The following is a 117,904-nucleotide window of genomic DNA, read 5'->3' on the forward strand; positions in this document are numbered from 1 at the left end:
AGTTCTCAAAACTGGCAAAGACATCAAAAACCAGAAAGCCCAAGGGGCTCCTGGGTGACTCAGTCAGTTAAACCTCCGACTTCAGCTCAGGTCATGATCTCCTAGTTCGTGAGTTCGAGACCCCCATCGAGCTCCCTGCGGCCAGTTCAGAGCCCGCTTCGGATCCTCTGTCCCCCTCTCTCTCTGCCCCTTCCCTGCACGTTCTCTCTCTCTCCAAAATAAATAATAAACATTAAACAACTACAGGGAAGTCCAAGAAACTGTCTGAACCTAAGGAGACCTGAAGACGAAGTAAAACATGGAGTCCTGGGACAGAGAAAGGATATTAGGGAAAGTGGAGAAAATCTGAATAATATATGGACTTTAGTTATTAGCAATGTCTTGGTATTCAGTTCACAATTGTGACAAATATACCGGATTAATGTAAGGTGTTAATAATCGGGGAAATTGGGCATGGGGTATACAGGAACTCTGTACTATCTTCACCATAATTCTGGAAATCATAAACTAAAATAAACTGTGTATATTTTATTTTATTTTATTTTATTTTATTTTATTTTATTTTATTTTATTTTATTTTATTTTAGAGAGAGTGTGAGCGGCGGGGAGCAGAGGGGGAGAGAGAGAGAGGTAATCTTAGGCAGGCTCCATGCTCACCACCCTGGGATCATGACCTGAGCCAACATCAAGAGTCAGGCTGTTTCGGGGCGCCTGGGTGGCGCAGTCGGTTAAGCGTCCGACTTCAGCCAGGTCACGATCTCGCAGTCCGTGAGTTCGAGCCCCGCGTCAGGCTCTGGGCTGATGGCTCGGAGCCTGGAGCCTGTTTCCGATTCTGTGTCTCCCTCTCTCTCTGCCCCTCCCCCGTTCATGCTCTGTCTCTCTCTGTCCCAAAAATAAATAAAAAACGTTGAAAAAAAAAATTAAAAAAAAAAAAAAAAAGAGTCAGGCTGTTTCGAAGGGACACATGCACCCCCATGTTTATAGCAGCACTAGCAACCATAGCCAAAGTATGGAAAGAGCCCAAATGTCCATCGATGGGTGAATGGATAAAGAAGATGTGGCCGAGGGAGTATTACTCGGCAATCAAAAAGAATGAACTCTTGGGGCGCCTGGGTGGCTCAGTCGGTTGAGCATCCGACTTCGGCTCAGGTCATGATCTCGCAGTTTGTGAGTTTGGGCCCCTCATCGGGCTCTGTGCCGACGGCTCAGAGCCTGCAGCCTGCTTCGGATTCTGTGTCTCCCTCTCTCTCTGCCCCTCCCTTGCTCATACTCTGCCTCTCTCTGTCTCTCAAAAATAAACAAATGTTAAAAAAAATAAATTAAAAAAAAAAAGAACTCTTGCCATTTGCAACTATGTGGATGGAACTGGAGGGTATTATGCTAAGTGAAATTAGTCAGAGAAAGACAAATATATGACTTCACTCATATGAAGACTTTAAGACACAGAACAGATGAACATAAGGGAAGGGATGCAAAAATAATATAAAAACAGGGAGGGGGGCAAAACAGAAGAGACCCTTCAATGTGGAGAACAAACACAGGGTTACTGGAGGGGTTGTGGGAGGGGGGATGGGCTAAATGGGTAAGGGGCATTAGGGAATCTACTCCTGAAATCATTGTTGCACGATATGCTAAGTCATTTGGACATAAATTTAAAAAATAAAAAAAAAAAATTAAAAATAATTAATTAATTTTAAAAAATAAATAAATGGGGGAAAAAAAGAGTCAGGAACTCTACCAACTAAGCCACCCAGGCGCCCCTAAAATAAATCGGGTATAAAAGAAAAAACAGAACAAAACCAAAACCCTATAGTTGCCATGGGAACAGGGACTGTTCTGGGCAGGGGTGGAGGCAACCAGAGGCCCGAGTAGGAAGCCAAGGCAGCATCCAGGCTGGAGATGACTCGGCCTGACCTTGGGCCACGGGGTGAGGAGTTACAGGAAAATGGACAAATTGGGGTGTTTCAGGAACACAGGGCCAGCAGGACCAACGTGGATGACAGGAAGAAAAGACTATGGGATTCGGGGCGCATGCTCTTGGGCCACCCTTACTGAGCTGGGGGAGCAGGCCTGGGGCCGGGAGATCATCCTAGTGTTCCAATGGAGGGCTGAATGACAGGTGCATTGTATAAATCTCATTTTATGAGGGCCCAGGTGAGGGGGGCGGAAGCCTTTCTGATTTGTGACATGACAGCATTCTTGGGGATAGTTCTTCCCAGTCCTGGGACCAAGGATGCGGACTTGCTGTGTGGCCTCCGAGCGAGTTCTTCCCTTCTGAGTCTCATTTTCTCCATCTATAAACTGAGAATCAATAAGGTCCGATAAGGTTCCGCCCACAAGCTTGTCGGTGGGGGACATCAAATAGCTCTGTTCAGTACCTGGCACACAGTGGGCCCTCAATAAACTGTGGTCACCCCGTCCCTCTCCCCCTGGGTCTCAGGTGGCGGGAGAGGCGCCTGTTGCTTTAACTTATGCAAATAAACTGCGGGTGGTGGAGGGGGGGGGGGGGTGATGAAAAAAAGGAGCCGCTCCTCTGGATCAGCCAATCAGCTCGCCGGACCGACGGAGCCAGCCGCCTGAATGGCCCAATGGCGGACCGCGCGGACTCCAAGCCCGCCCCTGCCCCCGGGCGCCGTCGGGTGGGTGGGGACTCTCTACGCCACGCCCCGGGGGCGGAGCCAGGCGGCTGCCGCGCCGCAACCGCGGAGGTAGGGGCGGGGCGGGCTCGGGTGTCAGAGACCGAGCCGCAGGTGGCGGCGGGCGCGGGGCTCGGCCAGAGCTCGGGAGGTGAGTGCAGTCCTCGGGACCCCTCGAATCCCCTGGCCCGCGCACTCCCTCATGCGTACCGCGCCCAGTAGCCCAGGAAGCCACTGGGGGCAAAGGCGCGGCAGGGCATGAGGGATGGCGAAATTGGGGGTTGGGGGCTTCGCGGTGGGCGCCCGGCCTCCCAGCGGCCATAATCGGGGGTCTTTGGAGGGAGATAGGGACCCTTCTCCAATTCCCCCGTCTCCTGGCCTAGAATCGGAGCGTGCAGGAGGGCGGCTATCACGTGAGACCCCTCCCCAAATCTCTTTATTCTAAGCCTGCATTTGGGTGCAGGTTCCAGGGCTGCAAAGATGGGGGCGCCGCTCTCCCTCCAGCCTGGGACCCAGGACAGCCGAAGTGGAGACCACTCTCAATTTCCCTCTTCCCAGCTCTGGTCTGCAGACCCCTGAGGACAGAGATGAAGAACCCCCTTCCCTTTTTTCTCCACTGTGAACCCTGATCTGCCTGGAGGAGGAGCTGGGGGGGGGGGGTGGTCCCCGGGCCCCTCCCCTGGACTGTTCTATCCCAGCCCCCTACCGCAAGGATGAGGTGGGGGGCGTTTCACGGGCATCCTCTGCAGGGACCCCCCAAAGTTGGAATTCTGGGGAGGGGTCAGCACGGGGACTGGCCAGGCAAGGCCTGGAAGGGCCTGGAGCACGGACTTGGGGGTGGTCCCTGTCTCAGTGGGGGGTGGGCAGCCAGCATCTGTTCTGGAGATTAAAATAAATCGAGGTAAATTAGGATCTTGCCGGAGGCTGACTGCGAGTGGGGTGCGGAGGAGGGTTGTGGGGTGGGCGGCCCCTCCATCTGCCTCAAATCTGGGAGTTGCCTGCCCCAGCCGCAGTGGGGACCAGGAGGCAGCTTTGATGGACCTGCCTCACTGGTGACCTTGGGCAGGTGACAGCACCTCCCTGAGCCTTGGTTTTCTCCTTTGAAAATGGGGCTGAGGGCTTCAGAGGCTGTATTCTGAAACCCACACACTCCATCATTAGCCAAACTAGAACTTCCCCTTTTGCTTAAGATGTCAGTGGTTGGGGGGGTGAGAGGGCAGTGGGTTGGGAGACCCCCTGACATGCCTTGCCGGCCTCCGAGCCTCAGTTTACTGCACCGCAAAATGGATTCGTGGTCACTCTGGCATTGCTGGAAGGGCTATTCTTTTTTTTTTTTTTTTTTTTTTTTTTTTTTTTAATTTTTTTTATTTTTGGGACAGAGAGAGACAGAGCATGAATGGGGGAGGGGCAGAGAGAGAGGGAGACACAGAATGGGAAACAGGCTCCAGGCTCCGAGCCATCAGCCCAGAGCCTGACGCGGGGCTCGAACTCACGGACCGCGAGATCGTGACCTGGCTGAAGTCGGACGCTTAACCGACTGCGCCACCCAGGCGCCCCTGGAAGGGCTATTCTGCCGGACGGTAAAATATATTACCAAGCTGCGATCGTTGGAACAGGGGCTCCACCACCCCGGTCTTACCGGTGGGACTGCCTGGGGCACACCCTGACCCACATATTGTCACCCACGCCGGGGGTAAGCCAGTTCCTGGGTGGGGTCCTGGGTAGGAGGAGGTGGGAGGCACCAGGCCAGCCCATCTCTCGTCTCTGCAGTGGACACAGGGGTGAGTGTGGGCCTGGGAGTCCAACACCCCCAGGTTTAAATTCGATTCTTCCCCCCCCCCCCCCACCCCGGGACTTGGCGTGTTCTTCTGTGAAATGGGCTGAATCCCCCTTGGAAGATCATAAGAGACGTGGGAAGATGGGAGCGCTGTAAATACAGACATGGTCATTATAATACTATTACAAAATTAGTGATCATAAATGGGGTCACAGCTGCCTGGGAGCAGGGAGGAGAGAGGAGAGTCTTCAAGGGTGTTGCCTGCTGTGTCTCTAGAGCCCGGTACACAGTTGGTGCTCAATAGGTGTTTGCCAAATAGATGACAAAGAGGGAAGAGACTAGTGGGGAGGACTGAAAACTTCCTGAGCCTGACAGTTTGGGCGCCGTATGACATGGGGCGTGTGCCTCAGTTTCCCCAGCGGGGTAACGGCCAAGCTGAGACACTGCCTTGAAGCGAGAATCAACCCGGATTGTGCAAAGGTCACTGGTGGCTGGGCCTGGAAGGGAGGAAGTTCATGACAGAAGATGGTCATTGAAACAGCAGGGCCAAGAGGCCAGTCACAGGAAAGGAAGAGAAAAACCCCAAACTGGCCCTCCTGGGTACAGAACTGGAGTCTGCGGGGAGCAAAATGTCAGAGCCTCTTCCACAGGACCCTGGAGGCCCAGAGGTCAGGGTAGGCCCAAGGTCACAGCAGGAGGTCAGGGGCTTTGGACAGGTGGCTTAGAGTTAGTGAGCCCTGCCTTCTTTGCTGACTCCATTCCTGTCTTGTTTTCTCTGTTCCTGGGTCTGCTCACATGCTCGACCCAGTGCAGAGCCCCAGGTTTTGGGGGGAATTGGTGCTGGCAGCTCCTGGGGCAGGTGTCAGAGAGGCTCTGTTCTCTCCTCCAGGCAGCCAGAGGATGGGGGCATCCCGGTCGACTGACAGCCTGCTGTGTGACCTTGGGCAAGTCCCTGTCCATCTTTGGGCTTTGCCCTGGTGCTATGGACCTCTTTTCTCCATCAGATACAGAGGCCACCGTGTCTCAGACACGATACTTTGAGAGGTCCGTGGAAGTGTCTTAACCTCTTTCAAAATCAGAAGGGAAGAAGATGAGCTTTGGGGTCAAAGAAGACATTTTAACATGTAATATTAATATATGCATTTCTGTGCCACTGCAATCGTAACATGTAGTTTAAATTCTTTTTTTTTTTTTTTTTTTTTGCTAGAGGAAGGGGCCCGTGAAAGTTTTCACGCAGCCCTGCGTTGGAGCCTCGGCTGTACAAACACGAGCATGTGGTCTCCCCCGCCTCTCTGAGCCTTGGTTTCCCCTCTGCAAAGCAGCCATCATTAGCCCACCTCAGGATGGGGAGATGTGGAAAGCTGAGCCCAGGACAGATGCAATTTAGGGCATGCTGTTATTTCACAATTGTTGTCATGATTGTTATTTGTTGGGTAATAACAGCCCCAGCCTTGGGGCCCCAGGTTCAGGTACCTCAGTTTACCCGTCCTCGGCCGGCCCAGTTCCAGGGAGGTCCCAGGGGTGCTGGTCTGGTGGGGGAGGTGAGGTGGCGGTTGGGAGGTAGGCGGGGCAGGGTAAGCTTCCTGTCCCCCAGGCACACAGGCCTCCTTGGGGCTTGGTGCTGACTGACGGAAGTGGCAGGGGCCCGCGTGGCTATCTCCTGGTGCCCACCCTGTCTGTCGGGGGGCCCCCAGCCCCGCTCGCTGCCCTGTCTGGTGAGTTCGAGCCCTGCCAGGAGGTCCCCATTGCCCCCCTCAGGAACAGAAGTTGGGGGGGGGGGGCCTCTGCCTGGCCTGGGGTTTCTGGAGAAGCAGCAGGTGTCACTTCCTGGGCCGGGCAGGAGCTTGCGTGGCGGCCACCTTTCGCTCTGCCCCTCTGCCCCCCATTACGGTTCGGAGTGGTGGGCCTGGCTGTGGGGCAGTAGGGGGGGACACGGACCCCCAGAGCCGCATGCGGTGGTTCCAAACGAGAGTTCTTTGGCAGGCAGGCCAGGGACAAAATCACAGGGACCTCGGGACAGTGAGTTCTTTCTCTGTGGCTCAGTTTCCTCATCTGTAAAGCTGGGGTTGAGCCCCATGGTGTGGCTGTGAAGGCTGAATGAACGCGTACCTGTCGGGGGGAGGGGAGCTGGGTACCGACCCACAAACATACTGGCACTCGGCGCGTTGTGGGGGGAGGGGCAATCTAATCGGAGCTGTGAAAACAGTTGAGATTCTCGGTTTCTGAGGAACTTGGGCCCGGGGGCTCCTAGGATCCTCTAAGCAGCATCTTCTAGCAGAACTTTCTCTCTGTGTGCTGTCCGATATGGTGGCCACCAGCCCTGGAAGCAAGGTTGGCTCCAAGGAGCTGGGATGGGGGGGGGGGGGGGCGGGGGGGCGTTCATTGTATTTCATTGCACTTTGTTTAAAATTCAGTTGCCACATGAGGTTAGTGGCTCCCATATCACTCAGCTCAGCCCTAAGGGATCTGGAGATACTCCGGGTCCAAATCGTGGTCAGGAATGAAGAAATGAGATGGGAATTTAGGGCTTTTCCCCCTTGGGAGGTCAGCCTAGCTCCGGACCAGACTGGGTTTCCTCTGGGACGGCACAGTGTCTAGGGTTTCTCAAGGTCCCCAGCATCACCCGGCACAGGGTGGTTATTGGAAGTAAATATTTTTTTAATACACGTATTTTTAAGTTGACTTATTTATTTTGAGAGAGACAGAGACAGCATGAGCGGGGGAGGGGCAGAGAGAGAGAGAGAGAGAGAGAGAGAGAGAGAAAATCCCAAGCAGGCTCCGTGCTACCAGCACAGAGCCCAATAGGGGGCTCGAACCCACCAAGCCGCGAAGATCGTGACCTAAGCCAAAACCAAGAGTCCGACGCTTAACCAACTGAGCCACCCAGGCGCCCTGGGAATATTTGCTGAATGGAATAATTTTTTGCCTGGTGAACTCCTATCCATGCTTTAACCTCCCACCTCCCATGCCCCCCTCCTTCAGCCCAGGCTCCCACAGTCCCTTCTAACATTTGGCCCAGCCCTGATCCTGCAGGACTGGTGCGTCTGCGTCTGGCTCTACACCCCTAGGCTGGGGGCTCCTCAGGCTCCTCAGTGACCAGACCCAGGACCCAGACCTCGGGTCCCTCTCGTGAACCCTTGCATTGCCCTGGCCACATGGGTACATGTGCTGGGTGACTTAGAGAAGTCAAAGGACCTGGGGCTAGACGACAATGGTTCAAATTAAACTCACTTTTAAGATTAGCTAAACTGAGGCTCGATGAAGGCAGCCTTGTCCAAGGTCCTTGCTCGGTCCTTTCCCAGTGAGGCCCAAGGAGCTTTCCCTTTTGCGGTCACCAGCCCTGTCCCTGCTGCCACTGTGCCTCCTAGGCTCCCAGCTGCTGCTGAGCTGCCCGAGGGGTCATGAATTATGGATGAGGCCTGCGGGCTCCTGTGACAAGCCCAGCGTCGAGAATGTGCCAAGGACACCAAGTGTCCCTCCTTTGCCAGGCAGCTTGGCCCAGCCCCCCTCTGCGGGGAGGCCTGGGTTCCCCCAACAAGACCCCTTCTAGGCATTCCCTCTTGTTTTGCAGATGGGGAAACTGAGGCACAGAGCTGGATAGTGACTCAGACACCAGGTGAACAGTGGCTTCTGGGAGTCGGGCTTGGGACTCATGGGGGCCCCACTGCCAGCTGGGTCATCATGGTGAGGGGTGAGCTCTCCATCCCAGAGCGTGCATGAGATGCGGACTGGTGTAGAGGGATTTGGGAGACCCCCAGGGGTCCTTGGGGACACTTCAGGGACCCCAGCCCCCATGTGGCTGATCACAGTCCCAGTGTCCATTTCTCAGCAGACCCTTTCCAACAGGAGCTGCCCAGCGTGGAGCTGAGTGCTCAGGTCTCGATTCAGCTGGCCCAGGGTGAAAAGCTACTGTCATTTCCTGGCTGTGTGACCTTGGCAAGTGGCTTCCCTCTGCAGGGGGTGGGGGTGGGGGGGGGCTCAGTTTTTCCATCTGTGAAATGGCCCTGAGGTTTTCTGCTCAGGCTGAGGGGCTCATCCAGTATTCCAGCCCCCCAGTGAACTCCTATTTGTGCTTAAAAACCCCGACTCTTGTGCCTTTTCCTCTAGACCAAGCTCCCCAGCCCCTATCCTTCTATCTAGTCCAGCTCTGACTGCACAGGACTTGGGACATCTATATCCTGATCTGTCCCCGCTAGAATGGGGGCTACTTGGGGGCCAGGCCTGGGGATGAATCGTCTCAGGGGCCCTGGCATGCCAGCCTTGGGGCTTTTGGTTCCTCCTTCATCCTTTCTCTTCCTCTTCCACAGGGAGGATAGTTGGAATTTCCCCTCTTAGGCCCAAGCTGGCCATGGCTTTGTAGCTCAAATTTGCCTCTTTTTGGACAGACACTAAACAGGAACCTGCCGGGGGCTCCACAGAGGCCATCAGGATGTCGTATTTTGGGGAGCACTTTTGGGTAAGTAAGATGCACTTTTATTTTGGTGGGGGCTCCTGGAAGGGCTGTGGGGACTTTTACAGAGCTGGGGGTATGTGGCGGCCTATGGGCAGAGCCTTGGACAGGTGGAGGGTCTGCAAGGTGTCGAAGTTAATGTGGGAGGAGTCAGGCTGGATATGAATCTATACCTCATGGACCTTGTGACCTTGGACAAGTCCCGGCTTCAACAGGGAGACTAAGGCCCAGAGTAGGATTCTCTTTCCTAAAGTTGCCTAGTGAGAAAGTGCAGAGTCGGGGCTCAAACCCAGCGCCAGACTGAACTTCCAGGATCCAGGTTCATTGCAGCCAGGGAATTTCCACGTCTTTCCCACCCTGGAGAGTTGGGGGGTTTCTTGGCCCCTAGTGGCCCCCCTCAGCCCTGTGCCTTCCGGGCTGGGGACCACATACTGTGACCCAAGGGGGCCAGTGAGACAAAGTTGTTTTCATTCATTCATTTGCTCCCTCCCTCCCTTCCACCATTACTCTACACCCAACCTACTGTGGAACCTGAGGAGGCCCCCAAGAGGCTTCATCCTGGCTCTGACCCCAAGAAGCCCCCAATCTGGGAATCATAGAGCCAGCCAGAGATCCGCAGCCCTGCAGGGTCACGGCTGGGCCCCCCGACTTGGGGGCAACCAGAGGAGGGCTGAGAGCCATGTTTCCCATGGGCTTGGAGGGCTGAGATTTTCCAGGATGTAAGAAAGGCATTCCAGGCAGGGGGAACAGCCTGAGCAAAAGCCCAGAAGCGTGACAAGGTTGACTAGTTGAGGGCACAAGGACTCCTCTTCCAGGGCCGGGCTACTGGGAAGCCACAGGGAATGTATGAACAGAAGAATCTAGGAAGGACCAGGGCAGAAAGCCCCTTCCCCAGTTGCACGCCCTGGGCTTGCCAGAGGAAGCTTGTTGCTAGGTAACTGGTTGCCCCTGGCAACAGGCCTTCTCCCTCCCTTTCCCCTCCCCAGCTGGGGATCCTCTTACTGCCACTTGCTTTCTTAAAGGGGCCTCACCCCCTTGCCACCTGCTGGGAGGGAGTGGGGGGAGGGGGCAGAGGGGGGAGGGGGCCTGACCTCCACCGGCTCCCCAAGGGTCAGATTCCCGGGATTTGTCTCTGAATAGCTATGTGACCTCAGCAAGGGGCCCCGCTCCTCTCTGAGCCCCTGTTGGTGCCTCTATGTAAGGAGGTTGACTGTTTGCTGATCAGTTGTTGCCCACGTTTTGGAACCCTGACAGCAGCACCTACATTTATTTTAAATTCTTTTTAATTGCATGAGGCATGCAAGCTTGCTGCAGAAAATCCAGATCAGCAGAGAGAAAATAGAAGCCACCCCCGATGCACTCCCCACCCAAAGATAGCCTGGTGCAGAGTGGATAAGGGCTTTGAGTTCAGGATTTGATCTGGGCTCTGCTGGGAGCCCTTGGGCAAGTGACTTTGTCTCTCCAGCCTTCAGCTTTCCCATCTGGGAAAGGGGATATAATTCCTGCCTCCCAAGAGGACTCAGGGAGCACCCTGGGATGTCTTTCACTGGCAAGGTTTCTTTTAATCAATTGTCTGTATTGGTGGCTCTTTGCTGGGTGTCGCTGGCCTGAAGGAGGCTCCTCCAGTCAGGGGAGATCAAGCCAGAGAGGGAAGCCCTGGTCCCACTGGGCCAAGGCAGGGCTGGAGGCATAGAGGGCACTGGGGAGCCATGAGGGAAGTGTGAGCAGGAGAGGGTGTTAGAAAGATCCCTCTGGGGTTGGCCTGGGGGCAAGACTGGAGTCCAGAGAGGTTCTGATAAGAGACACAGGCCCAAGACACCCCCTCCTAGGACCCTCGCTGCCAGCACAGCCTGAGAGAGGCAGATACCACTGGGGGCCTTGCCAGGTCTGGGAAACGGGCCAGTGGTTGGCTGCAAGTCAGCCCCAGATGCTGGCCTGGGCAGCGGTGCCTGGTGCAGCCTTACTCGAGGGTCCCCTGGGTGGGGCAGGCGGGCGTGGGGGGGCCGCTGGGCCTGTTTGCTGAGCCCTCCCCACTGTGCAGGAAGCCCTGTGTTCAGCACACTGCGAGCCTCATCCCACCGAGACCTGTGGGAGGTGGGTGCTGTCCTTGTCCCCATTTGTCAGATGAGGAAACGGAGGCCCAGAGAGGTGAAGTTACTAGCTCAGAGCGACCCAGGGCACAAACGGAGGCTCTGAGACACATCCCTGGGAAGCAGGAGGGGGCACCACTGAACATTCAGGGAAGTGAGCCTCCGAAGAGGGCGGGCCTGGAACTGATCCTTGACAGGCAGAAGGATTTGGATGGATGGGAAGAGAGGCACCCTGGTGGGCTGGAACAGCCCAGGCAAAGGGACAGTGGTAGGAAGGCACGGTATGTCTTTGCACTGTTTGCCATTTTTCTGGCGAGGCCAAGAGGAAGAAGCTGGGGGATGAGATTGGAAAGCCAATTTTGAGGGGCGCCTGAGTGGCTCAGTCGGTCAAGCGTCCAACTCTTGGTTTCAGCTCAGGTCATGATCTCACCGTTCACGGGCTCAAGTCCCGCGTTGGGCTTCATGCCGACAAGGTGGAGCCTGCTTGGGATTCTCTTACTCTCCCTCTCTCTCTCTGCCCCCGCCCCTCTCTCTCAAAATAAATAAATAAACTTTAAAAAATGAGGGGCACCTGGGTGGCTCAGCCGGTTAGGCTTCTGACTTCAGCTCAGGTCATGATCTCATGGTTCGTGAGTTCGAGCCCCACACTGGGCCCTCTGCTGTCAGTACAGAACCCGCTCCGGATCCTGATCCTCTGTCTCCCTCTCTCTCTCTCTCTCTGCCCCTCCTCTACTTGTTCGTTCTCTCGCTTTCTCTCCCTCTCTCCCTTTCTCTCAAGCCCCCCAAGGGGATAGACAGCAGGCTGATTGGCTCAGGCCTGAAGCAATCCCCGCCGCCAAGGGGTTGGGCTTCCGCTGGTTGGCTCCTCCGGCCACGCCCCCGTTGCTAGGCAACCTTTGATGCCTCCTCCACCCCTTTTCTCAGTCTCCACGTCCATCCCCTGCAGGGTGAAAAGAACCATGGCTTTGAGGTCCTGTACCACAGCGTGAAGCAGGGGCCCATCTCCACCAAGGAGCTGGCCGACTTCATCCGGGAGAGGTGAGGATCCCTAGGCTCGGTCCGCACCTGGCCACGCCCCGCAGCCCAGTCAGCCCCGCCTGCCTCGTGGCCCCGCCCTGGCTCCGCCCCATCTCTCCCCGGCCCGTCCCACCGCCTCCACTCCACACCCTGCCCAACCTGCTCGAACGCCCTGGAAACCAGCGGTTCTCAACACTGTCAGCCCTGTGCCCGCTTGTCAACAATTCCCAGGTTTCTGACGCCTCCTCCTGAAGAGACGGTGATATGACCTACTTACAAGGGGAATTCTGAAAACTCAGTCTCATGCCCTGAATATGATAAAACACACGTATGAGGAAATAATCGACATTTCGGCATGGAAATGCTCATGCTCCGACATCCATATCCCAGAAAACATAATACATTGAAATTGCAAGGCAGCCTTCTGCCCCCCGGCCACTCGCTAGCTGAATGTGCGTTGAATCCGGGCAGAGTTCAAAAGATTATAACCAGGTTTTTCTCTTTGTGGCTGTCTGGCGAGACCTGTCTGCGCTGTCTAGGACAGGGGCCACTCTTTATTTAGAGAGCCCTCCCGGACCCATCCACGATTGCCCGTGGTACCCTCTGGGTGCCTCTATCAAAAAATGAGCCCATGGGTAGTTGGTTTTCACGGGGCATATTGTGGCCCCAAACAAAATCGAGGTTCTGTTAACCTGGACAAAAATGTGAGTGGAGATTAGGTAGGCATTAGCGGTGTCTGTCCAGAGGGAAAAAGGTAATAGAAGTTCGTCTCCCGCAGTTAAACAAGACGAAGCATATAAAGCATTTGTAGTATGTGCTCAAAAATTTTTTTATCTGATGCTGTTACTGCTGTTCCTCCTGCTGTCGTTAGTAAAGCATATTACTTAACCTCGCCCGTGACTTTCCAAAATGCCTCCTCCCAGCAGGGGACTATACTATCCTCCTTGAGAGCTACTGCTCAGATGTCTGAATGAGGAAACTGAGGCCCAAGGGGATGGAGCGTCTCCCAAGGGCGCCCAGAACCTTCTGCATCTTTTTTCCATTCTATTCAGGGCCACCATCGAGGAGACCTACTCAAAGGCGATGGCAAAACTTTCCAAGCTGGCCAGTAACGGGACCCCCGTGGGGTGAGTGGGCCTTGGCTGAGGCAGGGGTCGCCAAGGATGCAGGGTCCTGGGGTATCGGGGGCCTACTCTTGGGTGGACATCTCTTCACACAAGTGATATGTAGAATAGGGAGTCAACCCTCCCCCACGGAAGGGGCTAATTGGACAGGAGGATATAAACCATTCATTCGCTTCCTCCTCATTCATTCATTCAACACATATTTATCTGTTGTGTGCCAGGCACCATTCTAGGTCCTGGGGGCCCAGGAGCGATCAAGACAGATAAAACCCCAGTCACCTGCATGCCACGTTCATGTAGGGCGTGCAGCAAGATAGATGTTAACTACAAACATGAACAAAGTCCCTTCCTGGGGTGAACAGCTCTAGGAAGGGGATGAAATGGGAGCGTGAGAGGTCAGGTGCTTCCCCTGGGGTGGGCTTGGTTCCGTGAGCTGAGACCTTGATAGCGGCGTGGAGCCAGCTACAGGGGTGTCTGGGTCAGAGACCCGGGCAGTGCAAAGGTCCTGAGGCAACCATGGGTTTTGCATGTTCAAGGAAGAGCAAAGAGGCTGGCTGCAGGGTGCGGGTGAGGGACAGATGAGACGGGAGGTTGGACAAGGGGGGGGCGGTGCACGCCCGATTCACAGGTGACGTGGTCCCATTGGCATCTGCAGGATTTCCTTGGGCTGCTCTGGGGCAAAGGTTCTGGGGGGGAGGGGGGGAGGCCAAAGAGGTCTTCTGCGGATGTAGGAAAGCCCTGTGAACTTGATTTGGGCAAGTTGAACCTTAGCTGCCCTTGAGTATCAGCTGGGGCCTGGAGTCCAGAGTGAGGATGCTGGGGGCCTCAGAGCCTGGGTTTCAATTTCCTAAGGAGCCTCGGGTGAATTGTGGAGCCTCCTATGCCTCAGTTTCCCCATCTGTCACAGACCTGCCTCCTAGTTGTGGTGCAGCTGCCTCAGCAGGGCCTGGGGCGCGCGGTGGGTGCTGGCGTGCTGTTTGTGGAGAGCCCCCGGGGGGTGGGCCCCGCCGAACCCTGGGTGTGACCTGTTTCCAGGACCTTCGCCCCGCTGTGGGAGGTCTTCCGCGTCTCCTCAGACAAGCTGGCGCTCTGTCACCTAGAGCTGACACGGAAACTACAGGACCTCATCAAGGACGTGCTCCGCTACGGCGAGGAGCAGCTCAAGATACACAAAAAGGTGTGTGTGTCGGCGCGGGGCGGGTGGTGACAGTGGCAGGAAGGACCCCAGAACGTACGGGGCCTTTGAACCTCCGGCTCCTGGCGTGTGTTCCTCCGCGAATTCAGTGGATTCCACCACGTCAAACCCAGGGTCCCACAGACCTGACCCCGGTCAAATTTCAGACTCAAAATTCTAGACCAGGGGTCTGCACGCTATGGGACACCGACCAGATGATCCAGCCTGGTTTTGTACAGCCTGAGAGCTAAGAATGGATTTTGCGTGCTTTTTTTTTTTTTTTTTTTTTTAATTTTATCTGTTGTTTGTTTAGCTCTGATTTATTTTTGAGAGAGAGAGAAAGAGACAGGGAGTGAGTGGGGGAGGGGCAGAGAGAGAGTAGGGGACAGAATCCGAAGCAGGCTCCAGGCTCCGAGCTGTCAGCGCAGAGCCCGTCGCGGGGCTCGAACTCGTGAACCGCGAGACTGTGACCTGAGCTGAAGTCAGATGCCCAACCGACTAAGCCCCCCAGGCGCCCCTGGTTTTTACATTCTTAAATGGTGAGGGCGGGGGGGGGGGGGAGGGGGGCGTTAAAAGAAGAATATTTCATAATAGGTGAAAACTCTATGACCCTTAGATTTCAGTGCCAGTGAATCAAGCTTTATTGGCCTAGAGCCGCATCTATTCCTGTCCAAAAAGGGAGTTGGGGGGCTGCCTGGGTGGCTCAGTCAGTTAAGCGTCTGACTTCAGCCCAGATCATGCTCTCGTGGTCCGTGGGTTTGAGCCCCACATCAGGCTCTGTGTTGACAATGTGGAGCCTGCTTGAGATTCTCTCTCTCCCTCTCTCTTTGCTCCTCCCCTGCTCTCTCTCTCTCTCAAAAGAAAGAAATAAATACCCCCCCCCCCCCAAAAAAAAAGAAACTTACTTTCTTTCTTTCTTTCTTTCTTTCTTTCTTTCTTTCTTTCTTGTTTTGGAACTGGGGGACAAGGAAGTTTTCTGCGGGCTAATACAGAATAACCTTGGGAATAGATTATGAAGCTGAAAAAGCTGTGACTTAAACAGAAGTTGCCCCTACTTGTCATTAAAAAATGGCCTAGAACAAACACATCCGCTTGTCTATGTGCTGATTATTTCTGGAGACAGATCTATTCCTAGGCAGAGGCTTGGGAGGCTGGGGATCAGGGAGGGGTAGGTTTTTCCCTGAGCTCACCCCGTAAAACTTTCTGAAATAAGAACTATGTGTAACTATCACCTATTTTAAAAAGTTAAAACTTTTTTTTTTAACGTTTATTTATTTTTGAGACAGAGGGAGACAGAGCATGAATGGGGGAGGGTCAGAGAGAGGGAGACACAGAATCTGAAACAGGCTCCGGGCTTTGAGCTGTCAGCACAGGGACCCGATGCGGGGCTCGAACTCACAGACCGCGAGATCATGACCTGAGCCGAAGTCGGCGCTCAACCGACTGAGCCACCCAGGCGCCCCTAAAAAGTTAAAACTTTTGAAAGCAATAGAATACTCAGAAAAAAGTAATCTGTGGAACCTGGGTTTCAGAGCCGGGAGTTTCCCAGTGGACACCTGCTGGGGGCTTCAGGGCCTACCCATGCTCCCCCTGCCCCCGCCCCCCTGCAGTGCAAAGAGGAAGCAGTGGGCACCCTGGACGCCGTGCAGGTCCTGGCGGGTGTCAGCCAGCTCCTGCCCAAGTCCCGCGAGAACTACCTGAACCGTTGCATGGACCAGGAGCGGCTGCGGAGGGAGAGCACCAGCCAGAAGGAGATGGACAAGGTGGGCCTTGGGCTGCGGGCCCTCTGCAGACCCAGGGGACGCGTGTCCCCTCCCGACCTCATCCCCTCCCTGTGCCTCCTAGGCGGAGACCAAGACGAAGAAGGCGGCAGAGAGCCTGCGGCGCTCGGTGGAAAAATACAACTCAGCCCGCGCAGACTTTGAGCAGAAGATGCTGGATTCGGCTGTGGTAAGAAGCAGGCATCGGCACCTTGGAGACCCACACATCCCTTGGCCCAGGATCCATGGGCGCCGGAAGTCCAGAACCTCTGAAAGCCTCGCCTCCCGGCAGCCTTAGAATCGCAGGTTTAAAGGCATAGAATCCTAGAGACTGTTGGCTGTGGTGGTGGTGGTGGTGGTGGTGGTTGTTGGCATTAGTATTTCAAAGGCCAAATCCTTTTTGTGCCTCGGCTTCCCCATCTGTAAAATGGGGACAGTAAGAGTACCTGCCTCGCGGAGTTTTTGTGAAGATTAAATGAACCAGTCTGTGTGATGTTTGCAGACTAGTACTGGGTGCATGGGCACCTCTCTAGAAGGGATTACAGTTTCTATCGTTACGGATGAGGTTTTTGAACAGGGCAGGGCAGGGTTTAGAAGCCAAGAGCCTACTGATGGTTCATGGTGGCTGAAAGACCTGGGTTCCGCCCCAGTCTCCATTCTTCACCAGCTATGTAACCTTTGTATAAGACGTTACACCTCTCTGGAACTACTCAAATGTGTGAAAAGCAGATTGGAATGTCAGGATTAGGAATCGGATTTTTTTTTTTTTCTGACTTTCTATCTGCAAGTGATAGAAAGTTGCAAATGATAGAAACCTTCATTCAGACTGATAAGGGAGATTAAAGGCTCAGGGGACTGAGAAGTTTGAAGGGAGGGCTTCAGGCATGGCTAGATCCAGGTACTCAACTGGTGTTGGCGGGAAGTTGTGCCTCTCTGCTCTTTGAGTCTGTTTTTCTCCCTGGGGACTTCACTCCCGAGCCGAGATGCCGCTCCTGGGTGTGCGTGGGTGTGTGTGTTTGTTGCGGGGGTGGGGGGCGGTGGCACACGCTCGCAGCAAAGTGGCCACCTGCAGCCTCCACATGGATCCCACCATCTCATTGACTCAGGGTACGAAAGTGTCTCTTTTCCCATAGTTTTAGCCAAAGTCCCGGGGAAGACTCTCATTGGCTCTTCCCCGCCCAGTCACTGAGGCCAGGGGGGTTGGAACGTTCTGATTGGTCAGGCTGGGTCACCTGGCCACTCCTCGTGGCCTCCACCTTCCTGTTTGCCCCTCCCCTCCCGGCTCAGCGTTTCCAAGCCATGGAGGAGACCCACCTGCGTCACATGAAGGCACTGCTGGGCTCCTATGCCCACTCCGTGGAGGACACCCATGTGCAGATCGGGCAGGTGAGGGGCCCCAGGGGTGGGAAGCGAGGCAAAGGGCGCCGGGCAGGAGGGTCCCGGCCGCGCCTGGTTACACGCTTCATCCGCCTGGCCCAGGTGCACGAGGAGTTTAAGCAGAACATCGAGAACGTCAGCGTGGAGATGCTGTTGAAGAAGTTTGCAGAGAGCAAGGGCACAGGCCGGGAGAAGCCTGGTGAGTTGGGACATCGTGGGGGTTGGGCTCTGGGGCCACAACTACAGGGAAGGAACAGGACTCAAGAGGCAGGAGACTGAACCTCCCTGCACCTCGGTTTCCTCATCAGAAAAACGGGCCGATGACAAATCTAACTCCGCAGCCCACATAGGAACAGTATTTGATGCCCCATCTTATTATTATTATTTATTTATTTAAGTAATCTACACCCAGGGGTGCCTGGGTGGCTCAGTCAGTTGAGCGTTGGGTATGGGGCTTGAACTCACGAACCGTGAGATCATGACCTGAGCTGAAGTCAGATGCTTAATTGACTGAGCCACCCAGGCGCCCCTTCGTGGCCCATCTTATGTGTAAATCTCTTACAACCAGATACCAGAGGGACCTTGAAGGCCAGGCCCAGCCTTTCATTCTTTACCCTGAGGGCCCAAGGGAGCCCTTGAGGACTGTTGAGCAAAGGGCCAATTTGAAAAACCAATGTCCAAATGAGAGGTCAGGGAGGAGTTGAAGAGCAAAAGTGTTGGGGTCAGATCTGGGTTTGTGTCTGTCCCTCACTACTTGCTATGTGACCTTGGGTGACTGTCTTGACTTCTCTGAGCCTCAGTCCCCTGTACAGACTCACGGTCCATCCCCTGACCCACTCAAGTGCCCGTGAACAATGCCAGAAGTAGAAAAAGTAACTCGGGCATCGCTCCGTCCGGTGCATCCCCAAGGGGGACCTGAACCCCTGGCCCATCCCACTCATGACCATCTCTGGGGCTGGCTCAGCCCCTTGGCTTGCGCACTGGATGCCCGCTGGCCTCGAGCTCCGATGCAGGTGCCATTGTGAGCCCGCGGGTGCTTCGCTGCCCTTCCCCGGGCCGGGTCTCCCAGCCAGGCTGAGTTTCTCCGTCTCTTCCATCCCAGGGCCTTTGGATTTTGAGGCATACAGTGCAGCTGCCCTGCAGGAAGGCAAGTACGTCTGGGCCTGGATGCCCAGGCTGGACGGACGCTGGGGGTGCGGGAGGCAGATCTGAATGGGAAGGGGGCACCCCCAGGGCTCAGCCGCACCCCCTCCTCTGTTCTCAGCAATGAAACGTTTGCGGGGAGCCAAGGCCTTTCGCCTCCCAGGACTGAGCCGGCGGGAGCGGGAGCCCCCTGCAGCTGTGTGAGGAAGCACCCCTGCCCAGCCCTGGGCCCAGGCTAGCCCGGGATCCCTTCCCCCTTCCCAGGCTATCCCAGAAGTCCCCTGCTGAGGGTAGCCCCGGGAGAATTCCTGTCCCAGGCTATCCCGGAACCTCTGTCCCCGGCTAGCTCAATTTGCCACTCCCCAACCTAATCCCAAACCCTTCCTCTTGTCAAGGTCAGTCCTGGTGGTTCCCTGCCGAGGCTAGCCCTTCCATTCCCGACCTCCTCGAGGCAACCCCTCAGAGTAGCCCCAGGTTCCTCCCCTGCCAAGCTGTTCACGGGGACCTTGTGCTCAGCCAACTCCAGACTCACCGCCCCCAGCCCCAGGCAAACCCCTGGGTCCTATCACCGGGAGGACCAGCTCAGGACATCGTGGCCCAGGGGCCACCCCCAGGCGCCATGTCTAGTGTTGGGGGGGGGGGGGGTCGGGAGCATGCAGGTGAGGTGGGAGAGCTGACATCGCTATCTCTTTCTCCATCCCCAGAGATTCCCTGGAGCCCGATTCAGGGGTGAGTACCGGGCTGCGAGTGCGAGGGGTTCAATCCCACCTTGGGCCCCAAGCCTGGAGCTCAGGGGGCTAAATCTCATCCCGGCTGCGTGTGGAGCCATGTGGGAGGGACTGATGTCCCCACTTAGCTTCAAGGTGCCCCTCAGTCTTACCGCCATGGCGTACTCTCTGTTCCCTCAAGCCCCTGCTTGCACCAGGGAAGACTGTTATTGCCACGGGGGCTGTTTTTAGGTCTGAGTCCGGGCCCAGAGGTGGGAGGGGCCGTGGCAGGGAGAGACGGGAGGGAGGTTTGGTAGCGGGGAGCCTGACTCCCTGCCTGTCCCCGCAGACGTGTCCAGAGGTGGATGAAGAAGGTTTCACTGTCCGGCCTGATGTGACCCAGAACAATATCCTCCTGGTGCCCCCTGGCGGCAACTGTGGGCACAGCAAGGACAAAGCGCTGTGCGGCCGTGATCCCTCCGCGAATAGCGACCCTCTCTGCGTACATCCTGCGGGGGGGGCCCTCCAGGGTAGACAAAGCAGATTGAAACGAAGAATCCTCAGGGCTGAGGAAGAGAGGCAGGGCGAGAGCCAAGGGGGCTTCCTGGAGGAGAGGGCACCGGTGTTGGGGTTTAGCATCTGACCAAGAGTTTGCTAGTTAGGGCTTGTGCAAAGACTTGGGGGCAAAACCGTGGTGTCGAGGCCGGGGTGGCAAGTGGTGATAGACCGGATTGTGCAGGGCCTTGAAGGGGTGGGTGACCCCCGTGTCGGGATCCGCTTGGCCCCTTGACTGCGGTGCACGCACGGCGGAGCCCTCCCGCTTTTCCTCCAGCGACTCCGACTTCGATGACGAGGAACCCCGCAAGTTCTACGTGCACATCAAGCCCGCCCCTGCCCGCGCCCCGGCCTGCAGCCCCGAGGCAGCTGCGGCGCAACTCAGGGCCACGGCCGGCAGCCTCATCCTTCCTCCCGGCCCAGGGGTGAGGCGTAGGAGGGGTGTGCGCGGGTGGGGCCGGTGGGGCTGGCTGGCTGCACCCGACCTGACGCCACCCACTTTGTCCACAGGGCACCATGAAACGCCACTCTTCACGTGAGCAGCCTCCGAAGGGGTCTCGGGTGTGGGGAGGAGCACGAAGAGGGGAGGCTGGGCCTGGAGTATGAGTGTGGCTTTGAATCCCAGCCCTGCCGTGCAAGCAGGCTGCTTACCCCTTGTGACCCTCCGTCTCTTCTTCTATGAAATGGGGTCATTGCGACAGTTAAATGAGAGCTGAGACAGGTTGGCTCGGGCGCAAAGCCCTCTCTGCCCGACTTGCTGATCACCTTGGACAGCTGGCTGGACAGGCCCAAGCCTTAGTCTCTTGGTCTGTGACAGAGGGGGCACTGGAGGCAGGGTGACAGGAAGGCTCAAGGTGGTGTATCTCTCATAGGGGACGCTGCTGGAAAACCACAGAGGCCTCGATCTGCCCCAAGAGCCAGCAGGTGGGTCCTATAGCGGGGGGGGGGGGGGGGGGGGGGGGGGGGGCGGGGGTTGATGGGGACACACTGGGCCCACATGAATGAGCAGATGGGGGCTGTCCCTGACTCCTCTCCCCTCTTCCCCTGCTGCCTCCCTGTGTCTCTGCCTCCCCTCCTCTCACCCTGGCAGGGAGTTGAGGGTATGCTGTATCTGAGGAACCACTTAGTCGTTCATTTGACGAGCATTTATTGAGCACTCACTGTGTACTCCTGCTATTCTGGGTTCAGAGACATATGCCCAAGATAGCTCTTCCTTCTCAGATTCACATTGTCGTGGCCCGGGGTTTTTTTTGTTTTTGTTTTTGTTTTTAAGCGTTTATTTATTATTGAGAGACAGAGAGACACAGAGCATGAGCAGGGGAGGGGCAGAGAGAGGGGGAGATGCAGAATCAGAAGCAGGCTCCGGGCTCCGAGCTGTCAGCGCAGGGCCCGACGCGGGGCTGGAACTCACGAACCGTGAGATCATGACCTGAGCCCAAGTCAGTCGCTTAACCCACTGAGCCACCCAGGCGCCCCATCGTGGCTCGGGTTTGAAGAACAGCAAACAAGTTAGAGCATGTTGGATACTTCCAGATGCTGTGAAGAAACTAAAGCAGGCAGTGTGGTGGGAGATACCAGCGGGCAGCTTTAGTTGAGGCCCGGGAGGCTGCTCTGGGATGGGGGTGGGAGGTTTTGAGCCCAGCCTTGAAGACGGCAGGATGTGGCCTCAGGGAGGGCTGGGGACACGGAGCTCGGGACCAGGAACGGTCTGTGCACGGGCCCTGAGGAGGGGAGGAGACGTGGAAAGGATAGAAACCATCCCTGTGTTCCGCTTGGTCCACAGCTGTGCGGAGAAGCTGCAGTCAGATGAGCAGTTTTCCAAGAACCTCTTTGGGCCGCCCCTAGAGTCGGCCTTTGACCACGAAGACTTTACAGGTGATGGGGGTGGGGACTTCGGGGCCACCGGCTTGGCTAGCGAGATGGGTGGGTCCGTTGCCTGGGCAGGTTTGGCGGGGGACAGGCTGGAGGGAGCACTTGGGGGTCCTGGTTAGGCAACCGAGAAGATAGACTTGGCAGTGAGATGGTGGGCGGGGCCGACGAGAAGGCGGGGAGTGTAGGTGACAATGGGCAGATGGGCGGAGCATCGTGGAGATGGAACTGACCAGAGGGCCTGGCCTGAGGGGGGTGGGCCCCTCCTCGGCGTGGGCGTGGCCTGCAGGAGGAAGGAAAGGGCCTCCGTGTGGGCGGGGTCTGGAGCTGGCGCCCCCACCCCCCCCCAACCCCCCCCCTCTAGGCTCCAGCAGCCTCGGCTTCACCTCCAGCCCCTCACCTTTCTCCTCCTCGTCGCCCGAGAATGTGGAGGACTCCGGCCTGGACTCGCCATCCCACGTGGCGCCTGGCCCCTCCCCGGATTCCTGGGTCCCCCGCCCCGGCACCCCGCAGAGCCCACCTAGCTATAGGGCACCGGCCTCCGAGTCGAGGGGGACACGGCCCCTGCCAGCATCGGACTCGCCGCAGCCCCTCGCCCCATCCCCGGGTCCCTGGGGGCTGGAGGCTGTGGCCGGAGGAGGTGAGTCCAGGAGTCTGAGAGTCATCAGAGCCCTGGGTGGGGAAGACTGAGCGCCTGCTGTGGCCAGGGCCTGAATGGGCGGCTGGGGACACAGCCCAGAACCTTCACCCTGGCAGGGACAATAATGAGATGGACATTTAACAAAGTGGAGGTGGCAGGTGCCTGGTGAGGGCTCAGAAGGTTGGAACCTCCCTGAGGAGGTGACATTTGAGCTGAGATTTGTTGGAGGTGAGGAAGGAGCCATTGGGATGTGGTGGGGGGTTGGGGGGGGTGCTTCCCAGCAGAGGGCGCATCCTGTACCAAGGCCTTGTGGTGGGTAGCTGCCTAGGCCCTCTGAGGAACAGCTTGGGGGCTGGGGGGTGGGCCGTGAGGCCAGAACAGAGTGATGACCCGGAAGCGGAGGGAGAGGAGGGAGCGATGTCAGCAGGGAGACGGGCCCATGTCGGGTCTGGGACCTGATGGGAGTGATGTGAGCTTTACTCCTAGCAAGGTCTGGGCCACAGAGGGGCTGTGAGCGGAGGAGTAGCGGCACCTGACTCAGATCGCAGGCTCCCTCTGTCCACCTGGGGGGCGAGGGTGGGAGCTGGAGACCAGGGACGGGAGTCCAGGGAGGTGGGGAGCCGCGGGCGCGAGGGCACAGGGCTGAGACGGCAGCAGGGTCAGGGAGGAGGGCTTGCGGGCAGCTGGCTGTTCTTCCAGGAAGGGACAGGAGGGGCAGGGAATGTGGGGCGGAAGAAGCCCGGAGCGTGTTGGGACTGGGCCTTTAGATGTCAGGCGGACAGCGGGCCCTGAGTTCGGGGGAGTCCAGCTTGGGGCACCCCAGGCACAGCTGTGTGAAGCGGGAGGGGAGGCCACCCGGGAGAGGGCAGGGCCTAGTGCTACAGGTCGTAAGAAGAGACAAGTGAAGGGGGTGGGGGATGGGCTCTCCTGGGGGCCTGAGTCCGAGGGCTGTGGGCTTCGACCCCATGAGGTCCCCAGAAGTGGTGACAGGGATGCTTGGCACCATCCTTGAATAGAGAAAGAGCCGGTTCGGAGCTGGGTCAAGGAAGGGTCCAGGAGAGTGAGTGTAGACCACGGTGTAGACTAGTCCAGTTGAGTTGTCTGAGCGGCCCTATGGAATTAGGGCTCTCAACCAAGCCTGTTCTGCCCCCTGGGGGTCACTTGGCGGTGTCACCCGTGATATTGGACTTTCACCACTAGGGGGGGTGGGTACTCGGGACATCTGCGGTGCGTGGAGGCCAGGGAGGCTGGTCAGCGCCCCACGGTGCCCAGGACGGCCCCCCCCCCCCCCCCCCCGGAGAATGCTCCAGCCCCAGGCGTCAGCAGCGTGGCTGAGCAGCCCTGGGGAAGAGAGGAGCACGTCTCGGGGGTGGGTGGCAGGGGACACCGAGGAAGCAGGGAAACGAGAGGAAGCTGAGTTTTATGCAGTCACTAGTTAATCTTAACGGGTGAGACTCGGACAGAGGCCAGGGTGGGAGGCTACCTCATCCTCACGGAGAGGATGAAGGTCACGGAACTGCTGATGTTGGATGAAAACGCCTGCCGCGTCCCCCCCCCCACCCCCCCCACCCCCCCACCCCCCGGACTGTGCCTGCCTCCTGAGCATCCAGCCCTTGCTTGCGCACTCCCAGTAACCTCCCGTCGGGCTGGTGTCTGGGAGGCTGGGGGTTGTGGATGGCCTCTGCAGTCCTGTCCGGCAGTTCTCTCCGCGGTCCCGAGACCTCAGACCCAAGGGGTGTCCCCAGAATAAGCCCGACTCCCGGTCTGGGGCCGAGTCCCTTCTCTGGGGTGGCCCGAGAGGCCCACGGCAGCATCTGAGCTCTGTCTGTCTAACGCTCGCTCCCCAGACCTGATGCCTGCCCCTGCTGACCTTACGGCCAGAGACGGTCTGGCAGCCCCGCCCCGGAGACCCCGCACCAGGAAGGTGTCCTGCCCCCTCACGCGCAGCAACGGGGACCTGGTAGGGTGAGGGGGCGCGCGGCAGGAGTGGGGCTGGGGGCGCCTCTGGTGGGGGCACGGGCAGCCCCAGGGCACTGCTCCTGGGTGATCGCAGCCCGGCCTGTCTCCTTCCCCAGTCCCGGTCTCTGAGCCCCTCCCCGCTGGGCTCCTCGTCCGCCAGCACCATCTCAGAACGGCCTAGCTTCTCGTCGCAGGCAGGACACGGTATGGGGGGGGCGGCCCTGGGCCCTTCTCGGGCATCACTAAGTGATGCGTTGGAGGCCCGGCGGGCAGAGGGTGGGTTCTGGAGCCTGGGACCCGTGCCCACTCTGTCTGTCCCTGTCCCCTCCCCTCCACCACCAGGAGTCTCCCGGGGACCCAGCCCTGTGGTCTTGGGCTCCCAGGATGCCCTGCCTGTGGCTACAGCCTTCACCGAATACGTCCACGCCTACTTTCGAGGCCATAGCCCCAGGTACGCAGTGGTCGGGGAGAGTACAGACAGTGACAGGGACAAACAGGACTCTCTGGGGCCTATGCGTCTAGGGTCCAGGAGAAACAGCCTTCCGGTGTGTTTCCTGACCTGCTTTACCATGGAAGGGCCTTGAACTCTGAGCCAAGCAACCAGGCCCCTGTCCCGAGGGCAGTGGGAACCATAGAGGGTGTTTGAGCAGGGGCCAGGCCTTGCTGTAACCACAGTTGAGAGCAAGTCCTCTAAGGCTGCTGTGGGCATCACACTGAAGGGAGCAAGACCCTTGGCGGGGTGGGTTAAGGGTGAGTTGAGGGGCCAGGAATAATCTGGGAGCAGTGCTCAGCAGGAAAGATCAGACCACACATAGGAGAGAGTATTAGGCCTGAAACCCAAGCTGAGGACCGTATTATAACTGTTTTGCTTTGAGCTTCCTGGCGGCCTAGAGGAAAAGAGAACTAGGGAAAGGGGATGTTTCTGCCTTCTTCAGCCCAGTGTGGTTTCTTCCCGGTGCCTGGATGGCTGTCCAGGCAAGGACACAAGGAGGGGAGGCTGGGAGTGAGGATGCCGGGCACGGTCAGGGCCTTGCTTCTTCTGGGGAGCCTGGGGGGCCACAAGCTACAGCGGAGCCAGGAGAGAGGGGAGGACGAGGTACCAGGCAGAGCCCTGAGCCAACACGCAGTCTCCTCACCCCCCCCACCTCAGCTGCCTGGCTCGAGTAACTGGGGAACTGACCATGACCTTCCCTGCTGGCATCGTGCGTGTGTTCAGCGGGACCCCACCCCCACCTGTCCTCAGTTTCCGCCTCGTGCACACGTCCGCCATTGAGCACTTCCAGCCCAATGCTGACCTGCTCTTTAGGTACTATAGGGGGAGTGGGGGGGTTCAGAGGCAGGGGGGCCCGGGAACTCCCCGGCGGTGAATTCCTGCTCTGCCTCCTGGGATTTGCTGTGTGGCCCTGGGCAAATCACTGTCCCTTCTGAACCTCATTTTTCTTTTCTCCTTTGCTTCCCATCCCCCCCCCCTCCCCCCGGGGGGGTGGGGGGGGTCATGCTCTACTGGCCCCAAGGTGAGCCAAGGAATCTGCATCTTTAGGAAGCCCTTGGGGTAGGTCAGATGCCGAGGGCCTTGGGAAGGGGTCTCCCAAGGGTTGGGGTGATTATTCCTGGTCTCCGTAGTGACCCCTCCCAGAGCGACCCTGAGACCAAAGACTTCTGGCTCAACATGGCGGCTCTGACTGAGGCCCTGCAGCACCAGGCAGAGCAGAATCCAGCTGCCTCCTACTACAATGTGGTGTTGCTAAGATACCAGGTGGGCCGTGTGGATGGGCCCCTGACGGAGGGAGCAGGGAGGGGCGAGAAGCTGGGCAGGGTGGGCAAGCAGTGGCAATGGGGGTGGGGGGGGGTAAAGAGAGCAGAGGGAGCAGGGGAGGTAGTCAGGGAGGGAGCCAATGAATGGGGGCTGGGTGGGCGTTTGCCGCGGTGCAGACGGCACCATTATGGAAATTAGAAGAGGGCCTGTCCCAAGGACCCTGCACCAGCACCTGCCCACCGCTCTGTGGAAACCGGGCGCCCTCTCGCCCTCTGCTGGAAACATGGCGTCACGCGGACCCCGATCTGCGGTGTCTCTGAGGGAGAAGGACTAGGCCCCACCCAGTGGTCTATGCAGCGGTGACGCTGAGCTGGGTCTGAGTTAGGTCCTCGTGGAACAGCACGTGCTGGGGCAGGACCAGAGGGCCTCAGCTGTGTGCTGTCTCCTGTTCTCGCCCCTCCTAGTTTTCCCGCCCGGGTCCCCAGTCTGTGCCTCTGCAGCTGAGCGCCCACTGGCAGTGCGGGGGGACCCTCACTCAGGTGTCGGTGGAGTACAGCTACCGGCCCGGCGCCACGGCCGTGCCCACGCCCCTCACCAACGTCCAGATCCTGCTGCCCGTGGGGGAGCCCGTGACCAACATCCGCCTACAGCCAGCCGCCACCTGGTGAGGGTGTGCGGGAGGGAGGCCGGAGGAGGCTCAGCACTGGCCCAGGACCCTCCCGGGCCTCCCCTCGATGCAGCAGCTAAAGGGTCCCCCGCGGGTCCAGCCGTTCCGTGTGCCCTCGCCTTGCTTAGAGCTCAGGACGACACGCTGAACCATAATAACATTGGACACCAAGGGCTTCCTGTGTGTCGGGCGTGTTCCACGGGCTCCATACACGCTGACCGGCTCAGGGCTTCCAGCAACCCCTCGAGGTGCGGACTGCCGTCATTCCCGCTTAACGGAGGCAGAACCGAGGCACAGAGGGGCCGAGTCGCTTATCTGAGGCCGTACCAGGATTTGAACCCAGACAGCCCCTCTCTGCCCTGGGCTATTTTGTTGGAAGTTTATTTCTTTTGAGGGAGAGAGCGCACAGGTGCGTGTGCGCGAGCAGGGGAGGAGCAGAGAGAGAGGGAGAGAGAGAATCCCAAGCAGGCTGCACGCTATCAGCACAGAGCCTGACCTGGGGCCGAACCTCAACGCACCGTGAGACCACGACCTGAGCCGAAAGCCAGAGTCTGCCGCTTGACCGACTGAGCCACCCTGGCGCCCCTGCCCTGGTCTCTTAGGCGCCACGCAGCGTCGCCTTTGTTTCGTGCCAAAGCTAGAACCTGGCGCAAAGAAGCCAGGCTTAAAGGACTTGAGTGTATGATGTTAAAGATGCTGCGAGGCTCTGGGGTCCCCGGGGACCAGCTGCTCCGTACCCCACACCCATTTTACAGATGGGGAAACTGAGGTGGGGGGAGAGGGGACCTGGCTTGCCGGGGTCATGTAGCTTGAGAGGTGACCGAGCTGGGACCCTGGGCTCCCCGTGTCCTCTCGGGGAGAGAGCTGACCAAGCTTTTTCTTGATGCCAGGAATCTGGAGGAGAAGCGGCTCCTTTGGAAGCTTCCAGATGTGTCTGAAGCAGGGGGTGAGTTATGGCTGTGCAGGAGATCGCGGGGGTTTCAGGTGGGAGGGGCTTATTGAAAATGGGGGAGAATTGGGGATGTGCTCGGGGTGGAGGAGCGTGGGCACGAGGGAAAGCTTGAAAGGGCTGTGACAAAGCTGTGAGGGAGGACATGGCGGGAGGCAGGCTTAGCAGGTACAAAGGCCCTGAGGCAGAACTCCTTTGCAAATTACACATAGCCCCACGGGGCCAAAGGAGGAGGGTACCCGGGCCCAAGAGGAGGTCAGAAGGGGCAGACGGCGGCCACAGATCAAAAGGCCCGGGAAGAGCCCAGGCCACAGCAGGACTCGACTCGGGCTGAGGCTGGGGCACGGCTGACCTCAGGCCTCCCCAGGCTCTGGCCACCTATCCGCCAGCTGGGAGCCCTGCTCGGGGCCCAGCACGCCCAGCCCTGTGGCCGCCCAGTTCACCAGCGAGGGGGCCACTCTGTCTGGCGTGGACCTGGAGTTGGTGGGCAGCGGCTACCGCATGTCGCTTGTAAAGAGGAGGTTTGCCACAGGTATGCCGCGCCCCCCCCCCCCATCCGGCTGCTGCGCATCCCTGGGGCCGGGCCTCCTGCTTCTGCCAGGGTGCGGGGGGAGGGGGAGGAGTTGGGGCGTTTGGGAAGGTCGGTGGGCGTTGGGCCCTGGAGGCCCAGGTTGGTGGGCACAAGTGGGGAGGGGTAGCAGGGCCCCAGTGGGAGGGGTCAGGAAGGGCCCCCGTAGGGTGTCCTCGCCAGGACCCAAGGCAGGAGGCCAGAAGCCCCACTGCCACGCGGCTCCCAGCCCATTCTCCTGCCGCCACAGGGGCTGCTGGGGCCCACGGGGCACCCGGAAGAGTGAATTACAGGGGTGCTTTGAGGAAGGTTGGGAGGTCCCAGGGTAGGGGCAAGGGACCCCCCTCTTCCTCCCTGCTCACGGTGCCACCCGCACAGGGATGTACCTGGTGAGCTGCTGAGCCCGCAGAGGCCGACCGGCACCGCTGGCCCCAGCTCTGCACTGTCCTGGTGCTCGCTGACTGATCCCCGCCTTCCTGCCGGACCCTGGGCGCGCCCCCCCGCCCCCCGACTCCGCGGAGAGGAGACCCACACCCAGCCTGGCTGAGCCTGAGGGTCACTCCTGCTCTAGCCAATTCTCACGTGGGTCCTCGGACTTTTAATGTTCTTTGAATAAACACTTTATTTTCTAATAAAATAAATAAGCCTTTTCCTGTTCCAGGAAATTTCCTTCACGTCGCCGGAGAGGAGAGGAAGGGAAGATGGCTGGATGGGTTGGGAAGATATAATAGCCCTAATGTTCCCTCCTCACCCCACCCCCCCCCACGCTATGCAAGGCGGCACCAGGGGGAGAAAAGCCAGACACAGGCGCCCCAGGCTCCATGGACATCTGAGCTAGCAGAAGGGACTAGAGGAACCCAGAAGGGGATGTCAGATTCTTCCTAAGGAGAGGGCATTATAAATGGGGCTCTGACGTACGAATAAGAGTTTGCAAGATGGGGATGGGCATCCCAGGCAAAGGAATGGGGACTTGTGAGTCCTGAGAGAAATCAATTAGTCAGTCCACAAACATTAATTGACTACCTACTGTATGCCAGGCTGTATGGGACGTGGCTGTGAGCAGGACAGCGCTCTTGGAAGCTATGAGGCTCTGAAGCCAAAAGGTCTGGGTTTAGAGCCTGCTTGGCCACCGGTGGCCGTCTGACTTTGTGCGAGTGACTTAACCTCCCTGGCCTCGAGTGTCCTCCCCCGTAACCCACCTCAGTCGGAGGCTGTAAGGGAGGTTGCACAGTTTGAAGACCACCTGACACGGAATGAGCTCCCCCCGCGGGGCTGGGCTGGCAGCTGTTGGGAGCCAGGGCGGAGGGCGGCGCACATGGGCAAGGGGTGTGGCCTGAGTGGGGCCCGGGTCAGTCCGGGTGGACACGTGAGGATCCTGAGCCCACACAGATCCCGAGGACCAAGCCGGGGCCAGATGGTCCTCCCACTTGGTCCTCCCAAGACACAAGGCACCGACCGTGTGTGTGTGTGTGTGGGGGGGGGGGGGGTCTGGGTGTGCCTCAGTTTCCTCATCTGCAAAACGGGGGGGAAATCCTCTAGCTGGGAGACGTCTGGGGAGCATCAACCGCCCAGTGCATCATCGTCAGTGCCTGCATGGACGGCAGTTACGGGAGTCGCTGTAACAAACGGGGGCGTTCCAGGCGGCGACGGGTTCAGGCTTCACCGTGCTCACTTTGTCGCCTCAAACAGGTACGGCGCTGAGACTTCAGGGCCAACTGGGGTGAAGCGTCCGACCTCGGCGCAGGTCACGATCTCAGGGTTCGTGGGTTCGAGCCCCGCGTCGGGCTCTGTGCCGACAGCTAGGAGCCCGGAGCCTCTTTCAGATTCTGTGTCTCCCTCTCTCTCTGCCCCTCCCCTGCTTGTTCTCTCTCTCTCAAAGATACATAAACTTTTCTTAAGTGAACGATTCAGGGACGTGGCACAGTCACAATGTTGTACAACCGTCACCTCTATCTAGTTCCAGAACATTTCCATCACCCCCCAAAAGGAGACCCCGTCCCCATCAGCTGTCACTTCCCCTCCCCCTCCCCCAGCCCCTGGCAACCACCAACCTGCTTGCCGCCTCTGTAGACCTACCTGTTCTGTACATTTCCTATGAATCGAGTCGCGCACTATGTGCGGCCTTTTGTGTCTGGCTTCTTTCACGCACCGTGTTTTTGAGGTTCAGCCATGTCGTAGCGTGTCAGCGCTTTATTCCTTGTTATGGCTGAGTAATAGTCCAGTGCAGGGGTTGCTAACCTTAAAAATAAGACAGCAAATATTTTACCAGCAAAATTGGTTTATTCGAGCTCAACAGAGGAACTGCAACTTGGGGCACGAAAGCTACGGCAAAACCTAGGCATGTCCAAGAAACAAAGGAGAGGTACGTAGTTTCACAGAGGAGGAGGAAGCCGGGATGGGGTTGTTTTGGACTAAAGTCCGTTGGAGAGAAGTGGGAGTTGAGGGGACAATTTCTTGTAGCAGGTGCAATGCCCCTCCTTTCCTGTTGGGGGCGCTAGTTGATGATTCTTTCCCCTCGAGGATTCTTCTGTCCGAGTCTGTAATTGACCGTCCTTCCCGTCACTGACGTTGAGGGGTAGGGCTCCCTCTCCTGGCGCCACTTTTTGTGTCTGTTTTGGGTTGTTTCGTTTTGCTTTTGTTTCAAGGTTTCCTTTAAATTCTACTTAGTTACCATATGGCGTAAATTTGCCCAGATCTGAGAGCAGCCAACTAAAAATATTTATTGGCACCGGGGCTCGGGGCTGGCTCAGTCGGTGGAGCGTGAGACTTTTGATCTCGGGGCTGTGAGCTGGAGACCCATAGTGGGTGCGGAGATTACTGAAAAATAAAATCTTTAGGGCACCTGGGTGGCTCAGTTGGTTAAGCGTCTGACTCTTGGTTTCAGCTCCGGTCATGATCTCGTGGTTCGTGGGTTCGAGCCCCACGTCGGGGCTCTGTGCTGACATTGCCGAGCCTGCTTGGGATTCTGTCTCCCTCTCTCGGCCCCTCCCCTGCTCACTCTCTATCTTTCTCTTTCAAATATAAATAAACATTAGAGACAAAAGAATTTCTAAAAAATAAAATCGTTAAAAAAAATTTTATCGCGGCGCGGGGGGAGGCGATTGGCGCCTGGGTGGCTCAGTCATTTAAACGTCCGACTCTTGGTTTCCACCCAGGTCATGATCTCGGGGTTCTTGGGTTCAAGCCCCACATTGGGCTCTGTGCTGACAGTGTGGAGCCTGCTTGGGATTCTCCCTCTCTCTGTGCCCCTCTCCTGCTAGCACGCACTCGCGCTCTCTCTCTCTCTCAGAATAAATAAACTTAAAAAATATTTTTTAATACAAATAATTTTAAAAATTAAGGTATCATCGCTTCTCGGCCTTTTGGCTAAGATCAAGTGTAAAAATTAATGTATCGGCACTTATTCCAACAGGGGAGAAAAGTTCTCTCTATGGAGGCAAACCCAGAGCCGTGTGTGCCTCCTGGAAGTCCCTGCTTAAAGCGGGCATGAAAACAGAAGAGCGACTACGGCAGGAGTACGCTGAAGGAATTTACCAGATGCATTTGGGAAGATACGGGGCAGGCGACAGCTAGTGAACTTTTTGCAAAACAGCACAACTTCTAACAAAAGGTGTGCAGGCCGGCTCCGCGGACATCGTGGGGAAGCCATCACGTCAGATGTCACCGGCTTGGGTTCTGGGAAGTCTTTACTTACGAGTCACCAGATGCTACGCAGGCCCGGCCAGGGTTAGACAAGTCACGTGAACCCAAGTCTGTTCTCTGTGGCGTCTGGTGGCACAAGGGTAGTTAGCGGTTCCTGAGAAGGGCCTTCCCAGCGAGGCTGAAGACCGCCTCCCCGGAGGTGTCTCTTCCAAGAGGTGAAATCACCAGGTTGGCAAGGGGTGATGCTTAAGGTCGTCGGCCCCCGGGGAGCGGGCTGTGAAAAGATCTTTCTACCACAGCAGGCTTAGTTTCTTCTAGAAGCTATTAGGGTTTTAGAGTTTTGTTTTGTTTTTTTTTAACGTTTATTTATTTTTGAGACAGAGAGAGACAGAGCATGAACGGGGGAGGGTCAGAGAGAGGGAGACACAGAATCTGAAACAGGCTCCAGGCTCTGAGCCATCAGCACAGAGCCCGACGCGGGGCTCAAACCCACGAACCGTGAGATCGTGACCCGAGCCGAAGTCAGACGCTTCACTGATTGAGCCACCCAGGCACCCCCTTTTTATTAATTTTTTAAATGTTTGCTTATTTTTGAGAGAGAGCAGGCACTGGAGAGGGGCAGAGAGAGAGGGAGACAGGGGATCTGAAGCAGGCTCTACACTGTCAACGCAGAGCCGGATGCAGGGCTTGAACCCACGAGCATTGGAAGCTGTATGAAATCCATTGTGCAAACAGGTTTCCCAGGATTGTATTTTGAACAGGTGAGACAAGCGAGAGAGGCACTTTTGGTGGCTTTATTGCCATTCCCCACCAGCACTGGTTCATGGATGCTCTCATTTTGTCAAGAGACCAATGGCTTAATGCCTATACAGTGCTAACTCGTGGGAATTTCAGGATTTCTGCCAGGGCCGAATTCCTTGGTCCAAACCAGAGTTCTCTCTTTTTATCAAACTGACAATTATTAGATTCCCAATATTGTTTTTTTCCTTTTCTGGAGCCAATTATTGGATATCTCTGGTCAGTCGTTTCCAAATTATCGTGTGGGAGAATGTCCCTTTGGACCATGACAGAGGTTTAGCTATTGGCTTTCTGGAGAGCAGCATTTGGGGCAGAAACATCAGCGAGGTGGTTTATTTTGTCCTCCTGGGATCTGAGTCTGGAATGCCTGGCCAGCTTAATAATAGCCTGAGAGACCAGCACATGTATGGCAGCTAATAATTTTTGGACACAGGAGCCATTTTTTTTTAATTAAATTTTTTTAAATGTTTATTTATTTTTGAGAGAGAGAGCAGAGTGCGAGCAGGGGAGGGGCAGGGAGAGAGGGAGACACAGAATCCGAAGCAGGCCCCAGGCTCTGAGCTGTCAGCACAGAGCCTGACGCGGGGCTCGAACTCACGAACCACGAGACCACGATCTGAGCCGAAGTCGGACGCTCAACCGACAGAGCCACCCGGGTGCCCCAGGCCTGTTGTTTTTAGTAAGCCATATGGCGATTGAGCTTGAAGAGAGAAGTCTGGCACCCAGTTCTGCCAGTAGTCCTCCAGTCCAAGAAAGCCTCGTAATGGGCACTTATTTTCAGATTTGGGGAAATTCAGGATGCCTTGAAGGCTGCCTGGATCCAAACTTGTTCTGAGATCAAGTGAGCGAATAGCAATTTTTCTTTGGAGGCTTTATGGCCCTTTAAGGTCACAGATGTTAACAGGTGGATGCTGTCTTTCTGTGAAGAGGTTTCAGAAGGGGAGCAGAGAGGCAACTCCTGGGCATATGGTAACAAAGCAGAACCTTCAGGAAAGGTTATGGTCCTCCAAATCAGCTGCGAAGATTTGTGAAAAGTAAGAAGGACCCTCTGCGAAGCCGTAGGCGTTCCTGCCCAGGTATATTTCCATCCTTCCCAAGAGAAAGCAAAAAAATATTGGCTTTCCTCATCAATTGCAATACTCAAAAAACTCACTGAGGGATGCCCGGGTGGCTCAGTGGGTCAAGCATCTGACTTCAGCTCAGGGCATGGTCTCATGGTTCATGAGTTCGAGCCCCGCGTTGGGGCTCTGTGCTGACAGCTCAGAGCCCGGAGCCTGCTTCGGATTCTGTGTCTCCCTCTCTCTCTGCCCCTTCCCCGCTCTCTCTCAAAAATAAATAATAAAAGGGATACAGGACTGCTGATGCATAGGGGCACTTGTACCCCAATGTTTCTAGCAGCACTTTCAACAGTAGCCAAACGATGGAAAGAGCCTAAATGTCCGTCAACTGATGAATGGATAAAGAAATTGTGGTTTATATACACAATGGAGTACTACGTGGCAATGAGAAAGAATGAAATCTGGCCTTTTGTAGCAACGTGGATGGAACTGGAGAGTGTGATGCTGAGTGAAGTTAAGTCCTACAGAGAAAGACAGATACCATAGGTTTTCACTCTTATGCGGATCCTGAGAAACTTAACAGAAGACCATGGGGGAAGGGAAGGAAAAAAAGAGTTAGAGAGGGAGGGAGCCAACCCATAAGAGACTCTTAAACACTGAGAATAGGGGCGCCTGGGTGGCTCAGTCGGTTAAGCGTCCGACTTCAGCTCAGGTCACGATCTCGCGGTCTGTGAGTTCGAGCCCCGCGTCGGGCTCTGGGCTGATGTCTCGGAGCCTGGAGCCTGCTTCCGATTCTGTGTCTCCCTGTCTCTCTGCCCCTCCCCCGTTCATGCTCTGTCTCTCTCTGTCCCAAAAATAAATAAACGTTAAAAGAAAAAAAAAAAACACTGAGAATAAACTGAGGGTTGATGGGGGGTGGGGGGAGTAGGTGATGGGCATTGAGGAGGGCACCTGTCGGGATGAGCCCTGGGTGTTGTATGGAAACCAATTTGACAATAAATGTCATATTAAAAAAATAATAAATAAATAAATAATAAAACATCAAAAAAATTCGAAAACTCACTGAATAAATCAATTACAGAGGAAAACATTGGCTTTCAGTGGGAATGGGTGTCAGAGACTGGGAGCCACAGGGTGCTGAGGGGTGACAATGCTATTTACTGCTCGGAGGTCCTGGACAAACCTCCACTCTTGGCCTTGTTGGGTTTTCTCCCAGGTAAAATAGGGTGTTACAGGACGCGTGCAGCGGATAATGAGGCCATGAGGCTTGTAGTCGTCTATCGTGGGCCCGATGATAGGCTTATTATCATTATATATCATTATTTATAGGCTACTCATTAATTCCAGGGAGAACTTTTAAGGGAGCTATTTGAATCTCGCCGCGAGGTGCTGTGAGTTCGGCGGCCATCAGTTGAAGATCTGGCCCCGGGCAAGACGACGCAAGCTGTTCCCAAAGGGGCAAGTGCTCAGTGCCCGCAGACTCCACGGGTCGTGCTGTCAGACACGGAGCAAATCAAAGATGTCGAAGGGTCCTCTGGTCCACCTGCTGGGTGACTTTGATTACCATTGTCAAATGCGAGAGTTATATCCCCCTGTTGGACGGAAGAAATCCCAGCGTGGTACTTTTCTGAGAAATCTCGGCCCAACACATGAATGGGAGCAGAGGAGCTAAGGAGAAAAGGGTGTGCGTCTCTCAAAGGGCGCAAAGGGGATAAGTTCAGAGACAGGAACATGTTGAAGGCTATCAGAGCCCCGGCCTACGTGAACTGCTCTCTAGTCCTCCCAGGCAGGGGCTGCTGGAGAGCAGCGGGGTTGAGCTCTGAGGGTGGCTCTGGTGTCCGTAAGGACACAGAGAGATTCATTCCCCAACTGGAGACAGGTTTCTCTGAGCCAGTTAAGAGGGAGGACTGGGAAGAACCCTGGTCCCTGAGGATTAGAAGGGCGTTCGTTGGAAAGGCTGGCTGGGGGCTGAAGGTGCCTGGGGCACTTAAATTGGTAACAATCTTTTTTTCCAATGTTCTAGCCCTTGGCAGTAATAGGGGAAAATGGCGGGGCGGGGGTGGCGGGGGAGGTTGGTGTGGGTTGGGGGCCTTCATTTGCTGGAGCTGAAAATTGAGAATTAGCAGGCTTTTCCTCTGGCTGACTCATGTAGGATGCCAGAGAGGTGGTTTGCCAAATTAACTAAATCTGGAGCGGAGACAGATTTCTCCTTCCATCCTGGTCCTTTTAACTGGTTCAGCCCATTAATAAAACAAAGGGTCGGGGCGCCTGGGTGGCTCAGTCGGTTAAGCGTCTGACTTCGGCTCAGGTCATGATCTCGCGGTCTATGAGTTCGAGCCCCGCATCGGGCTCTGTGCTGACAGCTCAGAGCCTGGAGCCTGTTTCAGATTCTGTGTCTCCCTCTCTCTCTGCCCCTCCCCTGCTCATGCTCTGTCTCTGTCTCAAAAATAAATAAAAACATTAAAAAAAAATTTTTTTTAAACAAAAAAACAAAGGGTTAAATGCTACCTGGGTGGATCCGACATCTAAAGGAAGACCAGAATTTTCTTTCAGGACAATTTAAGTGGCGCCCGGGTGGCTCGGTCGTGAAGTGTCTACCTTCAGCTCAAGTCATGATTTCACGGTCGTGGGTTCAAGCCCCACGTCAGGCTCTCCGCTATCAGGGCAGAGCCCACTTCAGATCCTCTGTCCCCCACTCTCTCCGCCCCTCCCTTTCTAGCTCTCAAAAAAAATATGGAAGTAAATAAATAATAAAAAAAAAGATCAATTTGACATTGATTAAATGGCCCTGAACAGGTTCACCAGGCTTTTCCGTACAAGCCTGAATTTTGTTCCAAAAGCTACTATAATTGCTCAGTGGAGATTTCCAGCGAGAATTCTAGCATCTTGCCAGAAGTTAGGGGTCTGTTTCTCCAAATCCCTTTCAGGATGTTCTCACCAGGCTAGTGTGTGTCACCCAGTGTTTGGCCTGGCCCTCACCACCGAGCATGTGGATTAATTGGTGAAAATCTCAGAAACCAGCTTGGTAAGTTTTGAATAACGAGGCTAAATTCCTCAGCAAACCTATGGGGTTCCTCGGTCACCTTGGGAAACCCTGACCCTGGGGGCGCCTGGGTGGCTCAGTCGGTTAAGTAAGTACCTGACCCTTGATTTTGGCTCAGGTTGTGATCTCACCATTTAGGGGTTTGAGCTCTCACAGCAGACAGAGCCTGCTGGAGAATCTCCCTTTTTCTGACCCTCCCCTGCTCACTTGCTCTCTCTTTCTCTCAAAAAAAAAAAAAAAAAAAATGGGGGGGAACTCTTGCTCATAATTCATACTTAATCCAGAGAACTGTAAGAAATTTGGGGTTTCTTTGGTTCCTCAAGTACTTACTTTCATTATTATTTTTAACGTTTTATTTACTTTCGAGAGAGAGAGAGAGAGACTGAGCAGGGAGGGGCAGAGAGAGAGAGGAAGACAGAATCGGAAGCAGGCTCCAGGCTCAGAGTTGCCAGCACAGAGCCCGACACGGGGTTCGAACTCACGATCTGTCAGATCATGGCCTGAGACGAAGCTGGACGCTTAACCCACTCAGCCACCACCCAGGCGCCCCTATTTTATTTTAAAGTTTATTTATTTTTGAGAGAGAGAGAGAGAGAAAGCAAGCAACAGGCAGAGAGAGAGGGAGAAAGAAAATCCCATGCAGGCTCCACACTGTTAGCCCGGAGCCTGATGCAGGGCTTGAGTTCGCCCAACACGAGGCTCGAACTCATGATCCAGGAGATCAGACCGGAGCTGAAGTGAAGCCGGATGCTTAACCGACTCAGCCACCCAGGCTCCCCGGGACTGAACTTTCTAAACTTAAAACCGGCCGGGGTCCCAGTAAGGGGAGCTCACAGCATTTTGATGACTAAGATCCCATTTCTTAGAAGTTTCCTTTAGAGCAAGAAGAAAAACTCCTCAACAGCCCAGTTTCAACAGGAATAGCCCAGTTCCAGAAGGAATCGGAACAAAGGCCAGTACAGTTCCAATCGGAGCAGCTCAGTTCCGAAAAGGTGGGAGCCCAGAGGCGTCAGTTCCAATAGGAACAATCTGGTGCCCGAAAGGATACAGACCAAAGGCCAAATGAGTCCTCTCAGAAAAGACAAAGCCTTAAAACAGATCCTGAATGAAAACCCGGAGAGCTCAAAACACACAGACGGCAGAGCTTAAAATCCAGGAGAGACTTACCCTCCATGGTTGGGAAGAAAGTATTAGGGCTCCGTTGGCTCTGTGGGTTCTGGCAGCTCTTTGCTTACCAGCCTCAGGATTGTTGGGGTGGGGGTGGGGTTCTTCTCTGGATCCCACCTGTGATCACCAAATAATGTTAATCTTAAAAATAGGGGCGCCCGGGTGATTCAGGTCGCTGAACATCGGCCTCTTGATCTCAGTCCACTTCATGACCGCAGGGTCCTGGGAGCAAGCCCCGTGTTGGTCTCTGTGCTGAGCATGGAGACTGCTTGGAAGTCTCTCTCTTTCTCTCTCTCCCTGTCTCCCTCTGCCCCGCTCTCTCTCTCTCTCTCTTAAAAATAATAATTTTTAAAAATAAAATAAAAATTAAACAGCTGGTTAGTTTACCAGCAAAATGGATTTATTCGAGAAGAGCAGAGAAACCACAACTTGGGACAAGCAAGCTCTGGCATAACTATGGGCATGTCAAAAAACAAAGGAGAGGAGGAACAGTTGTTTTATGGAGAAGGAGTTAGTTGGGAGGGGTTGTTTTGAACTAAAGCCCATTGGAGAAAAGCAGAAGTTCAGGGTGATTGACTGCATTTACTGGCTGAGTTTGACACGTTTACTGGCTGAGGGCCAGGGGTAATTGATCTCTGACGGGGAAATGCAAAAGTCTACCTTTTCCCCTTTAGGGCCTGCCATTGATAATTCTTCCCTCTTGATGGCTCTTCTGTCGGATCTGTAATTGACAATTCTTCCTGCAATTGACAGTTGAGTGGTATGGCTCCCCCTTCCCAAGTCGACTTGAGCGAGGTTTCCCTTTATTAACTTTCACAGAATAGGCACTGTGTCCATCCACTGGTCTGTTGATGGACTCTGGAGTTGTTTCCACCTCTTGGCTACCGTGAATAGTCCTGCTAGGGACATACATGTACGAGGATTTGCTTGAACACCGGTTTGCAGTTCTCTTGGGTAGCTACCTACCAGGAGAACTGCTTGAGTGATGAGATACTTCCTTCTGGGTGCAACGTGAACCCAGGCCCTCCAGCACCCTCATCTGCCCGGGAAGATTATAGAGTCACTCCTGCTGTCTCCAGGCTTCTACCTTCAGACCTGGCAGGCCTCAGTTTCCTGCAGCAATTGGGGCTGGGCGTGCCTGAGCTGACTTCCTCCACCGTGAGTCTGAACCCAAGATTACACCTAAGTAAGTTTCCAGGGCAAGGGATGCAGGAAGTGTCTGTTGCAGAGGGGATGGGAGGGGCTGCTCCCTCCAGAACAGGCACCTGATGCCAGCTCCTTGTGCGGCCCATGAATTCAGAAAACCCAAGGGACCCCACAAGGTAAAAGCAAGGAACCTAAACTGAAACCTGAGCTGAAGCTCCCCACCCCCAACCCTGGGGGGGGGGCGGGCAGAATTGACCTCAAAAGGCTCCAAAGTTACAGCATTTTTCCTAGCAAGAAAGTGTGGGTGGGCACCCAGTGCAGCATGAAATGCCCACGTTTGGTGCAGTGACATTTGATGCAATGGCCCTTCATACCCGCAGCGTATGGAGGTGACGCACGTGCTCTGTGTTGACCCTGCTCCCCAGACCTCTCCCAACGAAAGGAGCCAGGGCTTAGTTCCTCCATTTTCCGCGGCAGGAAACTGAGGCACACCCACCCAGGACGCGCCCCCCTTTCCTCCTTGGGGCGGGGAGGCAGGGGGTGACTCGAACCATCACCTGGTTCACACCTACGGAACTGGTTCTCCCCCAAACCAGAGCTCCCGACCGCAACGTGTCAAGACTAGAAATTTCAGACGCGGCGTGAGGCAGGATTCGGATCTTTACCAACCCCAACCGCAAGAACCTTCAAATCCGACTTCCAACTTCCAGAACCTCTCCCATCCCGAGGGCTGTGGGTTCAGGACAGGCTTTCGGGTTGCGGAGTCTTCAAACCCCTTGCAGAGATCCGAGGAGCCCCTGGGCTCAACCTGCTTTGCTGTCGCCCTTTCAATCATCTCTTCATCGAACACAGGGTGGATCAACCCTGCACGGGGCCCCGTGCCAGGGGCTGGGAAGGCGCTGCTTGCACACCTCCGGGCCGCGGGGAGCTCACTCTCTGGCTGACGGGGGCGGGTGGGGGGAGGGCGGGACCCAATTGGGGTTGAGAGCCCCGAGGGGGCGCGGAGGAGGTGGTAGAGGAAGGTTGCGGTGGGAGCCGGCAGGCAGAGGTGAAGGGGCGGGGTCGGGAGGGGAAGAAGGGAGGGGCCGGCGGGGTGAATTTCCACTGGGCTATTAAGCAGCTCGGCCAGGCGCGGAGAGGGGAGCCTGGAGGGAGGTGAGGCTGGGAGGAGGCGGGAAGGAATTAAACCTGGGGGGGGCGGACGGAGGAAGGTAGGCGGAGGCTCGCGCGCAGGTGAAGCTCTCCCTCCTGCTCGCAGCGCAGAGGAGCCAAGAGGTCAGAGGCTGGACCGTGGTCCGGGGTGAGTGTTGGGGGCCCCTGAAGACCTGGCGGACCTCCGGGGTGGGGAGAGGAGAAGTCGGGGCTCTAGGGAAGCCCAGGCAGGACCCTGGGGTCGGGTCTCCACCGCGCTTACCCTCAAGATGCCGGGAGATCCCGGAGCCCCAGGTCTCAATGACTCCGCGGCCCTCACCCATCGGTGATCGTCGTCGCCGGCATCTCCAAGACCCGCTCGAGCCTGGCGGGCAAGGAAGCCTCTCCTGGCACTGTCCCGTCGCAGCTCTGGACATAGGGAGGCGTCCCTGGACCCCTGTCCCCACTCCCCAACGCCCACTTCCCAGGAAAGGGCTGAATCGGAATGGAGAGTGGAGGGCGCTCTTCAGGCTCCGGCTGTTACTCTTAACTGTCGTCGTTTGTGTCGAGATTGTTGGCGCACTGATAGGGTCTGGCAGGAACAGCACCCTGGTGCCCAGGCTGGGGTTTTTATTGTTTCCTGAGGGAACCACCGCTGACCGCCAGCCTTCCCAGGCTCTGGGGACCTCAGCTCACGGCTCCCTCTGGGGTTCCCATCCCTCCCTGTTCGGCCAATGCCTCGCTCGGTGGCCTGGGCAGGGTGCCCCTGGTTTTTGAACGCACCTCAGTGTCACCTCCCTGACTGACTAGGACAATGACTCAGCTTCCATCTGGTTGCCCGAGATGTCCGGCCAGCGGCAGTTTTTATGACGGGGGGGCCCCCCTGACCCCTGGGGGACCTCAAGAGAGTGACTTTGGGTCTCTGAGTTTCCGTTCCCCTATGTGTCAAGGTGGGGCGGGTTGGAGGGGACTGTGGGGGAGGGTCAAGTACGTGGGCTCGCACTGCCACCGTGGAGTGAGTGGACGTCCAGGGGAAGCCAGCTGTCACTATATTAAGTATTACTGTATCATTAGCCACCCTTTCAGGTTCCCCGGGGGTGCGAGTTTTTTTATGGCCATTTTTCAGATGGGGAAACTGAGCTCTCCCACTTTCCCACACACCCCCCCCCAGAGCCTCCTGTAGTCCAGCTTTGGGGCCAGCCCTGGGGCTACGGCCTCCTCGCACCGCCCTGCGGGTTCCTAAGGGGGCCATCCAGCCAGGCAAGGGCTGAGGAGTCTAGAGAAAGAGGTGTGGACCCTGCATCGGGCAGCGGGGGCCCCACTCAACCCAAGTGAGAGGATTCCTTTCCCTTTCTCCCTCACCCGTCGGGTGTGGCAATTCCTTCCAGGTGCCCTGGGTGTGGGGGAACCAAGGAGGGGCCTCGAAACGTCCCTTCTCCAGGCCAGAGCTTGAGGGATTCAGACAGGCTTCCTTGGCCCAGGAACCCCAGGGCTGGGCTAGGTGAGCCTTGGAGGAGGAGGGAAGGTGTTACTGGACGCCTTCTCTTCCTGCCACTGCCTCTGAGGCCCAGAGTGGGACAGTGACTTGTCCCCCCACCCCCCCATGAATCAAGATGGCTACCCACTGTGATCCGGCCCCCTGATGGGAGTGTGGCTCAGCTTGATCCCCATCACGGGGAGCTCACTACCAGCACAGCAAACTAAAGGAAGCCTCATCAGGCAGGGATTGAGGTCCCACGTGACCTTCCTTGGATGAGGGCTCTGTGCCTCAGTTTCCCTATCCATAAAAAACCAGGCCAACAAAGCCCTCCCTGCCAGTCGCAGGTGTGGTGGGTGGAGAGCAGGTGGTCCCAATGGGACCACACACAGGGCTTAAGAGGTGTTAACAGGTGTTAACTCTAATCCTGACCGAAGGAGGGCATGAAGGTGTGGGGGGCTTTCGGGAGGCCCCCAGAGGAAGGTCCCATGAGACCTCGATGCCTCCATCTAGGAAACAAGCCCAAGGATGTCCTTTGAGGCTCGGCTGGGGCAGGGCCGGCATTTAGTTCGAGGCCGCAGGTCCCCACCTGGCCCATCCCACGTACCCTGAGCAGTTTCTGAGGTGGGCTCTCCCAGGTCACCTCCTCCACGGAGCCATCCTCGACGAGCCCTTTTTTCCTGCCCCCCCCCCCCCGCCCCGCCTTCTGCTTACAAAAATAACTTCTACTTCTTGCAAAAAGGCACCGGTCCATCATTACTGGGAGGCCTAGCTGGTATGAAATCAGTGATCAGGGTCCAGCGGATCAGGGTTCAAATCCTAGCAACCACTCTTGGCCTTGGTTGGCCGTGTGACCTCTGGTGGGGGGCGGGGGGTGAGGGCTCCCTTTCTGGGCCCAGCTCAGCCACCTGGGAACTGGAGATTAGGTCTGCCTGGAAGGTAGTTCACGGGCTTCACAAGGACAGTCACAGGGATCACGCCCAGGCCGGGGCCTCACGCCCTCTCCTGCAAATACCCTGAGTCCCACCCTTGAGTCTCTTCCAGGAACTTCTCTAGAAAGCTGTCGCATTCACTGCCTTTCTGCCCCTGATTCACACATCAGCTCCGTGAGCACGGGCGTTTCTTGCAGTCATCTTGGCCGCGTGCCCAGAACGTATACCAAGGGCATGGCACGCACTAGGTGCTCGGCGCTGGCTCAGCAGTCACAGCGTGTACATGACAACGGTCACCGACGCTGATGTTAACTGGTCCTTGTTGGCGCTTCCTAAATTTGTGGTTTGGCTTACAGCCTGTCTCAGGACCCCGGTCGCCATGCGCACAACTGGGGTTCTCCTGTCAGCACCACCCCCCCTGCCCCTCCCCTTGCCTTCTGGAAGTCCCAGAACGTTCCATGCCCTTTTCAGAATCCCAGCTGAGCCTTGTCAAGTTAAGTACAGCATGAGGAAGACCCCAGTGAGGCCGGTATTCATTCGCCTGCGGGAAGTGAGCCATGGGTTAGCAGCTGACAGCATCCGGCTTTGCAGATGAGGCCCAGAAGGGACCCGCTACCAGCCCCGGGTCCACCGACGGGGCGCCACAGCCGACTTCGGGGGCTGTCGGTCTTCCCGGCTGCTGGGCGAGGGTTTTAGCCCTCACTTCTCTGATTCAGAAACTAAGACCCAGCGACTGGGGCAGGGAGTGGGTCTGTGTCTGACGGGCCCGGAGAGCGGTCCAGGACTCACCCTCTCCGGGCCTCAGTTTCATCATCAGGAAAGTGGGAGCATCACGCGGGGAATCCCCTTGATTTGATAGGACCCTCCAAGCCCGTGTCAGGCGGGCCCGCCATGGTCTCACAGGAGCAGGCGTCCTGAACGAACGAACGAACGAACGAACGAATGAATGAATGAATGAATTCTGCTGAGTGGTCAGCCCCTTCTGTACTTAGTGTCTCATCAATATTCAGTGAATCCTTAGTATTTAGTGCTGCGCATTTGCGATGAATCGTGGCCACCCAGCGACTGTATATTTTAGTCTCCGGACCCTTCCGTGGCTTGTTCACGTTCATTGTCATTTGTGTTCATGTTCATTCATGCATCACGAATGCGAACGTGTTCTGTCGTATATTAGAACCCCTGGGTGCTTCCCGCGTATTTAGCCGGTCATTAACGGTTACGAACGTCGGGGTTCATGCTCATTAAACGTATCATGAATATTTCAGCGCTGCGGAGATTTGGCTCTTTAGTGCATTCGTACCTCTTGGTCCTGTCTCTGCTCTACAGGCCCTTGCTAACTCACCGTGACTTGAATCGCCGTCGTCCCCCAAGGCCTGTAGGGCAGACGGGGCCGTGGCACCTGTCACGTGCAGCGGGCTTTGGGCTGAAATGAGGCATGAGGAAATTGTTGATATGTGGGCCGTTGTCTTTTTCCCCCGTTCAACAAACAGCCGGTGAGCGTCACATGGGGACACAGCTGTCGGGGGCGAGACACCTGGCCCCACCTCTGGGGCTCCAGGCCGGTTGGGGAGATAAACGGGAGAGAAGTGAGTAGATTTCCCACGTGCAGTGGTGGTGAGAGCGGCAGAGAGAATCAGAGCCGGGGGCAGGGTGTTTTAGCTGGGAGGTTGAGGCCCTTCTGAAAAGGCAACATTGAGGGCACCTGGGTGGCTCAGTTGGTTAAGCGTCCCGCTTCGGCTCAGGTCATGATCTCGCGTTTTGTGAGTTCAAGCTCCATATCGGGCTTTGCAGTGACAGCGAGGAACCTGCCTTGGATCCTCTGTTTCCCTGTCTCTCTCTGTACTCGCACGCATGCTCGCTCTCTCTCTCTCTCTCTCTCTCAAAGATAAACATTAAAAAAAAATTAGAAGGCAGCATTGGGCTGAGCCTAAAGATCAATGGGGAAAGAGCAGAAGTCCAAGCAGGTGCAAAGGCCCTGTGGCAGGGCTGAAAGAAGCTGACAAGGCTGGTGCGGCTGGAGCAGACCAGGAGGCAATGGTCACTAGGGGCGGGGGAACAGGAGCTGAGAGGTCCCATACCTGGCAGCCACACCCCAGAGGGAGGCTCTTGGATCTTGAAAACGTCGAAACAAGTGGCTTTTCCGAGTACACTAGAAGACGCAGGCTCTGGGTGATGGCGAAATCGCACCAGTGTCTGGAAGGCAAACAGCCGGGAGCAGGATCAGCTGGTCTGGCAGTGAGGCTCCCTGAGAGTCAGCCCAGACGTCACTGCTGTGACTCTGTCCACAGCCGCTATGTCTGATCTGCAGGGAAGAAGCGTGAAGGAGGCCTTGCCGTGGGCAAGCAGTGGAAAGATGTGCTCATCCATCAAATACCTGCTGGGCCTTCCTGGTTTACTTGCCATCGTGTCCCCACAGCTCTTGGCTGGACACCACACCGAAGTCAGCCCCTGCCCCAGAACACCCCATGGGAAAGGCTCCCAGGCTTTGTACAGTCTGTTCCTCCCGATCCTTCCTTCTCCGTCTCCCATGGGCTTTACCCATCGATGACTCCCTTCATCGTCTTTCCTGAATCCGCTCCCCTCCCTGCACCTCGCTGACCAGCCCCTGTCCAGGCCCCCAGATTCTTCTGCCTGGTTGCTGCCTGGCCTCTACTCCTGCCTGACTGTCCTTATCCCCTCCGAAGCCACAGGGGGCTTCTTAAAAGCATAAATCGATCTTTTCCCTCTCCTGCTCAACACCCCCTCCGTGGCTCCCATTGCCCCTCACATGTGCCAACGTAAGAGGTTCTTCGTGGCCTGCCCCATTTCCCCCCACCCTCCCCCTGGCATGGTCTGACAACCCACCATCATCTCCCTCCTGTCGCCCTGTTCCAGCCACAGGGCCTCCCTCTGTCTGCCTTCGGCACCTTACGTTTGGGGTCTGACCCTTTGCGCTTGCTAAGCCCTCAGCCCAAGATGCCCTTCCCCGAAGGCTTTGACCTTTTTATCTTTCCTTATTATCTTTATTATCCTTCAGGAGTTCCCAGGCTGATCAGGTGCCCCACCCATGGGCCCGCCCTTCTTCCACAGTGTTAATCAGGATGCTGCTAAACGAATTACCTCCTTCTGGTGTTAACGTCAGAAAAAAGGGGCTGGTTTAGTTATACCTGTTCATAGGTTTCACTCGCCTGTCTGCACCCAGGGTGGCCCAGCAGCGGAGTGTTGGCTGACCTGGGCTCCGGTTGTCTGTCCTTTGTCAGATGTTTAAGTGCGTGATTCCTTTGACAGATTCTGGAAGGCTCTGAGGTCCGGGTGGGGAATCTCCCAGGAATTCTACATCTCGGGAAGAATAGGATAGACGGACTCCACCCGTCGGAGTCCTGGGCTCCAATTCTGCTTCACGCTGAGTCTCAGTGTCCCCATCTGCAAGCAGGGACTCTAGGGGCACCTAAGGAGCCAGTACAGTGACAAGGTCACTGAGTGGTTACCACACAGCCAGTGTGGTTAAAGCCAAGCCCTTTAACACACAATTCCAAGTGACCTCGTTGCGGGTGGGTGTCAGGGGGCTCAGCACTGCCTCGTCCAAAGGGACGTGGCTGGCCAAGGTCAATTTGGGGCTGAGGTTCAGCAACGAATCGGGCTTTCCCACTCCTTGTTCGCATACCCTCTGTGGCTTCCCCCGACCTCCGGGAGATAGCCCACTTCTCAATCTGGCATTCAAGGTCTTTACGGGGTCTGGCCCCACTCCCTAGCCTCGGAAATCACCCCCTCTCCAAATTGTGCTTTTCAGCAAAATAAACCACAGACGATACCTTGAATAGGCCTGTTTTCTTTCCCTTCCGTGCCTTTCCCTTTGCTCTTTCCTCTACCTGAATTCCCCTCGGTGAGCTCCTATGCATCCTTCAAAGCCTTAGCTTCAATATCCTGGTCCCTTCTTCTGGCCCCAGGCCTGATCCCACAGGTACCTGGATTTGTCTCCCCCAGATTGGGAGCTTCGGGGGGGGGGGGGACGGGCCCAGGGTTGAGGCTTCTCAGGTTCCCCAGACCTATTTGTTGAATGAATGAAAGAATGCGTGGACGAACGAACGGTTTTCATATTATCGGTTTTTTGGGGATAAGAGCTGCTGAGACCCTTCTCAGGACTGAAGGACCTGGAGACAAAGCAGGTTGTTTCTGTGGTGACATGAGGTACCCACTGGGCCACCCTGGGATAACTGTGAGCTCCGCCTCCCCATCTATGAAACAGGGGTAGTGATTTCCCCAGGGTTATTCAAAGCGCATGGACTTCACTGAGTTAGCAGCTGTTTGGACTTCTGTAAATCCAGTCATTCTGTACAATGAGGACTGGAGGGGGTGGACAGCAGGGTCTTGGGTAGGGGTCAGGGAATGGGACCCAGGCCTGCAAGGAGTTTCTTTCTCACCAGCTACCTGGCCCACCCAGCAACAGGCTGCCGCCCAGTAGCTTGGAGGAAGTAATAACCAAACCCACAAGGATGGATCCCTGACTACCTGGGGCACCACCCACAGCGGCACCCAGCGAGGTTTACTAGACCAGCAAATCTTCTGCGCTCTCAGCCTTGCCGACAGGGAGGCCCAGAAGTTCTTTCCTCTGCCTTGGTGGATGGTAAAAGGAAGGGGGTCTTGGATGCATTAATGGAGGTCTATTATAGGGAGGAGGGGAAGTGAGTCTCCCTCCTCTGCCTCGAACTTGAGCTCTCAGACCCTAATCAGGAACCTCATGGGGGCTGGGCTGGTAGGGTAAAGTAGCAGAATCCTTCCGTTTAATTTTTTTTTTTTTTTTTAGTGTTTATTTTTGAGAGAGAGAGACTGAGTATGCGTGGGGGAGGGGCAGAGAAAGAGGGAGACACAGCATCCTAAGCAGGCTCCAGGCTCTGAGCTTATCAGCACAGAGCTAGATGCAGGGCTCAAACTCACAAGCCTTGAATCATGACCTGAGCTGAAGTCGGACGCTTAACTGACTGAGCCACCCAGGCGCCCCAGAATCCCTCCATTGAGAGAAACCTTAAGACCTGGGGAGAAAAAATGGGGAATGCGGGTGGCTGTCGGTTAAGTGTCCGACTCGGTTTCGGCTCAGGTCACGAGCTCACCGATGATGAGTTTGAGCCCTGCGTGGGATCCTCTCCGTCCCCCCTCTCTCTGTACCTCTGTACCTCCCCTGCTTGTGCTCAGTCTGTCTCAAAAATAAACAAACTTCGAAAAAATAACAGTAGAGCGCAAAACTCCTCCGTATGATGAATTTGTATAAAAACCCAGCGCCAGGCTCTGTGTTCCACCCTGATTCTCCACTTCTAATCTTCCCTCGTTGTGAGTTCTGTATTCTGGGTTTCTCTCGGTTTAGACCAGGATATCTCAGCCTTGACAATGTTAACATACCTGCGGCTGGATTATCCTGAGGGGAGGCTCTCCTAGATCCTGCAGGATGTTAATTGCAGCAGCATCCCGGCTTCCACCCACTTAATGCCATTAACAGCGCCATACCTCCACCCTTTGCAAATGGTGACGGCCAGGAATGTCTCCAGATGTTGCCAAGTGTATCCTGGGGACAGAACCACCTGTTTGAAAATCCCTGATTTCAGCTCTAAACTGCAGATGGCGGGGTTGGGGTGGGGGGTGGGGGTGGGGGTGCACCTGGGTGGCTCAGTCGGTTAAGTGTCCTGATTTCAGCTCAGGTCGTGATCTCCCCATTAGTGGGTTCGAGCCCCGTGTCGGGCTCTGCGCCGACAGCTCAGAGCCTGGAGCCTGCTTCGGATTCTGTGTCTCCCTCGCTCTCTCTGCCCCTCCCCCACTCGCGCTCTGTCGCTGTCTTTTGGAAATAAATAAATGTTAAAAAAAAAATTTTTTTTTAAATAAAAAAATAAAGTAAAAATAAACTGCAGGTGGGGAAAGGGGTGAATCAGTTTCTAAGATTTTATGGGTCCTTAAGGAGAGTGTCTCTTGCCCAGGAGATAGGTTCTGAGGCGTGCAGTCGTGTTCCAGGATCTGTGGGTCTCCCGCCGCAGGGGCGGCCCAGGAGGACATTGTGGCGTTTCTAGTCTGATTTCCTTTCTGATGACATGGGCTTTCTATTACAGCTCGTGAGGTTTTGTCTTGTTTTTTTCTATCCTTTTTCTGTTTAAAATTTATTTATTTATTTTAGAGAGAGAGAGTGAGCGAGCATGAGCAGGGGAGGGACAGAGAGAAAGGGAGAGAGAGCATCCCAAGCAAGGTCCGCAGTCTCGGTGCAGAGCCTGACTCGGACCTCGAACTCACGAGCCACGAGATCGTGACCTGAGCAGAAACCAAGAGTCAGAGGCTCAACCCACTGAGCCACCCAGGCGCCCGTTTTCTATCCTTGTAGCTCGGGGTTTGCCTGGGAACCACACCTTTCCCGTCGTCCATCCTAAACTCAGGCCTCTCTTCAGTTCGGGAAAATGTCCTTCCGGGATTCCATTCACTCTTGGACCTCATCCATCGGTGCCTGGTTTTATCCCAAGGTTATTTGCCTTTTCGGATCTCCCAGACCTGCCCTCCAGCAGCCTAACCACCACCCCCCCCCCCCCCCCACCCCAGGCCTGGCAGCCAAGCTGGAATGTCGCAGCGACAAGACAGGCCCTATGCCACCCGCAGACAGGGTCCTGAAGCTGCTGAGGCTCTGCCAGCTCCGTGCACCTGCCCTTCCCTCCCCTGGGACCTTGCCCCCAGACCTCAGCCACCCTGGCTCTTCTGTGCCACTCGCATCCAGCTGGCATGCCCGCCAGACCTCAAAAGCCACACCTGCCACCAGGCCCCATTTCCTCCTGTGCCTTTTGTCACCTCGTGTCATTTCAGTGAGGTTTTAATTTGGCGTTTGTTCGCCCTCAAGAGCGAGGGTTCCATAGTGGAGACGGTTAGGTACCCCGTGCCTGTGGAAATCCAGTGTTCATTCGTTCCTCGTCCGTTCAGCACCCATTTAGCGCCTACTGCACACCAAGCACAGTTCTGGGGGCTGGGAATAAGATGGTGACCGAGACAGGAGCTCATGTTCTGGTGGCCGGAGATGGATGAGAAACCATATATATACTTTTTAATGTTTGGCTTGATTTTTGAGAGAGAGCGTGAGTGGGGGAGGGGCAGAGAGAGAGAGAGAGGGAGGGAGACACAGAATCCGAAGCAGGCTCCGGACTCCGAGCTGTCGGCACAGAGCCCGAGGCGGGGCTCGAACCCACGCACTGCGAGATCACGATCATGACCTGAGCCGAAGTCGGACGCTGAACGGACCGAGCCCCCCAGGGGGGCCCTGAGAAACAACACATTTTTCAAGTTTCATCATATATTTTAGGAGATGTAAAGTGCCGTGGAAGAAGAAAAAAAAGTAGAACAGGGTCGGGGACCAGGGCTGCTAGTGAGATAGTGTGTCCTGAGGAGGGCACGTTGGAGCAAAGACCAGAAAGGTGTGAGGGAGGGAACCGTGTGCACGTCTGGGGAAGAGTATTCCAGGCAGAGGGAATGATCTGTGCAGAAATCCTGATGCAGGATCAGGCCCAGCGTGTTTGAGGTTAAAACCCCCACAAAAACACTCTTACGTGGGGTTAATTCTCCCCGTTTTACATGGCGGCTCAGAGAGGGCAGGCTTCTTTTCCAAAGTCACACAGCAGAGCCTGTGGGGGAAGATCTGAGCCCTGTTTCCGGGAGACATCTGGCCGGAGAGGCTTGGCCGGGCAGTGTGCAGACACATTAGGGAAATGGCCTCGTGGATCCAGGAGGAAGGCAGCCTTCCCGGCTCTAGACGGAAATGGGAAGCCGCTCTCTTTTTTTGCTTCCAGGCCATAGCCGGGTGGGGTCGCTTGGGGCAGGGGGAGCCTTCCGGAATCCACTGACTGCCTCACGTTTTCCAGGTGCCGGTGGGCAGAACAAAGAGACCCCAGAACAGCACAGGCAGCCTGAGGTAAGTCCTGAGGTGCACGTAGTCATTCAACAAACACTCGCTGAATGCCCACCAGGTGCCAGGTGCTGGGAGCTCCCTTCATGCTTGCACAGTCCTGTGAGTTGGAGGTGGCTCAGATGTCCCCTTTTATAACTGGGGAAACCGAGGCCCAGGGTATAGAGGACGCACGGGGAGTGATGGCAGCGGGATTGAAACCCAGGAGTGGGGCTCTGGAGTCTGTCCCTCTGGGGTGAGTCAACACGACACGCATCAGGGGCGCCTGGGTGGCGCAGTCGGTTAAGCGTCCGACTTCAGCCAGGTCACGATCTCGCGGTCCGTGAGTTCGAGCCCCGCGTCAGGCTCTGGGCTGACGGCTCGGAGCCTGGAGCCTGTTTCCGATTCTGTGTCTCCCTCTCTCTCTGCCCCTCCCCCGTTCATGCTCTGTCTCTCTCTGTCCCAAAAATAAATAAAAAACGTTGAAAAAAAAAAATTAAAAAAAAAAAACAAAAAAAAAAACGACACGCATCTGACAATGGGTGAGTCCTGCCTGGGGTCTCATCCAGTAGGTTCACGCTGCGCCGGAAAACCTTCACATTTAGGACTGAAAAACACTAGAGACACTACCTCTCCAGACGAAAGGACATTAAGGGAATCCAGGGAAGCCCGGGAAAGGGATCTGGAAGGGAGACCGAGGGCTCTGCCTGGATACGGGGAAGGAAGGCTTCTAGGAGGAGGCGACATTAGAGCTGGGGTTTCGAAGGATGAGTCCGAGTTCACCCGAGAGAACCTTCATGAATTTACTTTTATTCATGAATTTATTCATTCAAACACTCCCTGCTTCCCCCATGTGTCTGCCCCCTGCTGGGCAATTCAGGGACCCTCAGGAAGTCACCAGTCTTAGAAAGACAAAGCTAAACACAGACACCCCCGTGGGATCAAGACCGGACCAGAGAGGGGTAGACAGAGCTACAGGTGCCAGACAGAATCAGGAGTGTTCCCGAGGGGTTAAAGAGGGCTTCCCAGGGGCGCCTGGGTGGCTCAGCGGTTAGGCGTCCGACTTCAGCTCAGGTCACGATCTCGCGGTCCGTGAGTTCGAGCCCCGCGTCGGGCTCTGGGCTGATGGCTCAGAGCCTGGAGCCTGCTTCCGATTCTGTGTCTCCCTCTCTCTCGGCCCCTCCCCTGTTCATGCTCTGTCTCTCTCTGTCTCAAAAATAAATAAAACGTTAAAAAAAAAAAATTAAAAAAAAAAAAAAGAGGGCCTCCCAGAGAATGGATCGTTAAAGCTGGGTTATAAAGGAAGAATACGAGTTTGCTAAGGATCGTAGCTTCGTTTGAAACGTGCTGGGCCTGAGGGATCTGTGGGGAGCCAGGTGCCATACTCAGGTCACAGGACCATTAAAAATAGTCCAGGGGCGCCTGGGTGGCTCAGTCAGGTAAGCGTCCGACTTCAGCTCAGGTCACGATCTCACAGTTGACAAGTTCAAGCCCCATGTCAGGCTCTGTGCTGACAGCTCAGAGCCCGGAGCCTGCTTTGGATTCTGTGTATATGTGTGTGTCTCTCTCTCTGCCCTTCCCCCCCCTCATGCTCTGTCTCAAAACTAAACGTTAAAAAAAATTACGATGAATAAAATAAATAAACATTAAAAAAACGTAGTCTAGAGAACGTCGGTGATGGTGTGTATCAGAATGCTAGAAGCTCGGAGCTTCCTAGTGGGGCAAGTGAAAAGGGAAGCAGGAAGCATCCTCATAGCTCTCAACTGATAAAGAGGGAATTCTTTGGGTTTCTGGGCCATTTCTGAGGCAGGGATGTGAGGAAAACCAGGTCAAAAGCGGGGGGGATTCCGGGCACACCGAGCCTGGGAGGCTCACCTTGGCATCTCCAGGCCTCGGTTTTGTCTGTAAGGATTTAATCCCCCGCAGGGCCTGGGCACCTGTCAGAGCCAACGTGGGTTGAGGGGCGGGAGGAGGTGTGGGGTGTGGGGGGGATAGGAGAGGGTGCGTTTCGATATCGTACCAACCGGAGCGACTGTAGGGCTGCACCCAGGTGTTGGGGTCCACAGGTACCTCAGGGAAGGCGCTTGACCCGTCTGGTATCTTCGGTGCCTGTTACTCTTAACAGGAACCACCAGGCCGGCCAGGATGAGATGTTCTCGGCCCCGCAGCACAGAGGTGGCCCTGCCTGTAGCTCTGAGCATCGTCACCCTCTTCTTCTTCAGTCTGTACATGTCATCGCCCGCCTTCCAGAGCCTGAAGGAGCCCCAGGACAACCCCGTGGCCCTGACCTGGCCCTCTCTACCCTCTCGGCCCGCCCCGCGCCCCCCGCCCGCCCCCTGCGGGGCCAACGCCTCCGTGGCCACCCTGCCCAACTTCGAGGGGCAGCCACAGCAGGTGCGTGACTTCCTGCTGTACAGGCACTGCCGTGACTTCCCGCTGCTGCAGGACGTGCCCCTGGGCAAGTGCGCGCCGCCCGTCTTCCTGCTGCTGGTGATCAAATCCTCGCCCAGGAATTACGAGCGGCGGGAGCTGGTGCGGCGCACTTGGGGCCGCGAGCGCCAGGTGCGGGGTGTCCAGCTGCGCCGCCTCTTCCTGGTGGGGACGGCCCCTAACCCCCTGGAGGCTCGCAAGGTCAACCGGCTGCTGGCGCTGGAGGCACAGGCGCACGGCGACATCTTGCAGTGGGACTTCCATGACTCCTTCTTCAACCTCACGCTCAAACAGGTGAGCCCGCGGGGAGTCACGTGATGAGGGCCACCCCCTCCTCCCTGCCCCCTCACCACCGCCTCCTCTGAGGGGCCCAGGGGCCCAGAGGTCCCCATCCATCCCCCCCCTCCCCCTGCTTTCTTCGCTGCCCTCACGGCGATCTGCGATCGGAGTCGCTAAGGGAGGCGGGGAGAAAGGGCAGGGTGACCCGATGTACAAGCCCGGCTGGCTCTCGGAGCCTGATGCCCTAGGTTTGAATTCATGCTCTGCTGCTTATTCGATAATCATTTACCTCTCGGGGCTTCCGTTTACTCATAGTTATCAAGGAAATGGGATTGCTTGGGTCTGCCCACCTCCCTCCCAGGGCTGTTAGGAGAATTACAGGAGATGATATTTACAAAGCTTCTAGAGCAGTGCCAGATGTTCAAATGACCAGCGGGGGTTCGGGGCGCCGGACAGAACATCGTGTTGACTTGTTCTGTCTCCCCGTGAGGCCCAGGTCTGTGCCACGGGTGCTCAGTAAAGACCTTTTTGGTGGACCAGAACCCACAAGAAGTAGAGAGAACCCTGCCTTGACCCAGATAAGGAATAGCCTTAGGTGAGCCTCCCAGGCTCAGTGTGCCCAGAATCCTCCCCCCTTTTGACCTGGTCTTCCTCACGTCCCTGCCTCAGAAATGGCCCAGAAACCCAAAGAGTTCCCTCTTTATCAGTTGAGAGCTATGAGGATGCTTCCTGCTTCCCTTTTCACTTGCCCCACTAGGAAGCTCCGAGCTTCTAGCATTCTGATACAAACCATCACCGACATTCTCTAGACTAGAATTAGAATGAGATTAGAATTAGAGGCTCTGAGGACCCACCCAGGAGTCGAAGGGGACCCAGTGTAGGTCCCTGCTTACAGTTGGCACAGACGGGTCTGGGCTCAAGACCTTAAGTTGCTACGTATCTGTTGTGTGACCTTGTCCAAGTCACTTTATCTGCAGAGCCTCTATTTCCTCATCTGTAGATGGGGTTGAAGATCACCCCTGCTTGCAGGAGAGACTCCAGGCAGGGCGGTGCCTGCCGTTGCAGCAAAAGTTATTACGGAGGAAACTGAAGCTGAGGTGGTTAGAGGGCCAGAGCCTCTCAACCTGCCACGTTCTTCATTCAAAACACAAAAGCATGTAAAAATGTTAATTTGGCAAATCTGAATCCAGTACCTACGAAGCGATGACCCCACACTGGGTGCTCGGGAGATAACAAAGGAGAGACACAGTCCACCCCTACCCCAGGGGAAGCCTAGAGTCTGGTGGGGAAGGTAGATGTTAAATAATAGACAGACGAGTAACTATTTACCAGCAGTGCTTGGCCAGGCAGAGTCAGAAGGAGCTACAATAAATGTAAATGTGACAATTTTCCAGCACTTGTTGGCGCTTTACCGAGCATCATCTCCACAGGTCCCCAACGCTCCCGGAGACAGGTCCTCTGATGAGGTCTGTCCGGAAGGTTGGAGACTGAAGCTCAGGGTGGGGCCTCAAACCCATGCCCGGGGACGCAGCCTCGTCGGGGCTCCTTGGGCTGGGCGGCCGGCCGGGACCCACAGCTGATTGCCCCACCCCTCAAGCTCGTGTGCCCTGTCCGCCTCGCCTTCAGGTGCTCTTCCTACAGTGGCAGGAGACTCGGTGCGCCAATGCCAGCTTCGTGCTCAATGGGGACGATGACGTCTTTGCACACACAGACAACATGGTCTCCTACCTGCAGGACCATAATCCCGACCGCCACCTCTTTGTGGGGCAACTGATCCACGGTGTGGGCCCCGTCCGGGTTCCCTGGAGCAAGTACTATGTGCCAACAGTGGTGACACAGGAGGAGCGGTACCCTCCCTACTGTGGGGGGGGTGGCTTCCTGCTGTCCCGCTTCACGGCCACTGCCCTGCGCCGGGCCGCCTCCACACTGGACCTCTTCCCTATCGATGATGTCTTCCTGGGCATGTGCCTGGAGCAGGAAGGTCTGAAGCCCGCCTCACACGGCGGTATCCGCACAGCTGGCATTGGGGCTCCCTCGGCCCGCATATCCTCCTTTGACCCCTGCTTCTACCGGGAGCTGCTCCTGGTCCATCGCTTCTTGCCATACGAGATGCTACTCATGTGGGACGCCCTGAGCCGACCCAACCTCACCTGTGGCCAGCAGATGCAGGTCTACTGAGGGGGTATCAGAGCCCGCAGCCTCTAGGCTCTGGTCTCCACCCCCCCCCCCACTGGAAGGGGCTGCATCTTCCTCCCAGGAAGCAGGAAGCTCTGTTCTCCCAAGTGGACCGGGCACAGCGGAACGCTAGGGCAGGTTTAATGAGCGATTAGTCTAGCTGGCAAACTCCTAGATGTCCTGCAAAACCCACCCGGTCCTCGAACCCATGTTCCGTCATCCTCCCTAGCCTCTCAGCTGAAGGGGGACAATCTCTTCCCAGGGCAGCCAACTGCAGAAGCACTTCTGAGTCAGGGTCCCATTTCCCAGCTCCGACCTTGATCATGGGACGGACCTTCAATGGTGGCCAAGCCCTCCTTGGTAGTGAAGCCACAGTGGTTTAATGGTAGGTGAGTTCCAGCCATGGTTCAAGGTCAGTTGGGAACCCTAGGTCCACATGCAGCTGAAGTGAGAAGTATTTGGCTGGCTGGGAAAGGGGTTTTGTTCCCTCCCTCGGCCTCCCCCCGCCCCGCCCCGGGGTCTCTGCCCGCCTCTGACCTCGGATGGTAGAAGGGGCTGGAGAGCCCGTGAGTGGGACCACCCCCTCCCTGCTCTAATGGTGGAAATGTCGGGCTGAGGAGGCAGACGGCTGTCTGACTCAGGCTATGAGAGCTCAGACTTTCTGGAGTCCCCGAGAGAGCCCAGCTCCCATATTTGTGCTCCCCCCAAATTCCAGGAATGAGATCAACACACGCACTTACTCCGGTGCCCAGAGAACAGGGCGATTCAAGCCCTTGGATGTCTCTGAGCTCTGGGGACCCAAGACCGGCCCCCACCCCAGTATGTTGGATTGGGGAGATCCAAGCAGAAGAGGGATACCCCCCACCCCAGCCCTGCTGGCTCTGGGCAGATGTCGGGGGGCTTGGACTTTGTAGGCTTCGGAGCTGTGCTTGGGAGGGAGGAAGGGGGTACCTCGGCAGAGTGAGGACTGGGGAGTGGGCCCTCCGGGAATAAAATGTTTTGTGAGGACCTGAGTTTTGGGGGTTTTGTTGTGTTTTTTTTTGTTTTGTTTTGTCTTGTTTTAATTTTGATTTTTTTTTAATGTTTATTTATTTTTGAGACAGAGACAGAGCATGAATGGGGGGAGGGTCAGAGAGAGAGGGAGACACAGAGTCTGAAGCAGGCTCCAGGCTCTGAGCTGTCAGCCCAGAGCCCGACGTGGGGCTTGAACTCCTGGACCAAGAGATCATGACCTGAGCTGAAGTCAGACACTTAACTGACTGAGCCACCCAGGCGCCCCGGCTTTGTTGTTTTTAAAGCGGTTTGCAAGTTTTAACTGAGACCAGTCTACGATCTGTACAAGTCACGTTTGCAGTAGAAAACACACCAGCAAAAATGACTTGGATGAACAGGAGCTCCTGTCAACAGGTCTGACGTCATCCTGCCCCTGCTCACGTACCCTTGATGGTTCCCTATCACCCTCAGCTCATGTGCCCCCACCCAGACTGGGTCTCACCGCCAGCTGGACAGCACGCTCGGGGGGGGGGGGGGGGGGGGGTGAGAGGCACAGGGGTGAGACTGCTCCTGGCTGCGGGCCTCCTGCTTCAGGCAAGGCTCTTTCCAAACACCACCCAGCCCCTCTCTTCCCCAGACGCCCCTCCCACTAGGATCGTGGCTCCGCGTCCTCTGTCCCACTTCCTGCTCTCCCTTCTTTAAGGATTTGTGCGCCTCCTGTATGCTGCACACCTTGCCCTATATTCCTGCTGCCGGTGCTGTGTTGGCAGATACCCACCCTGTGGTGAGAAAACAAACCTGTGAACAAATAGGAAGTTACCGGAAGTGGTAGGAACTTGGAGAAGTCAAGCAGGTGGACACACAGGGATGGGAAAGAGTATTAGCTGAGAGATCAGGAGACTGGAGCTGGGACCTGCGGAAGGAGGACATGGCCCTGGGAGGAACCGGGAGAAGGGTGTTCTAGGCAGAGGGCACAGCATGTGCAAAGGCCCTGCGGTGGGACAATCCGGAAATGTTCAAGTTGCAGCGAAAAGGCCGTGGCTAGAGGTAGGTGAGTAAGGACGATACGGAGTAAGGAGGGACGTGAAGTCACAGGGGCTGGCCACATGGGGACTCGCGGGCTGGGGTGAGGAGAGAGGGTGTTGTTTTGAGAGCGATGGTACCTTTGAGCAATGGAAGGACATGATTGTTTTTTAAGTTTTAAGAAGCCCTATGGCTGCCATAGGGACTGCTGGGAAGGGGGGTGATGGTACCATCCAGGCAAGGGAAGGCAGGCCCGGATGACACAGGGGCTGCAGGGACTTCTAACATGTAAGTCAGACCTCATCCTGCCCCTGCTCACACACCTGTGGCTCCCCATTGCCCCCGGGAGAGAGTCCTGCTCCCCTGCTGCCCCGGATTGAGCAGGATACAGCCCCCCGGAACCTTAGAATATGGCCTTTTTTGGAAATAGGGTCTTTGCAGATATAATTAAGGTAAGGATCCTGGATTAGGAATGGGGTGGGCTTCAAATCCAATGAAGGTGTTTTTGTAAGAGAAATGAACACAGACATGGAAAAGAAGGCCATGTGAAGACAGAGACAGAGGGGCTCCCGGGGGGCTCAGTCAGTTAACCGTCCGACTCTTGATCTCAGCTCAGGTCGTGATCTCATGAGTTCAAGCCCCACATCGGGCTCTGGGCTGGCAGTGCAGAGCCTGCTTGGGATTCTCTCTCTCTTTCTCTCTGCCCCTCCCCTTCTCTCTCTCTCTCTCCCTCTCTCAAATAAAAATAAACATCGTTTTTTAAAAAGACAGGGGCGCCTGGGTGACTCCATTAAGTGTCCCACTTCGGCTCAGGTCATGGTCTCAAGGTTCATGGGTTCCAGCCTCGCACCGGGCTCTGTACTGATGGCTCAGAGCCCGGAGCCTGCTTCGGATTCTGTGTCTCCTTTTCTCTCTCTGCCCCTCCTCCGCTCGTTCTCTCCCTCTCTCTCAAAACTAAGTAAACATTAAAAAATGAAAAAGAGAGAGAGACAGAGCTTGGAGTCATGCATCTAGAAGCCAGGGAAGGTCAGGGATTGCCAGTAGCCACCAAAAACCAGGAGAGAGACATGAACCGGGTTCTTCCTCAGAGCCTTTCGAACAGAAACCACCCGGCCACACCTTGACTTCTGTCTCTGGCTCCTAGAACTATGAAGGAAGAAATTTCTACTATTTTAAGACTCCCAGTTTCTGCTAATTTGTTATGGCAGATGTAGGGAAGTAAAGACACATGCGACAACTGGATCGCATGTCCCCGTGGGTCCCCGGCTGCCGGGGTAGGACCCACCCACGCAAGGGCTGATCCAGGCTTGTCCCTTTTTTCCTTGAGAAAAATGCAAAAGGCTGCTTCGGATTCTGCAGGAGCTTCATTTATTTACTATTAGGGAGACATCAACGAGGGTCAGGGTCGGTGTCACGGATATGGGGCAGGCGGCGCCTGGGGCTCCTCAGAGGTGAGAACATTTGGCCCTCAGAGTCTGGCATCCCCGAAACCAAGGACCCTCCAGGCCAGGGTTGAGGTGCGATTTTTTTTTTTTTTTTTTTTTTGCAGTTGGCCCCACAGAGGAAGGTGGCCCAGGGGAGGCGGTGAGTGCTGGGAGGTGATCCGCCCCGTCCTCCCAGATGGGGCTTCATGGTGCTCCAGGAGCCCGCCAGACCCGACCCCTGGGGGGGGGGGGGGTCTCTGGATCCTCTGAGGCCACACCCAGGCGGGTTCAGTGAGGACACAGAGTCAACAGGTGCTGCCGGGTGCAGCCACTGAGGCAGCAGAAATGTGCAGGGTTGGCGGCGGCTGCCCGGCGGGGGCGGTGACGGCGAGAGGCCTGGGGCAGGGGCTGTGGCTCGAGAACCGGCGTGGGGTCCCCGTCGGCCGCCAGCCCGTGGAGATGTCGTCCTTCCAGCCACTGCAGCAGCTCACCTGGGGACGGAGCAGAAATGGACAGGGGACCCTAGAGGACCCCTCCCCAGTACGTGCAGACAGCTGCACGCTCACCTTGTGCTGTGACCCACCAGACACCCAGGATGTGCACAAATAGGGAGCGACTGTTAAGTGCCTGCTGTATACCGAGCACGGACATAATCCCCCATCCAGGTGTGCGCGCTCTCGAGCCGCGCTCACGGGTCCCCGGTTGTGCACGTTTCCACGAGCCACCTACCACACAGACGCGCAGACGCTTCACAAAGCCGGAGACAGCAGAGGTGACATGTGACGTATACGTGTGCACCTGTGTGCAGGCACACACCCTCGTACCCCTCCCCAGTCTCCCCCTACGGGTGCCCGCCCGCATCTGGGTCGCAAAGACGCACACATCAGGACACACACGTGTGACGCACGTGGGCACCCAAATCTGTTTTCCACCCTCCGCACCAGGGCCCGCAGGAGGATGAGAAGGGCGAGCGCTGGCCTCAGTGCGCAATTCAAGCGGGAGCCCAAACGCTCAACAATGAAGATTAATCCTCTTTTAATGCACTGTTTTTTAAAAACCTCAAGTAACGCCCCAAATCGCGAAGATCAAAACGCTGCGATTGTAAATAAGGCAGGCTCTGACCCGTGCGCTTGTAAGACTCCGCCTCGCTCGCCTCGCACTGATTCCTGCCCGGCAGGGGATGCATCCTTCGCGAATTTGCACACACCGGCGGCGCCGTGGGCAAGTGGACCCCCGGGACGCGCGTTGCAAACCACCCGCCTGCCCCCCGCCCCGACGCCAGCGCCCGCGTGCACCTGCCCCAGCTAGAAACCCCGGAGCGCAATCGTCGCGCGGCTGCACTCACGGTCTCCGCCAGCCGCTCGCCGCCCGTCTTCGGAGGACCAGCGCGGGCCCCCGCACACCCGCACCAGCGCGCGCACCAAGTGGTGGCCGCACAGTTTCTCTGGGGCTTCCGGAGCCGGCGCGGGGCCCAGCGCGAGCGCCAGACCGGTGCCCAGCAGCACCAGTGCCCAGGTGAGTGGGCGGCGGGGGTCCATGGCGGCAGGAGTCCGGCCCCATCGGGGATCCCTTCTTATAGGCGGCCAGCCAGCCCCAGCTGGGGGACCTTGGTTGGGGGACAGAACGTTCCGCGGCATGGCTCAGGGAGAAGGTCAAGGGTGGGGTGAGTGCAAGTGTAGTGTAAGCCCCAGCAGTTGTGTCCCTCCTCCACTCCCCCCCCCCACCCCAGTAATCTCTGTGCCCCAAGTGGGGCTCGAACTCAAGACCCAGAGATCAAGAGTCACGTGCTCCACCGCCTGAGCCAGGCTTTGGTATAGTACCTGACTTAAACTTTCGATGGCCCATCTTCAAAGGTGGCTATCTGGGGACGCCTGGGTGGCTCAGTCGGTTAAGTGACTTCAGCTCAGGTTATGATCTCACTATTGGTGGGTTCGAGCCCTGCGTGAGGCTCTGTGCTGACGGCTCAGAGCCTGGAGCCTGCTTTGAATTCTGTGTCTCCCTGTCTCTCTCTCTGCCCCTCCCCAGCTTGTGCACGTGCTCACTCTCTCCCTCTCTCTCTCAAAAATAAACTTAAAAAAAAAAAAAAATGATGGCTATCTGGAATAAACCGATTTGCCAGCCACACGACTAGAGAAAGAACCAGGCTGCCTTCCCCCACCCCGTTTCTTCCCCTCCTGGGGCTTTAAATTCCCACTCGTATGTTTTGTTTTGTTTTTTAATTTCTTTTTTAAACGTTTATTTATTTTTGAGAGACAGAGAGCGCAAGCCAGGGAGGGGCAGCGAGAGAGGGAGACACAGACTCCGAAGCAGGCTCCGGGCTCTGAGCTGTTAGCACAGAGCCCGATGCGGGGCTCGAACTCACAGACTGCAAGATCACGACCTGGGCCGAAATCAAGAGTCACTTAACCGACTGACCCACCCAGGCGCCACCCCACCCCCGCCCCCGCGCCCCCCACTACTCCTATGTTTTAAGTTTACCAAGAAACAATGAGCCCTGGAAACCCTGGGCTCCCATCCTGGACCCAATAAGAGCAGAGGCCCGGCCAGTGAACAAGCAGCTCTGTCTCAGTCCCCACCTCGCCCCTCTCACTATGTGGCCCTGGGGGCGCTGGGTGATCTCCAGGTCTGATAAGTGAGAAACCTTTATTTTTTTTCAGTTTCCCCGATGGGTGTCCAGCGGAAGGGCGTCTTGTAAGCAGAACCACAAAGGCCAGTCCAACCACGACACTAGTCATCGATCAGCTGAGCCCTAACTAGTGCAAAACACCCCCTCATTTCCTATGTGTGAGCCCCACTCCCCTTCGTGATGGTGTCTGGAGGCGGGGGGCGCTTCGGGAGAGCGTTAGGTCGCGGAGGCCAGGGGGGTGGGGTCCCATCCCGGGGTTGGTGCTGCCGAAGGAGGGGCCGTGAGAGGATGTGCCCCCACGCCCCCTCCCTGTCCACGTGGGGACACAGCCAGAAGGCAGCCATCTGGAAGCCAGAGGGCCCGCCCTCGGCAGACCCCTGGCACCCTGATGCACCCTGGTCTCCACCGTCCAGCCTCCGGAGCTGCGGGAAGGAAGCGTCTGTCGGGGAAGCCGCCTGGTATTGTGCCACAGCAGCCTGGACGCGCTGAGCTGGGGCCCAAGACGGCCGGAGGAAGGAGTCTGTACCAGGACACGTACACGGCCACGCACAGGGACTCAGGCCACCATGTGGGGGGAAGCAAGCCCTGTGCTCCGAACATTAAACTCCCATTCTCTGTCTTAAATCCTCCCAGAAAGAGTGAGCCGGGGAAACCTTAGGTCCCCACCCTGGACCCCAATGATAGCAGAGCCCCAAGCCTGAGTTTGCACTGTTCCTACAGGTGACCTCCCTGTGTGGCCTGAGGCCGTGTACCATGGGTGTTGCCGAAGGGCATCTCGCAATCCTAGGAAGAACCATAAGATTGGTCATAACTCCACACTGGTTACCGATCAGCTGAGATCTGCATGAGACAGTGAGGGGCCCTCCCCCTGGGCCAGGGCCGTGGGCGTAGCTCCCCCAGGAGGACCAATGGGGGGGGCAGTCTTTTTAAACACGACCATCATCACCACCATTTTATTTATTTAAAAAAAAATTATTTTTAACGTTTATTTATTTTTGAGACAGAGAGAGACAGAGTATGAACAGGGGAGGGGCAGAGAGAGAGGGAGACACAGAATCTGAAACAGGCTCCAGGCTCTGAGCTGTCAGCAGAGAGCCCGACGCGGGGCTTGAACTCACGGACCGTGAGATCATGACCTGAGCCGAAGTCGGACGCTTAACCGGCCAAGCCACCCAGGCGCCCCTTATTTATTTAAAAAAAAAAAATGTTTTTTAATGTTTATTTTTGAGAGAGAGAGACAGAGCGTGAGTGGGGCAGGGGCAGAGAGAGACAGAGACACAGAATCTGAAGCAGGCTCCAGGCTCCGAGCTGTCAGTACAGAGCCTGACATGGGACTCGAACCCACAAACTGCGAGATCATGACCTGAGCCGAAGTCGGACGCTTAACTAGCTGAGCCACCCAGGCGCCCCCTTATTACTGTATAAATAAGGACACCGAGGCTCAGAGAGGGGACCGCCACACTCGCCCATGGTTACAGGAGGCTGGGCCTGGGGCTGGGGCTGTTGGCCGGCTCTGTCTCTCCCTTTGGGCTGGGCAGGGACTGGTGGGCCCAGAATGAAGCTGGCTGTGTTTGCTCGGCATCTGCCTGGTGGCAGCCTGGTGCCCAGGAGGACTTAGGACCTCGTTTTACCAAGGAAGGCAAAGAAGCAAAGACAAAAGAGGGCCCGGGCTGAGAACCGTATCTTGCTTGAGCCCAAAGCAGCCCCCTTCCACCTTGCACCCAAGCAGATGGCTTTCCCGGGGCTAAGACAGCAGGTGAGACAGAGAGAGAGAGACAGAAGAGAGACACTGTGTCTCTCCTGCCCTTTCTGAGTCTGTCTCTCCCTCTCTACTTCTCTCTGTGCCTCTTCATATCTCCCAGCAGTCCCGACGGAGACTTGCTTGGCCCCCACTGATGTTAGACCCCCTCCTCATAGCCTAGCCCTCCCAGCCCAACCTTGCCCTCTGACCCCCCCCCACCCAGAGCAAACTGTTCTCTCCACCCACCAGGAGGCCATAATCAGCTTCTCGGGACAGAGCCAAGGCCAGCAGCTGGAGCTTTCCATCCCCCAGCCCTAACCACATTCCTCCCCAGTTTACAGCCTCCCATAACGCCCATCACCCCAAGTCCAGTAACTAAACCATTCTTCTCGCTGAACTTTATTCATTCAACAAACATTCCCAGAATCCCCTTTGTCGCCCCCCCCCCCCCCCACAGCCCAGCTCCCAGGGAGCCTCTGGGTGAGAGGACCCAGATCTGGACAGACACCCCAGCCCTAGGATCAGAGGGAGAGTGATCGGCCGGTGAGAAGTGGTGGGGGCATGCCAGGGAAGGCTGCAGGGAGGGGACAGCTGGGGTTTTGAGAGATAAATACGTTTTCCAGGGGGCAAAAGTGGCAGAAAAGACTGCAGGCAGGGGAGAAGTGGGGGTGGGGGCGGGGGTTACTTAGCCTGCCCAAGATGCTTTCTCACAAGGCTCTGGAAACTGTACAGCAGGAGGCCAGCACCATTAATCTGCCCATTATACAGGAGACCCAGAAAGGGGAGGCAACTCGCCTGCCATCACACAGCAAGTGAGTGGCAGAACCGTGGGCTCTTAACCTCTGTCCTCTGAGCCTCCTCACTCTCACCATGTTGTTCCCTCTGCCGAGAATACCTTTCCTTCCCTTAGCTGCTGCAAGTCTCCAGGGTCATCAACTGTGTGACCCTCCGGTCAGGACAGAAAGGACCCCGGTGTGCAAGTGGGCCAACATGAAACCTGAGACGCTCTGGTACATTTAGGGTGTACTGTGATCCCAGCTTCTCCTGGCCCCCAAAAGCAAACTTCCAACCAGGGCAGCTGCTCTTGTCTGTGGCTCGCTCCAGCACAAGAGGGAGGGGGGACAGAAGCCTGGGATCATATATTTAAAGCTATGCCACGTCCTCGCTGCGCCAGGAAGCCCAGGACCAAATCCAAGAGGGTAGGAAGATGGGAGGGGCTTCAGTCTGGTTCCTCAATTCCCTTCGCAAGGCACAGCCGGCCACGCCCCCAACCGAGGGATTCATCTTGAACCTTTTCAAGTTGCTGAGGCCACCAGGCGGTTGTTGCCCCCCAACAGGGGTGGGTACCCCTCCCAAAGCCAATGTCATTGCCCCGTGGGGATCTCTGTGAAGCGGGAAGCCCAGAGAGTGGCAACTTCCTGCCGAAGGTCACACGGCCAATCCACAAAGACCAGAACCCAGAGGTGTGCGTGCAGCGTGCAGGAGAGAGAAAAAGGAAGCGCGTGGGGCTCTCCCTGCGGACAAGCAGGGCAGGCGTGAGTCTCACGCTCTATGCTACCCCCCGGCTTCCACTCCACAGTGTATCCAGCTGGGGGCCCAGGGCACTGAATGTTGGCCGGTCTTGCGGGCTCGGGGCCCAGCACAGCTTCATGAGCTCATGAACCTGAGGGGGTGGGAGGAGACAACAGGATCATACGTGCAACTCCTATTCACCTCCATCCCTCCTCTGCTCCAAAGCCTCCCACGTCTCCCTACGGAACTTCGAACAAAATCTCATCCCCTCCCCTGTCTCCCTCCATCACCTGGTCTCTTGTTTCCTGCAGCCGCATCTGCCCCCATCTCGTTATTTAAATGCACCAAACTCATTCCCACCTCAGGGCCTTTGTGCCTGCTGTGTCCTCCACCGAGAATGCCCTCTCCCGGCTTTCCCCAGGGGTGGGCTCCTCCTCCTCCTCTTTCAGGATCGCCCCCTCTAAGAGGCCCTCCCGGACCTATCACCCACCCTCATGTCCCCCTGTTCCTCTCTTTCCGGACACTGATAACCACCAGAATGTTCTTGTTAGCCTCTGCTGGTTACCAAGAGGACAGGGTAGCATCTGTTCTGTCCTCTGCTGGGTCCCCAGCACCCCAGCACAAAGCCCAGCACACAGTCAGCACTCAGTAAACATTTGGGGCCTGGGCAGATCAATTTACGGATGACCAACCTCACGTCATACACTTCCGCAAAAGTTGTGATGATCAACTGTAAGAGTCATTGACGTTTATGGACTCTAAACTGAGCACTGGCGAGGTGTTGACTTGCTTGACCTTCCCCCACCCCGGAAGGCATTGTTACTCCCGTTTTGGAGATAGGTAAACTGAGGATCTGAGAGTATTTGTGACTTGGCATACAGCCACAGAACAGCCAGAATCCCCTTCAGCTTCACGCCCCAGGGTACGCTCTCAATCAAAAGGCAGCCATGGGTGGGGAAGTCCAAAGGGGCCAGCTGGCTGGTGCGGGAAAATCTAGAGTGGGAAACTGAGGCAGGCCCTCCAGCGCTCACCTCACCGGGGCAGGTGGGAGGCGCGGGCAGCCTCTGGCCCTCAGCCAGCAGCTCCAGGAGGCGGCAGAGGGCGGGGACGTCTCGCTCACATCCCATCATACGGAGGAACTCCTAGGGCCAAAAGGAGCACCCGTGGTGGGGAAGGAGCCGCCCGAGACTGGGGCCAAGGGGCAGCCATAGTGAAGGCAGGGAGAGAATCACCCGCGGTGGAGAGAGAGGGCCTCTGTAAGGGAGAAGGAAGGGTCATCTGTGATGGAGGGAGAGGGGGCTGCCAGTGGTAGTGGGGGTCAGCCATGGCGGAGACGTCCTCCCCAGTATAGACGGCCTATATAACGCTGGGACCAGCGACTGAGCGAATAGGGCACAAACGGGGCAGGGACGGGCCAGGAAGGGATGAGGGAGAGGAGGGTTACTGGGGATCCAGGGGCGCTGACTCACGGCTGAGGGGCTGCAATTCTTGCTGCCGTAGGTGAAAAGCTCGTACAGGACGACCCCGAAGCTCCAGACGTCCGACTGGCGCGAGAAGATGTTGTCAGAGAGGGACTCTGGGGCGTACCTGGAGGGGGGGCGGCAAGGAGGTCTTGGGATGCGAGAGTGAGGCAGAGGACGGGAGAGGGGACAGCCTTGGGCTAGGGGAGCTGGTCAGTTGTAGGTGGGGTCATTCCCCGCCCCCCCTGCAATGTAGGAGGTCATTCCCGGCTCCGGGGTCAGTCTTCCCCGCCTGTGGGATGGGGTATTCACTCAGCAACCCAAAGGGGGGTCTGGGCGGGCTCAGGGCGGAGAGCCGTGGCTCCAGGGAGAGGGGCCAGGACCGAGGGGCGGAGCGGGGTGGGACCAGGTTGTGCGGAAGGGAGGGTATGCTGATAGGAAGGCCGTGGTCTGGGGGGGGAGGAGCCAAAACGGTGGGAGGGGCGGGGCCAGGACTGTGAAAGCCCCGCAGGGGTCAGGGGAGAGGGAGAAGCGGGAGGCCTGGGCGGGGTCAGGACGGGGCCCAGGCTCCAGGGGGGCGGGGCCGATGCCGAGGGGGCGGGTCGGTGCGCTAGGAGGCGGGGCCAGGACGGCGGCAAGGGCGGGGCCGCGGCCGGCCCCCGAAGGCTGGAGCGAGGTGGGGGCCGGAGCAGTGGGGAGGAGAGGTAGGCCGGGGCGGGATCCCCACCAGAAGATGGGGCTCTGGCCGGGCTCGCGGACCACGTAGTAGTCTTTGTCGAGCGGCAGCAGCTTGGCGAGGCCAAAGTCGGCGATCTTGACGTGCGTCTCGCTCTCCACCAGGATGTTACGGGCCGCCAGGTCGCGGTGCACGCAGCGGCGGGAGCCCAGGTACTCCATGCCCTGCGGGCGACCACGAGGTGCGGACCCCAGCACAAGCCGCAGGGGCCCCAAGCCTGACCTGGGATCCAGTCCCGCAGACCCCAAGCCTGACCCTACCCTGGACCCATCCTGCGCTCCAGCGCTGACCCTAGCCCTAACTCAACCGCTTCTCCGACCGGACCTGGGCTCCAAACTTCCACCTGCAGCCTTCCCCGCGACTCCACGCACACCCCCACCCGGGCCTAGCCACCTCAGGCCCCAGGCCCCCCCAGGCACGGCCCCGCACCTTGCAGATCTGCGAGGCGTAGAGGAGCAGGCGGCTGGCGTCGAGGCGCGCGCGGTGTCGCTGCAGGAAGTCGCGCAGGCAGCCGCTGGGCAGGTACTCCATCACCAGCCGCAGGCTCTGGCGGCCTGGGTGAAGCGGGGAGAGGCTGGGGGGAGTCACCACAGGGCCCAACTCTGTCCACCCCCCCCTCTCCATTCTTCCTCCCCGGTCAGAGTATGACCCGGGGCCCCTCCCAGCCTCGGGATTGCTTTCTATACAATGGGAACCCCAACAACGACGCCTTTCATGGCCAATGGCTCTTGAGTACTTTCTACAATATACACTGATTCCCTTAAACCTCATAATGACCCATTTCCCGGGTGTGGAAATGGAAGCTTCCACGTTTGGGAAGTGGCTCACCCGGGCCATAGCTGACACCGCGGTACTTGACAATGAAGTCGCTGTGGAGGGCTTTGAGGATCTGGATCTCCCGCTGGAAGTCCCTCTGCTGGTCTGGCCCGCTGTGCTGAAGCTGCTTCACAGCCACTAGGGCGCCCGTGTTGTCGCCCAGCGGGTCATAGCGGCACAGCTCCACGCTGCCAAAGTTGCCCTGGGGGACAGCGGGGCTGGTGTCCACGTGCAGGGGTGCTTCCCCGCCCAGCCCAGCCCAGCCCAGCCCACCTCACCTTGCCCAGCTGTGAGATGTACTTGAGATGCCTCTCCTCAAAAATGGTAGGGTCCTGGCAGGCGTAGAGCTGGGCGCCATTCCACAGCCCATCACGGGGCGCCAAGGCACCAGGTGTGGGGTCTGAGAGGAGCTCATAATCTGCGGGGCACAGGTAAAGTGACCAGCACATTGAGTCCTGGGTCCCGCTCCTAAGCTGACTTGCTGTGGGACTTCGATCCGCCTGCTTACCCTCTCTGTGCATTATGGCAGGGCCACCGCAAGCCTAAGGGTACTTTGTGGGGGCTGGAAAAAGATGCCCGCTGGGCAAAGGCAGCCCCCTTAGGTGCCACGCAAGCTGTGCAACTACCCATAGCTCCGGGGCACAGGTAAAAACCCAACATGGGGACCCTCCACAGTCTCCCTCTTGTCTGCAAAGGATCCGGCACGGGATACATGGAGCCACACAGAGGGAGAGGTGCCTGCTGACCCGGACACCCTCATTGAGTGAAAAGTAAATATCCATCACATTCAACCTAGAGCAGAGGCGGGGAGGGGTCTGTTTGTTACAGCAGCTGTTGAGGCTCATGCTGACTGATACAGTCACCAATCACTCCAACCTTGCCAAGCACATAGGGCAGGCTCTGCGGGCAAATCTCCCTTCCTCCCTGCTCTGGGCGCGATATGACCTGCCAGCCCCGCCCACCCTGCCCAGCCCAGCGGGCACCTGAAGTGATGAGGCTGTTCAGGTCACGGATGATGGCGCGGAAGGAGGGCCTCTGGCCTGGCTCATAGGCCATGCACTGTTGGATCAGTGTGGCCAGCTCCATCCACTTGGGGGCAGGAAGGTGCTGCCGTTCCTCATAAAACTGGAGCTTCTGAGGGTGGGTAGAGTGGCTGGTCATTGCCAGCGCACCCTCAGGAGGCCCCTCCAGACCAGCCCATCCTCCCCAAGCTGCCAAACGGGGGCTTTGGAGGCCACCACTGGTGCTCTGACCTTGGCAGGATCCAGGGTACTGATGGGCATCGGGATCCCGCTGAACACTTCCCAGACTGTGGCACCGAAACCCCACTTGTCAGCTTCCAAGCCAAGGGTCCGGGCCTCCTGGAGACACTCAGGGGCCACCCAGGGGATCCTGTCAGTGAGCACTGGGGAGCGGGGCTGGGGTCAGGGATCTGCTCCCCGGCCCCACGAGGCCCCTCCCTCCACCCTTCCACACTTACTCTCCAGGCTCAGCACAGTGGGGCTGACACCAGGGTCACTCAACTTGATGAAGGGCAGGTTCCCGTCAGCCCCCTCCCGAGCCAAGAGCACCTTCCGGGCTGAGACATTGCCATGGGGGAGGCCTTTGTCTTCCTAAGGGGGCCGGACACAGAGAAATGCCAGGGAGGGTTTGATGGATGAATAGTCTGGCTGGAGAACCACCACGCATCCTTCGAAGCCCACCTGTTACTGCCGAGACCACTCCCTGGACTACTGGTAGGTCCTCCCCTTCTCAAACCCACCCTGTGGCTCCCCGTTGCCTTCAGGGTAAGGTCAGAGGTTCTCAGCCTAGCTTTCAAGGCCCTTTGAGACGCTGCCTCACTGTCCCTAAGAGATTCTTCCGCACCCCTACCCTGGTCTCCTGCCAGCTGAACTGCCTGATTCACGCCAGGACATGCAATACACCTTCTAATCTGCAGGCCTTGGCCCAGGCTGTGTCCTTGGCCTGACATGCCCTCCTTCTTTCCTCCCCTTAAGCTACTGTGCAACCTTCAAAGCCCGGCTCCGGCCCTCTTCTGGCCTCCTGCCCAGGCCCATTGCTCCCTACGCCCCGGAGACCCACCAATGACCAGCTGCTCTTCCTTCCCCTGCCGTTACACCTCTGAGCCTGTACGTAGGCTGTTCCCGCGGTCTCAAATGCCCCTCTTGGCCTCCTTGCCAAACTCCTACGCATACCACAGAGCCCGCGCTCAATTCCCCCTCCATCCCATGCATGGAGGGTAGAGCGGGCAGAGGAACACTCACCAGATAGTTGAGGGCATAGGCCAGCTGTTTGATCACCTGCAGCTTCCAGCTGGCTGGTACCAGGGGGCCAGACTTGCGCAGATATGTATCCAGGGCTCCCAGGCGCACGAATTCCTGCACCATGACACCTGGTGGCAGCAGGGCGGGGCGGGGCTGGGAGGCGGGACTGCATCAGGGGTCCCTCGGGCTCTCAGTTCGGACTGTTCCCTCCATCCTTACTCTACGCGCCCGTCCTCCTCCTTACTTCCCATGAGAGAACTATGCCCGAAATGCCTGGAAGGCGGTGAGCTCTCTCCAGAGCTCACTTCCGGCCCTTTGCGCGTTCCGCCGGGAACACGCCCCTGCCTCCTCTCCCCTAGTCCCTACTTACCCTTGCCTTCTCTGCTTGGAACTTACCCAGAATCACCGTCTAACCTCCAAGGCGGGCTAGCGGCCTCCGACCACCCACAGGGCGCCGCCCCCAACACACAGGATCCCGTGTCCCCCTGTCATGTTCCCCGCTATGCGCCCCGAGGGCAGGGGTGGGGACGAGGGTGGTGTCTCACTGTCTCCAGCCATGCACACGCCGTGGAGCAACACGAGGTGCTGATACGACACTTGGCTCATCAGGCTCGCTGCTTCCAGGAAGGACTGGGGAGAGGAGAAGGGAGAGAAGGCCCATGGGTTCCTCCCGCTCCAGGGTCACACCGAGGACCCCATACTCGCTGCTCGCAAAGCGGCCTCAGGAAGAGACCTCGTCCCAAGCCTCCTTTGACCTTGGAGTCTGTCACTGGGGTACACAGCACTCTATCAAGGTTTTCTGGCGGGGGCTGGAAGTCCCTACTGCAATCTGCATTGGGTCTCTCACACAGAAGTGGGACATTTGGGGTTCAAAGCAGGCTCAAGCCTTCCCTGGGTGGCCCAGTCCCTGCTGATGCTTCCATCTACCTCACTCCCCTCTTCTCTATCCACTGGCCTCTTCACGGTTCCTTTTTTTCTTTTTTTTCCCGGTTGTATTTATTGAAGTCATCTCTCCACCCCACGTGGGGCTCAAACTCATGACCCCAAGATCGAGAGTCACATGTTCTTCCAACTGAGCCAGCCAGGTGCCCCCTCCTCACTGTTCCTTAAACATGCCGGGCACGACCCTGCCTCAGGACCTTTGCACTGGCCGTTTCTTCTGTTTGGTGTACTCTTTCTGTTTGCGTCTAAATCCCCTGACCCCCTTCTGTATTTCATGGTTTGGAGATGCCGTGGCTACATTTCTGTCGTTTTAAGACCTGTGTGTGTTTAAATTTCTCTGCATCTACAACGCTCTCTCCAGCCAGTCCTGACCCCACACTCATGGTCCCCATCACCCTCACCTCCATGCAGTTTCTGTGCTTGGCATCCATCACTTTGAGTAGCACCTCTGTCTCCCGGGCTTCCCCGTCCACAGCCTCATGGCGACAACCTCGGTAAATCTTGGTGAAGGACCCATGACCCAGGTTCTCATGCTGGAAGAATAAGGGGGGTTCCTGGTGGGACCCTGGCCTCATTTTACAGATAATGAAACAGAGGCACAAGGAGGTCATGTCACATGCTTGAGGCCACACAGCAGAGGGTGTAGACGGGATGGGATGTGGACCCCAAATGAGGCTCCCCCCCCTCCGCTTCCGGGGGCCACTTACCCACTCCAGGCTGTCAGCAGGGATCTTGTGAAACGTCATCTGACTCAGCTGGCACTGGGATTGGGGCCAAACAAGGGATGACGTGGGAGCGCTGCAACCTCTCCGCACCACGATCAGGTTGGACTTTTCTACGGGGCGGAGGTAGTGGGAGAACAACCAAAGGCCAGAGGTGAAAGACCCCCTAAGGTTGGTTCACGCCCTGTCTTAGTCTGGGGTCTCCCCCAGAAGCCAACCCTGAGGTCCGGACTCGAGTACACGATTTCTTTGAAAGGAGGCTCCGGGGGCCACCTGGGTGGCTCGGTTGGTTAAGCGTCTGACTTCAGCTCAGGTCACGATCTCACTCGGTTCGTGAGTTCGAGCCTCCCATCTGGCTCACTGCTATCAGCGTGGAGCCTGCTTTGGATCCTCTGCCCCTCCACCCCTCTGCCCCCCACTTTCTCTCTCTCTCAAAAATAAATTTTAAAAACCTTTAAGAAAAAAATGAAAGGAGACTCCAGGAAGCCCCAATGTGGGGGACGGGTTGGGGGGTGACCCTGTGAGCCACCTAGTCTCAGTCCTGCTAGAGATTCTGGAAGACTCCGAAGAACCCACACCTCCAGTTGTCCCCGCCAAGGGGTTTGTCTGAGAGTGAAAGTCACCCAGAGGAAGAGGAAGAGATGGACGGAGAGAGACTCCGTTCCAGTGACATCTCTCAGATCCCGCCGCGTCTGGACCTAGTGGTGCCTGAAGGGAACATCCATTCCACAGGCCGAGAAGTCACCTTTTCTTCCCTAACCCATGTTGACGGGCAATCTCTGCCGCTTGCCACACACGAGGCAGGGCCCCCCGATCGACTGCGCGGCCCAGGGGAGGGGGCGGGCTCACCTTTGGGTCTGGGGGCGCAGCAGGAGGTGAGGTTCAGCGCAACCCCATCCACGTGCAGCCCAGCATCCCAGCAGGCTGCCAAGAGCTCTCGAAGACTGCTGTGGGGCCGGCCGAGGCCAGCCAGGGAGAAGGTTCCCGTGGGGTCACACCGGATGAGGCAGCCCTTGTAATCAGGACCCAGGGGGGTCTGCAAGGAGGAGTGGTCCCTCAGTGGAAGCGGGCAGCACCTTCCTCCCCCTCACCCCCTCTCCCTTGAGCACCACAGGCTCATTTCCAATCCCCAAGCCTTTGCATATGCTGTTCCCTTCTGGGAATGCCTCCACCCCCTCCCCCCTCTTCTTCGAGGAGCAAATACTGACTCTACTTTTGGGTCTCAGCTTAAATGTCGTTTCCTTCAGGAAGCCCTCCCTGCCCACCTGGCTCCCGGTGGCGGACCGACCTGGACGCAGACAGTGAGGAGGAAGCTGTCGAAATCCTGGGGGCTGCGGCGGAGAACATAGGAGCCAGGAAGGGAGCCCCCGGTCTTGAGCTTGTTGATGGCAAAATCCAGGCTGTGGAGAAAAGGTGGGAGGAAAAGACGGCGGGAGACATAGAGATGGAGGCAGAGAAACCAAAGCCAGACTTCGGTTCTAACCCTGGTCCCTCGGAAGCCCTGGGACCCTCACCAGCTAACATCCCCTGTCTCCTTCCTATTTATAAAATGTGCCAAAAGTTGGGGCTTCTACTAGGGGATTAAAGGGGAGGCTGCAGGTGGAGCCTGGTGCCATGCATCCCCAGGAATGGGCGCTGGGGCCCTGAGGAATCAGAGAGAGGGACGCCGCTGCCCCGGACAGCAGAAGGGGGACCCCAACCTCCCTGAGCGCCAACCATGCCCCGGGCGCTGTTCCAGCCTTGTCCAAGGCTCCCGGGAGGGAAGGGCACCGAGACACCGAGAAGGGGAGTGGCCGAGACTCGAACCGAGTTCTAGCTGCGGAGGGCGGGCATGCGGGGCGGCCCCTTACGTGATGGGACCGTGGCACTGCTCGGCCACCTCCTCCAGCAGCCGCGGCGGCGCAACCTCCTTGCAGAAGAAGTGCCTGGAGTCGGAAGTCAGCCGGAAGTAGCCGTCCACGAGCGCCACGAAGGACAGGGCCGCGGGCAGCCCCGGGAACTCGGCCTCCTGTGAGGATCCGCGTCAGCGCCCCCCCGCGGCCCGGACGCGACGGTCCCGCGTCCTCGCGGTCGGGGTAAGGCGGGAGGGGAGAGGGTCCAGCACCCACCAGGATCTGGTTGTCCGTCCTGGTGACGGTGACCAGGCGGTGCTCCCCGGCGGGGCCAACACGAGGCGCCTGCTTGATGCTGATGTCCACAATTTCTGGAAAGTCGCAGAAGGGCTGGAGGGCCTGGGAACGAGGGGGAGGGCTGAAGCTGGGGGTCCTGTCCCCTCGGAGCCCCCGATCCTTCTTGGAAGCCGGGACCCCACAAACCCACACCATAAGCCCCGACCCTCTCAGCCTCCCCCAGCCGCAGCCCCTTCCCACCTGGCGCCTGTCAAGCCCAGGCCCCTTTTATCAATCACACCCCTTTCAACCCCCCCCCCCCCCCCCGTCCCCAAAGTCTCCCACCCCACCTCTGCTAAACCTCACCTCCCTCTGTCGGTGGGTCCCCTCCCTGAGCCGCGCCCCCTCTCAGCTCCACACTCCAACTCCCAGTCTCTCTTGGAACACCGGGAGCCCCGCCCCCTCGCAGTCTTGACCCCTCCCCCTCCCTCCAATTAGCCCCGCCCCTATCTCTGCCCACCCAACCAGTCCCCTTCCCCTAAGCCCCGCCCATTTTTTATTCCCGCCCACTCACTCAGCCCCACCCCTCGCCACGGGCCCCTCTCGGAGCTCCCAGTCCTTCCACGCCTTCACCCCGCCCACTCTCCCGCCCCTCCTTCCTAGGCTCCTCCCCTGCCGTCGGTGCCGCCCTGCGGCCTCCCACACCTCGTGTCCTCCCGGACTCCAGTGGATGCCGCTGTCACCAGCCACTCGGAGCAGCCCCGGAGCATCCTGGCCACCGGCAGCCCCGGGGAGGCTCACGAGGAAGGTCTCGGCGGCCCTGGCCGGGTCCAGCCTCTCCAGGTCCATGATGTACTTGGCCATGAGCGAGTGCCTGTCAGCCTGGCAGGCGGTCACGCGGCCCAGGGCCCGGCGCACAGTCCTCCGGATACGCTTCCGCGTCACGAAGCTCAGGCCCTGGATCAGGTCGCGCAGATCGGGGGGCAGGCAGGCCTTGTAGCTACGAGTGGGGGGTAGCAGGTCGTCACCGGGGGGAGGGATCTCCACAGGTATGGACAGGGACACGCACAAACCCAATTTTAGTTGAGGGGCTGGCGTGTGGCCTCAGTTGGAGGGCACGAGGCACACACGGGGGGGGGGGGGGTGGGGGGAGGACGTCAGGGTGGGGAGGGCTGTAGGCTGGGGCTGGGGCTGGGTTGGTGGGGTCCTGAGTCACATGAACACACTTGCAGACTTGTAGGTGGGAGGCCTCGGGAGGCCTCGGGAGCCCGGGCTCCGGCAATGCCCTGGTGGAACCACGTTTTCTGACTCCCAGGTAGAGGCTGGGTATCACAGCCTGGAAGCCCTCACCTGACGGTCTTCAGCAGCTCCTCAGGCTGCTGAGCCTGCTCACGGGCCATCCGAGCCAGGTCCAGCACTGCCAGGCTGAGACATTCACCCTGCTCCTTGAGACTGAGGCCCACGGCGAGGCGGCCGCTCACCAGGTCATTTCGGTGCTGGGGGCCGGTCACAGCCCGACTGTGAGCCCTGATGTTGCCCTACAGACCCCCACCCTTGGGCCGACTCCCACCCCGGGGCTGCTTCAGAGAGGGTCAGCCAAAGCCACCCAACCGGGACCCTTGATGTTGCCCTGTGGATCCCCCCTACCCCCCCCCCCCCCACTCCGGGCTGAGCCCCATGCGGACCCCTACCTGGGCGAAGAGATGCTCCAGGACTGGCAGGTCAAGGACGGCACTGGCCAAGTCCTTCCGCAGCCCGAAGCGGTGGCATTTCTCCAACCCAAACCAGTTGGGGAAGTAAAAGCTGTTGGGGAAGGGGAAGAAGCCTGGAGTAGGAGCATAGAGGGCTGGAGGACGGTGCCAAGACCTCACAGAGCCCAGGTGGTGCCACTGACTTGCTACGTGCCCTTGGACGAGGAACCTACACTCTCTGGCCTGATGTCCTCATCTGCGAGATGAGCAGTGATCACATCCTCCCTGGGGCACCCACCCTCCCGGCGCAGGGAGATGAGAAGGTTGTAGGATCGCTGTCGCTTGATTTGAGTTTTGAAAGTTCTTTCACGTTTACTTATTTTTGAAAGAGAGTCAGAGCATGAGCGGGGGAGGGGGCAGCGAAAGAAGGAGACACAGAATCCGAAGCGGGTTCCAGGCTCTGAATTGTTAGCACAGAGCCCGACGAAGGGCTGGAACCCGTGAGTCATGAGATCATGACCTGAGCTGAAGTCGGACCCTTAACAGACTGAGCCACCCAGGTACCTCTGATCACTGTTGTTTTCAACTCCTCATGCCCTTGGGGCACCTGGGTGGCTCTGATTTCGACTCAGGTCATGATCTGACAGCACAGAGCATGCTTGAGATTCTCTCTCTCTCCCTCTCTCTTGGCCCCTTCCCTGCTGATCCAATCTCTCTCTCTCTCAAAATAAATAAATAAACATAAAAAAGAAAACAAAAACAAAAGCAACTCCCCGTGCCCTCGACCAAAGTCACCCCCTCCTGGTAATTTAACCCACCCCTGCGGGGGTCGGGGTGATGTGTTTCCTACCGGAGCCTGTAGAGCAGGACTTGGGTGCTTGCATCCTCCACGGAGAAGATGTGGCTCGGGGGGTACCAGTAGGACAGGTCCTCCGTGGCCAGAGCAAAGAGGGAGTGGTACACAGGCAGGATGCCTGAGGGGATGCCCCCATCAGCACCCTCCTAAGCTTCCCCCTCTATCCCCTGCAGGGCTGGCATGGTTACCTAACCCCATGCACCCCTATAGGGCTCTTTCCCACCTTCAGCTCTGACACTGTGTCCCACCCCTGCCCACACACACTCCAGAGCTCCCTATCGCCCTTAGGAGAGAATCCACACACAACCTACTGCCCACCCCTCTCCCCAGAGAGCCTCCTCCCGCTGTACATTTTACCTCAAGGGATGACCAACTGTTTCCACTCATGTGCCTCTGGGTGTTTGCACAGCCTTTCCCTGTGCACCTTCTTCCATTTCCAGACCCTTCCTCATCCCTCAAAGCCCCAGCTCCAATGCTGACTCCACTTGGTAGCTATTCCAGCTCCCGGTCTGGGCCCGACACAGCCCCACCCTGCTCTTTGGTCCAGCCATCTAAGGACCGACTCACCACTGGCCTTAGCAGCCCAAACACACAGCTCTTCAGCTGAATGGTCCCCAAAGGAGAAGGACAGGCGTTGTGGGGGTCCGGGGCCCCGAGGGGGCAGCAGCACGTGCAGGGCACCAGCCTCTGAAGATGAGAGGCTGCAGGAACGCTGAGGGATCAGGGGTGTCTCCTCACTTGGAGGCGCCATGGGTGTAGCCTGTCTGGACACAGAGAGAGGCAGCCACTCAGGTCTGGCCAGAGGGAAAAAGACTACAAAGCTTCTTGGGGTGTGGGGGAGACGGAGATGCTGCTGGGTGAGGTAGGGTTGAAGCTGGTGAAAGAGGGAGAGAGGAACAGAGAGACAGAAAGAGAAAGACAGAGATGGAGAAAGAGAGGTGGGGAGCTGAGTGTGCAAGGAGGGTGAGGAGTCAGAGATCCCCAGGCAAGGGCTATGCTGGGGGCTGGAAGATACTCTACACTCTATGAATTCTTTTTTTTTTCTTTTTTCTTTTTTCTTTTCTTTTTTTTTTTTAGTATAGTTAACACACTTAATTGGTGTGAATTCTTGTCAGTGGCCAGGGCAGACATCTCCAATCAATCTATACTCTCCACATATACCTTAGGGCAGAATCCCTGCCCCTGGCAGGCATGAGCAATCAATCACAGATGCACAGATTTGCTGACCGGGGAAACTGATGGATACTGGCTTGTGTCTATGGGGATTTAAGGCGACAGTGATGGACCATCACTTCCTATGGATCTAGGAGACTCAAGCACTTCTGGGGCTGGGGCTGGAAGTGTTTGCCTATGATGCAATGCCTGATGGCATGCATCAGATCCAGACTGATGTTGACTCAGTCGACAGGGACCTCCGTCTTGTCTGCCCACCCCCATCTCTCTCCCCTTTATCACTCCCACTATTCCTCCCCTGAATGGGCCCAGGAGGAAACTGCCCCTCATCCCTTATTCCCAAAGCTCAGGACCCTGGTTAGGCAGAGGGAACGGCTGGGCTTTGGGTCCTGCGAGAAAAGGGGATTAGATGGACAAGATCCATTTACATTATTGACTCGAATAAAGGAGACACAAAGAGAATATTGGGTAAAAACAACAACAACAACAACAACAACAACACAAAACTATGTACCAGAATAATACTGGGGGAGGGGGGGGGCAGCATTAATGAGCTTTTAACACACCCAGCATATAAGCCTAGAGCTAGAATAGGTGAAGACCCTAAGCTCTGGGTTCAAATCCCACCCCCACCATATCCAAGCTTTGTGACCCTGCCAGGGCTCCCATTGCTAGGACTCTACTTTCTTAGCTATGAAATGGGCTGACTCCCCGCCTGCCTTGGTGTGCTGAGCTGAGCCCCAAAGTATCAACATTTTTGATTCTCACTAACTGGCACAATCCTTGGCAACAAGCCGAGGGAGCAGTTAACAAAAGTCGGCTAAACCAGACAGGAAGGTCCTGTGGCAGGGCGGTTTAGCGGTTCCTGTGGGGGAAGGAGGGCATGAGGGGAAAGAGATCTTTCCCGTAGGGACACCCCAGTGTCACTAGCTTCCAGACCTGGAATCAGGACTTTCCCAGGCCCAGGAGCCCTGGAGCCCCGGTCACTCTCCCCAGAGGGGATCACATCCTATTTCTTTTTTTTTTTTTCCTTGAAACGTTTATTTATTTATTTATTTATTTGAGCGAGACAAGGTGCGAGTGGGGGAGGGGCAGAGAGCAAGGGAGACAGAATCCGAAGCAGGCCCCAGGCCCTGAGCTGTCAGCGCAGCGCCCGAGGCGGGACCCGAACCCACGACCCGGTGAGATCATGACCTGAGCCTAGGTCGGAAGCTCAACCGACTGAGCCACCCAGGCAGCCCCCACCCCCTTTCTTTTTTGATCACTTCCTAAAAGCGACTTAATTGTGGTCTTCGTGGTCTTTCATGTAAACAGAATCAGGCAGTGTATCTTTTGTTTAAAATAAATCTTGGGTATTGAGGAGGGCACCTTTTGGGATGAGCACTGGGTGTTGTATGGAAACCAATTTGACAGTAAATTTCATATATTAAAAAATAAATAAATAAATAAATAAATAAATAAAATAAATCTTAAAGATACAGCCACATTTTAAATATTGAAGGTAAAAAAAGAAAAAGCCAGAGGGGGTGCTTGAGACCCGGAAAAATGCCCTTGTTTTAACTCCAAAAGTCCCATAGTCCCCACAGTGGGTTGGTTACCCAACGCTCTGGCCTGGGGCCTGGGAAGGTGGAGGCTGGGAACTGTCGCTCCAGCGACAATGAACTCTAGGCTCAAGGCACAGTGATACATTCAGGTCCAGAGAGCTTGGAATTTGGGGTCTCATGTTATGCCGAACAAAGCTGAGGCCCAGAGAGGAGACCGTTTGTCACAAGCCACAGAGCCAGCCCTCCCAGCTGTCTGTCTGGCAGCTTTCCTCAGAGGCCTTTCCTTTGTCCCCAGCCACAGCCATTCACACACTCCCCCCAGCCCCCACCCCAGAGCCATGTGGCTCCGCCAGCTCTTACCTGGCAGCGGGGGGACCCTGGGCCAAGGACCGGAGGGCAGAGCCGAGAGGCAGCAGGAGGAAAGTCCCACCGGGCTCCTTCCTGTGTGGGCCCCTCCGCTTCCTGAGCTGCTGTCACTTACTGAAAGTCATGACCATGTGGGGGATGGGGACAGGGAGGCAAGAGGGCTTGGCCAGGGAGGGGCAGACAGTTCCAGAAGCCTCCACAGCCCGGTGGCCCTCCTCAGACAGGCTGCAGGAGACCCTAGACCTAAAGGAAGGAGCGACAGGACAGAGAAGGGCCCCGGTCACAGAGAGGCTCTCAGCTGGCTCCGGACTCACTCACCGTGGGGCCCTGGAAATGCCCCAGCTCCTTGGGCCTCAGTTTACCCATCCGTAGTACAACGGGGTGGGGTATGCAACAGGACTAATTCTGCACCCAGGAAGGAAACAGGGAAGTTGCCCCAGATAAATGTCAAGTTCTTCTTCAGGGTACTTTCCCCCATGAGACCCTAGGAGGAATAATGGGCCCCTTCCATGCACCACACTTTCTGCACAACGCTGTTTGCTCTGTGCACAACCCTAGAAACAGCTCTAACCAGGCAGACCAGGCCTGTCTTCAGGCTCACCTCACCCTCTGGTCGGTCAAGAAGACAATTACTAATTACAGATAACAAAGAAAACCAGGGTGGGGTGCCTGAGTGGCTCCGTGGTTCCGGTTAAGTTCCTAAGTTCCTCCATTGGAAACCAAGGTCTCAGTTGGAAACCAAGGTCTCAGCTCAAGTCATGAACTCTCGGTTTGTGAGTTCAGGCTCCCATGTTGGGCTCTGTGTTGACCGTGTGAAGCCTGCTTAGAATTCTCTCTCCCTCTCTCTCTGCCCCTCCCTGGCTCTGCTCTCTCTGTCTCTCTCTCTCTCAAAGTAAATAAATAAACTTAAAAAAGAATAAAAGAAAGAAAAAAGAAAACCAGGGTGATGAGACAGGCACAGGGTGGAGCTGGGGGCAGGGAGGTGCCTTTTGCGCAGAGGCCACGATTAATTGAGCTGTGGTGTGAAGCAGAACAGAGAAAGGGCACTCCTGGTGGGGGCACTGTAAGTGCAAAGGCCCTGAGGTGGAATGAGGTGAGCAGTCCGAGGACCAGAGAGGAGGCAGGAATGGCAGGAAGAGGTAAGAACAGAGGGGGAGCCACAATGGTGACCAGGGGTCAGATCTGACTTATCTTTTTTTTTTTTTTTTAATTTTTTTAACACCCTGGAAGCTCTCATGAGTGGAGGAGGCAGGAGGCTAGGGCAGCATCCTTGGGGAGACCCCAGAAAATAGAGTTTTGGGGATAGACTTTAGAGGACTCTTTCTATAATTCCATCACATATCCTCGCACAAAAAACGGCTTTGGTATGTATGTATTTTGTTGACTTTAGTTCAATCACTCACGGACACTTACCAGGCGCCTCCTGCGTGTAGGGCACTGGGGACACATCGGGGGACAGAACGGACCCAGTCTCTGCCTGGTGGAGCCGACCATTGGCGGGGGGGGGGGGGGACATGATATTAAACTGTTACACAATAATTGTTTCAGTTGCCTTTGGGGCTGGGCTGGTAGGAGACACCCTGAGTCTGCAGGGCTTCCTGGAAGAAATGACTTTGATACTGAAATCCAAGGGCAAGTGGGATTGGCCAAAGAGTGATCTGGAAGTGTGGGGAGTTCCTGCAGAGGGAACAGCCCAGGCAGAGGCCGGGTCACAGCGTTTCTGAGAAGAGCAGGATGTCAAGGGCAGAGGGCTCTGAGACTTGCTAGGAAGCATCAGTGGGGCCTTGCGGGTGGAGGGAGGGGTAGGAGGGTGACCTCAGTGGCAGGAGCCCCAGCAGGCTAGAGGCAGGAAGTGCTGCCTGGGGTGGGGGGACTTGGCTGTGGTATTTTTCATTTACTTCCTGGGTGGCTTTGGCAGAAACGAATGTAAGCATACTCCCATCCCTGGCCCTGAGACAGAGGCTCCAGTCCTCCAGGAAGGACAGTGAGTTTCCAGGGCCCTGAAAACTTCAGTGTGACGGTCACTGTGGTATTTTGAGAGTGAGCAGGAAGGGAACAGGGGTGGGGCAAAGGGACATCCTCAGCCCCAGAGAGGGCTGTGTGAAGGGGGAGGAAGTTTCAAGGAGGCAGAGCCCAGACCTTGCTCAAGAATAAATTGGAGGGTGCCTGGGTGGCTCAGTCGGTTAAGCGGCCGACTTCGGCTCGGGTCATGATCTCACGGTCCGTGAGTTCGAGCCCCGCGTCGGGCTCTGTGCTGATGGCTCGGAGCCTGGAGCCTGTTTCGGATTCTGTGTCTCCCTCTCTCTGACCCTCCCCTGTTCATGCTCTGTCTCTCTCTGTCTCAAAAATAAATAAACATTAAAAAAAATAATAAAAAAAAGAATAAATTGGAAACTTTAGTGAGGCAAATATCTCAATTTTTCTGCTGCCAAAAAGCTCATAAATACAGTCAAAGAATAAATAAGACTGGAAACAAACGTGAATTCATATTGTGGATAAAATCTCTTCATTATACAAGCACTTCCTGCGAAACAATAAGAAAACACCAAAGCTTAGCAGGATATGAACCCAGAAGTCACAGAAAATGAGGCACAAATGGCTCTTTTTTTCTTTTTTATTTTTCTTTTTTTTTTTATAAATGGCTCTTAAACCTGGGAAAAGATGCTCAGCTTCACTCATAATAGGAAATGCTCAAATTTAAAAAAATTTTTTAAGGTTTATTCATTTTTGAAAGACGGAGAGAGATAGGCTGCAAACAGGGGTGGGGTGAAGAGAGAGGGGGACACAGAATCCAAAGCAGGGCTCCAGGCTCCGAGCTGTCAGCGCAGAACCTGACGCGGGGCTCGAACTCACGAACCGCGAGATCACGACCGGAGCCCAAGGCGGACACTTAACCAACTGAGCCACCCAGGACCTCCAGGAAGTGCAAGTTTAAAGCACAGTGAAACCAGATGATCATTTCAATGGATGCGGGAGAGATTGGCCAACACTCAACACCTCTTCATAAAAACGTCTACCAAAGTAGGTGTAGATGAGAATGTCCTCCACCTGATAAGGAGCGTCTACAAAAAAAAATCTATGGGTAATATTTTACTTAACATGAAAGACCGAATTGTTTCCTCCTGAGACTGGAACAAAGACAAGGACTCCATTTTCATCACTTCTATTTGATGTTCCTCTGGAGGTCAAAGTCATTACAATGAGGGTAGAAAAACAAACACAAGGCATAAAGATTGGAAAGGAGGAAGTAAAACTCTTCCTATTTGCAGATGGTATGGTTATTTACAATGTAAAAAATCCAAGGGAATCTCTGACAACTACTGGAATTAGCAAGTTCACGGGTTAAAAAGGTAACGTACAAAAGTCAACCGAATTCTTATATACCATGCATTCTTAGACCACACAATTGGAAAATGAAATTTTTAAAAAATCCCATTTGCAGCAGCACCAAAAAAAAAAATTAAGTATCTAGAGATAAACCAAACAAAGGAAGTCTAAGACCTCAGCACTAAAAACTATAGGTTATTACCGAGCAAAATTCATGAAGACTTAAAGAAATGGAAAAATATACCATGTTCATAGATTGGCAGACTCGGTGTTGTTAAGATGTCAGTTCTCCCCAGACTGATTCATGAGTCAACGTAATTCCGATGTATGGGGCACCCGGGTGGCTCAGTCGGTTGAGCGGCCGACTTCGGCTCAGGTCACGATCTCGCGGTCCGTGAGTTCGAGCCCCGCGTCGGGCTCTGGGCTGATGGCTCAGAGCCTGGAGCCTGCTTCCGATTCTGTGTCTCCCTCTCTCTTTGCCCCTTCCTCGTTCATGCTCTGTCTCTCTCTCTCTTTGTCAGAAATAAACATTAGAAAAAAATTAAAATTGGGGCCCCTGGGTGGCTCAGTCGGTTAAACATCTGATTTCAGCTCAGGTCACATTCTCATGGTTTGTCAGTTCAAGCCCCGCATCGAGCTCTCTGCCATCAGTGCAGAGCCCGCTTCAGATCCTCCGTACCCCCCCTTTCTGCCCCTCCCCTGCTGGTTCTCTCTCTCTCTCTCTCTCAAAATAAATTAATCAATTAAAAAAATAATATGGAGGGCGCCTGGGTGGCTCAGTCGGTTAAGCGCCCGACTTCGGCCCAGGTCATGATCTCACGGTTCGTGGGTTCGAGCCCCGCGTCGAGCTCTGTGCTGACAGCTCGGAGCCTGGAGCCTGCTTCGGATCCTGTGTCTCCCTCTCTCTCTGCCCCTCCCCTGATCATGCTGTCTCTCCCTGTCTCTCAAAAATAAATAAATATTTAAAATAATAATAATAATAATATGGACAACAGATACGAATAGATGTTTCACCAGAGCCGACAAGCACATGAAAATATGCACAAAATCATTGCCATAAGGTAAATGCAAACCTAAACCAAGGTGAGATAGCACCATACAGTCGGCAGGATGGGCAAAATTAGAATGACAGACGAGAACAAGTGTTGACGATGTGGGACTGGCGGGGGAATGCAAAAAAAAAGGTGCAGACCCTGTGGTGAACAGTTTAGCGGTTTCTGAAACCATATGAGCCAGCCATTTTCCTCCTACGTGTTGAGAGAAACGAGAGCATAAGTCTATATAAGGGCTTATAAACGCATGCGCTCGACAGCTTCATCCGTAATGGTTCTAAATTGAAAACAGCCCAGATGATCACTCACGTGAATAGATACACAACCAGTGGTCCAGCCATGCAGAGGAATACAACTTGGTTAAAAAAGAAAATAAAGTAATAAACTAGTGAAAGACGCAACAATATGGGACCATCTCAGAATCATCAGTGATGATCAGGGAGTGAAAGGAGCCAGGCACAAGGCTTACACGCAAAATTCTGGAACGTGCAAACTATTCTTAACGGCAGAAAGCCGATCAGGTTGCTGCCAATGAAGGTGCCAAGAGGAAGGCATCGTGAAGGGGTGCAGGACCCCGCTGGGGGTGATTTTTAAACATTCATTTTTGAGAGAGAGAAGGAGGGGCACCTGGGTGGCTCAGTCGGTTAAGCGTCTGACTTCGGCTCAGGTCATGATCTCGCGGTCCGTGAGTTCAAGCCCCGCGTCGGGCTCTGTGCTCACAGCTCAGAGCCTGGAGCCTGCTTCTGATTCTGTGTCTCCCTGTCTCTCTGACCCTCCCCCATTCATGCTCTGTCTCTCTCTGTCTCAAAAATAAACGTTAAAAAAAAAAAAGAGAGAGAAGGAGACAGAGTATGAGCTGGGGAGGAGCGGAGAGAGAGGGAGACACAGGATCCGAAGCAGGCTCCATCCAGGCTCTGAGCTGTCAGCACCGAGCCCGACGTAGGGCTGGAACCCGCAAACCGTGAGATCGTGACCTGAGCCGAAGTCAGACGCTCAGCCGACTGAGCCACCGGGCGCCCCAATAGGTTCATCATCTTGATTGTAGTCACGGTTTCATAGATTTACACACTTGTCAGAACTGTGCAAAGTGTGCATTTAAAATATGCAATTTAGTGGACTCCAATGAACACTTAATAAAGTTGAAACGTTGTGGGGGAGGCGAAGGCATAACAAGGGGCTGTTTTCCACCTGTTAGACTGGCATAAATGAAAAGTGTAAGACTTCAGGGGCGCCTGGGTGGCTCAGTCAGTTGAGCGTCCGTCCCACTCCCGATTTCTGCTCAGGTCATGATCCCCAGCCAGGGTCATGGGATCCAGCCCTGCAATGGGCCCCGAACTGAGCGTGGAGCCTGCTTGGAATTTTCTCTCCACCCGCCCCCCCCCCCCCCCACTCCACCTGTTCACTTTCTCTCTAAAATAAAATTTAAAGGGGCGCCTGGGTGGCTCAGTCGGTGAAGCGTCTGACTTCGGCTCAGGTCATGATCTCACAGTCTGTGGGTTCAAGCCCCGTGTCGGGCTCCGTGCTGACAGCTCGGAGCCTGGAGCCTGCTTCGGATTCTGTGTCTCCCTCTCTCTCTGCTCCTCCCCCACTCATGCTCTGTGTCTCTCTCAAAAATAAATAAACATTAAAAATTTTTTTAAATAAAATTTAAAAAAAGAAAGAGAGAAAAGTATAAGACTTCAGCGTATGCTCAAGGATCTGCACAAATTCTCATTGTTGCCGTCACGAGTGGAAATGGCCCAGCCCTGTGGAGGGAATCAGGCAGAAGCTGAAGAAAATGCCCTAGAACCCAGCAAGGATCCTTCTAGCAAATTGGCCTTCCATGAGTGATACCTATACAGAGCTAAGGATTCATCATGGCACAATTTGTAACAGCAACGAGCTGGAAACGACCTAAATGCCCAGGCACAGGGGGTTTGCTGTATAAACTATGGCTGGTCTCAGCAATGAATATTACACACCTGTGCAAAAGAACGCACAAGGACAAGGCAGCACAATGCTGACAATATGGGAAGACCTCCGAGATATTTCGCAAAGGCAAGAGCAAGGTGCAAACCTGCCTGGGGAGGAAGCTTTGGTTTGTGTAGAAAGACGAGAGATGATGAGGATGGGTAGACCCTTTGCAGGGAAACATAAACAATAAATAACTTGTTCCCGTGGTGGCCACTGGGGAGCCATGGTAGACAAAGGAGGGAGATAGTTTCTGTCATTTACCTTTCCATGCCTGTTGAATTTTGTATTTGTTAATAGTGTTTAAAGGTAAGTGTTTGATCAAAAAAGGAAACGTATAGGGGTGCCTGGGTGGCTCAGTTGGTTAAGTGTCGACTTCAGCTCCGGTCATGATCTCACAGTTTGTGAGTTTGAATCCTGTGTCGGGCTCTGTGCTGACAGGTCAGAGCCTGGAGCCTGCTTTGGATTCAGTGTCTCCCTCTCTCTCTGCCCCTCCCCTGCTTGCCCTCTCTCTCTCTCTCTCTCTCTCTCTCTCAAAAATAAAAACATTAAAAAAAATTCTTAATTAAAAAAATGCATATCCCTTGCGGAGAAAGAGGATCTCTTTTGCATTGTTGGTGGGAATGCAAGCTGGTGCAGCCACTCTGGAAAACAGTATGGAGGTTCCTCAAAAAACTAAAAATAGAACTACCCTACGACCCAGCAATTGCACTACTAGGCATTTATCCAAGGGATACAGGTGTGCTGTTTCAAAGGGGCACATGCACCCCCATGTTTACAGCAGCACTATCGACAATAGCCAAAGTATGGAAAGAACCCAAATGTCTATCAATGGATGAATGGATAAAGAAGATGTGGTATATATGTACAATGGAGTATTACTTGGCAATCAAGAAGAATGAAATCTTGCCATTTGCAATGACGTGGATGGAACTGGAGGGTATTATGCTGAGTGAAATTAGCCAGTCAGAGAAAGACAAAAATCCTATGACTTCACTCATATGAGGACTTTAAGAGACAAAACAGATGAACATAAGGGAAGGGAAACAAAAATAATATAAAAACAGGGAGGGGGACAAAACAGAAGAGACTCTTACATACGGGGAACAAACTGAGGGTTACTGGAGGGGTTGTGGGAGGGGGGATGGGCTAAATGGGTCAGGGGCACTAAGGAATCTACTGCTGAAATCATTGTTGCACTAGATGCTAACTAATTTGGATGTAAATTTTGAACAATAAAAAATAAAGTTTAAAAAAATGCATATCCTTAAAAAAAAAGAAAGGAAACATTTAAGCACTTGGGATGGGAGAGGAAATAGTAACCAGAGCTGCTGTTCAGAGGTTGACCGTGAACCAACGCAATCATATTGATCATGAGAAGAGCAAACACATCCAGCGCTCAGCAGTGCAATCTGGCTTTGTTTGCTTACCCCCCCCCCCCCCCCGCCCTGCTCACAAGGCCCTAGGATCATCCTCCAATGAGGCTGAGAAAAGGGAAATGGGATCTAGCCTCTGGCTGGGGATGGGGGGGGTGGGCGGCGATACTTGCACGGAGCCTACAGAGACCCCCTTCCTGTTTATTTTTCTCCCCAGCACACATCGCACTGTGTTGTGGTGCCTATTTTTCTTATTTATCTTGTGCTTGTCCATTTCTCCCATTGGTATATCAGCTCTCAAAGGGCTGGAGTTGGTTGTCTTGATCACTGCTGGGTCCCCAGTGCCTGGCCCACAATAGGTACTGGAATTCATTCATCCATCCATTCATTCATCTATTCCTTCCTTCCTTCCCTCATCCATTCATTCATCCATCCATTCCTTCCTTCCTTCCTTCCCTCATCCATTCATTCATTCCTTCATTCATCCACCCATTCATCCATTCCTTCCTTCCTTCCCTCATCCATTCATTCATCCATCCATTCCTTCCTTCCTTCCCTCATCCATTCATTCATTCCTTCATTCATCCATCCATTCCTTCCTTCCCTCATCCATTCATTCATTCCTTCATTCATCCACCCATTCATCCATTCCTTCCTTCCTTCCCTCATCCATTCATTCATCCATCCATTCCTTCCTTCCTTCCTTCCCTCATCCATTCATTCATTCCTTCATTGATCCATCCATTCCTTCCTTCCTTCCTTCCCTCATCCATTCATTCATTCCTTCATTCATCCATCCATTCCTTCCTTCCTTCCCTCATCCATTCATTCATTCCTTCATTCATCCATCCATTCCTTCCTTCCCTCATCCATTCATTCATTCCTTCATTCATCCACCCATTCATCCATTCCTTCCTTCCTTCCCTCATCCATTCATTCATCCATTCCTTCCTTCCTTCCTTCCTTCCCTCATCCATTCATTCATTCCTTCATTGATCCATCCATTCCTTCCTTCCTTCCTTCCCTCATCCATTCATTCATTCCTTCATTCATCCATCCATTCCTTCCTTCCTTCCCTCATCCATTCATTCATTCCTTCATTCATCCATCCATTCCTTCCTTCCTTCATTCATCCATTCATCCATTCCTTCCTTCCTTCCTTCCTTCATCCATTCATTCATTCATCCATTCATTCATCCATTCCTTCCTTCCTTCATCCATCCATCCATCCATCCATCCATTCATGAATTCGAAGAAAGAGCCTTAGGAGGGTTGGGAGCAGGAACAATGAGGGGCAGGAGACAAGGCGCAGGAGGCCGGGGCCTGAACCTTGTGGCATCTGGGTTCCATGGGAGTGAGTGGCTTGGGTCATTTGCAGGATAAAGTGACAGGAGCAGAATCTTGGGCCACTGCATGGAACACTGGAAAGACGGAGGTGCTGGTGGCCCAGATGGAGAAGGGGGTGAGCTGGATGGGAGCAGCTGAGGTGGTGACTGCCAGGACAGCTGAGGAAGGGTGATGATCCAAACTGGGGTGTGGCCAGAGTGTGGCCCAGGAGCCAGGATTAAAGCCTTCAAGGTCTCAAGGAGGAAGAAGGACAGTCAGGGAGGGGGCAGCCCAGGGGTGGTCCCGCCAACCAGGAAGTCAGCCAGGCCTAATTGAATGGTGGTAACAGAGAGGAAGGGATGCCTAGCCAGGACCAGTTGACCCAGCTGGGCTTCCCTGGGCGGGGGCTGCCAGGAACAGGAGCCACGAGATGGAGGGGGGGTGGAAGGGCAGGAGGGAGGAGCAGGGGCTCAGAGGAGGGGCCAGGGCAGCATTCCACAATAGAGCCAAAAGGGGGGCAGGGAAGCTTAACAAACGTTAGGACACACCCCCTGCCCCCCCCCCCCCCGCCCCGTTCCTCCTTCTGCTCCAGCTGAAGCGGTCACCCTGACCTACCTGGCTCCAAAGCCCTGCTGAGCCTGGGGCCTTTCCTTCCCATTCATACTCCCCCCTCCCTTCTCACCTGTCCTCCCTGCTCCCCCTCCTCTGGCCCCTCTCTTGCTCTCCCAGCACTCATTTTCCAGGACTCCTTTCTACCTTCCCTTCCCATTTCCTGCCCCCAGCCTGGGAAAACTGAGGCCCAGCGCACGGAGTTCACCCGTGCCCAAGGCGCACAGCTCCAGGGCTGGGGCTTCTGCCTCCCCAGTCCAAACATTCTACGCCATTTAAAGCTCATAACCCCAGGAGCTGGGGACTATTATTAGCCTCATCTTACGGATGGGGGAACTGAGGCCCAGAGAGATGATGTTCCAAGGAACTATTAGTGGGATTTGAACCTGTTCCTGCCCCACCCACACCAACGTCCAGGCTCTTGGCCTCAGCCCGGTGGAGACAAAGCAAAAGGTCTGCTGCCACCTGGTGGACAGTCTAGGCAGCGCCGTTTGGATGGGGTCGTCTCTTCCAGAGAAAAGGGCCAGAGCCAGGAGGAGGCAGGCCTGGTCCCTTGACCACACTCCACCCCTCATGCTCCTTTCCCGCCAATTTTCCGAATTTTCAACACCTGCGGATCCATGAAAAAGGCACTGCCTAACCCATTTCCTGCTCACGACTTCTTTAAGTGCAGAAAGACCCTGGATGTCAATTCTAACACACGTGAAAAATGAAAGACCACAAAGACAATGCTGTAATTATAAAAAACAGCACAAAATGCACTTTTTTGATCTCTTAACTGATTTGGAAAGCAATTGTAGGGGCGCCTGGGTGGCTCAGTCGGTTAAAATACCAAATTTGGCTTAAGTCATGATCTCCTGGTTGAGGAGTTCGTGCCCTGAATCGGGCTCCGTGACGGCAGTATGGAGCCTGCTTCAGATTCTCTCTTTCCCTCTCTCTCTCTCCGCCCCTCTCCCACTTAGATTCTCTCTCAAAATACATAAGTGAAACTTAAAAAAAAGCAATTGTATAAAAATTATATTAATTCCATCATTAGGTCTATAGCACGTAGACATGTAATATATTTGACGATAATACAAACAGAGGTGAGTAAAGTCGTATAGAAATGAGGAAATGACACCAGGTAGTAATGCTAATCCACAAACACAAGTGGAGGGAACCAGAAATGCAAATGGAGAAGATTAATATAACAAACTTTATAAATACATACTTGTCCTCCTTTAATTTCTCATGATGCTTTAACAGACATACGGTTGTAAGTAACAATTATAGCCATGCGTTGTTAGGTTTGTAACACATAAGAGATGTAATATGTACAGCAGTAATAGCACAATAATAACAATAATTTGGGACAAAAGGGGGAAGAGGAAATGAGTTCTATAGGAGCTACTATAGGAGTAATGGCATCTCATTAAAATGAAGGCAGCATAAATCGTAAATAGATTGTAAATTAAGATGTATGTGTTAGGGGCGCCTGGGTGGCTCAGTTGGTTAAGCATCCTACTCTTGGTTTCAATTCGGGTCAAGATCTTGAGGTTCATGAGTTTGAGCCCCATGTCAGGCTCTGTGCTGACAGTGTGGGGCCTGCTTGGGATTCTCTTGCTCTCTCCCTCTCTCTCCACCCCTCCCCTACTCTCACTCAAAATAAATAAATCAACTAAAAAACAAAAAAACAAGCACATAAAACACCGATGGATGTGTGAAGCCCTAGAGCATCCACTAAGGAAATAACTTAAAAAATACAGTAGGCTTGAGGGTGCCTGGGTAGCTCAGTCCGTTAAGCGTCCAGCTTCGGCTCAGGTCATGATCTCACGGTTTGTGGGTTTGAGCCCCGCGTCGGGCTCTGTGCTGACAGCTCAGAGCTTGGAACCTGCTTTCAGATTTGGATTCTGCTTCACCCTCTTTCTCTGCCCCCCTCCCCTACTCATGCTCTATCTCTCTGTCTCAAAAATAAATATATATAAATATATAAATAAATGTACACACACACACACACACACACACACATACAGTAGGCTTGGGGCGCCTGGGTGTCTCAGTTGGTTAAGTGTCTGACTCCTGGTTTCAGCTCAGGTCACGCGTGGTTAGTGAGTTTGAGCCCCACCTCAGACTCTGCACTGCTGGTGTGGAGCCTGCTTGGGATTCTCTCTCTCCCTCTCTCTCTCTCTGCCCACCCTCCCCCCCCCCCCCCCGCTAGCTCGTGTTCTCTCTCTAAATAAACACGTAAACTTAAAAAAAAAGTTAAAAGGAAAATAAAAACAAAACAAAAATATATAGAGTACATTCACGGTGCCTGCTTGCGAGTTAGAGCCCCACCTTGAGTATAGAGATCACTTAAAAAATAAAATCTTAAAAAATAATAAAAAATATTATATAGTAAAAAAAAACAATTAAAAGAATTAAAATGTTACACTAGAAAAGTCATTTCATGCAATATAAAGCAGTAAAGACATAAATTCTAAAAACAAACGAAGAAAGAAAGAAAGAAAGAAAGAAAGAAAGAAAGAAAGAAACAAACAAACAAACAAACACATTCCACACAAGAGCATCACGGTAAGGGGAACGCTCGGACTGCCACCCAGACACCCCTAGGCTGCCTACAACTCCCAGCGTGCCTGGCGCTCCCAGGCTCCCTTACTGGTCAAGGTGGAAGGGGAGGGGCTACGAGACCTACCTCCTGCGAGTTGCAGTCTAGCTGCGAACGAAGGCGGGGCTGTGTGAGGTTGGTGGATCCGGAGGCAATGAAAAAGCAGATCTGGTTGAGCGCCGGGCCGACAAACCAATGGGCGTGCGGCTTGCGGGAGGCGGGACTTCCGTCAACGAAGTCCTGGTGAGCGGCTGCGCGAGGGCGGCCACTTCCTTTCTTGGGTGGCGGCGAGAGCGGAGGGTGCGCCATGAAGGCCTCGGGCACAGTAAGGCGAGCGCGGTGGGGCAGGGGGCCGGGGAGTGCGGTGCGGAACGAATCCGGGGCCCCGGCAGGTGGCGTGGGCCGGGTAGAGGGAGCGTGCGCCCGGCTTCGTCCCTCGCCACGCGCGCCACTGCCTTCAGGTGCAGCCAACATGGCGGCCATCGCGGGCGCCGCGTGGGGAGGCTGATGCCATGCTCCCGGCCCGCTTGGGAATCACGGGGCCCGAAGAGGCCGGGCCTCCTTTCCGGGGGAAGGGACAAGTGGCGCGACTTGGACGCTCGACCGACGGGACCTTGTTCAGCCTCCGAGCCTCAGTTTTCCCATTGGCGAAGAGGACTCAGTGGGAGGGTGCAATAATACTACTTCTCTCGGCGTGGCTGTGAGAAGTAGAAGAAAAGTATAAACCCGAGCTGACACCGGGAGTGCGAGCCTTATCTGTGACAAGTGCTAGGTGAAATCAGAGGGCGCTGTGGCGCAGAGATGGAAGAGCAAGTCCCCGGGTCCAAGGGGGTCATGTACAGCTCTCCAGCCTCAGGCCAGCCGCATCGGTCCCTTCCTGAACGGGTGGTCCGCGGGGCTGATGAGTCAGATTGAGAGGTGGGAGTATGAGCCGAGTTGGCGATACTTGGGGCTATCATATAAGCAAAACAGCAAGTCTGTGAGAGATACGTTCCTTTGTACTATATCGCAGAGTTTGGCCTTGGCCGACATACTTGTCTGTGCATCCGTGTAAACAGGGAGTTTCCACTGGGAAGTCTAAACCCCTTGGACTGCTGCTGGGAAAACTGAGGTAGCTGCAGGTCCCGTGGCAGCAGTGCTGAGAGTCCAGGGCTGGGGAGGGCGCTGGATTTTTTTTTTTTTTTTTTTTTCCTGGTTCTGCCTGGAGCGTGCTGTGGGATCCCAGGCTGGTGACTGTCTTTGGGCCCCCGAGTGGAAGAGAACTTTGGGAAGACGTAGTCAGCCGCAAAGATGCAACGGAGTTAGGAGGCTGCAGGCCTAGGCTTCAGCTTTTCCCAGGAACGTAAACGGAAGGAGGAAGGACAGTGAGATTGATAGCGCTGCCCAGCTTTCTGGAGCCGAGGCAAAGGGTACACAGGCACCTTAGTGAATCCTCCCTGCCCTCAACCCCTGTTGTGGAAAGGCTGGGACAGTGGCGTGGCTCCTTCATCAGGATTCCACACGGATGCCCTGGGAGGGGACAGTCTTCTCGCTCTCCTGCTCCATATTGGGAAAGGGAGCAGGGTCAATCTTCACGGTTGCCTCAGAGCTCTGGGTCAGGCGTCATCTCGCCCCCGTTTCTCTTTCAGCTGCGAGAGTACAAGGTGGTGGGGCGCTGTCTGCCCACCCCCAAGTGCCGCACTCCTCCGCTGTATCGCATGCGAATCTTTGCACCTAATCATGTTGTCGCCAAGTCCCGCTTCTGGTATTTTGTGTCTCAGCTGAAGAAGATGAAGAAGTCTTCAGGGGAAATTGTCTACTGTGGGCAGGTACGGGGCGTCTGAGACAGGGTGAGGTCTGGAGCGGGTTTACACGTTCCTGTGGGGGCCTTCCTCACTGCACAGAGTTCCCAGACTTCATAACCCCTGGGCTGTTCGTATGTGCTGTTTAGGCCCTAGGTCAGGATGGGACGGATCCCTCGGTGCCCTTTTCCTAACGAAAGAGCCCAAGGCCCAGAAGGGTGTGGCTGGCATGCCGGGACACCTTGGCTGAGGCCCGCACCTTTGCTGGACCTCATCTCCGAAGGTGCCGTCACTTAGGCACGTTTGCTGTGTTGGGCGCTGGACTCTGCGTCATATGGCCGCACAGGGTGGCAGCTGGTTTTTGGTCTAGATAGACCTGGGTGGGTGGCGTTTGGGAGGAGCCTGGAGCTGGTGGTCCACCTGGGGGGAGCATCCAGGCCTGGACTGCTGTGTACCCCCGGCTGTTAAACGGTGGGAATTTGTCCTAGGACAGCAGGTTTTCCTCGTGTACTTTAAAATTCAAAGACTGGGAAATAGGCGCAGGAGAGGCCTGGGGCTGGGCTGCCCTTGGAGCAGCAGGGGCAGATGATCAGCCAGGGTGGTAGGAGTTGGGCTCGAGCCCGCTCACTACGCTTGCCTCAGCCGGTTTCTTTGGCAGGTGTTCGAGAAATCCCCCTTGCGGGTGAAGAACTTCGGCATCTGGCTGCGCTACGACTCCCGCAGCGGCACCCACAACATGTACCGGGAGTACCGGGACCTGACGACCGCGGGCGCCGTCACCCAGTGCTGTAAGCTTCCGGTGGCCACAACCCGGTTTCTCCTTTAGACTCACCTCGCAGGCGTCTGCAGCTCATCCGCCTGTGTCCGCCCACTCCTTCAGACTGAGGCAGGACGGGGACTGGGTGGTCCCAGGCATGGCGGTTGGGATGCAGAGGCAGTGTTTGTGTTTGCCAAGGGGACAGGAGTGGAAAGGATGTTCCGGGTGCATCTTTTTCTGGAGCCTGGCAGCAGGGGGACCTTTGGAGTTGATCACTCGTGTGGCGATAATTCCCACCCAGAATCCAGCCGGGGCCCTGTCAGGATGTGGTGCCAGTGGCCCCAAGTGCTCCCAGGGCAGGTTGCCTGCCGGGGCCAAAACCGAAGCGCCTCAACCCAAGAACTGCTGTTTCTTGTAATAGCGGTTTAAACAGAGGTGCTAACAGCAAGTGGATCTCGTCGCCTTTGGGGGGCTGTGGCCGTGCTCCTCAAAGTGAATTGAGAGGTTCTACAGCCCTGGTGGCCCACGCCCGTTGGGGTCCTTCCGGGTCAGTACTTGACGGGGGGGGTTTAAGGAGTGCGCGCACCCCCGGCACACGTTCACCTTCACCCTCCTGCAGACCGAGACATGGGTGCCCGGCACCGTGCCCGGGCCCACTCGATCCAGATCATGAAGGTGGAGGAGATCGCAGCCAGCAAGTGCCGCCGCCCGGCAGTCAAGCAGTTCCACGTGAGTGCCCTGGGGGCCCTGCTGGGTGGGCTGGGCTGAGGGGGGGGGGGGGTCTCCCCTGGAACATGGAGCTGGCCTAGCTGCTCCCCTGTCCCCCAGCCTTGGGAGCCGCAGGGAGGCACCGGGTTTGACGCAGGAGCCCGGTGGGGGGTGGCCACACCTCAGTGGCCCCTGGAAGAAAGGTTAAGAGGCTTCGTCCCCCTCACCCATCTCTCCCTACCACAGGACTCCAAGATCAAGTTCCCGCTGCCCCACCGGGTCCTGCGTCGCCAGCACAAGCCACGCTTCACCACCAAGAGGCCCAACACCTTCTTTTAGATGCAGAGCCTCCCTGGCCCCAGGTCCGCCCAAATAAACTCCTTGGGAAAACCCGGGTGCTCAGACACGCTTGTATTCTTTGTACACCCTGCAGAGCTCAAAAGGGCGCAGCCAAGCTGTGAGTTCTCTGCTCTGGGAGGGGTCTTTCTCTCTTGAAATGGGACCCAGACACTTGATTTCTCCAGAAGGGGAGCTCTAGAAATGAGAAGGCCACACCCCCTGGGACTTCATCCAGCAAGGGGCTGTCATGGGCCGGGTCCTAGAGCCAGAGGGCCCATTTTTCAGCCCCATCGGCTGGCCCTCTGCTGTGAGCTTTGTAGCGTGTTGCAGGCCAAAAGGTTTGGCCCCTAAACCCGTTCCACCTGCCTTGTGAGGCACAGGCCTCAACTCTCCCCACGGCTGTGGAAAGCTGTGGCACTTGGATGCCTGGAAGGAATCGGGATGTTAGGGTTGGTTCATTCCACCTACGAGTTTTCCCTTCCAGGCTTAGAACCCTAGTCTCTGGTTCCGGGATCCTCAGAGCAGACGTGAGGGGGCACCTGAGAGGGCTGTGAGCTGTGGTAGTTTGTCCTTCACTGGCTTGGGGGCCCCTCAAAGGAGACCCTAATCCTGCCCCAGGAGGTAAAGGACTCACTGGGTATCTGTCTCCAGGCAACCGCTTACAGCCTGGGGAATTCTAGGCACGAGGCTAATCCCACCCTGGCTGAGCCCGTCAGGAGGCCGACACAGCTAGGAAGGAGCAAGGATCTTGGGAGGCATCTGTCCTTGGTGTGTGACCTTGAGCGGCCCCGGCCCTTTGAGCCTCGATGTTCTCAGAAGATGAGGGCACGGAGCAGATTGAATTTACTCCGTTGACAGTACTGGGGAAAGTCGCAGCTACGGGCACTGGGGGCAAAGGTCAGTCAGGATCGCCTTCTGTTGCGGGGAGCCGGGGAATGAGAAGAAGGCAGGGCAAGTCCGTGTGGACTGGGGTGTGGGGAGCAGTCTGCGCTGGGGTGTCCCAGGCAAGGGTACGGCCTCCCCTCTCCCGCTTGGGGGGAGGGGGCTAGTTGGCAGGATCAGTCTGAGTGGTTTCTGGAAAAGCAGGTCATTTCAAACTCCGCCTATGCTTGGAGCGGCACCCAAGCCAGGGTTTGTGCACAGCCAGCCGTTGTCACAGGAAAGACCCCTGAGGATGGGGTGCCAGGCTTCCGAGACCTTCGCGGCTGCCCTGCCTGCTGTTCTCGAGTGGTTCTTTCCCATCTCCAGGCCTTTGCGCTTTGATGGCTAAAGAAAAATCACTTCTTAGGATTTGAATTTGCTTTTTTCTTAGGAGGTGGGCACTTTGCTTTAAGTAAAAACACTTGTGTGGTCTCGGCTCATTACGGGGCTGCGGGTCATTTTTTAAGTTACTGTTTTGTAAAGGTCTTTATGTATGTAGGCGAAAGATGTGACAGATACAGGTTTTTCCCCGTAGATGGTACAAATACTTTTCTAGGGCACTTCATGTTTCTTAGGGTATATTTTGGGAGCCAGGCTAGAGTTTTTGAACTTTTTGCCTTGTTGATTTCATTAATCTTTTGGGACTTGGGGCAGAAACCCCTCCTCCTTCCTCAGTAATTGGATCTCTGTATCTAGATGCCCCCCACAAAGAAAAAATCCATTTCCCAGTCTTCTCATCTAGGAGTAATCATGTGATACTAGCAGTGGTGATGTCTGCCATTTCCAGGATGTCCCCATCTGGCTGGAATAGAGGCAGGATGGCTGGGGCGCCAGCAGCCCTCTTTGGCCATCGAGAAGCCACACTTGAGCAACAAAGTGGAAGGGCCTTGGACACCTGACCCTGTGTCTGCAAGATTAGAACATGGAGAAGGAGCCCCAGTCCCGCTTGGACTGGAATCTGGAGTCCTTCGGTCAATCGTGACTTGGTCTTGAGGTGGCCCTACTGGTTGTGCCTGGGGCTAGTCACTACCCACTCAGCTTTTGTTCTGTGTGAAATGGGGGTGGGGATAGTTCAGGTGAGCTAGAGACTGGATGCATCACTGGGAGAGTGGAAGGCCAGGGCCTTGACAAACCATCCATGTTACGGCCTGGGGCTGGCTGGGAGGGCTCTGCCCGAACCAGCCAGACGGTGGGGTCAGTCCCACTATCGAGGGACCTTTGAACAGATGACGAGTGCACCCCAATTCCCTAACTTCCGTGTCTTCGTTCACCACCCCCTGCCCCGGCCATCTACCCATTCTTGCCTGCAGACTCCTCTACTGTGTCCCCACCCCACAGACCCTGCACAGAGCAGCTGGCAGGACGCTGGCAGGAGGTGGAGACCGCTGAACTGGGCCCTCAGTCTCCAGAGGTAGGTGAGGTGCTGGAACCACGCAGAGCGAAAGCCCAGAGTAGGTGGCGATGGGCCCTTCGTTGTGAGGCCCGTGAGATAGGGCTGGCCTCTTGGACTTTTAACCCTCTGGCCGGCTGGGGTCCAGGGAGGGGAAGGTTCTTTTGGGATCACCCAGTCAACTCAGGTGGACAAGAATGTGGAACCCGCAAGGCCCTGGTGGGCCTCTCCTGCTTCCGGTGCTGAGACTCCCAGGTCCTGTCCCTGGGTTTGTCCAGGTGCCAAGTGTCATTCCTGGGCTGGGAGCCCTGGGGGAGAGACCTCACGAGCTGCCCCTCCTGAGTCAGGGGCCATCAGGGACAAGGGTGGGCACCAAGGCAAAAGTGGGACAAGTGGGGCTCCCAGAAGACCTGACCCAGATCCTGAAACCAAGAGAGACCGAGAATTGTGGAATCCTAGAACCCAGTTGGGGTCCTCAGGATGTAGGAATCGTGGAATCTCACAGAGCACGCAGCACCGTTAGTAAAAAAAAAAAAAGTTTGCTTTTGCTGAGTGCAAGGTAGAAGTTCAAAGACAGCCAGCCAGAAGGTCATGCTGGAGCCACAGTAGCTCATAACTAGGGAGCTGTGGGAGCACTGGGGGTGCCTGGGCAGCAGGCAGGGTTGGGGACAACAGATACCCGTGTGACAGCCCCTTGTGCGCTCAGACTGCAGCTGCCCAGCCTTCAGAGTCTCCCTGCCCCTCCTCCTCCACGGGGCTGCGTCCTGCTTGCCCCCTCCCTGTTCTGTGATGGGAACTGGGCAGTCAGGGAAGGTGAATCTCACCACCCTGCTCCCTGTACCCCCCCAGCCCCCGAGAAGATGGTCCTACACACCTCTCAGGGTTCCCAGAACACGTTCCCATCCACCCATCTCTCCCTGCCACACAGCCGCTGCCTTGGTTGGACATGGCGGTGGGCTTTTCAGAATCTACAAATCTCATTAGGTCCCTCTGGCTCCAAACTCTCCAGTGCCCGTGGTCCCTCCCCTCCTCCCCGCCAGCGCCCTCAGAGTAAATTCCACACGCTTCACCAAGGCTCAAGGTCCCTCGTGGCTTTCCCTGGCCTCACTCTGCTCATTCCACTTGTTCCACCTCAGGGCCTTTGCACTGGCTGTTCCCCCTGCTCCAAGTGCCCTCCCCCCCCCCCCCCCCCCCCCCCCCGCCCCCAAGCTTGGCTCGTTCCCCGCCTTCAGGTCTGCAATCACCTCCTCAGAGAGCTCCCCTCCCCGAAGCCCCACATAAAGTCGCCCCCCAGGCCAGCTCCGTCTCCGACTTGACTTCACTCTTGTCACCCGTCAGCTTCTGAAATGTGCGGTCGGTCGTCTGCTGGCTGGGTCAGTGCCCTGTGCCGGTGAGCGGTAGGGGTCCGCCTGGATCCTGCTGCGCCCCCAGCAGCCGGGGCATGGTTCTGCACACAGTAGGCACTCAATGAATGCGCCTCAGCCCGAGCGTCAGTCTGTAGCCTCCCACCTCACGGTAGAGAAAGGCCGGCAGGGGCCGGTAACCGCTCCCGGGACCCCCCTGGCGATGAGGACTAGTTGGCCTGCTCTGCAAAGGTTTGCATGTATTTGCATCCGTTTGCACGGCTTTTGGGGACGGGGATCCCCACCCGGATTTCCTCTTTCCCACCACATTTTCCAGGAGGGTGCAGCGAGGCCGGGCCTGGAAAACATGAACGCGGAGGAAGGAAAGGAACTCGGTGTCCTCCCCACCCTCCTGGCCCGCGTTGAGGAGTGCAGGACAGCGGGCAACAGATGCCCGTGTGGCAGCCGCAGAACGGGAGTCCCGTGGGGTGGGGTGCAGGCCCGCTCCGCACCGGTCGCCGAGAGGGAGCGAGAAGGCAGTCCGTCCCCCCCCCCCCCCCCCCCCCCCCCCCCGCCGGACGCGAAGGGATGAAGGGGGGAGATGCTGGACCAAGCGAGAGTGGCGTGTGTCGACCAGAGGAGACCATCAGGGGGCGGCAGAGGCTTGGGGAGGACTCCCGTACCCTCGCCTACAACCCTGCGGTTTTGATCCCTCCCGCTTTTGCAAGGAGGGAACCCAGTTTGGGGAGACCAAGTCAGGACTCAAGCACAGAGGTCCGAGCCTCCAGTGGCCAAAGTCCCTCTGGTCCACCAGCGAAGGGCCCCAAGACGACAGCGTCTGCGTCCTTTGATGGCACGACCCCAGGCCACGGGCTTCGCCTCCCCAAACTGGGTCTGCTCACCTGTGCCACAGGGACGTGTCAGATACTACCTCCCAAGTAGTCGTGGTCCTCCATTTATTCTGGCTCATGGCCACGGACAGCCCCTCCCCCATGACCTCCATTCTACATACACTTAATGCCTGGCACAGGACCGTCGCTCCTTGCCGGTGCCGTGCTGGAAACAACAAATGAATAAAGAGTGAATGAGGTGCTTACTCTGTGCCAGGCTTGTATTATGCAAGTTCAGTTTGTTTCCCCGAGGCAGGGGCTGTTATCTGCCCATTTACAGATGGCGAAACTGAGGCCCAATGACAAAGGTTCCCCCAAGCGTGTGCATTTAAGACCTGAACCCCAATGTTTCCCACTCAGCTTAGCCCGAGGTTGGGGCTTGGTGATGCCCTCCCACTGGGCTCCGGAGAAAGGGAGTGGGTCCAGATGCCAGTTGGGGGAGGGGTTCAAGCGGCAGGACAACCCAGAAAGTGAACCCCTGTCCCGTGGGAGAGTGAGCTCCCCTCAGCCTAAGGCACAGAAAAGCACAGCGGCGATCGATCTGAATGCGGAGGCCACTGCTCCCAGCTGTGTGGCCGGCCTCAGGTGAGTGACATATGCCATCTCGGAGCCTCAGTTTCTCCACCATGTCGACGCGAGACATTAACAGCTCGTGGTGAGAGGAAACCGTCACACAAAGTAAGAGGGGCGTTTGGGAGCCTCCCCCAGCAGCCACCCACGTGGCCGGTCATGGGCCTTTCTGACCCAGTCCTGCGCGGAAAGGGTGCGGGTCCTGCCCGCCCCCGAGTCCAGGGGCGGAGTTTCGCGCACCCGGGGAGGCCAATAAATTCGCAGCCGGTCGCCGCGAGCTGCCCCTTTAAGCCCCACGGAGGCCACCGGTGGTCAGCGCTGAGCCCAGCCCCCAGGGAGAGGGACCGACGGCCGGGCGGGGGACACGCCGCTGCACTGGGCAGCCCCGGGCCGAGAGGGGGAGGCGAGGTGGACGGACAGACAGACGGCAGACGCGTAGACGCCGAGGAGGGACGGGGAGGCAGGCGACCGCCGCGAGGATCCACAGATTCCTTGCCCGGGGAGCCCCTGCCCGAGTCCCCGTCGCTGCCTCCCTCCAGGGAGCGACGGAGACAGGCGTGCGGCCTCGCTGCGGGGGCCGAGCATCATCCCGCCTCCACGCGGCCCTGCCTCCTCGGCCGCTGCCGGTTTCCCTTCCCCGGGGCACGCGGGGTGGCTAGAAGGGCCGAGGACGCGCTCGGCCCCCCGCACCTGCGCGTCATGGCCGCCGTCCAGGGCGAGGCGCGGGCCGCGTTTGGACCCTGGGACTACGGGGTCTTCGCCCTCATGCTGCTAGTGTCCACAGGCATCGGGCTGTGGGTCGGGCTGGCGCGGGGCGGGCAGCGCAGCGCCGAGGACTTCTTCACCGGCGGCCGGCGCCTGGCGGCCCTGCCCGTCGGCCTCTCGCTGGCCGCCAGCTTCATGTCGGCGGTGCAGGTGCTGGGCGTGCCGGCCGAGGCCTACCGCTACGGCCTCAAGTTCATCTGGATGTGCCTGGGCCAGTTGCTCAACTCCCTGCTCACCGCGGTGCTCTTCCTGCCGGTCTTCTACCGCCTGGGCCTCACCAGCACCTACCAGGTACCGGGCGGAGGCCCGGAGGCAGGACCCGCCCGGCTGAGAACGCAGGGATGCGGCGGGGAGGCCCTGGGACTTTGAAGCGCTGCCCAGGGGGCCGCAGGCGGGCTCTCGGGTGCTTTAATGGGGAGAGGAAGGGGGCAGGCAGCCCTACGAGAGGGTTCTGGGAAGTCGCCCCAGGCAGTGGGGGGAGGGTCAGGAAGGAGGAAGAGGAGCCGCCGTCCCGGTTCTCCTCGGTGGAAGCCCGCGAAAGGCGGAGCCAGATGTGCACGGAGTGTGGGAAGGCTCATACCTGCCCCCCACATGCCTGGGCGTGCGCACGCCCGAGCCGTCGCCGGACAGCGGGCCCAGGGTTCGAAACCTGACTTGCCTCCTCGCTCGGCCCGGGTTTCCCAAGTGTCAGACTGGGCTGACTAGGGGACCTCCCTTCAGGGCAGCAGGTAAAGGGATTAACATCGTGACCGGTCCACAGTGGGCGACCGACGGGAGGTGGCCACAGGCGCTGTGCAGTTCGCGTGTTTGTTCAGAGCGGCGCCGCCCCGGGGGCCAGTGAGCCGCCGGTGGGGGGCGGAGGGACGTGAGCACTGAGGATGGATCGGGCTTCCCGGGCACACGCCTTGCGCACAGGTGCCTGCAGACCGGTCGGAATGTGTGCGCTTGGCGGGGGCCCGAGCGGAAAGCAGAAAGGCCTCCGGAGGGAGGGCAGAAGCCGGGAGGGCGGGCGAAGCACCCCGGAGGCCTCGATCTCCTGGGTAGGACCTGCCCAGGTGACCACGAGCCTCGGCTCCTCCTTGCAGTACCTGGAGCTGCGCTTCAGCCGCGCTGTGCGGCTCTGCGGGACCCTGCAGTACCTGGTGGCCACAGTGAGTGGCCTCGGTCCTGCCCTCGCCCGCAGGGTCCCGCTCGGGTCCCGCTGGGGGTCCCGGTCTTCGTCGGCCCCGCCCACAGCACGCCCCCCCGCCCCACCCCCCACCCCACCCCCCCCATCCATCACTACCGGGTCGCGCGGGTCCCACCCTGATCCTGGAAGGCCCCGCCCAGGCCCGGCCGCTAACTCCCGCAAAGGGCCCCGCCCCTCCACGCCCGGCCCCGCCCCCACCCGGCCCGGCCCCGCCCATCCGCCCGCACTCCTCCCCCTCCCCACCTGCTGATCCCCTGCTGTCCCGACGCCGCCGGCTCCGGCACCGCTCTCCTCCTCTCCTGCTCCTTCCCCCTCCTCTCCGCGGGCCTCACCCGGCCCCGCTCTCTACTTGCAGGTGATGTACACTGGCATCGTGATCTACGCCCCCGCGCTCATCCTGAATCAAGGTTTGATTCTCGGAGGTGAGGGGAGGGTGACGGGGGGGGCGCAAGGGCTTCAAGACTAGACCAAAGGAAAGGGGAGGAGCAGCCCAGGAGAGACTCGGAAGGAAAGAATCCTGGAGAGAGGAGGGGCCTAGGCCCTGGGGCCAAGTCCGCCCCCTGCCCGGAGGCCTAATGTGGGGGGGGGGTTCCTTGCACAGTGACTGGGTTGGACATCTGGGCATCGCTCCTGTCCACTGGAGCCATCTGTACCTTCTACACGACTGTGGTGAGTGCCCCCCTCCTCGCCGCCATCCCCACCCCGCGTAGGGGCTCCACGCCCGCTGGGTGGGGGACACCCTGAGGCCATCGTCCCCTCCCTCCTTTTCCTTCCTGCCAAGGAAGCCTGCATCCCAGCTGGGCCTCGGTTTCCTCATCTTAATAGTGAAAAGTAATTTGAAAGGCTTATTGCGGAGAGTTCAGGGCTAGGCCAGCTTCGGGACGGGCTGGATCCAGGGGCTACAACAGGATCCCCTGGGTCCCTCTCCCATCTCTTGGGGTCGCATCAGCTAGGAGTTGTCATAATAATGATGGCAGCCATCACTTGTTCACGCACAGAACACTTGTGTGCGCCAGGTGTTATTCCAAATATTTTCCTCAGGTTAACTAACTAATTCCTCCTGAGGAAACAGGCCGAGAGGGGGCACCGGTCCCAGCCCCTGCTGGTGGCCAAACTGGGTTTGGCTTCAGGCAGATGCCTGTCTGACCCCCTGTCTCCCTCTCGCTCACATCTTGCAGGGCGGCATGAAGGCTGTGGTCTGGACCGACGTGTTTCAGGTCGTGGTGATGCTCGCTGGCTTCTGGGTTGTCCTGGCCCGCGGCACCGTGCTGGTGGGTGGGCCCAGGCACGTGCTTGACATCGCCCAGAACCACTCCCGGATCAACCTGATGGAGTGAGTAAAACCGTCAGCAGTGCTGACGTCCCTCTGCCCTGGGGGACGCCAACCAATGCCTCCTGCTCCCCTCCCCAGACTCCCCACAGGCAAAACCTTTGTTTCCCCTCTCTACACTCCCCCAGCCCCCATCCCTCCATCTGTCCCACCACGTCCCCCAGCCCAGACTGGAGACTCAAGGCTCTCGGAGGTCCCAGCTGGGCACAGGAAGAATGGTTTTTGAATGCGTACGTGGTCGACTTAATAAACCAACGAATACATTTTCAATCTGGCAAACTCCTACTCACGCTTCAAAACCCATCCCGCAAATCCCCTTAAGGCCCATAAGGTCCGGAGTGTCGATCTGGGGCCCTTGAGAGGGTGAAGTCAGTACGGCATTCCCTTGTGGCTGTCCTGCCCCGCCCTTCTCCAGCTTTAACCCGGACCCACGGAGCCGCTACACATTCTGGACTTTTGTGGTGGGTGGCACATTGGTGTGGCTCTCGATGTATGGCATCAACCAAGCACAGGTGCAGCGCTATGTGGCCTGTCGCACAGAGAAGCAGGCCAAGCTGTGAGTGTTTCGGAGGGGCCGAGTGGGGGCGTCAGGGCCGTGCTGCCCACCTCCTCTGCCTGAGGCTGCCCCTCCCCACAGGGCCCTGCTCATCAACCAGCTGGGCCTGATCCTGATCGTGTTCAGCGCTGCTGGCTGTGGCGTGATCATGTTCACGATCTATATAGACTGCGACCCTCTCCTTGCAGGGCGGATCTCTGCCCCAGACCAGGTAAGTCCGGGGCCCGGGCTCCTAGGCCACTCCTACCCTCCCCACCCCCACTCTGAATTTCTACACTCTGGGGGGTGAGGGTAGAAGAGAGAAGAGCCTGCACAGAAGCCCAGGGGCAGGAAAGAGGATCTGGAAGGAGTGGGGAAGATGAGGCAGTGTGGCATTTGGGGGGGAGGGGGTGGGGGGGAGGGTGTGAGTAGGGGAGGGGCACATTCAGATTTAGAGTCAGACTCCCTGAGGGATGTCAAGGGGATAGGACCGTGGTCCAGCACGAAATGACGGTGTTGAGATTAATAATGATCGCCAGCTCTCGTGTCCCAAGCACCTACTCTGTGCCTCATGCTGTTCCCTTCACAAGCAGTTGGTCTCCCATAAAATCCTTCAACATGCGATGAGGCCAAGGCTGTCACGGCCCCCACTTTATAGATGGGGAAACTGAGGCTGGAGCAGGCGGGCAGCAACTGCCCAAGGTCCACAGGCACGTCAGGGGCAGCACCAGGGCCAGGACCCATGCCTGGTTCAGAGTCCGTTCAGAATTAGCAGAAGGTGGAAGGCTAGCCCACCTGCTGTCCTCCCCTGGGGTCAGATCCTGGACTGTGCCTGACTGTGCAACCGCAGGCAAGGACTGCACCTGTCAGCTTTACTGTCCTTGTCAATAAAACGGAGATGACACGGGACTCTGCCTCACTGGGATCCCAGGGTGCTGTGCGCGGTGGGGCTCAGTGACTATCCTCGGGTGTATGCAGTCAATCAACAAACACACACCAAGTGCCCGCTGTGCGCCTGGGCTGCACTGGGCCCCGGGGACATGCAGTGTGGAGACAGACAGAATCCCCTGTCCTTGGGGGGCTGCTGTCCTGGAGGTCGACCCCTGCCTCCCCCCAGTACATGCCCCTGCTGGTGCTGGACATCTTCAAGGACCTGCCAGGAGTCCCCGGGCTCTTCCTGGCCTGTGCCTACAGTGGTACCCTCAGGTGAGCAGTCCTGAGCAACCCCGGCCACATTTGAGCCCCTGTGGGATAGAATGTTCTGGGCGTGTCCTTCATTTACAGCTCCTGCTTGGTCCCCAGTGGGCAGCTCAGGGCCCCACCTGACTCCCCTCTCCCTTCCTTCTTTCCTTCCTTCTTCCCCCAAACACATGTTGATTGAGCGCACCTGCCATGTGCTACTGCTGTTCTAAATCCCAGGGCACGGCTGTGACCAAGTGGTCCCCTGCTCCTGCCCTCTGGTGTTTTCAAATATTGCATGACTTCTGTCACACCCCTGCTCCACGCACCCGTTCTCTGTGCCCCAATATTGATGGCTCTGTAACGATAACTCGTGTCCTTCGTGTCTTTGGTCGAGGGTATCCTTGCGCCCGTGGGGGTGTCTCAGGTCTGGGGGCGGGGATGGTGGGGCCATAGACACCTCCCCCACTCTTGGGGTATTCTGTCACCCAGGCCTCTGTCCTTGGGCTGGGTGGGGTCCTGGGAAGTCAGATGGCCTGAGCAGCCGGGGCCTCCCCCAGGGGGTGTGTGGCCAGTCCCTCGATGGGACCTGATGACCACCCTCCCCGCCCCCAGCACCGCATCCACCAGCATCAATGCCATGGCCGCAGTCACCGTGGAGGACCTCATCAAGCCTCGGCTGCCGAGCATCACACCCCGGAGACTCGTAATGATCTCCAAGGGGCTCTGTGAGTTCCGGGGTGGGGGGTGTGCAGGGGGGAGACTCAGGGGCGGGGCAGGAGGGCATCTCCCTGCTGAGGGTAACATCCCCATCTGCTACAGCACTCATCTACGGCTCGGCCTGTCTCACCGTGGCGGCTCTGTCCTCACTGCTGGGGGGAGGCGTCCTCCAGGTGAGCCCCCCCTCCCGGGCCCAGCCCCATCCCCACAAGGAGGGGGGCATCACCCGCATTGAACTGAAGTCCGCAGAGGGCCCTAGCTTCTTTTTGTGGCGGAACTGGGTTCTGTCTGATGCCACCGGCCTGATGCATTCTGCCGCCAGCCACCTGGCTGGTGGCACCTTGAGGTGGGAGGTGGGCGGCCCGGTGGCTTGGAGGCGGGACCGGAATTTGTCAGGACAGAGAAGCAGCGGTCTTTGCCTCCCACGCAGGGGACAGAGGCAGGAACGGGGAGTCCCCTCCCCTTTGGGGAAACTGAAGCCGGGAGGGGTCTCCCGAGGCCCCGCAGTGGGATTCCTCAGGTCTGGCTTTCCCAGCGGGGTGACTGACGCCAGGAGAGGTGGGGTGGCGCTGCCCTCAGCTCCCCCGCCCCCACCCACTGTCCCAGGGCTCCTTCACCGTAATGGGAGTCATCAGCGGCCCCCTCCTTGGAGCCTTCATCCTGGGAATGTTTCTCCCTGCCTGCAACACTCCGGTGAGTGGGGGCGGGCGGGGCACAGGGTTGGGAGGGGGAGAGGCTTCTCTCCCCTGACGTAGGCTCTGTCCCCAAGGGTGTCCTCTCCGGGCTGGCCGCCGGCTTGGCGCTCTCGCTGTGGGTGGCGGTGGGCGCCACTCTGTACCCGCCCGGCGCTCAGTCCTTGGGAGTCCTGCCGTCATCGGCCGCCGGCTGTGCGGTGCCCTCCGCCAACACCTCCGGCCTCCAGGGCCTGCTCCGGGCCACCAACACCTCCAGCAAGAGCCCCAGGTGAGCGGGTTGGTCTGAAGGGTGGGCGTGGCCTGAGAGGGTGTGGCTGGGGGCGGGGCTCTTAATGAGTTACCGAAGGAGAAGGAGGAATGTGTTGGGGCGCCTGGGTGGCTCGGGGCGATTGAGCGTCTGACTCCCGCTCAGGTGATGATCTCACAGTTGATGGGTTCCAGCCCCTCTTCGGGCTCTGTGCTGACAGCTCAGAGCCTGGAGCCTGCTTTCGGATTCTGTGTCTCCCTCTCTCTCTGCTCCTCCCCTGTTCACACTCTCTCTCTCAAAAATAAATAAACATAAAAAAAAAAAAAGAAGGAATCTTCTTGGGAAGAGGTGAGGGAAGAACATTCCCAGTGGAGAGAGGGAAAGTGCAAAGGCCCTGAGGCCACCTCAGTTTAGTGCCTTCCAACTATGGTGAGGTTTGGTGAGGTTGGGGGGTATTTAGTGGGCGGAGAAAGGTTAGGAGATGAGGTCCAGCCAGAAGAATTTGGTCTGATTCTTTATTATCATAAATATTATTGAGGTGTAATTAAAATCAACCACTTAAAAGTGGTTTTTAGTATATTCACAAGGTTATGCGACCGTCACTATTAAGTCAAGAACATCTTCATCACCTCAAACGGAAGCCCCGTACCCATTAGCAGTCACTCCCCATTTCCCCCTCCCTCCAGCCCCTGGCCACCCCTAATCTGCTCCTTTTTGCTACGGACCTGCCTTTTTTGGCTATTTCTCGTACATGGAATTATCCAACATAGGGCCTGTTTCGTCCGGCTACTTTGACTCAGCACGGTGTTTTCAAGGTGTTGTTTTTTTGTTTTTGTTTGTTTTTATGTTTTCAAGGTTTGTCCACATTGTAGCACATATCAGGGCTTGATTCCTTTTTATGGCTGAATAATATTCCCTGTACGGATGGACCACATTTTGTTTAACCACCCATCCCTTGGACATCTGGGTTGTTCACACTTTTTGGCTACTGCGAACAGTGCTGCTGTGAACGTTTGTGTGCAAGTCTTGGTGTGGACGTGTGTTTTCATTTCTCTTGGTTTATACCTAGTAGTGAAACTTCTGGATCATATAGTAATTCTTTTGTTTTTGTTTTTGTTTTACTTTTTAAGTGTTTATTTAAGTAATCTGTATGCCCAAGGTGGGGCTCGAACTCACGACCCTGAGATCAAGAGTTGCATGCTCTTCTGGCCGAGCCGGCTAGGTGCCCTCCCCCAACCCCACATAGTAATTCTACGTTTGACTTTTCAAGGAACCACCAGACTGTTTCCCACAGCGGCTGCATGAGGGTTCCAATTCCTCCGCATCCTGGAGAAGACGTGTTATTTTCCATTCTTTAAAATCCTGGGGTGATTGGGTGGCTCAGTCAGTTGGGCACCCGCCTTCAGCTCGGGGCGTGATCTCACGGTTGGTGAGTTCGAGCCCCGCATCGGGCTCTCCGCTGTCAGTGTAGAGTCGGCCTCGGATCCTCTGTCCCCGCCCCCACGCCTCCCCCACTCACGCTCTCTTTCACTCAAAAATAAGTAAACATTAAAAAAAATAATAAATAGGGGCGCCTGGATGGCTCAGTCGGCTAAGCGTCAGACTTCAACTCAGGTCACGATCTCGCAGTTCGTGGGTTCCAGCCCCGCGTCGGGCTCTGTGCTGACCGCTCAGAGCCTGGAGCCTGTTTCAGATTCTGTGTCTCCCTCTCTCTCTGACTCTCCCCCGTTCATGCTCTATCTTTCTCTGTTTCAAAAATAAATAAAAACGTTAAAAAAAATTTTTTAAATAAAAAATAAAATAAAATAAAAAATAATAAATTAATTAAATTCTAGCCATCCTGGTGAGTGTGAAATGACATCTCATTGTAGGGTTTTTTTGGTCAGTCTTTTAACCTTTATTTCATCTTTCATAAAGAACAGAGAAGAGCAGATATGCAGTATCATTTAACGATGACTTTTATTTTTTTAACAGGTTTTTTTTTTTTAAGATTTTATTTGTAAACCATCTCTACACCCAACATGGGGCTCGCACTCACAACCTTGAGATCAAGAGTCACATGTTCTACTGGCTGAGCCAGCCAGGCACCCCCCCTAATGAATATTTTTAAACTGCCGAAGTGTAGGGGCATGTCTGGCTGGCTCCGTTGGTGATGTGAGCAACTCTTGACCTTGGGGTCATGAGTTCAAGCCCCATGTTGGGCATAGAGACTACTTAAAATAAAATCTGGGGGTGCCTGGGTGGCTCAGTTGGTTAAGCGTCCGACTCTTTTTTTTTTTTAATTTTTTTTTTTTAACGTTTATTTATTTTTGAGACAGAGAGAGACAGAGCATGAACCGGGGAGGGTCAGAGAGAGAGGTTTTTTGTTTTTTTTTTAATTTTTTTTTTTAACGTTTATTTATTTTTGAGACAGAGAGAGACAGAGCATGAACGGGGGAGGGTCAGACAGAGAGGGAGACACAGAATCGGAAGCAGGCTCCGGGCTCTGAGCAGTCAGCACAGAGCCCGACGCGGGGCTCGAACTCACGGACCACGAGATCATGACCTGAGCCGAAGTCAGACGCTTAACCGACTGAGCCACCCAGGTGCCCCGAAGCGTCCGACTCTTGATCTCAGCTCAGGTCACGATCTCATGGTTCATGAGACTGAGCCCCACTTTGGGCTCTGTGCTGACTGCACGGAGCCTGCTTGGGATTTTCTCTCTTCTCTCTCTGCCCCTCCACACCTGGTGCTGTCTCTCTCTCTCTCTCTCTCTCTCTCTCAAACAATAAGTAAATACGCTTTAAAAACGTTGTTTTAAATAATAAAATAAAATCTCTAAAAAGTAAATTAAAAACATAAACTATAGAAGTTTAGATTATAAATCAAAACTTTCTTTTACCTAAAACATAATAGTTATTTTCCTAATATTACTCACTAATATAGGGTTGTATAAACATCGACATATAATTCAAATGCCATAAAATTCACCCTTTTAAAGTGTACAACTTGGGGCACCTGGGTGCCGCAGGTCCCGGGGTCATGGGATCGAACCCCGTGATGTGGAGCCTGCTTGAGATTTTCTCTCTCTCTCTCTGTCTCTTTCTCCCTGTGCCCCTCTCCCCTGCTCATGTGCTTTCTCTCTCTCTCTCTCTCTCTCCTCCTAAAGCAAAAACGAAAGCCAAACCAAACCAAAACAAAAAGCGTACATCTCAGTGGTTTTTAATATACTGGAAGCCTGTACCTCCCTCTCCCCTCCACCTGTTTCGCTCATCTCTCCGCCCCCTAATCATTGTAATTTTGATTTGCATTTCCCTAATCACTAATGATAGACCATATTTTCATGCGCTTATTAGCCATTTTTACACCTTGTTTTGAGAAATGCCTATTCGGACCCTTTGCCTGTTTTTTAAGTGGGTCATTTCTTTTTTATGGTCGAGTGGTAATTTGTATGTTCTTTAAATCTTTATGTAGTCGGGACACTAGATCCTTATGAGATGTATGATTTGCAAATATTTTCTTCCACTCTGTGGGCTGTCTTTTCATCCTCTTGATGGACAAAAGTTTGCGGGTTCGATGAAGCCCAGTTTATCTACGTTTTCCTGGGTTGCTTGTGCTTTGGGTGTCAGAGCTAAGAAACGATGACCTGATCCAGGGTCACAAAGAGGCACACACCTGTGTTTTCTTCTAAGAGTTTAATTTGGGTAGATTCTGAGGGTCCTAGGGAGCCACAGAGGGTGGGGAGCAGTGGCGGGAGGTGATCTGAGTTACCTGTTAGTAACGCTCCCTCTGGCTGTGTGTAGAGAACACCTGTGGGTGGCAGTGCGTTAGCAGGAGGGAAAGAGAAGTGACCACTGCACACATCTGAGTGGGCAGTAATGGAAGACTGGGCTAGAACAGATTGGGAGTGGCTTTTGGACTCATGCCTGCCTCTCACACCCCCAGCCCTGAAATGGACCCCGGTCGACCCGCCTTAGCTGACAGCTTCTACGCCATTTCCTATCTTTATTATGGTGCCCTGGGAACGCTGAGCACTGTGCTGTTTGGAGCCCTCGTCAGCTGCTTGACAGGTAAGCAAGGTGTATGCCCTTCTCCGAGATCACCTTGCGCATCCCTCTGCCTCCAGGACCCACCGGGCAGGGAGAAGAGGAAGGACATTCCTGTCAGCCAAATGGCCTCCGCGTGCTGGATGCATCTGCAGCCTTTATGCTGTGTCGTCTTCGGGACAACCCCGCACTTCGCAGGGCTTGTCCCATGTTGCAAAGGCAGAAACTGAGGCACCCGCTCCCCCCTTCTGCCTGACTCTAGTCCCTCCTCTGCCTCCAAAACGAAGTCTTTGCTAGAGGTCGTGGGGTGGAGCTTGAGACGCTGTCCATTGTGCTGAAATCTCTTCTCGTCAGGGCCTTGGTGACTCCGTGTACCTCCTGAATGCCACCGAGAAGTGGAGAGAGATCAAGAGAAATCAATAGTGATCACAGTACCTGTTCTTGCTTCCTGTGTCTCAGACTTGACACTCATCTGGGCTTTACTGAGCCCGTTTCTGTGCCAGGCATCATTCTAGATGCTGGGGAAATAGCCCAGCCACCCACTGATATATTACATCCCCTCACTGTGCAGATGAGAAAACTGAAGCCCAGAGAAGGGCAGAGGCTTGCCAGGGCACCCAGTGGGTCATTACTGAGCCCGAGATTGGGACCCATCAGTGTCTCCCTTTCCCCTCCCTGTGCTTGGTCTCCAGTTCTCATTGCCCTGTCACTAAATACCCCCATTTCCCTCAGGCCCCACCAAGCGCAGTGCCTTGGGTCCTGGGCTGCTGTGGTGGGACCTTGCACGACAGACAGCATCGGTGGCCCCCAAGGAAGAAGCGGCTACCTTGGATGACAGCTTGGGGAAGGTCAGTCACAGGGCTGGCTCCCAGAGCAGGGGGAAGGGCAGTGAAATGACTTTGGGTGCTCTGGGCATGGCCATAATTCAGGGGAGGGACATGGTGAGTCACTACCTTTCTCAACCTCTTGTTACCTCCAGTGGAAAGCCTCCACTGAGAGGTGATGTGTCTTCAACACTTTTTATTATTCCCTTAGCAAAGACTGAGCAGAATTTCATACTGTTCATTTCCTTGTATCATTTTTACAATTAGTTTCAATCTATGGCAGGTGAAACTGGTTTGCCTTTAGGGTGTTGATGCAAAGTCCCTCCTGTAAATAAAATTACTTAATTCAGAAGTGAGTCAACTTAGAGAAAATCTTACATAAGAAACACAACAGGGAGTAGACCAACTTCAGCCAAAGCCATGTGGTTACTATGTGAATGCCCTGAATTTGGAACATGCTGTCCCTGATCCAGACCCGCCCCTGCTTTGGAATCCCTGTTTCATTTTCTCATTTCTTACGCACTTGCTGTGTCCCCAGGCCTATTCTGGGCTGGGGTTCGAGTCCACTGTCTATAGGAGGAGCAGGGGAAAGCTGAACTGAGAAATGAGTAGGATCTCAGCAGGTCACGAGGACAATAAAACAGGGTCCTGTGATGAGGGCGGCCTCTTGGAAGAGGTAAGAGCTAGAGCCCACAGGGAGGAGGAACCAGCCTGCAGAAGATCTGGGGGGAGGGCATTGTTGATGGAGAGCACAGCAGGTGCAAAGGCTGAGGCCAGAAGCTTGAAAGGGGGAGGTATGGAGAGGGAAGGGATTTGGCTGAGTGTTTTGAAAGCTCCTTCCAGCTGCTGAAGGGAAATATTTATTTTCTTGAAAGGAGAGCAGGCAGAAAGTCAGAGAGAGAGAGGGAGGTATGCATCCGTGCAAGCTTTAACGGCCTGGACTATAGGTCGCCTGGGCATTGGGGGAGAGAAGTGGATGGGGACTTTGGAGGCAGAAGGGACAGGACTGGCTGATGCACTGACCAAGGGGACAATTGTGCGACCCTCCCCAGGTCTCCTTCTAGGCCCTCAGTGATCCCATCTGCGGGATGAGCTGACCCAGCAGAATGGGGTCTCTGAATGGGATTTCTTCTCTCTCCCCTCCAGGGTGCTGAGGAGCTGCCCCCTGGAGCCAAGAGGCCTCCTGACTTCTTGCCCAGTGATGAGGACCATCCGCTCTTCCTGGGGCAGAAGGAGGTGGAGGGAGCCGGCTCCCAGACCCCCAGCAGTGGACATGACCATGGCCAGGACCTTCGGGAGACCCACCTCTGAGCCAGCGGGCGACTGACCACTGAACCCCGCAGGTTCCTGGGATGGAACCTCAGGGTGGGCCACTCCCAGGCCACAGGAGCATAGCCTCGGGCTCCGATTGGCTGGACTGTGTCCTATGCAAATGAGTCTGGGACTGAATGTCCCGCCCTACGGAAAGAGGTGAAGCCCTGCCTTTAGGAGGTCATTTTATCCAGCCCCCTTCTTCCAGCCAGTCCCTAGTCTTAGGTGCTGCACCCTTGCCTGCTCCCCCAAAACGAAGCCAGATTTTTCTCCACGTTCAATGGAAAGATGTTGGAGTCCCCTCTGGACAACATGGGAAAACTCCAGGCCCAAGATGAGGGTCTGAGAAAGTCTCCGGGGCTCCTCTGGAACATGTCTGAACCTTAGCAAGGATTTTGAAGGTCCTCAGGCACAACCCCCTGCACCCCATTTCACAGATGGGGAAACTGAGGTCTGGAAAGGGACGACAACTTGACCAAGGTCACAGAGCAAACTAGAGATTCATTGAGAGTCGGGCACCAGCTCTTCCTCCTTCACCTCTCTGTTTTCCTCCCTTTGAAGGGTCAGACATCATATGGCCCTTGACCTTGGGAGCAAGAAGGGAGGATAAGAGAGAAATAGCGTTTTCAATCTTCTTCTTTGCGCTTGGACACTATCCATCGCATCTACTAAGAACCATGAGCCCCCTTCCCAGAGGAATACACTAAGGCTTAGTGGGGTTTCCTGAGGTCACACAGCGAGCTGGGTCTGGGCAGGGACAGGCCTGGGAGCTGCGTGAAGCTGACGCTCCATTGCCAACTTGTCACCGGTGAACAGGGTCACTTAGGTTGGGCAAACCCACGTGCTGGGGATGCTCTTGACTTTGGTTAGAGACTTACTCCATGCACATCAAATAAACGGACTTTGACGCTTGATGTTCTGTGCTCTCTGAAAAATCATTCTGGCTGCTGCCTCCGCTGTCCTCCGTCAGATCTGAGTGTGAGTCTCAGGGTCTCTTGACCCAAGCCCGTGAATGAATAAACCCGAGTATTTAAAGCAACAGAGCAAGGTAATAATTGCCACATCGGGGTGCGTTGTGCTGCCCTTCCTGACCCCTAGCTTCTCTCCCCTTCTGACTTGCTCTTAAAGCACCCCTTCCTCACCGCTCTTTGTGCCTGGACCCTGCCAGTCTCCACACTGTCCTTGCACCTGCGCCTTGGGGTTGCTGTGGCCTCTTGAAAGCTGGCTGCACTCACCTCTGCCCACACAACTGCTGCGGCTCCTTTGGTCCCCAAGGGAGCATCCCCGGCTCATTTCCATAGGGTGTCCCCAAAATTCAAGACCCAGAACCTCAGAACGTGAGCTTATTTGAAAATAGAGTCTTGGCAAGTGTACCTAGTTAGATTGAGATAAGGTCGTACTGGATTAGGGTGGGCCTTCAGTCCAATGTCTGCGTCCTTATAAGAAGAGAAGAGGCACATAGGGAGAAAGCCACATGGACACCGAGGCAGAGATGGACACAGAAATGGACACATCTACCAGGCAAGGGACACCAAGGATTGCTGGAACCACCGGAAGCCAGGGAAAAGGTAAGAGAGGGATTCTCTCCTAGAGTCTTCAGAAGGAGCACAGGCTGCCAACATCTTGATTTTGGACTTCTGGCCCCCAGAACCGTGAGAGAATAAATGTCTATTATTTTAAGCTATGACAGCCACAGGAAATTAACACATGCTTCCAGATCTGGTCTCTCTCCACCCCTCAGAGACCTGGCCCTCTGTACAGGCTGTTTTCCGGAGACCTTTGGATTTGGACTTAAAAGGGACCATTACAAATTTCAAACCAATGACTGAGCAGCACGGGAAGCGGACTTTCCACCGGTTGGGGGTGTTTGCTCAGAGCACAGCCCAACGTGGGGGTGAAAGAGGCAGGAGGGGCTAAGGCAGAACAAGCTGGTCTGAGGTTTTCGAGATCCAGCCAGGCTGGATGTATCAGGAGTTCGTTCCTTCTCATTTTGCTGAAGCTCAAGCCCCAGCTCGTTCATCCATTCACCGTGTCAGCCTTGAAAACGAAGCAGTCCGTTATTTTACCAGCAAAATGGGCTTATTTGGGAACGGCAGAGGAATTGCAATTCGGGACTCGCAAGCTGTGGCAAGACCGTGGCCGAGTCTAGAAGACAAAGGAGCGGAACATTACTTTGTAGAGAAAAAGAAGGAAGTGGGGAGGGGTTGGGGAAAAGTGAGGGTTCAGGGTGGTGATGGTTTCTCACTGGCGGTTCCTCCTGCAGGGGTAGTAGAGTAAGCTCCTTCCTGCTGGAAAATGCAAGGTGGCTTCTTCCCCTTGAAGGGCCACCATTGACAATGAGTTGGTAAGGCGTCAGAGCGCCCTCTTCTGGCCTCCCAACTATTTTAAACGCAGTTTCCCTTTTAAAGATGACCTTTGGCAGAACAGAATTTGTAGTTTTGATTTATCAAAATTATACATTAACATTTTTTTAACGTTTATTTATTTTTGACAGAGAGAGAGAGACAGAGCATGAGTGGGGGACGGGCGGAGAGTGAGGGAGACACAGAATCGGAAGCAGGCTCCAGGCTCCGAGCTGTCAGCACAGAGCCCAACGTGGGGCTCGAACTCACGGACTGCGAGATGTGACCCGAGCCAAAGTCAGACGCTCAACCGACTGAGCCACCCAGGCACCCCAATCAAAATTATACATTAAAAAAATTTTTTTAATGCTTATATATATATTTTTTTTTTTTTGAGAGAGAAAGAGAGAGAGAGAAACAGAATACGAGCAGGGGAGGGGCAGAGAGAGAGAGGGAGACACAGGATCCCAAGCAGGCTCCAGGCTCTGAGCTGTTAGCACAGAGCCTGACGCGGGGCTTGAACCCACAGACTGTGAGATCATGACCTGAGCTGAAGTCGGACGCTTACCTGACTGAGCCACCCAGGCATCCCTCTTTTCTTTTTTTTTTTTTTGTGGTAAAATATAGACAACGTAAAAAATTAACGTTTTAGGGACGCCTCTGTGGCTCAGTAGGTTAAGCGTCCAACTGTGGCTCAGCTCACAATCTCGCGGTTCGTGAGTTCAAGTCTTGCGCCGTCGGGCTCTGCTGACAGCTCAGAGCCCGGAGCCTGCTTCGAATTCTGTGTCTCCCTCTCTCTCCACCCCTCCCCCGCTCACACTCTATCTCTTTCTCTCGAAAATAAAGAAACATCAAAAAAAATTTTTTTAGGCGTGCCTGGATGGCTCAGTCAGTTAAGCACCTGACTTTCACTCAGGTCACGATCTCGTGGTTCGTGAGTTCAAGCCCCAGGCCAGGCTCCATGCTGACAGCTCGGAACCTGGAGCCTGCTTTGGAATCTGTGTCTCCCTCTCTCTCTCTGCCCCTCCCCTGCTCACACTCTCTCTCTCTCTCAAAAATAAACATTAAAAAAATAAATATAGGGGCACCTGGGTGGCTCAGTCGGTTAAGCGGCCGACTTCGGCTCAGGTCATGATCTCGCAGTCCGTGAGTTCGAGCCCCGCATCGGGCTCTGTGCTGACAGCTCAGAGCCTGGAGCCTGTTTCGGGTTCTGTGTCTCCCTCTCTCTGACCCTCTCCCGTTCATGCTCTGTCTCTGTCTGTCTCAAAAATAAATAAACGTTAAAAAAAATTAAAAAAAAATCAACTACAATCATATAAAAAATATATATATATATATTTTGGTCATCTGAATGACTATATATATATATATATATACACACACACACATATATATGTATATGTATATGTGTGTGTGTGTGTGTATATATATATATATATATATATATATATAATGAATCTCAATATCACAATGTCTATTATATTGTTTGGGGGTCCCTTGAGATTCCATATGAAATTAATGATAGTTTTTTTTTTTTAATTTAGATTTTTCTACTTCTTAAAAAAAAACACTACTGGAACTTGATAGGGATTGCATTGGCTCTGTAGATCACTTTGGGTAGTATTGATATTTTAACAAGTTTAAGTCTCCCAGTGCATGAACGTGGGACATCTTTCTATTTATTTATGTTTTTAAATTTCTTTCAGGAACATTTTGTAGTTTTTAGTGTACAAGTCTTTCACTTCCTTGGCTAAGTTTTTTCCTAATATTTTATTCTTTTTTTTTTTTTTTTTTTTTTTAGAGAGAGAAAAGAGAACGTGTGCACATTTGTGCATGCAAGTGGGGGAGGGGCAGAGGGAGAGGGAGCGAGAGAATCCCAAGCAGGCTCCATGCCGAGCACAGAACCCAAGGTGGGGCTCGATCTCATGACTGAGAGATCATGACCTGAGCCGAAATCAAGAGCTGGATGCTTAACCTACTGAGCCACCCGGGCGCCCCTCTTCTTTTTAATGTTATTGTAAATGAAATTGCTTTCTCAATTTTTTTTCCATAATGTTATTAGTACATAGAAATGCAGCTGAATTTGGGGCCCCTGGGTGGCTCAGTCAATTAAACATCCGACTCTTGACTTTGGCTTGGCATGATCCCATCGTCGTGAGATCAAGCCCTGTGTCAGGTTCCACGCTGAGCATAGAGTCTGCTTGAGATTATCTCTCCCTCTGCCCCTCTCCCCTGCTCTCTCTCTCTAAAATAAAAATTAAAAAATCAAGTGTCACTGAGATTTAAAGAAAAAAAAAGTCACTGTCAGAATTTCTCAGCCATGGCACTGTTGACGTTTCGTGCTGAATAGTCCTCTATTGTGGGTGCCGTCCTGTGGGTTGTAGGGTGTTGAGAAGAATTTCCTGGCTTCCACCCACTGTCCCTCCCCCTAAGCTGGGATAACCAGA

The 117,904-nt window shown here is 55.9% G+C and overlaps 6 protein-coding genes, 2 long non-coding RNA genes and 1 other non-coding gene across 17 annotated transcripts; 6 read left to right on the top strand and 3 right to left on the bottom strand.

The window, feature by feature from the left end:
- Positions 1-2,740: 2,740 nt before the first annotated feature.
- FCHO1 (FCH and mu domain containing endocytic adaptor 1) lies at positions 2,741-28,866 on the top strand. Of its 5 annotated transcripts, none has more exons than XM_042928866.1 (29): positions 2,741-2,787; positions 7,985-8,029; positions 8,260-8,349; positions 8,799-8,869; positions 11,900-11,991; positions 13,023-13,097; positions 14,130-14,271; positions 15,879-16,031; positions 16,114-16,218; positions 17,316-17,414; positions 17,508-17,604; positions 18,508-18,552; positions 18,670-18,748; positions 19,253-19,277; positions 19,605-19,662; positions 20,057-20,235; positions 20,321-20,345; positions 20,683-20,734; positions 21,594-21,685; positions 22,044-22,319; positions 24,167-24,279; positions 24,395-24,482; positions 24,621-24,729; positions 25,429-25,584; positions 25,902-26,034; positions 26,499-26,698; positions 27,592-27,647; positions 28,018-28,182; positions 28,597-28,866. In XM_042928866.1, exons 4-29 carry the CDS (start codon positions 8,843-8,845, stop codon positions 28,617-28,619), a joined length of 2,664 nt encoding a protein of 887 aa, XP_042784800.1. In that variant the 5' UTR covers positions 2,741-2,787; positions 7,985-8,029; positions 8,260-8,349; positions 8,799-8,842; the 3' UTR covers positions 28,620-28,866. The 5 variants fall into 5 exon arrangements, with proteins under 5 accessions (XP_042784800.1, XP_042784803.1, XP_042784802.1 ...); XM_042928865.1 differs by lacking the exon at positions 2,741-2,787 and adding an exon at positions 6,085-6,128; XM_042928869.1 differs by lacking the exons at positions 2,741-2,787; positions 8,260-8,349 and adding an exon at positions 6,039-6,128.
- On the bottom strand, positions 21,693-32,248 carry LOC122214159. Its single transcript, XR_006199765.1, has 3 exons — positions 31,913-32,248; positions 30,295-30,456; positions 21,693-21,962 (listed from the first exon to the last, which is right to left on the bottom strand). It is a non-coding gene; the product is annotated as an uncharacterized LOC122214159 (long non-coding RNA).
- Positions 32,249-40,168: 7,920 nt separating this feature from the next.
- Positions 40,169-56,229, top strand: B3GNT3 (UDP-GlcNAc:betaGal beta-1,3-N-acetylglucosaminyltransferase 3). 3 transcript variants are annotated; one of them, XM_042928870.1, is made up of 4 exons: positions 40,169-40,372; positions 50,466-50,515; positions 52,614-53,212; positions 54,824-56,229. In XM_042928870.1, exons 3-4 carry the CDS (start codon positions 52,634-52,636, stop codon positions 55,373-55,375), a joined length of 1,131 nt encoding a protein of 376 aa, XP_042784804.1. In that variant the 5' UTR covers positions 40,169-40,372; positions 50,466-50,515; positions 52,614-52,633; the 3' UTR covers positions 55,376-56,229. The 3 variants fall into 3 exon arrangements, with proteins under 3 accessions (XP_042784804.1, XP_042784805.1, XP_042784806.1); XM_042928871.1 differs by having other exon boundaries at positions 40,188-40,227; XM_042928872.1 differs by lacking the exons at positions 40,169-40,372; positions 50,466-50,515 and adding exons at positions 50,522-50,744; positions 51,241-51,245.
- Positions 56,230-58,733: 2,504 nt separating this feature from the next.
- Positions 58,734-60,383, bottom strand: INSL3 (insulin like 3). The gene is made up of 2 exons (XM_042928873.1): positions 60,158-60,383; positions 58,734-59,303 (listed from the first exon to the last, which is right to left on the bottom strand). The coding sequence occupies exons 1-2, from the start codon at positions 60,348-60,350 to the stop codon at positions 59,101-59,103; spliced, it is 396 nt and encodes a 131-aa protein (XP_042784807.1). The 5' UTR covers positions 60,351-60,383; the 3' UTR covers positions 58,734-59,100.
- Positions 60,384-60,391: 8 nt separating this feature from the next.
- LOC122214158 lies at positions 60,392-62,381 on the top strand. The gene is made up of 3 exons (XR_006199763.1): positions 60,392-60,475; positions 61,470-61,596; positions 61,852-62,381. It is a non-coding gene; the product is annotated as an uncharacterized LOC122214158 (long non-coding RNA).
- Positions 62,382-63,560: 1,179 nt separating this feature from the next.
- On the bottom strand, positions 63,561-79,487 carry JAK3 (Janus kinase 3). 3 transcript variants are annotated; one of them, XM_042928875.1, is made up of 24 exons: positions 79,364-79,486; positions 76,854-77,046; positions 76,281-76,404; positions 75,431-75,542; positions 75,090-75,235; positions 74,445-74,739; positions 73,740-73,862; positions 73,482-73,639; positions 72,920-73,031; positions 72,481-72,667; positions 71,617-71,744; positions 71,311-71,442; positions 70,513-70,597; positions 69,968-70,095; positions 69,184-69,316; positions 68,957-69,108; positions 68,687-68,837; positions 67,982-68,121; positions 67,716-67,905; positions 67,317-67,441; positions 66,879-67,051; positions 66,161-66,278; positions 65,723-65,833; positions 63,561-64,842 (listed from the first exon to the last, which is right to left on the bottom strand). In XM_042928875.1, exons 2-24 carry the CDS (start codon positions 77,035-77,037, stop codon positions 64,729-64,731), a joined length of 3,321 nt encoding a protein of 1,106 aa, XP_042784809.1. In that variant the 5' UTR covers positions 77,038-77,046; positions 79,364-79,486; the 3' UTR covers positions 63,561-64,728. The 3 variants fall into 3 exon arrangements, with proteins under 3 accessions (XP_042784809.1, XP_042784808.1, XP_042784810.1); XM_042928874.1 differs by having other exon boundaries at positions 76,854-77,050; positions 79,364-79,485; XM_042928876.1 differs by lacking the exons at positions 63,561-64,842; positions 65,723-65,833; positions 66,161-66,278; positions 66,879-67,051 and having other exon boundaries at positions 67,328-67,461; positions 76,854-77,050; positions 79,364-79,487.
- A 12,329-nt stretch (positions 79,488-91,816) lies between these two features.
- RPL18A (ribosomal protein L18a) lies at positions 91,817-95,246 on the top strand. The gene is made up of 5 exons (XM_042928877.1): positions 91,817-91,921; positions 93,225-93,404; positions 94,036-94,165; positions 94,754-94,863; positions 95,089-95,246. Exons 1-5 carry the CDS (start codon positions 91,904-91,906, stop codon positions 95,179-95,181), a joined length of 531 nt encoding a protein of 176 aa, XP_042784811.1. The 5' UTR covers positions 91,817-91,903; the 3' UTR covers positions 95,182-95,246.
- LOC122214685 lies at positions 94,517-94,649 on the top strand. The gene has a single exon (XR_006200059.1). It is a non-coding gene; the product is annotated as a small nucleolar RNA SNORA68 (small nucleolar RNA).
- Positions 95,247-100,287: 5,041 nt separating the features above from the next.
- On the top strand, positions 100,288-114,110 carry SLC5A5 (solute carrier family 5 member 5). Its single transcript, XM_042928878.1, has 15 exons — positions 100,288-101,351; positions 102,146-102,211; positions 102,605-102,656; positions 102,851-102,918; positions 103,428-103,582; positions 103,995-104,135; positions 104,217-104,346; positions 105,232-105,320; positions 105,909-106,021; positions 106,116-106,186; positions 106,620-106,706; positions 106,783-106,976; positions 110,880-111,004; positions 111,713-111,828; positions 112,951-114,110. Exons 1-15 carry the CDS (start codon positions 100,455-100,457, stop codon positions 113,113-113,115), a joined length of 2,469 nt encoding a protein of 822 aa, XP_042784812.1. The 5' UTR covers positions 100,288-100,454; the 3' UTR covers positions 113,116-114,110.
- The last annotated feature ends 3,794 nt before the right edge of the window (positions 114,111-117,904 follow it).

The sequence above is a fragment of the Panthera leo genome, chromosome A2 (assembly GCF_018350215.1).
Source record: "Panthera leo isolate Ple1 chromosome A2, P.leo_Ple1_pat1.1, whole genome shotgun sequence".
In the NCBI taxonomy this organism is placed as follows: domain Eukaryota; kingdom Metazoa; phylum Chordata; class Mammalia; order Carnivora; family Felidae; genus Panthera; species Panthera leo.

Excerpts from the sequence above, each read along its gene's own strand:
- JAK3 (XM_042928875.1), bottom strand. The coding sequence starts at position 77,037 with ATGGCGCCTCCAAGTGAGGAGACACCCCTGATCCCTCAGCGTTCCTGC. Across the intron at positions 73,640-73,739 it reads GGACGGACAACCAGATCCTG|GAGGCCGAGTTCCCGGGGCT; the intron begins GTGGGTGCTGGA and ends GGATCCTCACAG. Across the intron at positions 65,834-66,160 it reads AGAATTGCAGCCCCTCAGCC|GAGTTCCTCCGTATGATGGG; the intron begins GTGAGTCAGCGC and ends TTTTGGCCCTAG.
- SLC5A5 (XM_042928878.1), top strand. The coding sequence starts at position 100,455 with ATGGGCCTTTCTGACCCAGTCCTGCGCGGAAAGGGTGCGGGTCCTGCC. Across the intron at positions 106,022-106,115 it reads AATGATCTCCAAGGGGCTCT|CACTCATCTACGGCTCGGCC; the intron begins GTGAGTTCCGGG and ends CATCTGCTACAG. Across the intron at positions 111,829-112,950 it reads TGGATGACAGCTTGGGGAAG|GGTGCTGAGGAGCTGCCCCC; the intron begins GTCAGTCACAGG and ends TCTCCCCTCCAG.
- RPL18A (XM_042928877.1), top strand. Across the intron at positions 93,405-94,035 it reads AAATTGTCTACTGTGGGCAG|GTGTTCGAGAAATCCCCCTT; the intron begins GTACGGGGCGTC and ends TTTCTTTGGCAG. Across the intron at positions 94,166-94,753 it reads GGGCGCCGTCACCCAGTGCT|ACCGAGACATGGGTGCCCGG; the intron begins GTAAGCTTCCGG and ends ACCCTCCTGCAG.
- FCHO1 (XM_042928866.1), top strand. The coding sequence starts at position 8,843 with ATGTCGTATTTTGGGGAGCACTTTTGG. Across the intron at positions 17,605-18,507 it reads CACAGGCCGGGAGAAGCCTG|GGCCTTTGGATTTTGAGGCA; the intron begins GTGAGTTGGGAC and ends CTTCCATCCCAG. Across the intron at positions 18,553-18,669 it reads TGCAGCTGCCCTGCAGGAAG|CAATGAAACGTTTGCGGGGA; the intron begins GCAAGTACGTCT and ends CTCTGTTCTCAG.
- B3GNT3 (XM_042928872.1), top strand. The coding sequence starts at position 50,560 with ATGCCCACCAGGTGCCAGGTGCTGGGAGCTCCCTTCATGCTTGCACAG. Across the intron at positions 53,213-54,823 it reads TCAACCTCACGCTCAAACAG|GTGCTCTTCCTACAGTGGCA; the intron begins GTGAGCCCGCGG and ends CCTCGCCTTCAG.
- INSL3 (XM_042928873.1), bottom strand. The coding sequence starts at position 60,350 with ATGGACCCCCGCCGCCCACTCACCTGGGCACTGGTGCTGCTGGGCACC. Across the intron at positions 59,304-60,157 it reads GCGAGCGGCTGGCGGAGACC|GTGAGCTGCTGCAGTGGCTG; the intron begins GTGAGTGCAGCC and ends CTCCGTCCCCAG.